The 144179-nt window shown below is 44.5% G+C and overlaps 2 protein-coding genes across 2 annotated transcripts; both read right to left on the reverse strand.

Annotated features, from left to right (window-relative positions):
• Nucleotides 1-8602: 8602 nt before the first annotated feature.
• On the reverse strand, nucleotides 8603-28028 carry LOC139278567 (integumentary mucin B.1-like). The gene is made up of 8 exons (XM_070897486.1): nucleotides 27817-28028; nucleotides 23755-23939; nucleotides 21396-21465; nucleotides 19408-19439; nucleotides 15853-15960; nucleotides 14304-14352; nucleotides 10833-10941; nucleotides 8603-8982 (listed from the first exon to the last, which is right to left on the reverse strand). The coding sequence occupies exons 2-8, from the start codon at nucleotides 23764-23766 to the stop codon at nucleotides 8790-8792; spliced, it is 573 nt and encodes a 190-aa protein (XP_070753587.1). The 5' UTR covers nucleotides 23767-23939; nucleotides 27817-28028; the 3' UTR covers nucleotides 8603-8789.
• Nucleotides 28029-28162: 134 nt separating this feature from the next.
• On the reverse strand, nucleotides 28163-103952 carry LOC139278093 (mucin-2-like). The gene is made up of 31 exons (XM_070896751.1): nucleotides 103855-103952; nucleotides 99433-99511; nucleotides 98069-98175; nucleotides 96053-96228; nucleotides 83573-83634; nucleotides 83346-83471; nucleotides 82129-82249; nucleotides 81889-82027; nucleotides 80906-80998; nucleotides 80735-80807; nucleotides 80519-80656; nucleotides 78277-78432; nucleotides 68006-68100; nucleotides 65015-65141; nucleotides 63997-64243; nucleotides 63853-63911; nucleotides 63643-63743; nucleotides 63169-63317; nucleotides 62923-63061; nucleotides 62090-62194; nucleotides 61752-61943; nucleotides 59040-59276; nucleotides 57356-57512; nucleotides 56927-57052; nucleotides 51736-51874; nucleotides 51125-51156; nucleotides 50112-50177; nucleotides 47565-47630; nucleotides 29285-31000; nucleotides 28954-29186; nucleotides 28163-28393 (listed from the first exon to the last, which is right to left on the reverse strand). The coding sequence occupies exons 1-31, from the start codon at nucleotides 103867-103869 to the stop codon at nucleotides 28163-28165; spliced, it is 5502 nt and encodes a 1833-aa protein (XP_070752852.1). The 5' UTR covers nucleotides 103870-103952.
• Between the last annotated feature and the right edge of the window lie 40227 nt (nucleotides 103953-144179).

Here is a 144179-nt window from a genome sequence, read left to right on the forward strand (position 1 = left end):
GGAGGATGTGCTTCTATGACATTATTTTGCAGGACCTTGAATTAAGAAGTCCCCATATAAGACATGATCTTAAAGAAGTGTTTTGCTGTTAAACAAAAGTGAGTTTGTTTTAATAGTTTTCCAGTAAAACTAAAGTAAAAACCTGACTTCTTCCTTGCCCCCATCCTCCCCAAAATGCAGTTTATTACAAGAGGTTACCTTTTCACTTAACTTCAGCCAAACAACCCTCTGATGCATCGAGGGTCAGTTGGTAACAATCTTATCTTTCAGACATAAGATGGTGAGTTTGCGCTTGTGATTGAACTGCTTGCTGACATTCTTGGGCTGAACAGAACGGTTGGCTCGGGCTCATTGGCTGACTGAACTTATTGTCAGAGGTTTGTCCCTCCTGTGGAACTACATGACCATTTTCTGGTTATAATATCAATTACTGGCAAGTCTGGGGCCATACTTCGAGGTCATACTTGCCTTTTGCAATCTGTATCTCTTTCATTGGACCTACTGCCATCTTGACCCTACTGTGCTTGCAAGCTACCGCCCCATCTCCAACCTCACTTTCCTCTCCAAAGTCCTTGAATGTGTTGTTGCCTCCTAAATCCATGCCCACCTTTCCCGGAACTCCATGTTTGAATCCCTTCAATCTGGTTTCTGCCCCTGCCACAGTACTGAAATGGCTCTCATCAAAGTGACAAATGACATCCTTTGTGACTGTGACAAAGGTAAACTATCCCTCCTCATCCTTCTCGACTTGTCTGCAGCCTTCGACACGGTTGACAACTCCATCCTCCTCCAACGCCTCTCCACCACCGTCCAGTTGGGTGGGACTGCACTCACCTGGTTCCGTTCTTATGTATCTAATCGTAGCCAGAAAATCACCTGCAATGGCTTCTCCTCCCACTCCCGCATCATTACCTCTGGTGTTCCCCAAGGACTGGGAAAGTCGTCTCTAGAATCCTCCTCAACCATCTTCTCCTTGTGGCTGAGGAGCCCCTCCCGGAGTCACAGTGCGGATTTCCTCCACTATGGGGTACAACGGACATGTTTTTTATGGCACGACAGCTGCAAGAAAAATGCAAGGAACAGCACCAACCCTTCTTTGGCCTTGCAAAGGCCTTTGACACTGTCAACTGCGAGGGTCTATGGAGCATCCTCCTCTGTTTCGGCTGCCCCCAAAAGTTTGTCACCATCCTCCGCCTGCTCCACGACGACATGCAGGCCGTGATCCTGACCAATGGATCCGTCACAGACCCAATCCACGTCCGGACCGGGGTCAAGCAGGGCGCCAACCCTCTTCTCGATCTTCCTGGCTGCAAAGCTCCACCTCACACTCAACAAGCTCCCCGCTGGAGTGGAACTAAACTACAGAACCAGTGGGAACCTGTTCAACTTTCATCATCTCCAGGCCAGATCCAAGACCGTCCCAACTTCTGTCGTCAAACTACAGTACGCAGACGACGCTTGCGTTTGTGCACATACAGAGACTGAACTCCAAGTCATAGTCAACATCTTCACTGAGGCGTACAAAAGCATAGGCCTTACAATAAACATACGTAAGACAAACATCCCGCCACACAGCACAGCCCCCCAGTCATCAAGATCCACGGCGTGGGCCTGGACAACGTGGATCACTTTCCATACCTCGGGAGCCTATTATCAGCAAGGGTAGACATCGACGATGAGGTTCAACACCACCTCCAGTGCACCAGCGCAGTTTTCGGCCGCCTGAGGAAAAGAGTGTTCGAAGATCAGGCCCTCAAACCTGGCACAAAGCTTTTGATCTACAGGTCTGTAGTGATACCCGTCCTCCTGTATGACTCAGAGACATGGATCATGTACAGTAGACAGCTCAAATCACTGGAGAAATACCACCAACGATGTCTCCGCAAGATCCTGCAAATCTCCTGGGAGGACAGACGCACCAACGTTAGCGTCCTTGATCAGGCCAACATCCCCAGCATTGAAGCACTGACCACACTCGACCAGCTCCGTTGGGCGGGCCACATAGTTCGCATGCCTGACACAAGACTCCCAAAGAAAGTGCTTTACTTGGAACTCCTACACGGCAAGAGAGCTCAAGGTGGGCAGAAGAAACATTTCAAGGACACCCTCAAAGTCTCCTTGATAAAATGCAACATTCCCACCAACACCTGGGAGTCCCTGGCCAAAGACCGCCCTAAGTGGAGGAAGTGCATCCGGGAGGGTGCTGAGTACCTTGAGTCTTGTCGCCAAGAGCATGCAGAAATCAAGTGCAGGCAGCAGAAGGAGCATGCGGCAAACCAGTCCCACTCACCCTTTCCTTCAACGACTGTCTGTCCCACCTGTGACAGTAATTCCCGTATTGGACTATTCAGTCACCTGAGAACTCTAGTGTCAGAACTCTAGTGGAAGCAAGTCTTCCTCGATTTCGAGGGATTGCCTATGATGATCCTTGGCCCCCCTCCTATTTCTCATCTATATGTTGCACCTTGGCGACATCATCCGAGAACACGGCATGAGTTTCCTCAAGTACGCTGACGACATCCAGCTGTATCTCACCACCACTTCTCTCGACCCCTCCATGGAATCTATATTGTCAGATTGCCTGTCCGACAACCAATACTGGATGAACAAATTTTCTCCAATTAAATATTGGGAAGACCGAAGCCATTGTCTTTGGTCCCCACCACAAACTGCATTCCCTAGCCACCAACTCCTCCCTCTCCCTAGCATCTGTCTGAGGCTGAACCAGACTGTTCGCAACCTAGGTATCATATTTGATCCTGAAATGAGCTTCCTGCCACATATCCATGATATAACTAAAACTGCCTATTTCCACCCCTGTAACATTGCCCGTCTCCGCTCCTGCCTCAGCTCATCTGCTGCTGAAATCCTCATCCATGCCTTTGTTACCTCTAGACTTGACTACTCCAACGCACGCCCAGCTGGCCTCCCACATTCTGCCCTACGTAAACTTGAGAGGTCATCCAAAACTCAGCAGCCCGTGTCCTAACTCGCACCAAGTCCCGCTCACCCATTACCCCTGTGCTCCCTGACCATCATTGGCTCCCAGTTAAGCAATGCCACGATTTGAAAATTCTCATCCTTGCTTACAAATCCTTCCATGGCCTCGCCCCTCCCTATCTCTGTAATCTCCTTCAGCCTCACAACCCCCTGAGATGTCTATGCTCCTCAAATTCTGCCCTCTTAGGCATCCCTGATTATAACTGCTCAACCATTGGTGGATGTGCCTTCAGCTGCCTGGGCCCTAAGCTCTGGAACTCCCTCCCTAAACCTCTCTGCCTCTCTACCTCTCTCTTCTCCTTGAAGACGCTCCTTAAAACCTACCTTCATCTGCCAGAATGTCTTCTTATATGGCTCGGTGTCAAATTTATTTGTTTTGTCTTATAACACTCCTGTGAAGCGCCTTGAGACGTTTTACTACGTTAAAGGTGCTATATAAATACAAGTTGTTGTTGAAGTGAGTGAGAGCCACATTAATGTTGTTTTCGACAAATGGGTCAGTGCTGCAGAGCTGCTTAATGTTTATTTGTGCTGCAACTTTCTTTCACTCAAGAGAATGTTGTTGAATGCTTGGATACAAACCAGAACTGTATAAACATAAACATAGATACTTGGTAAAGCATAAAAATAAACACTTGCTAAACTGCCAGAGAATAATGTTTACAGTACAGAAATTGGAACTGTTACATGCAACGGTCGTGCCACAGGTTATCCAATAATCCCAGGGGTGGGAACGCCTAATTTTGTTGGAGCAAAATCTTGAAACTCTGGATCAGCTTCACTCACATGATGTGTTGATGCACGGCAGTTACTTAGCTTTGCCTCAGCTGCTTTCTTGTGGTCAGTTACCTCTGTGTGATCCTCACTCTGGAGTTACATTAAATGGACTAAGGCCACTACAGTTCGAGCACAACACATTGTCTCGTAGAGTCATTATTAGAGCATCTGAAGACATAACAATTGGTGACGAGATTACGGACCTTCACGCAAAAAGGTTAACTTTGGTACGTTGCAGCAGTTCGCCGATGGTGATGATTGGGAAGCCTTTGTGGAGAGACTCGACCATTTCTTCACAGCAAATGACCTGGCAGGTGACAATCTGGCCACACTGGCTGATAAGTTCAGAACTATCCTGCGAACCAGTTGTGGGCCCACCATCTATGGCCTTGTCAGGGACTTGCTGGCACCAGCGAAGACAACGACCAAGACGTACGAGAAGCTTGTAAAGTTGATCAAAGAACAACTCAAGCCCAGAAAGCATCCTCACATCCAGACACCGATTTTATACACACCGATGGCCCGAAGGCCAGGAGATCGCGAAATATGCTGCAGACCTCAGGAGGCTGGCGGCACCGTGTGATTTCGGCGACCACCTCACCGAAGCACTGCGGAGAAGAGGATCACAGCAGTCGACATTGCGGATGGAAGAAAGATGTCGCCCAAACCACATGGCACCAAGCGAAGAAGAGGATTGGGGTAAAGATAGCAAGGCTCTCTTAAAGGAGGCCCAAAATTCACCACACTTAAAGGGACAGTTCAACGAGTTACCCAATGCTGTAGCCTGCATCCCTGGGACCAGAGTGATGCACCACGGAGTGTGGCCACAAGCAGTTAATATATACAAGCTGCAGAGCAAGCGATCTCAGGAGGGCAACAGCACCGGTATCGATACCCTGCCCCCGATCGGCTCCACCTCTCAGGCACCTGATGGCACCAACAGCCACGAGCCTGAAAGAGCAAACTGCGCTAAGGCGCAGCCCCCAGACCCTATCGATACCAAGGCTACACCCGGGAAGGAAGGGTCACCCACAACGGTTCTCCCAAATGGGACCGGGACCAGCCAGGATCCCAAACCAAATAATGCCCAGGCAAGCGAGTCAGCAGTTCCCTGTGCACTGCTAGACAGCTGCTCCTCAGGGAGTAGCAGTGACCCGGGGCGCAAGGAGAGGACAGTGAGGTCACAGGCATCTGTGGACCTGCCCGACGCTAGGAGCAACGGCAAAAGTCCCGAGAGCAGGCAACTTGAGCCAACCGAGTTCCCACTACCAGCACTGGGCACCATGCCGCCACCAGACTACCTGGACACCATCCACAGTTCTGGTACTAGTTTGTCCTCACGCACCGGTGCTGACCCCAACTCTGACTCCAAGTATATTCCGAGTATGTACCTCACCATTCAAATGTACTGCCTCACCACAGTACCACGAATACAATATTGTAAATGCAAATTTTTATTTTGGACTTGAATGTATATGAGTGTAATGAGCCAACGGCACAATCTGTTTGTGGGGGGGGTGGGGGCTGGCGGGGGGTGTGGGGGAGAGAATGGAGTGGTCATGGATGCACAAACAGAAACCACCAGCAACTCTACTGCCAACGAAACACCAGCTACTCACCCAAGATGGAAACAACTCTCCAAGCTAAGCCCAGAGCACAGTCAATGCAAAGCGATTTGCACTAAGGGCTTGGGGGAGAGTGATGTCATGTATCCTACATGGTTCCTGCTTGTACTGTTACAAGGTGAGCCACCAGAGGGCACTGCAGTAGGAGACTTGTAGGTTACCTGTACTGGTGTGCCAGGCCTAGTATAAAAGGCAGGCCACCAGGTGTGATCCTCACTCTGGAGTTACATTAAATGGACTAAGCTCACTACAGTTCAAGCACAACACATTGTCTCGTTGAGTCATTATTAGAGCATCTGAAGACATAACAAAGCGGATGTTGTTGAATGCTTGGATGCAAACCAGAACTGTATGAACATAAACACAGACTCTTGGTGAAGCATAAAAATGAACGCTTGCTAAACTGCCAGAGAATAATGTTTGCAGTGCAGAAATTGGAACTGTTACATGCAACGGTCGTGCCACAGGTTATCCAATAATCCCAGGGGTGGGAACGCCTAATTTTGTTGGAGCAAAATCTTGAAACTCTGGATCAGCTTCACTCACATGATGTGTTGCTGCATGGCAGTTACTTAGCATTGCAAGCTAGACTTTAACTTTGCCTTAGCTGCTTTCTTGTAGTCAGTTACCTTCACATCTTTCCAGGTATGCTGGGTTCTGGAGACTGCATTCACCCTGTCTTTGTGTTCCTGTGTTGCACCAGGTGCTTCTGGAGAGGGTGTCCATCAGTTCCATATAATACTGCCCTCTTTTTTTTCTTGCAGCAATACTTCCAGCAGTTGGTCATCAAAGTAACTCTTCAAAGCTCTGGATGCCTGTGTTTTACAGCCACGTTGTAAAATCACCTGTGGAAACTCCTGGCATGCTCCCTCCTGCTCAAAAGCAGGGCTTTAAATGTCTTTGTGCAGTTAATAAATGCCCTATCTTGTTATTAATTCTACCACTCCATTTGTCAACCCAACGTGCAAGGGTTATATCACAGAACTTACTTATGTCACAAAACTAGCAACAGCCATGATTGACTGGCAGGTTTTCATTATGCCCCAAATTATGCCCCAAGTAATGGGCCAACAGCAATTTCCAGGCCTTTGCCTGCTATCCTATTGTGTTGAATGAATGGAAATGAATAAGCATTCATTGCAATTGATCCACCAGCTTTATTAAAAAGAATTGTTTTGAAATTCAGCAGGTAAAGTATTTAAACATATTAGAATTTCAGGCAAGGTGTTGGAATAATATATATTGTCCATGAGAGTCCTGACGTTCCAGGTCCCAAATTTCATATTGAAGGGTGGAAGATGCCTGTGCATGAGTTCTTTTAACATGGCATGGGCATTGCACACCAGTTACCACACGGGCTTAGCTGAGCAAGGTCTTGGTCCAGTGGCAAGGGGGTCCAAGACGACTGGAGACCAGGCACTGCTGCATGAGCCTAATTGCCTACGGTAAGATGCTGAATAGCGCCCTTCGGTGAGATGGTAGGTGATCCAAGGCTTGGTTGGGGGCAGGCATTGGGAAGGTCAGATGTCCATTTTGTGGGGTGGAGGTCAGAGTGGAAGGAGGCGAGGTCAGAGTCACAGCCATTGTGCTCACTGCATGCTGGAGGAAAGGAGGCCAGGATGTCACCGGAGGACGGGAGGCCTGGAGGGAAGGCTCATGCGTGATGTAGGCCCAAACCTGTTTTTGAAGTTGGCCGAAGGCTCACCACCGCTGAGATCGCCGGAGGTCGCTTGGAGCAGTTGAGTCGTCTGCTGTGAGTTGGTCGGGAACTCCCTGGACGTCAATGGTGTCTACGAGGAGTACCTGAGTCGGCCTCAACTATATATTTGACAGGTAAGTGTCTGATGCACAGAAACCCACCACTACGCTTAAGAATTTTGAAGCCAAGCTTTAGACTTGAAGGATACTTTGAACAATAAATGCTGTTTTCTTGCTACAACATTCTGTGTGACCTGGCTGTGTCAATAAATATAAACATCTTTCTCCTCTGATGGAATAAAAAGTTTAATAGCCCAGATTTTTCAGTGCCGATGCCGGCCAATGCACAGCACAGTCATTGTAAGCCTTGTAAAAGGCCCCGCAAGTTCTGGATTTCCGCATGCGCTGCGTATGCATGAAAATCCAGAACTTGCGATCCGTCAAGTTGACAGATCAACCGCACCGCCTTGAAAATCACTTTCGCTGGCAGAGTTGGGCTATTTGCCCAGCTATTGCCCAGCAAATGCCCATACAACTCTTATGCCTGGTAAAGGGATTAATATAAATCTTAAATAAAAAATTTAAAAATAAAAAAAAATCATACACATATATTTAAAATTCATTTATGTAAATTTTGGCCCAGATTAACATTATTTTTCAAAAACTTAAAATTTTCTAGTAAATGCTTCGTTGAAGGCATTTTTATTTAAATTGGAAAATGGAAACATTTATTTTTATTTCAGTTGTATAGATTATTTGGGGATTTCGTTATAACCGTCTGAGGAATGCTCCTTTCTGATTGGAGGACCTGGCCCATGTGATCCCAGGGACGCATCCGAACTGCCTGCCTCCTTGGGAACCATGGGCCTTTACGCAGGCGACACCTGCAGGCCCAGGACCTGAAGCCTGAAGCCCAGGAGCCTGAAGGTAAGTGCGGATTTTTTGATTGGGTCGGAGGCACCACAAATTCCGGCCCAGTATTTGTTGTCACCTTACTTGTGTAACCGCTTAATTGCCCCCTTGCCATGTTTCTAATGAATTTTTAAATATTAGGTGTACCTAGAGACAGAAAATGCAAAAGCAGTACCAGCTTGCTGAACACAATTTTCTGCTTGGAGAGTAGATCTGTCACATTAATATATTACACAATATCCCTATAAACCACAGGTCATTAAAGTAATGATGGTCAAATTATACTAAAGTTGTGTCGGGAAGGGTTTATTGCAAATCGAAAAGCTGTGCGCAGGCAAGAACCAAGTCCGTCCATGTTGTTATGATATGGAAGCTTTGCTGACATTTTTACTGTTGTGATGATTTCTGCATTTGGAAAATGCAGTATTTTTACATTTTCTTCATTTGGTTTCTTGGTAGCGGGGGACAGAGTACGAGCAGCTTCTACTAGAGGGTTGAGCTTCAATGAGCTGATATATGTTTTTAAAAATAAGTCACATTTCAAAATAATTGACTTTACAGGCGACTTGATTGCATGCATTTATTGATTTTAATTTCTCAAAAGCTGACTGGTTTCTAACATGGTAAAAGAATGTTCCAAAGATCCCCACCATTCCTTCATGAAAAACAGTTGTAAGTAATTTATACTTAACGAGGTTTTGCTTCCAGCCAAATGTTACATGAAGACAATCATTATAAAGATAACTATAAATTTGATTTTAATTTTAGATTTCAAGATCAATAGATGGTAGCAATTGTGCTTAATTGGGCTAGTCCCATGTTAGGGATGAGCTCACACGATGTAATGTAAGTATAGGTGTATGGCACACTCTCTCCATTTCCACAATCAAGGTTCACGCTCCTATTTTCAGTCTTTGTAGCGAAGCAGCAGCTACACTTATTTATCATGGTGTTTGTAACAGTGTCAAATCTGGAAAATAAGAAATTGGCAAGCTATGTATCAGCCCAAATACTGCAAATCAACAGGAATGCCATATAGTTCTGTAAATTATCTTGGGAAGGGATTGACTGAATTAAGGAGCATCTCAGCATTGCAGATTGAGGACATGATCAAGAACTAAAGTGAGTGAACAACCAAACTCTATCTCTGGGACATTTAGCAGCTACTTTCCTCAATCACTGCATTACTGGAACCATTGCTGGATTCAGGTTAGTACATGCACCACTTTTAGGTACATTGCTGTGTTTAAATCCATATTTCATTTAAAGTCAAAAATTATTTTGAAAACTGAGGAGATGCCGACAATTCAGAAACAGGGGCATGTCGTTCCTATATTCAAAAAGGGTGACACAACTATAGCTGGTAACTAAAGATCCAGTTACTCTGATCTGAATAATTGGAAAACGAATGGAATCTATCACCAGAAACAAAATGGAAATGTACTTTTATAACAATAATTTAATGAATAATAGCCTGCATAGCGTTGGAAGGTTTTATCTTGCCTGACCAACCTCATGAATCACATTGATGAGGGGGAAGAACCACATTATATAATGTCCCTTAACTTCCTAAGGGCTTTTTGATAAAGAATACCATGAGAGTCTTAAAAAAAAAGTCAGTGTGTTCAAGGGCAGGTATTACATGTATGTGAATTGCTAACTGGCTAAAGGGAAAGAAGCAGACTATATTCTTATTTCTTAGATCAAACTGAATGGGATGCTCCATTCAGCAGGAATGGAATGCAGGATCCTCTGTGCAGGAACCTTTCTTGTGCCTACTATTCATAAATGAACTCAAGATAAAGTAAGTTACAGACAATGCCAAGCTAAGGGAGAACTGCAGATTGGAAAAGTAACTGAAAATCTTTAGTAAGAAAGCTTAACTGCACCTGGACTGATCACTGACAAATATTGATGAGGAACTGCATTTGAAAGTAAAAATAGGAGGTACATGTTCCTTGCTCCTCTGGAGCTAATCTCTTAAGTGGTCTTGATGATGGAGAGGACATGGGGTAAGCTGCATAGCATTGGAAGGTTTTTTCTTGCCTGGCCAACCTCATGAATCACATTGATGAGGGGGAAGAATCATATTATATAATGTCCCTTAACTTCAGCTCAGCTGAATGTTAAACATGGCACTGAAGTTGTGCAGTAAACAAAGCACATACTCAACAGGGTTGTATTGCTACATTGGTTGAGTTCAAATGCCTAGAGGTCATTCTGAAGGTTTACAGTTCCCTAGTCTTGTAAACCTGGAGTATTGTGTACAGTTCTACTTGTTGCAACATAAGAGGTCATCCAGGCAGAGGACAGTGTGAGGGTAACTCCCACAGTTAGAGAGAAAACTTATGAAGGATGACTTGATAGGGTTCTTCAGCATCAAAAAGAGGCTTCTGAGTGATCCTGCAGAGATATACAAAATACTATATTGGACTGAGAGTAAACCAAGAAAAGCACTTCCAGATATGTAGGGACGACAGAGCAAGGGGGGAAATATTCAGGGAAATGTTCAGGACAGAACTCAGGAACTATTTCCTTCCACAGAAGGTGAAAATGTTCTCCAAAGGTGTGGTTGAGGCCAGGATACTGGACATATTTAAGGAACATCTAGGTGCAGTACTGAGAAAATGGTGAAGTTGGTGTTCTGGAAGGATGAGATTAAATGGACTGAAGGGCCTTCTTCGTCCACACCAATCTTAATTTTGTGAATTTCACTAAATTCTTAATCTTGGTTATTAGTTAATTGATCTATATTATTTATTAGACTTGAACAATATTTCATGATTCTTTATAATAAAAATATCACAGGAAAGTACTTACTCTGATGATCCGGCACAGTTGCCTTCACATTTTGTCAAGTTAACTTCTGCTGAACAGCTTGAATTTTCCATTGTGACATTTTTGGAAACAAACAACTTCTTACAAGAGCCTATGAAAAAATAATTGATTAGCTACTAAATTTAAAAAAAACTCAGGACAATACTAATGAAATATTCTTTCTTGTAATAGATCAGCTACTATTGTTGAGCATTGGAAATATATTTTAGAATTTGATTTGATAAGAAGGCAGAAGATTCAGATATCAATTGATAGGGTAATTGAGCCGATCCAACTCTACTGATTGTGTTAGGCTATATTCAATGTTTTCCTTAGCAGACTTGGCTCTGCAGATAGTGACTGGCCCTGAAATTCCAGTCGGAGGCTTCCCCCGGGCAATTGCCTCCGACCGGAGAATTTTTACGAAATGACCTGGTGGTCCCGGAAGCATCCCAGATTCCAGTGGGGAGACCTTCACTTCCCGCGCTGCAAAGCGCGCTCCCATCCTCCAGGTTCCCAAGCAGAAGGTGCAGTCACGTGTGACTGCTCAACCAATCAAGTAAAGTATTCTCAATTAATAACATGAGAACTCCGTATCTACGAGTTCTCATTGCTATTAATTGAGAAAAAAAACCCAAACACAGTAACACCAATTAAAAAATAAAAATTACACCTCACATAATTAAAATTAATTGAAATTAAAGTTAATAAATATCTTGGAGAAATTTTTTTCCCCCCGAGTTTTAAAAAAATTAAAAAAATTATGGTTTAAAATAAATTTAACATAGTGAGCAGGGTTTATAAAAATAAAATGTGTTTTTAATTTTATTTTTTATGTTTTAAGTGTGTTTTAAGACTCATTCCTGTGCTTTTATCAGGTGCAAGAGTTTTGAGGACATTTGCTGGGCAAGATATGGGTAAATACCGCAATCTTGCCCTTGCAAATGTCCTCGCTCCCGAAATGTGGATGATCTGTCAGGCTGGAGCTTGACAGATCGGAAAAGCCGGATTTCAGCACAAGTGCAATATGCACTGAAAACCGGCGGCGCTGATGCCTTCCCGGGTCCGTAAACACTCCGTACTGACCCGAGGAGGCCGAAATTTCTGGGCCAGTATCCTAAGCTAACTTCCTGGTTAAAAACAGCAAAAATTGGTCTCAAAAGGTTTTTATTAATCCAATCAATTCCAAACAAATGTTTTCATACAAATCACATTGAACAAATGGCCGATTGTAGCCCAGGATAGTGTGACATCCCCAACAGGGAGTGCTCGGGGTGAGTTTTTTAAAAATATTCGTTGCTGGCATGTGGGTATCACTGACAAGGCCAGCATTTATTGCCCATCCCTAATTGCCCTTGAGAAGGTGGTGGTGAGCTGCCTTCTTGAACTGCTGCAGTCCGTCCTCTCTGTAGCACTTTGGTACAACTGAGTGCCTTACGAGGTCATTTTAGTTCAGGGTCAATCACATTGCTGCGGGTCTGGAGTCACATAGGCCAGACCGGATAAGGACAGCAGATTTCCTTAAAGGACATTAGTGAACCAAGATGTTGTGGGGTGCTGGGTGGGGTTGGGGAGTAGTGGAGGAAAGGATAGAGCTATGTAGACTTGGCAATGAGTAACCACCGAGTAAAACATCGGTCATCACTACAAACATGAACATTATCTTTAAAATTGGCAAATTGGTTGGGGAAGTGAAGAATGGAATTTCAGAATTAGATGACTAAGCGTTGTAATCCCTGCGGACAATTCAGAGTGGAAAACTGTCAAATGAAAATCAAAATGAGTGACTTTGCTCCCAGTGGCACTCCCAGCTGTGAGTAAATACACCTTGCAGTGTGGTACTGTGCTTTACTGAACAAATAGACTCCAGGTTCACCGCTAGTCAGTGATAATCCCCCCCTAGCATGGTTGCAATAGTACTACAATTAGCTGTAGTGGCCTCAGAAAGTGGAAATCCTTGGTTATAAAGATCAGCTGAATCAAACAGGAAATAACTGGCTTTCTATTCAGTTCTGATTTGCTTTTTACAAATATGATATAGAGACGTAGAAACATAGAAATTAGGTGCAGGAGCAGGCCATTCGGCCCTTCGAGCCTGCACTGCGATTCAATAAGATCATGGCTGATCATTCAACCTCAGTACCCCTTTCCTGCTTTCTCTCTATACCCCTTGATCCTTTTGGCCGTAAGGGCCATATCTAACTCCCTTTTGAATATATCTAACGAACTGGCCTCAACAACTTTCTGCGGTAGAGAATTCCACAGGTTAACCACTCCCTGAGTGAAGAAGTTTCTCTTCATCTCAGTCCTTTGAGCCAATCAGATGTATGTGGTATACACCTTGCATGAGTGGCCTACTCAAGTATGATGGATATATGAGACACATGGGCCCTAAAATTCCAATTCAGGGCTGGGGGAGCAGGTGGATTGCCTGCCTGAAAGGTGAATTTGGGATTGAATCTGGTCCCATCGCATTTCTTCCACCTAGCCATTTTCCGGTGGTGGGGCAGAGCAGCGGGGGGGGGGTGGTGGGGAGGTCCTGGCTGGATCTTGTGTCTGCCCCCCTCCCCCACTGCATCAAGGGGGTGTGTCTGGGGGATTTCCTGGGCTTACCTCAAGAATCACATCCTCAGAAGGTCTCAGAGAAACTCTCACCAGTTGAGAGTTGATGTAAAGCCTGCATGAGGGCCTACTGAAGGCCTCAAATCTTGATTAGGGAAAGGTAACTAATCCCAGAAGGGAGTGATCATCTTCCCCAAGACTTCGAAGGAGATTTTTGCTGGGCCTTTCAGTGTCTCCTCTCTGTCACTGGAGTGGCACCATGCCATTCCAACATTCTGGCTACCAGTTTGGAGTGGGCACCACTGCAGCAGCCTTACTGGCGTGATATGCCCACCCTCCATATTTCAAATGGCCTTTGGTTTGGGATGAAGTTGGGTTGTGTGCTCAGGTGGAGTTGGTATCCACTCGGCCACTCTTCTGCTAACGCTAAAGGAATTTCGGGCCTTAGATGTGTCGGTTTGGGCGAGGGTTTCAAAAGCCAGATATTGAAGTTTGCAGAGCGCAGGAAAAGTAGAAGTGCAGGAAATAATGAGGACAAATGCAACTAGACGCTGAAGGTTTATATCTGGCAGACAACCAGGCCAATAGATGACAACTAACATTGTTAGTTATATTGTGCCATTTTTCGCTGGCTAATTTTTCTCTCTGCTATGGCAGGGCTAGTGATGGCACTCCAGTACCATCCTGGCTGAGATGAACTAATTTAGCAGAGCCTAGCTGTCAATCTTGAGATCTTCCTTACGCTGTGTGTCAGTACCATACTGGACAATACAATCAGCCACTGAGCCAATCCAGAGCTCTCCCCATTTTCATTTTTTAATAATGTTAATGAATTTTGCCACAAACACAAAGTGGGAAAGAATGATCTATAAGCAACCCGAGTATAAAAGGAGTAGGTGATTACCCAATTACCTGGGGGGCACCAGTAGCAGCAGTGATCAGCATCCCAAAACTTTTCAGCCTAAACGTACAGAATTAATAATATATAGTTAATCATGTAAATGTTATCTGAATATGAACAGCACAAGAATCATGCAAAATTCCAGGAATATTCATAAATGACATGCGGTTATTTAATATTCTGCTGAAATAAGATAGTTTTCTTTTAGAAAATTGATATACTGTAGTCTGTTTTGCCTTAATTCCAGGAGTATGTGCTAAAATATTTTTTTGCATTATTATAAACTTAATAGAAAAATCAATTCAATTCCACATCCTACAATAATCATCATGGTATGCAGGCGGAAACACGTCATTATCACAGACCTTTATCAACTGTGGCTGAGTGGGTCGCTTTTGAGTCAAAGGGTTGAGCACATAAATCTAGGCTGACACTCCAGTGCGGTACTGAGGAAGTGCTGCACTGTCGGAGGTGCCCTCTTTCGGATGAGACATTAAACCCAGGCCCTGTCTGCTCTCTCAGGTGGACGTAAAAGATCCCATGGTATTATTTCTAAGAGCAAGGGAGTTAACCCCGGTGTCCTGGCAATATTTATCCTTCAATCAATATAACAAAAACAGATTATCTGCTCATTATCACAGTGCTGTTTGTGGGAGTTTGCTGTGCGCAAATTGGCTGCCACGTTTCCTACATTACAACAGTGACTACACTCCAAACGTACTTCATTGGCTGTAAAGCACTTTGAGATATCTGGTGGTCATGAAAGACGTTATATAAATGTAAGTCTTTCTTTAACTGGTTACTATTTAATGGATAACAAAATACATTCAAGTAGATTTTGCAACAATCAAATCATAGACCAAAATCTAAATGGTATTTTAGTTTAATACATATTCAAAATAGAATATTATGCCTTTCAAAACCATGATGTGCTTTCATCAGACTCGCCTCCTCCCACTGCTCTCGTTGCTGGCTGGGCTCTCTCACTAAACTCAAATTATGCAAACTCTGCTGTCCATATCTTGACCCAGTCACCCATCATCCCTAATCTTGTTGACTTACAATGATTCCTCATCCCCTAAACCTATTCAATTTGAGATCCTCATTGTTGTCTTCTTAAATCTCTCCATCACCTTATCCCACCCTAACTCTGCAATCTTCAGCCATCTGGGTCCTCCCTAAGCTCTCTGCCTCTCCACCTCCTTCTCCTTTAAAAATGTTCTCAATCTATCTCTTTGATCAAGCCTTCGGCTAGCCCTCCTAATTCCTGGCTTGGTGTTAGTTTTCCTTACACCAGCCTTGGGATGTTCTTTACATTAAGCACATTATAAATGCAAATTGTTGAATATCAACTTGCTTTCTAATAACGTGAAAAATAAAATCCGTTCATGTAAGATAGCAAATACTTTAGTATTTTATATGCATCCAACTATCATGTTCATTCACCAAGTAATTTACAATAATTTAATTTTAAATATATTTATTGAATCATTTATCTGTACTTGTTAACATCCCTCACGATTAAGAGACATGTAAATATAAACAAAGTGCTATACCAACCGTACAAATGCCCTGATAGAGGCATGTTTTTACTGATTTCACAACTTGAGCTTTAATACACGCGTAGGAAATACATTTATCTGTGGGATCAATCCATTTTTCTCCTTCCTAGGAATGAAACATGCAAATAATAATAAATAACCTAACTGATCTTCCAACAAACAAATCAAAATAAAATCTCTATTTAGTGCCATAGGGGAGATCTCTCCGGTCTACACTTAGGGATCACCTGAGTGCAGAGAATATCGGAAAATCAGTAGCTTCCTTTACAGGTGGGTACTCTCACTCTCCTGATTGTCTGCCATTCACTATAGCCAGGTGATCCAAGCTGCAGGTCCAGTAAAATCTCCTGGCATGAGTTCTTGAGTAGTGGTAGATTTTCTACCATTAATCGCTGAAAAAAATCTTAAAAATAAGAAGCTAGTTTCACATTAGACAAACATTACCAATGGGAACTTAAAACAATCACTGTCATGAGAGAAAAAGTAATAAGCAAACTAATGAGACTAAAGGTGGACAAGTCCCCTGGACCTGATGGCTTGCATCCTAGGGTCTTAAAATAAATGGCTGGAGAGATAGTGAATGCATTGGTTGTAATCTACCAAAGTCCCCTGGATTCTGGAGAGGTCCCAGCAGATTTGAAAACCACAAAGGTAACGCCCCTATTTAAGAAAGGAGGGAGACAGAAAGCAGGAAACTATAGACCATCTGTCATTGGGAAAATGCTGGAGTCAATTATTAAGGAAGTAATAGCAGGACATTTAGAAAATCATAATGCAATAAAGAGTCAGCATGGTTTTGTGAAAGGGAAATCATGTATGACAAATTTGCTGGAGTTCTTTGAAGACGTAATGATAAAGGGGAACCAGTAGATGTCGTGTATTTGGATTTCCAGAAGACATTCGATAAGGTGCCATATAAAAGGTTACTGCCAAAGATAATATCTCATGGGGTTGAGGGTAATATATTAGCATGGATAGAGGATTGGCTCACCAACAAAAAAAAAAGAGAGTCGGGATACAGGGGTCATTTTCAGGTTGGCATACTGTAACTAGTTGGGTGCCACGGGGATTAGTGCTGGAGTATCAACTATTTACAATCTATATCCATGACTTGGATGAAGGGATCAAGTGTAATGTAGCCAAATTTGCTGATGATACAAAGATAGGTGGGAAAGCAAGTTGTGAGGAGGACGCAAATAATCTGCAAAGTGATATAGATAGACTAAGTGAGTGAGCAAAAATTTGGCAGATGGAATATAATGTGGGAAAATGTGAGGTTATCCACCATGATAAGAAAAAAAAAAAGCAAATTATTATTTAAATGGGGAGAGATTACAAAATGCTCTGGTACAGAGGGATCTGGGAGTCCTTGTACATGAAACTCAAAGTTAGCAGCTGGTACAGCAGGTAATTAGGAAGGCAAATGGAATGTTGGCCTTTATTGCAAAGAGGATGGAGTATAAAAGTAAGGAAGTGCTGCTACAACTGTACAGGGTGTTGGTGAGACCACACCTGGAGACAGTTCAGAGAAGGTTCACGAGGTTGATTCCTGAGATGAAGGGGTTGGCATATGAAGAAAGGTTGAGCAGTTTGGGCCTATACTCATTGAAGTTTAGAAGACTGAAAGGTGGTCTTCTTGAAGCGTATAAGATTCTGAGAGGGCTTGACAGGGTAGATGCAAAGAGAATGTTTCCTCTCATGGGGGAATCTAGAACTAGGGGCATAGTCTCAGAATAAGGGCTCGCCCATTTAAAACGGAAATGAGGAGGAATTTCTTCTCTCAGAGGGTAGAATCTTTGGAATTCTCTATCCCAGAGAGCTGTGGAGGCTGGGTCATTGAATATATTTAAGGTGGAGATAGATGAATTTTTGAGAGATACGGGAGTCGAGGGTTATGGGAAGAGGGCAGGGAAGTGGAGTTGAGACCAAGATCAGATCAGCCATGGTCTTATTGAATAATGGAGCAGGCTCGAGGGTCCAGATGGCCTATTCCTGCTCCTATTTCTTATGTTCTTATGAAAATACTTATAAGCCTTAAAAGACACTCAATCTAAATTATGACTGGGACTCAAATTGAAAGTTCTGTACTCAGTTTTACTCTGTGAATAGAAAGGTCTGTGCTCAGTTTTACTCTCTGTCTTACTCTGCCAATAGCTGGATAAGACAGCCAGTGGAGGTAACTGCACACACATTCTTTTTTTGTAAAAAACCTGCCAAAAGCAGGATACTTCCTATGACTCTCATGGAGGATATTTTCTTGCAGGCAAATGTTAAGCTGTGGGTGATATTTTTGAATGGTTTAGTTGATAGCTGTCCATTTGGTGGAACGGTATTGTTTTTGAAGGTGAACCGTGAGGTATTTTGCAAAAAGTCAAAGTAGTTAACCAGTTGTAATGCCGACACTTTGTCTGACAGCGGGAACAAGAGTCAGGCTACTTTGTAATGAATGAACAATGGTAAGGGTGACCCTATTTAATTGTATAGAAGTCTAATATATATAATATCTGCTGCTATGTATGTGTATATATTACAGTGCAGCAGATAAAAGCAGGTCTACTTTCTCGAGCTCAACTGGGGAAAATGCATCAAATCTTCGCCATTGACCCTCATCCAATTACATATCTTGCTGTCTCAACTCTGACCTTGGCTCACTGCAGTACAGTGCACTTTTTACACAGGGAAATAATTAACCATCTGTCTTGGAAATATATATCACTGGTTATTTGTAATATAATTTTAGTTTTCCAATATAAGGAACTAAATTTTCTTGTACAAAGGCAAGTGATTCTAGTAATGAGGAAATGCCCAGTTTGGAGAATGCTTCTAGAAAAGGAAGAACTAATGCACTGACTCATGGTAGGGGAACCAATAGAGCATGATGGTCCTTGTATCAGTGAGATGCTTGGTCAACACGCATGGCCGAGAAGCGTTACCCGAGGGTGCATCATGCTAGGTTAGGATTTTCTACGGTTGATTTAGAACTGTTTTTCCTGCATATTGTAGACATCTGACTTAGTACTTTATGTAAAAGACCAGCCCTGATAAAAGAGCAATTGTATGTGATCTATGGTATAGGTTGAACTTGATGCGCTGAATGGTCTTTTTCTGCTTGTGTACTTCCTTATAGCTTTGTGTTGGAGCTCTAGTGGCCATTTATTGCTATAGAAGTCTATGTATCTGTGTGCAAAGGATGGTGGGAGCTGAGCTGTGGCCTTGGTTACAGTTATATTACAAAAGGGTAGGTGAAGAACAGAATGAGTTCAAGGTGCTGTTGTGGTTCCTGGTGTGCCACATGGATGGTAGAAGACGAATTTACCAAGAAATTATAACACTGAAACAGGTCATTCAGCTGATGGGCAATTTGGATGCAACACAATCGATGAATACTGTCCTCATCGTGTTTTTGTTAAAACACCTGCAGTCATAAATTCAGTGTTATAAAATATATATGAGACTCTTTAGTGATTTGATGGTCTAGAATCTATTAAGCTACTGGCATCATCAGTGTAACAATATGAAAGTAATGTACATGTATCAGTAAATGAACACTTACATCTCTGGGATTTCCTGAATTGTCAAAGCAACCTGTAAAAATGAGGAATACAACCTTACGATATGTGCATTATATTTCCACAAGTAACAATCTGCCTTAATTGTTATTCTTAAATATGTATTGCATTATGAAAGGTTTACTAATGATCAGGTAGTTCATGCCATATTTAACTTAAAAAAGCAACTTACATGAACTAATGCATGTAGTCTTGTTTTCAGAAAGCATCATTCCTTCTGGACAAAAGCAGCCTTCCAACAGAGGGTAAAATCTCTGGCCATGGATCAGTGTGCTTAAAATTAAGTTTAATTTAAAAAAATGAAACAAGCATATCAACATCCTATTAAACTAGCAGATCTCCAATGGCATTGCTCATGCTGGGGGCTGGTGTTATACTGGAGGGTTGAAGTCAAGGAGTGATACACTTCATCACTGAAAGTATTGGGGAAAAAAGTGGTGACATATGCTCAGACAGTGAAGAAAGTATTTGTAATAGGGACTTCAAAATCACATAAATAATGTTTTCCTTACCCACTGTGGCTCAGTGGGTAGCTCACTCGCCGCTGAGTCAGAACGTTGTGGGTTCAAGTCCCACTCCAGGAACTTGAGCACATAAATCTAGCTGACACTCCAGTGCAGTGCTGAGGGAGTGCTACACTGTCAGAGATGCCGTCTTTTGTATGAGACGTTAAACCGAGGCCCCGTCTGCTCTCAAGTGGACATAAAAGATCCCATGGCACTATTACAAAGAAGAGCAGGGGAGTTATCCCCGGTGTCCTGGCCAATATTTATCCCTCAATCAACATAACAAAACAAAACAGATTATCTGGTTATTATCACATTGCTGTTTGTGGGAGCTTGCTCGTGCGCAAATTGGCTGCCGCATTTCCTACATTACAACAGTGACTACAATCCAAAAGTACTTCATGGCTGTAAAGCGCTATAAGGTGGTCGTGAAAGGTGCGATGTAAATCTAAATCTTTTTTCTTTCACTGGAGGTATATGTGTGTTCATGCCATAATTACATAACAAAATCTATGCATATGTCACGGTAGAGCAGCCCTTTACCCAGCGTATGAAATAGGCAATTTCACTGCTTCTGAAGTATTTTGGTCAAAGTCACATTTGTATGTCGGGTATGCACACCCTTGATATATTTCCTCACTGGTGAACACAAATGGTAGTCTAAAGTGTAACTAAATCGAGAGCATTTCCTCTGGCATTTCAGTTTTTCCAAGTTAAATATAAAAGACGCAGATTTCTTTTTCAAATGTTTTTCTGAGAAATAGTTTGGGTGCTTATTTCCTTAAGTGTGCTATCAAAACTGTGGTCATACATACACACATACTTACCCGTGCAGCGGAGGAGCGGGAATGTCGGGGCGGATGAGCGGCAAGAGATCGCGGGGTAAGAGATCGGGGCAGATGAGCGAAGAGAGATCGTGGTGGAAGAGCGGCAAGAGATCATGTCAGAGGTGCGGCAAATGTTTGTAGCGGAGGAGCGGCAAATAAGGGTTCGGGGCCCCGAAGAGCCGAGGGCCTGGAGCAGCACGGGCCAACCCACACTGCGATATGTGTGCGCACTAGGTCCGTGCAGCAGAGCAGGTCTCCAGTCGGCCTGGTTAACCCTTTCACTGGATAAAGGCCCAGCTCTGTCAAGTCCGTGTGGTGGCTGATGTGCAACGGTCACCACACGTTAAAAAAAATCTACGTACAGGCATCTTCCACCCCCTCAATTGGAGTTCAGGACTGGAACATCGGGTCCTTCATTGAAACATCTGTGAACTCATGTGGAAGCAAGTCATCCTCGTTCGAGGGACCACCTATGATGATGATGGTCATACATGTGTTTTTTTTTAATGCATTTGAAGACACTTTTCAATTCCCATTTTTAAAATTAAAACCTTTAAAGTGTCTGAGTGTCATCAACTTTTGATTTTTGTCTCATCAGCCAGTTCCCTCAGTACATCCCAGATGATATAAAATACTTACTTATTCTCACAGTGATCATTGTCCTGACGTGCGCAAGGCTTATAAATGAATCCTTCAGGGCAGGTATAATCTTGAAAAGCAAACAAAAATGTGAGGTGTAGAAATGGATAGCATCAAAGTATTCCTATAAATATCAACCAGGAACTAAAGAATCATAGCCTGTTAACATGATTATGAATAAATTCTGAAACACAATAATGGTATTTCTAAATTTTAATTAGTGTGTGAATGGTAATAAATCATCAAACACCTATCTTTGTCATTTGAATATTTTATTTATTATATAATTATTTATTTATTTATATCACAGGTAACCTTTTCTGGGCTTCTTCTGCTATGATGCACCAACATCTGCACGTTCTAACCTTTAGCGAAGGACTTTTAGCTGAAGCACAGAGCATTGTGCACATCAGGAATTCAAGCATGCACACCTCATGATTTTCCATTAAAATTAATGTCTGCATGTTCAAATTCCAGTATCCACTCCTGATGTCCAAAGTTCTGTGTTGGGAATGCGAGACATGACAATTTGCCCTATGGTGCACTTGGTTGTTAAGACACATTCTCCCAGCAATAGTAAACGTAATCCCCATAATGCAGATTTGCAATGCTCAACTCCCAACCACCTCAGTACAGCAATTTTGGAATGTTCGCGGAGAAGGGCAGATTTATGAAATGCTCATCCAAAATTAGGTTTATTTTCATTTGAAACGTAAATACTGGACCAAAAATTGCGGCCTTGCCGGGTGCGTACGATGTGCGCACACACCTGGCAAGGCCTCGCTAATGCAAGATCCCGGCCCACAATGCACATGCGCCGAGAACCGGCTTTTCCGATCTGTCAAAATTTCTTTAGACAGATTGAACACGTCGCTGCAGGAAGGACATCCGTGGGGCCGAGATTGCACTATTTGCCCAACTCTTGCCCAGCGAATATCCTTCAAACTCTTACGCCTGGTAAAAGCAGGCACATAGCTTACTTTTATCAATGTAAGAGTTTTAAAACATAGAAAAATTTAATTTAATCACTCATTTTATATTAAAAACCCTGTCCATTAAGGTAAGTTTATTTGAACCCTATTAAAGCACATTAAAAAAAATTCAAAAAAAGACATTTCAATTTCAATTAATTTTAAATACGTGAGGTGTTTTTCAAATTTATTGTGTTGTGTTTTGGTGTTTTAGGGTGTTTTTCTCATTGATAGTAATGGGAGCCTGTACAAACAGAGTTTCCATTATTATCAATGAGAATACACATAATGATTGCTGGTCCAGGTCCATGTGATTCCAGCATATGCGCACGTATCTGGAAGACATGTTCCCGTACACTGCGCTGCTATTGAAGGCCTCTGACTGGAATCCTACGTTCCTTCAGGACGACCAGGTATTTTCATGGAATTTTTTGGGTTGGAGGCATTCGTTCGAAGGAAGCCTCTCACCGCAATTTCCGGCTCACTGTGAACGGCAGCATCACTTAACATTCTGGAGTTTAAAGAACATTAAGGGGGGGAAATTGCGTAGTGCCCCATTTGGGGGCAGTAACAGCCGTGAGGCGGGAGTTCCTGTGACAAGCTCGGAAATCCTATCCCACTCCGAAACCGGCCCCGAAAGCAAGTGGAGCGCAAAGTAACGTGCTTCACTTCCTCTGTGGGACGCGAGCGGGCAGAAGCACACAGAGAGGGGTACATAGAAGGGCCATTAAAGGGGAGGGCCAAGCTGCTGACTAAACGGGTCCTTACCTGGACCACCGAGGAGCGGGGTGCCATGGCATCAGCCCGGCACTCACCGGGTTGACGGATCACGTCACGGACCCCACATTCCATGATGCAATGGGCCACGACCTGTAAGATGGCTGATTTCTTTTTGGCGCACGCTACCTCCCCTTTAACGAGCGCCCTGCGAGCGGCCTACAGTCCGGTACGCACCACCTGAAGCTGTCGCTGTCATCGCCCGGCGAAGCTTCAGGAGGCGCTCCCAAACCTTTGCTCCATGGCGAAAACAGGTCGCTGTGCACGGCGATGACATTATCATCGCCAGCGGAACGAGGCACACCAGTTACCGCCGCCGCTAAACTCCCGCGGAATTTAGCGAGAGTCGTTAGTGGTGCTGCGCCCGGGTGAAAATGCGCAAATGACCCCAAATATCTCCCGCTAAGAGTCTCAGCTTATGGCCCTTAATTTTGATCTTCCCCGCTAGTGGAAACATCGCTATGTCTATCCTTTCATAATCTAAAAGACCTCTATCACATCACTCCTTAGTTTTCTCTCTTCCAGAGAAATGAGCCCCAGCCTTTTCAATCTTTCCTGACAGGTATAACCTATCAGTTCATGATTATGGATTATAGATTTATGATACTTACCACAGTATCCATTTGTTAAGTTTCTCCAGTTAACACACATGTCTCTATCTTTACAAGCAATGGCAAAAGCTTTTAGGCTGGAACAATCATATTTTGTGGAATTTGTAGTGCAATGGTCAGATAGACAAGAGCTGTAATAGTGGTCAAGATCCTGTTTTTTTAGATTCCTGCAATCTTCAAATGGTCTGCGTGGTAGAAAATAAAAATATTTAAAGAGACAATTAAAGTACAAGGACATTTGTTCTTCCAGAATGATAATTATAGCAATAATAAACCCTGAACAACATCACAGTGCAGGTTAAATTTCCCTTTTGGTCATTGGTAAATATGCCTACCAATTATATGATGCATTTCATACGGTTACTGGTAATCTTCCCAGCATGAAATATTCAAATGCTGGTATTCAAGTGACCTTCACACCACAAAATATGCCATCTCCTAGTAGAAATTGTGTTATGAATGGGGATGAGATTCAAAAACACAAGTATATTTTTCATAGTTGTCCTCTTTGTTTTGTGTTAAGTACAACAGGTACAACTTACCGAATCCGGAGTTGTCCGAAAACCGGACATTTTGGCAAGCGGCAATGAGCAGAGGATCGGCGGGCGGCGAGGTCCGAAATCCGGCAAAATCCAAAATCTGGCACAGATTCGGCCTCAAGGATTCTGGATTTCAGACATTGTACCTGGTATTTAAATATATATCTGGAGTCTTGCTTGTTGAGAACAAGACTCCCGTTACGGTTTTTCTGTAACAATTTTTCCCCCTCTACTATAGCTGCTGATTATAGCCCTAGGTATGGATCGTCAAGTGCTAACCGCATGGCAGCACCCCATCCAAATGGATAATCTTCATCCATGAATCTAACCAGTGAGAGGCTATTCTACCTTGGAGGCGTCACAACCAAATACAATTCTCGCATCACCTGATGTCCACATACACACCAACTTGTAGGAGTCACTCCTGATTTGAATGGGCAAATGACTCTTAGTTGGACTTTCTCCTCCCTAGTGTAGAGAATCTGAGGCCAAATACAAGGCCCCTACTGACAACTCAGCTGAGGTCAACTACCTTAGCACAGATTGTAAATCCAGTCTAAGACTTTCTGGTTTACATGGCTCAGTTAAATGTTACCTTTACCAGCTGATCCTTTAGGGGAGCTAAGTACGTTCAAAGGTAGATGGGCCTTTTTTAATCACCGCTGACATTAAAAAAGAAAAGATAATTTGACACTAATAACTATATTCTGCCCCTGCCATAGTAATGCATTACAATCAATATTATCAGCTGCAAAATATTTTTACCTACCAAATGGATTTTCTAACCCTGCATTTGGGGAAATTATAGTACAGTATTAATATTAGGCAGTCCCTCATGTCGAGGATGACCTACTTCCACACCAAAAAAAGATAACTTCACAGATGTTTCAATGAGTGACCTGACATTCCATGTCACGAACTACATCTTGAAAGATGGAAGATGCTTGGGCATGAATTCTTTTAACGTGGAGTGGCCGTTGCACACCAGCCACCACATAGGCTTGACAGAGCAAGGTCTTGGTCCAGTGGCAACTGTTAACCAAGACAAATGGAAACCAAGCTCTGCTGCATGGACCTAGTACGCACACATACTCCTACTGCCTTTGGAATTCATAGGTCGCAGTGTGGGCCTCACGACCTCATTGCTGGCCCATGCTGCACATTCCCTGGGCCCTGACCCTGCTGTTGTTACACGCTGTACCACTCCTGGGCCTTGGCCTCGCTGCTGGGCTCCAGCTCGCTCCAGGGCCACGACACCGCCGCTTCTGGGACCCAGGTGCCGGAAGAGAGGCGGCGAGCAGCGGAGAAACAACGAGGTTGGGGCCCAGGACAGGCGACAGTTCGGGGTCCAGGAGGGCCGAGAGTTCGGGGTCCAGGAGAGGCGAGTATTCTGGGCTGAGGAGAGGCGAGAGTTCGCAGCCAAGGAGAGGCGAGAGTTCAAGGTCGTGGTCGAGGAGCGTCAGGATCGAGGAAGGTCAGGGTTGAGGAGCAGCAAGGTGGAGGGTTGAGGAGCGGCGGGGTCATGGCGGGGTCGTGGCCCAGGAGCGGCGGTGTTGGAAGTGAGGAGCGGCGGGGTCATGGCCCAGGAGCGGCAAGGTCATGGCCCATAAGCGGTGGGGTCGTGGCCCAGGAGCGGCGGGGTCATGGCGGGGTCATGGCCCAGGAGCGGCGGGGTCGTGGCCCAGGAGCGGCGGTGTCGAACGTGAGGAGCGGTGGGGTCGTAGCCCAGCAGCGGCGGGGTCGTGGCGGGGTCGTGGCCCAGGAGCGGCGGGGTCGTGGCTGGGTCGTGGCCCAGGAGCGATGGGGTCGTGGCGGGGTCGTGGCCCAGCAGCAGCGGCAGGGTCGTGGCCCAGGAGCGGCAAGGTCATGGCCCATAAGCGGCGGGGTCGTGGCCCAGGAGCGGTGGGGTCATGGCGGGGTCGTGGCCCAGGAGCGGCGGGGTCGTGGCCCAGGAGCGGCGGTGTCGAACGTGAGGAGCGGTGGGGTCGTAGCCCAGCAGCGGCGGGGTCGTGGCGGGGTCGTGGCCCAGGAGCGGCGGGGTCGTGGCCGGGTCGTGGCCCAGGAGCGGCGGGGTCGTGGCCGGGTCGTGGCCCAGCAGCAGCGGCAGGGTCGTGGCCCAGGAGCGGCGGGGTCATGACGGGGTCGTGGCCCAGGAGCGGCGGTGTCAGACGTGAGGAGCGGTGGGATCGTGGCCCAGAAGCGGCAGGGTCGTGGCTCAGGAGCGGCGGGGTCGTGGCTCAGGAGCGGCGGGGTCGTGGCTCAGGAGCGGCGGGGTCATGGCTCAGGAGCGGCGGGGTCGTGGCCCAGCAGCGACGGGGTCGTGGCTCAGGAGCGGCGGGGTCGTGGCCCAGGAGCGGCGGGGCCGTGGCCCAGAAGCGGCGGGGTCATGGCTCAGGAGCGGCGGGGTCGTGGCTCAGGAGCGGCGGGGTCGTGGCTCAGGAGCGGCGGGGTCGTGGCCCAGGAGCGGCGGGGCCGTGGCCCAGAAGCGGCGGGGTCGTGGCTCAGGAGCGGCGGGGTCGTGGCTCAGGAGCGGCGGGGCCGTGGCCCAGAAGCGGCGGGGTCGTGGCCCAGCAGCGGCAGGCTAATATATTACCCTAATCCCATGAACTTTTATCTTATGCAGTAACCTTTTATGTGGCACCTTGTCAAATGTCTTCTGGAAGTCCAAATACAGCACATCCACTGATTCCCCTTTATCCATCCTGTTCGTTACTTCCTCAAAGAATTCTAGCAAATTTGTCAAACAGGACTTCCCCTTCATAAATCCATGCTGACTCTGCCTGACCGAATTTTGCTTTTCCAAATGTCCTGCTACTGCTTCTTTAATAATGGACTCCAACATCTTCCCAACCACAGACGTTAGGATAACTGGTATATAGTTTCCTTCTTTTTGTCTGCCTCCTTTTTTAAATAGGGGCGTTACATTTGCAGTTTTCCAATCTGCTGGGACCTCCCCAGAATCCAGGGTATTTTGGTAAATTACAACCAAAGTCTCCACTATCCCTGCCGCTACTTCTCTTAAGACCCTAGGATGCAAGCCATCAGGCCCAGAGAATTTATCTGCCTTTAGTCCCATTATCTTACATTTTCTTTGCTGCAATGTATATTTATGTATATTTAGACCTGCTTGTTGCTACACCTGCATTAACAGGACTTCATCTGTAAATTACATTTTAATAGTTCATTACAATCTACTTTGGTCGCACATTTAAAATGGAGATGAGGAGGAATTTCTTCTCCCAGAGAGTCATGAATCTTTGGCATTCTCTACCCCAGAAAGTTGTTGAGGCTGGGTCATTGAATACATTTAAGGTGGCGATAGACAGGCTTTTGAATGATAAGGGAGTCAAGGAATATGGGGAGTAGGCAGGGCAGTGGAGTTGAGGCCAAGAGCGGATCAGCTGTAATCTTATTGAATGGCAGAAGAGGCTCGAGGGGCCAAATGGCCTACTCCTATTTCTTATGTTGTTCTTATGTACTTTGTTTATTTGAATATAAAATATGAAAGTAGAAATTCACATACTTTCCCAAAAGTAGGTCACACACTGAGTTTGCTGATTGGCATGTTGTCAGGGGAGGAGGTAGTTTAACACAAGGCAAATTTGTAGGAGTTGATTGACAATATGACTTATTAGGGTCGTCAACTTTCCAGTCATTTGCAGTAATGTGGCAGCAGTCCGGGGGCATTATTTTCCCATCCCTTTTCATGCACTCATTGACTGCATTATCGAGGCAAGAGCCTTTGAGAGAAAAAAAAACCTTGTGTCAGTTAGAAATATCTGTGGAAGTTGTAACAGAAATGGCATAAGTTCAACCTCCTTACTAATTCAGTGAAACATTTTAGCGGGCTACAACCGCAAAATTCTTATTTAATCTTTGATAATATAAAAGGATCGAAGGCGTAAATTACACATACCACACTGTCCTTGAGTGTTATTCAGAAAGTATTTTTGCGACAATTTAATCCGAAAGGAATCTCCAAAAGCAATTATGTTTGCCTGAATATTGGGGATAGATAAATCTATATTCTGATACGTGGAACGTATATAAATTCCATTCGAACTGTAGGGAACAGTCACAACAGCTCCATCAAAATTTATCTGTAAGGGTTAACAATGTGTTAAAATTCTTAAAATAACTATCGAGTATTTCAGTATATACTGCATGTAATATGTTCTGGTAATTGAAACATGTACTGTTACATGTATTCTATCTTGCTCTAAGTTCTGCTCACCCATTACTCTGTGCTTGCTGACTTACATTGGCTCTTTATCACCCGATGCCTTCAATTTAAGTTATTAAATCCCTCCATTGCTTTGTCTCATACTCTCTACATTTCCCCAACCCCCACTCCCGAAAGCTCCGTTCCTCCATCTCTGTCCTTTTGTGTGTCACCCCCTTCCATAGCCCCACCATTGGTGACATAGCTTTCAACCACCTGGGCCCAACTCTCTTAAAATCCCTTCCTAAACTTCTCCATTCTCAATCTCTATTTTCTCCTTTAAAGCCTCCTCCTTAAAACCTATCTCTTTGACCAACCATTCCTCCTTTCCTGGTTTGGCATCCATTTTCCATATGTCTATTTGTGATGCGCCATGAGCCATATTTTACATTAAAGGGTCTAAAAATGCTCGTTGTTGTTTAGTAGTATTGTTCTTACCTGGGGATTGGGCACAGTTGTAATAGTTACAACACTTCCATTGTAAAATATGATTATCCCTCTTGCACAGGAAAAGGGTATGCCAGCCAAACAAAAATAATTATCTACTAAAATTGTGAAATTGTATTTTGGAACTCGTTCTTCCACAAGAATATAGGTGCAATTTTCAAAGAAATCATACTGTGTACCACCAAATGTGAGATAGTGTGGGTCTCCCCATATTTGACATTGACCTGGAAGATAATAAAGTTTGGGGTAAAAACAGACTAATTAACAATTCAAAAAGTGTTTTAAATAACAATAATCAATTGAAAAGATAAATGAAACTTACAGAAACAATCCCACTTCTCACAACCATTTTCACCGCGAACCCGTGAAGATCTCTGACAGGTAGGTTTAGGATCTGGTAAACATGGAATGGTTGTCTGGGCTGTGGTACTTGGAGCTGGCTGGACTGTGGTACTTGGAGCCGGCTGGACTATGGTATTTGGAGCTGGCTGGACTATGGTACTTGGAGCCATCTGGACTATGGTATTTGGAGCTGGCTGGACTGTGGTACTTGGAGCTGGCTGGATTGTGGTACTTGGAGCTGGCTGGACTGTGGTACTTGGAGCTGGCTGGACTGTGGTACTTGGAGCTGGCTGGACTGTGGTACTTGGAGCTGGCTGGACTGTGGTACTTGGAGCTGTCTGGACTATGGTAATTGGAGCTGGCTGGATTGTGGTACTTGGAGTCGGCTGGACTGTGGTACTTGGAGCCGGCTGGACTGTGGTATTTGGAGCTGGCTGGACTATGGTACTTGGAGCCATCTGGACTATGGTACTAGGTGCTCTCTGGCCTGTGGTACTTGCGCTGATTGGTACTATCTGGATTGTGCTACTTGTGCTACTTGGTGTTGTCTGGACTGTGGTACTTGGAGCTGGCTGGACTGTGGTACTTGGCGCTGTCTGGACTGTGGTACTTGGAGCTGGCTGGACTGTGGTACTTGGAGCTGGCTGGACTGTGGTACTTGGAGCTGGCTGGACTGTGGTACTTGGCGCTGGCTGGACTGTGGTACTTGGAGCTGGCTGGACTGTGGTACTTGGAGCTGGCTGGACTGTGGTACTTGGAGCTGGCTGGACTGTGGTACTTGGAGCTGTCTGGACTGTGGTACTTGGAGCTGGCTGGACTGTGGTACTTGGAGCTGGCTGGACTGTGGTACTTGGAGCTGGCTGGACTGTGGTACTTGGAGCTGTCTGGACGATGGTACTTGGAGCTGGCTGGACTGTGGTACTTGGAGCTGGTTGGATTGTGGTACTTGGAGCTGGCTGGACTGTGGTACTTGGAGCTGGCTGGACTGTGGTACTTGGAGCTGGTTGGATTGTGGTACTTGGAGCTGGCTGGACTGTGGTACTTGGAGCTGGCTGGACGATGGTACTTGGAGCTGGCTGGACTGTGGTACTTGGAGCTGGCTGGACTGTGGTACTTGGAGCTGGCTGGACTGTGATACTTGGAGCTGGCTGGACTGTGGTACTTGGAGCTGGCTGGACTGTGGTACTTGGAGTTGTCTGGACTGTGGTACTATGTGCTATTTGAATTGTGCTATTTGTGGTACTGGGAGCTGTCTGATCTGTGGTACTAGCTGCTATCTGGCCTGTGGTACTTGCGCTGATTGGTACTATCTGGATTGTCCTACTTATGGTACTAGGTGCTGTCTGGACTGTGGTACTTGTGGTCATAATTGTTGTTTGTGTGGTATGATTTGTTAAGGTTCGCTGACAGCAAACTCTTATCCTGTAGTCCAAACATGTTAAACCACCTTCGGAAGTCTGTGGGTTATAAGTACAAACAAGACCTGTTTCTTTATCACATGTCACATTATCTTTCGTCTCACTTATTGGACGGTGAGGAAATTTGAGAGCTTCACATTGGATGGCACTTATTTGATAAGGAGAAAAAGGACACAGAGGGCTCTGCATTTGGTTCAATAATTCAGTGTCCGCTCTGTTTTGAAGAGTTGGTGTATTTTCATTAAACCATAGAGACCATTGGCTATCGCAATGCCAATCTGTAAGATATGAAGAACAAAGAAAAAAAACAATCAGAAAAGAAACAATGATTAATATAATGTGGATAAGTATGAGGTTATCCACTTTGGTGGCAGAAACACGAGGGCAGAGTATTATCTAAATGGTGGCAGATTAAGAAAAGGGGAGGTGCAACGAGACCTGGGTGTCATGGTACATCAGTCATTGAAAGTTGACATGCAGGAGCAGCAGGCGGTGAAGAAGGCAAATGGCATGTTGGCCTTCATAGCTAGGGGATTTGAGTACAGGAGCAGGGAGATCTTACTGCAATTGTACAGGGTCTTGGTGAGGCCTCACCTGGAATATTGTGTTCAGTTTTGGTCTCCTAATCTGAGGAAGGATGTTCTTGCTATTGAGGGAGTGCAGCAAAGGTTCACCAGACTGATTCCAGGGATGGCTGGACTGTCATATGAGGAGAGACTGGATCAACTGGGCCTTTATACACTGGAGTTTAGAAGGATGAGAGGGGATCTCATAGAAACGTATAAGATTCTGATGGGACGGGACAGGTTAGATGCGGGAAGAATGTTCCCGATGTTGGGGAAGTCCAGAACCAGGGGACACAGTCTTAGGATAAGGGGTAGGCCATTTAGGACTGAGATGATGAAGAACTTCTTCACTCAGAGTTGTTAACCTGTGGAATTCCCTGCCGCAGAGAGTCGTTGATGCCAGTTCATTGGAAATATTCAAGAGGGAGTTAGATATGGCCCTTACAGCTAAGGGGATCAAGGGGTATGGAGAGAAAGCGGGAAAGGGGTACTGAGGTGAATGATCAGCAATGATCATATTGAATGGTGGTGCAGGCGCGAAGAGCTGAATGGCTTACTCCTGCACTATTTTCTATGTTTCTATGTTTCTATTACAAAATGCTTTTCCAGATGTCAGACAACCATTCCAATAATTATATATGTGAAATCTATTTCAACAAACAATAGCATGTATTGTGTTCCTAACACAGTTGAGACTGCACACAGGGAGATTAAAGTAACAGTGACCTCAGTCTTTATTAAGACACTCCAGATTGAGGAACAGGCCTTAGGGGCCGGCTTATATACAGTTCTCCCAAGGGACGCTGGAATCCCTTGGGACTTCAGGGGATGCGCTCCCTGGTGGCGGAAACATGGGAGTGCATGCTTTACAGATACACAACATCATTCCCACCCCAAAGTCAAAGTGAAAACTATTTACAATGTGAGACGGTCGGGAGCCTTTCTTTCTCTGGTGGACCGCCTCGGTACGAATGTCTGTTATGATGTGTTGGCTGTGCGTGTTGTTGGCTCTGCAGGGCTGCTGGGTGAACCTGGCCTTGCTGGGCTGTTGGGCGTGATGGGTTCAATTTCCTGGTCCTCATCCTTTGGGTGTGTGTTGTGGGCTCGAAAAAGGTGATGTCTGCTGTGGGTTGTTCAGGGCAGTCTGTGAACCACAGCCTCGTTTGGACCAGGTGCTTTCTGCAAATTTGTCCATTGTCTAGTTTGACTACAAACACCCTACTCCCTTCTTTAGCTATCACCGTGCCCGCGATCCACTTGGGACCATGTCCATAGTTTAGCACATATACAGGGTCATTCAGATCAATTTCCCGTGACACAGTGGCGCGACCATCGTTTACACTTTGTTGCTGCCGCCTGCTCTCTACCTGATCATGCAGGTTGGGGTAAACCAGCGAGTGTCTGGTTTTAAGTGTCCTTTTCATGAGTAGCTCAGCCGGGGGCACCCCTGTGAGCAAGTGGAGTCTCGTGCGGTAGCTGAGCAGTACTCGGGACAGGCGGGTTTGGAGTGAGCCCTCTGTGACTCGTTTAAGGCTCTGTTTGATGGTTTGTACTGCTCTCTCTGCCTGCCCATTGGAGGCTGGTTTAAACGGGGCCGAGGTGACATGTTTGATCCCATTGCAGGTTATCAATTCTTTAAATTCAGCACTGGTGAAACATGGCCCGTTGTCACTGACCAGTATGTCAGGCAGTCAGGCAGGCCGTGGGTGGCAAACATGGCCCTCAGGCTTTCAATGGTGGCAGTGCTCCCCGACATTATTTCACATTCAATCCATTTTGAAAAAGCATCCACCACCACCAGGAACATTTTACCGAGAAACAGGCCCGCATAGTCGACATGGATCCTCGACCATGGTCTGGAGGGCCAGGACCACAAACTTAGTGGTGCCTCTCTGGGCGCGTTGCTCAACTGAGCACACACGCTGCAATGCTGTACACAGGACTCCAAGTCAGAGTCGATACCGGGCTACCACATGTGGGAACTGGCTATCGCTTTCATCATTACTATACCTGGGAGTGTGCTGCGGAGATCTGAGATGAACGTCTCCCTGTCCTTTTTGGGTAGCACTACGCGGTTACCCCACAACAGGCAGTCTGCCTGAAATGACAGCTCGTCTTTTCGTAGCTGCAACAGCTTGATTAGCTCTTGCATTTCAACGGGGATGCTGGCCCAGCTCCCATGCAGTACACAGTTTTTTACTGGGGACAGCAGAGGATCTTGGCTGGTCCAAGTCCTAAACTGGCGGGCCGTGACAGGTGATTTATCATTTTCAAACGCTTCCATGACCATCAACAAGTCTGCGGGCTGCGCCACCATCAACAAGTTTGCAGGCTGCACCATTGCCACCCCAGTGGTGGGCAATGGTAGCCGACTGACAGCATCTGCACAGTTCTCGGTGCCTGGCCTGTAGCCGATGGTATAGTTATACGCTGATAGCGCGAGTGCCCGCATACTGAGGCATTAGTATTTATTCCCTTGTTTTCAGCGAACAGGGATATGAGGGGATTGTGATCGGTTTCCAGCTCAAATTTGAGGCCAAACAGGTACTGATGCATCTTCTTTACCCTGAACACACACGCTAATGCCTCTTTCTCAATCATGCTGTCGGCCCTCTCGGCCTTAGACAAGCTCCTGGAGGCATAGGCGACAGGTTGCAACTTCCCCGCAACGTTAGCTTGTTGTAATACACACCCGACTCCATACGACAACGCATCACATGCTAGCACAAGTCTTTTACATGGGTTATACAATACAAGCAGCTTGTTGGAGCATAAAATGTTTCTGGCTTTCTCAAAAGCAATTACTTGTTTTTTTCCCCATACCCAGTTCTCACCTTTACGCAATAACACATGTAGGGGCTCGAAGAGGGTGCTTAACCCCGGTAGGAAGTTACCAAAATAGTTGAGGAGTCCCAGGAACGACTGCAGCTCCGTGATGTTCTGTGGCCTGGGCGCGTTCCTGATGGCCTCTGTCTTGGTGTCTGTGGGCCGAATGCCATCCGCCGCGATCTTTCTCCCCAAAAACTCCACTTCTGTTGCCATGAAGATGCATTTCGACCTCTTCAGCCGCAGCCCTACCTGATCCAGTCGCTGGAGGACCTCCTCCAGGTTTTGTAGGTGCTCAACAGTGTCCCGACCCGTGACCAATAGGTCGTCCTGAAAAACCACCGTGTGTGGTACCGACTTGAGTAGGCTCTCCATGTTTTTCTGGAAGATCGCTGCAGCCGACCGAATTCCAAATGGGCATCTGTTGTAGTGGAACAGTCCCTTGTGCGTGTTGATGCAGGTGAGGCCCTTCGAAGACTCATCCAACTCCTGCGTCATGTAGGCTGAAGTCAGGTCGAGCTTGGTGAACGTCTTGCCTCCTGCCAGTGTCGCAAATAGGTCGTCTGCCTTAGGTAACGGGTATTGGTCCTGCAGCGAGAAATGATTAATAGTTACTTTATAATCGCCGCAAATCTTGACCGTGCCATCACTTTTGAGTACTGGAACAATTGGGCTGGCCCACTCGCTGAATTCCACTGGGGAGATGATGCCCTCGCATTGCAGCCTGTCCAGCTCGATTTCTACTCTCTCCCTCATCATGTGAGGTACCGCTTGCGCCTTGTAGTGAATGGGTCATGCCTCTGGGACCAAGTAGATCCGCACCTTCGCCCCGGAAAAGTTTCCAATGCCTGGCTCAAAAAGGGAAGGAAATTTGTTAAGAACCTGGGTACATGAGGCCTCATCGACATGGGATAGCACTCGGATGTCATCCCAGTTCCAGCGGAGTTTGCTCAGCCAGCTCCTTCCAAGCAGTGTGGGGCCATCGCCCGGGACAATCCATAGTGGCAGTTCGTGCACCGTGCCCTCGTAGGTGACCTTGACTATGGCGCTGCCCAAGACAGTGATGAGCTCTTTGGTGTAAGTTCTCAGTTTCGTGTGGATGGGGCTCAGGTCTTGTCTGAGTGCCTTATTGCACCACAGTCTCTTAAACATCTTTTTACTCATGATGGATTGGCTAGCGCCAGTGTCCAGTTCCATGGCTACATGTAGGCCATTCAATTTTACATTTAGCATTATAGGTGGACATTTCATCAAAAATGTGTGCATCCCGTTTACTTCAGCATCTGCCTCCTCTCTGAGGCTCGAAATTGCTTTGATCCACCATGGACCGATCTTCCTCTGCCACGTGGTGGTTATCAGGTTTTGCAAAGCTTGCAGCTCGTCTGCAAGCTCGTTGGAGGTGCCCCATTGTTCCACAGCTCTTGCAAACATAGCCTTTGAAGCGGCATGAATAGGCTGAATGGAAGCCTCCACAACGCCAGCAAGGTATGAATTGCCTTGAATTCATCCTTTGTTGCGGACTCGGAGTCATCTGGGTCACCTGAGGCCTTCTGGCAGTTGCAGACTCGTGGTTTCTGCCCTGTACATTTCTGCTCACAAACACAGTTCCAGCTAATTGATGAACATTGCTAGCACTTGTGTGCTGAGAGATTTGTTTGGTGTTATCACTGGTGGACATAAATGCCTATGCTATCGCAATGGCCTTAGAGGGTTGGTATCTCTACAGTCAAAAGTTTTCATAGGATGGTCTCGTGGCCAATACCCAGTACAAAAAAGTCTCTGAACATCTGCTCCAGGTAGCCATCAAACTCACATTGTCCTGCAAGTTGCCTTAGGTCAGCGACATAGCTCACCACTTCATGACCTTCTGATTGCTGGCATGTGTAGAACTGACACCTCGCCATCAGCATGCTCTCCCTCAGGTTAAGATGCTCCCGAACCAGTGTACACAGCTCCTCATATGACTTATCTGTGGGTTTCACCGGAAGATTCTTCATGAGGCTACAGGTCGGTGCCCCGCAGACCTTGAGGAGGAACGCTCTCCTTTTTGCAGCGCTTCCTTCTCCGTCCAGCTCGTTGGCGAGTAATGGTCTAGCCGTTTGACATAGGCTTCCCAGTCCTCACCCTCCGAGAACTTCTCCAGGATGCCCACAGTTTGCTGCATCTTTGCATTGGATTCGTATACTCGTCGTCAGTTATTGTGTTCTTAACACATGCGAGACTGCACACAGGGACGTTAAAGTAACAGTGACCTCAGTCTTTAATAAGACACTCGAGTGAGGAACAGGCCTTAGGAGCCGGCTTATGTACAGTGCTCCCAAGGGATGCTGGGATCCCTTGGGACTTCAGGGGATGCGCTCCATGGTGGCAGAAACATGGGAGTGCATGCTTTACAGATACACAACAGCATGTAACTCCAACTCTGATATTTAGAATCATAGAATCATAGAATGGTTACAGCACAGAAGGTCGTCATTCGACCCGTCGAGCCCGTGATTGCTCTCTGCAAGAGCACTTCAGCTAGTCCCTTTCCCCGTAGCCCTGCAATTTTTTTTCTTTCAGGTACTTATCCAATTCCCTTTTGAAAGCCACAATGGAATCTGCCTCCACCTCCCTTTCAGGCAGTGAATTACAGATCTGAACCATTCGCTGTGTAAAAAGCTTTTTCCTCATGTCGCCTTTGGTTCTTTTGCCAATCACCTTAAATCTGTGTCCTCTGGTTTCTCGACCCTTCTGCCAATGGGAACAGTTTCTCTCTATCTACTCTGTCCAGACCTCTCATGATTTTGATCAAATCTCCTCTCAATCTTCTCTGCTCCAAGGAGAACAATCCCAGCTTCCAAACGAGAAGAGCTTTGTTTTATGAATGGTTCCATTGCTATGTTATAGCCACAATTTTGCGAGGCTCCATGCCACTAGGGAGGGGCCTTACACACAGCCTTCACGTGTTACAAAATTGGGCCCAGGATACCATGTGCCTGTGTCCTACTACACCCCACCTAGGGGTTGTTGGAGCCTGTGTCTCAGGCATGTGCAGGCATCCTAATAAGACATCTATTAAGCCTTAAGATTTTAGGCACGACTTCACCCACAAAGAAACGGATTTGAAGAAATACATAAAAGTTATAACTCTTGCACTTCAGCAATAAAGGGGTGCCTCCACTGTGACATCGTGAACAATTAGTCCATTTTCCTGCCGCCCCATTTTCTCCTCTATTGTGAGTGGCAACTCATTACGAGCTGCTCCTGTGCCAGCCAGACATGCCGGAGACCATACTCTCTGAGCAAGCTTCTTCTTTGCTTAAGGCTTAATCGAAGTAAGCGTGGAGTTTATAACCAAGATGCAGTGTGTCCCACCCTCTGTGCTATGTGCACACTATAGTGTATGAAATGATACAATGAACTCCGTACTGTGAGCCAGTGACCAGGTGTAACCTGGTCAGTCTTTAATGGCTTCCAGAAGTGAAGATACAAAGGTGAAGTTCAGCTTATATATCGGGCCCAGCACAAGTGTACCCCTAGGACTTCCTATGGTAGTACCCTCTGGTGGTGGCAGACCTTATGTATATACATTACATCATTCCCCACCCTACCCCCCCAGTTCTTGGCACAAGTTCATATTACAAGTTCAGACGGTCTGGAGCCCTTCAATCCCTGGTTGATCATCTCAGTACAATCCCAGTACTTTCCGAGTCTCTCACGACTTAGGGCTGGACGTTGACCACAGTGGGTTCTTCTGATGGCTGGGTGTCAGTTGGTTGGTCGTCTAAGCTCGCGGTGTCTTCTTCCAACTGTTCCGGTTCGTCAGTGTGTCTTAAGCTTGATTTGATCAATTGTTTCCTGCACATCTGCCCATTTTTGAGCTTAACCATATACACCCGATTACCCTCCTTACCCGTAACATTGCCCAGGAGCCACTTGGGCCCTTGACCATGGTTAAGTACATACACTGGGTCATTTACAGATATGTCGCGTGACACTGCGGCGCGGTCGTCATACCACTGCTGGAGTTGATGTCGGGTTTCGACATCATTGTTAAGGTCAGGATGGACTAGAGAGCGCCTGGTTTTGAGGCCTCTCTTCATCAGTAGTTCCGCAAGCGAGACCCCGGTGAGCATGTGTGGCCTTGTCCTGTAACTGAGCAGTATGCGTTTCAAGCGTGTCTGCAAGCAACCGTGAGTTATGCGTTTCAGGCTCTGCTTGATACTTTGAACTGCCCGCTCCGCTTGACCATTGGACGCGGGTTTGAACGGGACTGACCTCATGTGTTTTATGCCATTGCGTTTCATGAACTCTTGAAACTCCAGCCTCGTGAAACACGGTCCGTTGTCGCTGACAACGATGTCTGGCAGACCATGTGTGGCAAACATGGCTCTCGGGTTCTCAAAGGTGGCAGTGGAAGTGCTGGATGACATGATCACACATTCTATCCATTTGGAGTATGCATCCACCACTACAAAAAACACTTTACCGAGGAAGGGGCACGTCCGAGCACTCTCGCCCATAGACGACTCCTCATGCGCCCAGGTCCTAAACAAGTTCTCCTCGCTGTTCGGACCAGGCATCGGGAAGTTCCAAGGAGCAAAAGTGCAGATTCACCTAATTCCGGGGGTGCGACTCATCCATCACAAGGCGAGAGCAGTACCGTACATGATGAGAGAGAGGGTGGAGATCGAGCTGGACAGGCTGCAATGAGAGGGCATCATTCCGCCGATCGAATTCAATGAGTGGGCCAGTTCGATTGTTCCAATCCTCAAGGGAGACAACGCCGTCAGAATCTCTGGTGATTACAAAGTAACTATCAATCATTTCTCCCTGCAGGATCAATACCCACTACCAAAAGCAGACGACCTTTTTGTGACGCTGGTGGGAGGAAAGACGTTCACGAAGCTGGACTTGACCGTGGCCTACATGATGCAGGAGCTGAAGGAATCATTGAAGGGCCTCACCTGCATCAACACACACAAAGGTCTCTTCATTTAAAACAGATGCCCGTTTGGGATTCGATCAGCCGCGGCGATCTTCCAAAGAAACATGGAAAGCTTACTGAGGTCGGTCCCGCGCACCGTGGTCTTCCACGACAACATCTTGGTTACAGGTTGGGACACAGTCAAGCATCTGCAGAACCTGGAGGAGGTTTTTAGTCGGCTTAATTGTGTGGGGCTCAGGTTAAAACGCTCGAACGCATCAAGGCCACAGAACGTGACGGAGCTGCAGTCGTTTCTAAGACTCCTGAATTACTTTGGTAAATTCTTACCGGGTCTCAGCACATTGTTAGAACCACTGTACGCTTTACTGCGTAAAGGAGACGAATGGTTATGGGGTAAAAGCCAAGAAAATGCCATTGTAAAAGCTAGAAAACCGTTATGCTCAAACAAATTGCTTGTGATGTATGATCCATGTAAGCGTTTGGTACTAGCATGTGATGCATCATCATATGGTGTCGGGTGTGTATTGCAACAAGCTAATGAATCGGGGAAATTGCAATCCGTTGCTTATTTTTCCAGAAGTCTGTCTAAGGCTGAGAGGGCCTACAACATGATTGAAAAAGGGTGTGTTTATGGGTTAAAGAAAATGCATCAATATCTGTTTGGGCTCAAATTTGAATTGCAATCTGAAAGTAAAAGGATAAATACGAATGCATCGGCCCGCATCCAGAGATGGGCGCTCACGTTGTCCGTATACAACTGCGCCATCCGCCACAGGCCAGGTACAGAAAACTGTGTCGATGCTCTCTGTAGGCTGCCATTGCCCATCACAGGGGTGGAAATGGCACAGCCCGCATTCGAGAGTGAGCAATCACCTGTTACCGCCCAACAGATTAGAACCTGGACGAGCCAGGACCCCTTACTGTCATCAGTAAAAAACTGTGTGCTTCACGGGAGCTGGTCCAGTGTCCCATTAGAAATGCAGGAAGAAATAAAGCCGCACCAGCGGCGCAAAAATGAAATGTCTATACAGGCAGACTGCCTTCTGTGGGGTAATCGGGTAGTGGTACCCAAAAAAGGGCAGGGACACTTTCATTAGTGACCTCCACAGTACCCATCCAGGCATTGTAATGATGAAAGTGATAGCCAGATCTCACGTGTGGTGGCCCGGTATTGATGCAGACTTAGAGTCCTGCGTGCACAAATGTAACACATGTTCACAGTTAAACAATGCACACAGGGAGGCGCCACTAAGTTTATGGTCTTGGCCCTCCAAATCGTGGTCCAGGGTCCATGTTGACTATGCAGGCCCATTCTTGGGAAAAATGTTCCCAGTGGTTGTAGATGCATACTCCAAATGGATTGAATGTGAGATAATGTCGGCAAGCACGTCCACTGCCACCACTGAAAACCTGTGGGCCATGTTTGCCATACATGGCCTGCCTGATGTCCTTGTGAGTGACAACGGGCCGTGCTTCACCAGTGCCCAGTTCAAAGAGTTCATGACCCGCAATGGGATCAAACATGTCACATTTGCCCCGTTCAAACCAGCATTGAATGGTCAGGCAGAGAGAGCAGTGCAAACAATGAAGCAGAGCTTGAAGAGGATAACTGAAGGCTCACTGCAGACTTGCCTATCCCATGTCCTGCTTAGTTACTGCACGAGACTCCACTCGCTCACTGGGATTCCACCCGCTGAACTGCTCATGAAAAGGGCACTTAAGCCAAGACTCTCGTTAGTCCACCCTGACCTACACAAGTAGAGAGCAGGTGGCTTCAACAAAGTACATATCATGATAGCGCAAATGTGTCACGCGAAATTGAGATTAATGGTCTTGTATTTGTGTTAAACTATGGACAAGGTCCCAAGTGGCTTCCCGGCACTGTCGTGGCCAAAGAGGACAGTAGGGTGTTTTGGGTCAAACTTTCAAAAGGATTCATCTACAGGAAACACTTGGACCAAACCAAACTCAGATTCACGGACTATCCAGAGCAACCCACATTAGACCTTATCTTTTTTGATTCCCAACACACACACACCAGTGGCAACCGACACAGCGGTTGACCACGATGCAGAACCCATCACCCGCAGCAACCCAGCAAGGCCAACTGCACAGCAGCCCAGGCAGGGCCCAAAAAACGACATCACCAAAACCAGCATTTGCACCGAGACGATCAACCAGGGGAAAAAAGCTCCAGATCAACTCACCTTGTAAATAGTTACACTATTGACTTTGGGTGGGGCGGGTAGTGTTGTTAGTTATGTAAACCTGTAAATACCTTGTTTAACCACCAGAGGGCTCATCCCCTGGAGTCCCAAAATCCCTTGGGAGCACCTGTACTTAAGGAGGCCTCACAGGCTGGAGGGGCACTCTGGAGACCTGCAATAAAAGACTAAGGTCACACTTTACTTTGAGCTCACAGTATCTGGTCAGAGTCTTTATTCATACACAACATGTGGGACCACCCTAGCTTTGATGGATGGGCCTTGTGTCTGGGCCTAAGTGAATCTGCACCTTGGCTCCCTTGAAGCTGCCAATTCCCGGTTCAAACAATGAGGGAAATTTGCTCAGCACTTGAGCACACAAATCATCATCCGCTGATGACAAAGCTTTGGTATCTTACCATTTCCATTTTATTTTCTCGTGCTAACTCCTGCCGAATAACGATGGGCTATTGCCCAAGATAATCCATAACGGTAGATCATGAACTGCTCCCTCGTACGACACTCTTACTGCTGCACTACCGATCACTGGTGTAGAAACATAGAAACATAGAAAATAGGTGGAGTAGGCCATTCGGCCCTTCAAACCTGCACCGCCATTCAATGAGTTCATGGCTGAACATGCAACTTCAGTACCCCATTCCTGCTTTTTCGCCATACCCCTTGATCCCCCGAGTAGTAAGGACTACATCTAACTCCTTTTTGAATATATTTAGTGAATTGGCCTCAACAACTTTTTGTGGTAGAGAATTCCACAGGTTCACCACTCACTGGGTGAAGAAGTTTCTCCTCATCTCGGTCCTAAATGGCTTACCCCTTATCCTTAGACTGTGACTCCTGGTTCTGGACTTCCCCAACATTGGGAACATTCTTTCCTGCATCTAACCTGTCTAAACCAGTCAGAATTTTAAACATTTCTATGAGATCCCCTCTCATTCTTCTGAACTCCAGTGAATACAAGCTCCTTGGTGTAGGTATGCAACTTCGCATTTATCGGACTCAGCTTGAGTCTCTCTGCCTTGAGCTCCCACAGCTTTTCGAAAGTCCTCTGGCTCATTATCGATTGACTTGCACCCGTGTCTAATTCCATGGATACTAGCACAACGTTTAATTTTACCTCCATCATTATCGATTGGCTCTTTGCTAGTAATTTTACCTTCATCATTATTGGTTGGCTCTTTGTTAGGAACGCACGTACACTATACACTTCCTCCTCAGAGCTCTCAAATGCCTCGGGCTGTATCGCCAGATCCTTGCTGGATTGATCCGTGTCACAGCTCGTTTGCTCTGTTGTGGGCACCTCCGCTGAAGATGCCCCATCTTCGCACACCCTCTGCATACATACTGCCTGAAGCAGCACTGATGGGATCGGTGATTGTCCCCGCACTGCCAACACGTTGAGCTCGGATTTGTGCCCGATGGCGGGCTTTGAGCGGCTCCCGTTTTCGCATACGCAGTCGAGTAGGCCCTACCATGTGCAGTTCTGCCGGCCATCAATACAATTTTGTACACAGTACTTGCCGTGGAGTTCCTGTTTTGTCGCGATATCTGCTTCATGCTTTTCTGCGTGGGCATGCAAGCCTGAACGATGGTGAGGACCTTGCTGAGATCCAGCGTCTCCGCAGCCAGAAGCTTACTTAAGATCGCCTCATGGTTGACCCTGATCACGAAAAAGTCACGCAGCATGTCTTCCAACACAAGCCCAATTTGCAAGGCCCTGCAAGACGTCTCAGGTCAGCAACAAATGCCGCTACTTCCTGGTCTTCTGGACGAACGTGCATATAGAAGTGATATCTGGATATGAGGATTCCTTCCGTGGGTTTAAGGTGTTCCTGAACTAGAGCACACAGTTCTTTGTAATCCTTTTCTATAGGAAGAGTGGGTGAGAGCAGAATCTTGATGAGAAGAACTGCCCTGCGCTTCTCTGCATCCTTGTCTTTGTTTAGGTCATTTGCCACGAAATACTGGTCAAGACGATTCACGAAATCTCCCCAACCCTCTCCCTCATCGAATCTCTCGAGAATTCCAACAGTATTCGATCGTGCTGTGCTCGTCATACTTTTGCGTGGGTTTGTATTTGCCTCGTTGCAGATTATAGTGTATGTAATAATACAATGAACTCCGTCGTGTGACTAGGTGCAACCAGGTCAGTCTTTAATGCCTTCCGGAAGTGAAGATACAAAGGTAAAGTTCAGCTTATATACCGGGCCCAGCACGAGTGTACCTATGACACGAGGACCTCAGACGGTCATGCCCTCTGGTGGTGGGCAGACCTTATGTACATACATTACACACATGTGCATCCACGAGCTGGGCCAGGACAATCCTCATTTTGCCCCAAAAATCGAGGCTGTAGCTCAAAAGTTGGTAACCGACACAACGCTTATCTTCACTCTCCTGCTGCACCTGCCCACGCTCCAATCACGCTCCAACCATGGCGAGATCGGGGTGAAGGAGCGGCGAGAGACTGTGGAGGGATGTGATCGGGGCCCAGGGGAGGCGTGAGTTCGGGCCCGGCCAGGGGCTCAGGTGCAGCACGGGCCAGCCCACACTGTGAGTGCGCACTGGGTCCGTGCAGCAGAGCAGGTCTTCAGTTGTCTTGGGTAATCCTTGCCACTGGACCAAGACCTAGCTCTGTCAAGCCCATGTGGTGGCTGGTGTGCAACGACCGCACACACGTTAAAAAAATCCATGCACAAGCATCTTCCACCCTTGAGGATGTAGTTCTGTTTCTTCTTTTGAAACACCTGTGAACTCATCCGTTTTTTTTGGCGTGGTAGCATCCTCGAGGGACCGGCAATGATGTTGATGATATCTTCACTCATAAGAAAGCTTTTCCCTAAAGACTGGAAACATTCTTCCAGGGTTGTAAAAGTGACACAACAAATTCTTTCTGTTGTAACTGCAGGCTAGCACTTCTTTGGCTCTCTGGGCTCGCTAATGCCGCTCCCCACTGAGGTGACCTTGCCCAGTAACGTGAGATCAGTTTATTATATTTAGAGAGAGGGTTTAGGAGGAAATATTTTGGGCTGTGCAAGGTTACCAAGGTAAGTGTGCAAACAGACTTCAATATTGCAAAGCACCTTTACTGTTCTTCACTGTAACCTTGGTACAGTGTTACAAAGAGAGAGAATGTAGTGAGCTTTCTAAATGCACTGGCCTGCTCATTTTCTTACACTGCACACTTGCCATATCAAAGTGCTGACTATGTCACCCCTGAGATGTGGCAAGTAACGAGAACCAAGTACTGTGCCAGCACAAGCTCTTTAATGCTACATATTTATACATTCATTGCAGTGGGTTAGTGTCCTTGGGAGTTAGGTAGCATTCACCTTCTCTCACAATCCTCTTTCCAGCAGACGTTCTTTTACATCTGCTCCCAGGAGAAAGCTGCACAATAGCAGGAGGCAGCACATGCGGACAGGAGGGTGCTCGCCAAAGCAGCACTGAATGACCGCTTATCAAGAGAAATCATCGAGATCATCTTCAAAGAGGTAATTGAACGACTGGAGCGGGAGTGGGGGGGGGGGGGTTTGGGAGGGGGGGGTCATGAAGTCTGGGGCTTTCCCCAAGCTCATAGCTGGTATTCCCTGCTTTTCATTCCTTATCTTCCGATTCAGTCACTCATCCACGCTCTCGCAAACCTTACTCAGACTGAACAAGACGGTACACAAATTTGATATCTTTTTTGACCCCAGAACTGAACGCAAACCCCAGATTTTGTGCATTTATTGAGTTCACTTTCTCAAGCTGTTGGGATTGGAACTCTCAAACCTCTAGGTTGCCAGTCCAATACCATAACAACTAGGCCAGCATACCCTCTGCTCATTTCTAGCATCACTGTCGTATAAAATATGAATTGGGTTCATAGAGTTTGCGGATAAAATGAAAAACTGTCTTCTGCTGAAAATATGAAACAAAAATAAAAAGGAGTTTGTCAGCATCTGAACAAGCAAATCTGATGATTCTACAGCATTATTATTAACGCTTGTATATTTCCTTTTAAATGTTGAAGAACCTGGTGTGTAATTCCAGCATTTTCTGTTGCTCCTGTATGGATGTAGACAATGGGAGTGATTTTATATATTAGGGTTCTGAGCAGGAGCACATATTGGGAATTCAGGCATTGGGGTCAGTACACCCTGCGGGGTTTTCCATCCATGACAGTGAATTGTGAGCAGTGCCCTGCTCTCCGTGCCTGGATTTCTGGCCACGCGATGTCAGGCCAACGGGCCTATCGTTCTCCATTTTCTCTCTCCCTCCTTTCTTAAATAGTGGGTGTTATGGGTCTTGAACTCTCCATGTACAAAACTTTCAGAGGTGAGCCAAGCAATAGCAGCCAAGACACAATCCTTCCTTCTGGGTACTTGGTTCTCTAACACTAACTAAAAGTAGTCATGGACAGAAATAAAATTATAATTTTTCATCAGTTGCTCGTGAGTAGCTGACCCTTTTTGACAGGTACACACACAATATTTAGAAGCCAGTGTCATGAGCTGCAGAATGTCCCATCATGGCACACCTTTCTTGATGTAATACTGCTAAAGTCTAGTCAAAAACTTTACCATGTAAAATGTGATGGATGATGTCACTACCACCTACTCCGAAGTGGTGGGGAGCTGGTGTAATGGCTTTCTGGGCAATATTAGCCTCCAGATTTCCTATTATTGCCACCCAAGTGCTATAATTAAAGTAAAAAATCATGTCGGATGTGTCTTATGGTTAACAATGATATGGCTGGTGCAATTTGTTTTGAGTTGGGGAATATTAACTGTCTTTCTACACTGTTCAACTGATGGTGGTGGTAATACAAACTTGCCAATGCAGTCTCTCTTCCTGCAATGGCGCTACTGCCTCCAGTGCACTAGCTTACTACAAAATAAGCCTTCAAGCAATATTTGAGCAGGTGAAGGGTAAGTGTGTTAGTACTCCATTCTTGTGGTGATTTGCTTTCTTGAGTGTTAGCCTTGGCTCAGTGGTAACACTTTTTGCTTCTGAGTCAGAAGGTTAAGCGCTCAATCCCCAACAGACGCAAGTACAGAACGTAGGCTGACATGTCTGAGCAATACTGCAAGGGTGCTGCACTATTGGAGATGCCGTCTTTTGAATGGTTGGCCTTTCAAGTGGACGTAAAAGATCCCATGGCACTACTTGAAGAGCAAGGGAGTTCATCCAGTATCCTGCCCAACATTTACTCCTCAACACACATCATAAGAAATAAATTATCTAGTCACTTATCTCACTGCTGTTTATGGGACCTTGCTGAAAATTGACTGCTGCGTTTGCCTACATTTCAACAGTGACAAATACTTTAAAAGTACTTCATTGGCTGTGAAGCACTTTGGGACTATATAAATGCAAGTTCTTCCTTATCAACCAGCAAATACTTCATTTGATTTTAACCACACACTTTGGTTACAACAATGACATTTTTTGAATTTGTTGTTAATATTGGCATTTATATAATATGTTGAAACACCCCTCAGCATATCACTACATGGATTCCTTTTGGAATACAGGAACTGTTTTTTTTTTTATTCGTTCATGGGATCTGGGCATCGCTGGCAAGGCCAGCACTTTTGCCCATCCCTAATTGCCCTTGAGAAGGTGATGGTGAGTTGCCTTCTCCAACTGCTGCAGTCAGTGAGATGAAGGTCTCCCACAATGCTGTTTGGGAGGGAGTTCCAGGATTTTGACTCGGCAAGGTTATGCTGTATTTCCAAGTCAGAATGGTGTGTGACTTGGAGGAGAACTTGCATGTGGTGGTGCTCCCATGCACCTGCTGCCCTTGTCCTACTAGGTAGTAGAGGTCACAGGTTTGGGAGGTAATATATATAGTCAAACGTTAGTTAGTAGAGGAATAGAGGGCAGTGCAATGTCATAGTCTGCACCTGGACCCAGAGTTAAAAGGCTGCTTATAAAAGGTTAAAACCTCTGTTTTTACAACTGTACATTAGATTCTTCCATAACGTTTTCAACACCAACAGCAACAACTTGTATTTATATAGCGCCTTTAATGAAGTAAAACATCCCAAGGCGCTTCACAGAAGTATTACAAGACAAAAAATTTAACACCGAGCCATATAAGGAGAAATTAGGGCAGATGACCATAAGCTTGGTCAAAGAGGTTGGTTTTAAGGAGCGTCTTAAAGGAGGAAAGAGAGGTGGAGAGGCGGAGAGGTTTAGGCAGGAAATTCCAGAGCCGAGGGCCTAGGCAACAGAAGGTACGACCACCAATGGTTGAGCGATTATAAGCAGGGATATGCAGGAGGGCGTATAATAAAATTCTGCTATTTACCCAAAGTTGAGGTGCTTGTAGGAGGACTTCTGACTGTTGACATCTTGGTTGTTGTAAATGGTATTTCTAAAAGCAAAATAAAATTATTTTAAAAAAAGGAAACTGTTTGAGCTTTTGATAATTGCAAGAGTTGGGTTCATTGTCTAAGTGTATGTTTTAAATTTGGGTGTTACCTTGAGGAAGAGCACGCGTGAAAGGTCTTGTGATGCTTCATGTACCAAGTCGAGAAATTAATATGCAGTATAAAAGATAATTCTGCCAGTTGTACATTAATATACTGTACTGAAAGCTAGAACTAGCATAACTTCCCTTTGATTTAATTTTGCCTTGAAGGTACAACATAATAACATCATCATTGTAGACCTTATCAATCAGGTTAAGCTACATGCCAACTTTACCCCAAAGAATTGTGTTAAAATTAATTTGTATTCGAAGGATTGTTTGAGATTGTAATACCTTTATTGCTGCTTTGAAGGCTGCTTGTTGAATGGAAATATTTCAATAGTAAAAATTCAACTCTTTAAACAGGAACATTAACCTAATGCTTATTTGCAAATCCTGAAGATTATTTTAACAGTATTTGAGTGCATGTTGCTGGTGTTTTCGGTAATGGTTTGTAGTCTATTCTTTGGACAAACACAAGTACATATTGTAGGCAACAGTACACATTAAGTTCAATAGTTTAACAAATATTGGCCCTGAAATTGAGGTCGGAGGCTTCCCTCAGGCAATTGCATCCGACCGGAGAATTTTTCCGAAAGTAACTGGTGGGCCGGTAGGAGCGTGGGATTCCCGTGGAGACGTCTTCTCTTCCCGCGCTGTGAAGCGTACTCCTGTCCTCCAGGTTCCCACGCAGAAGGTGCAGTCACATGTGACTGCTCAACCAATCAGGTAAAGTATTCTCAATTAATAGCAATTGGAACTCCGTATCTACGAGTTTTCATTGCTATTAATTGGGAAAAAAATAACAAAAACAAACACAAAAACGCCGTAATAAAAAATAAAAAACACATCTCACATAATTTAAATTAATTGAAATTAAAGTTAATAAATACCTTTTAAAAAAAATTGAGTTTTTAAAAAGTTTTTTTAATTATGGTTTAAAATAAATTTAATGTAGTGAGCAAGGTTTTTAAAAACAAAATGTGTATTTTTAATTTTATTTTTTATGTTTTAAATGTGTTTTAAGACTCCTACACCTGTAAATGTAGGCTATGCGCCTGCTTTTATCAGGCACAAGAGTTTTGAGGACATTTGCTGGGCAAGATATGGGTAAATCCCGCAATCTTGCACTTGCAAATGGCCTCGCTCCCGAGATGCGGATGACCTGTCAAGTTCCAGCTTGACGGGTCGTAAAAGCCGGTTTTCAGCGCATGCACATTGTGCGCTGAAAACCGGCTTTTCCGATGCCTTCCCGGGTCTGTAGAAACTCCGTACGGACACGGGGAGGCTGGGATTTCTGGGCCATTAACTTCTAATGTTTTTGCAGTGCCTCCAAACATAAATAGAGAAAAATAAACACAAGTCAATTTTATTGAATAGAGTTTGAAGGTAAAAGAATGTTCAGTACAAATTATTGCAATATTATATTTGTGATCAAAAATTAAACTATAAGTTGAAACTTGAGAATGCATGATTTTAGCCAGTGATGGTAGATTTTAGTAAGGAGTCCCTTTGACTCTGCCAAAGGCTCAATGTGCACTAGTTGGCATGGTCTTTGGCAATTTCAGGCAGAGATAGACAGATTTGTGAGCGATAAAGGAGTAAAGGGTTCTGGGGAGCGGGCAGGGAAGCGGAGTTGAGTCCATGATCAGAGCAGCTATGATCTTATTAAATGGCGGAGCAGGCTCGATGGGCCAAATGGCCGACTCCTGCTCCTATTTCTTATGTTCTTATGTTCTTAATATGGACCAGAAATGCCCAAAACTCAGTCTCCAGAGAGGTGACGGTACTCCCACAGTGCTGTTAGGGAGGGAGTTCCAAGATTTTGACTTCGCAATCATGAAGGAACGGTGCTATATTTCCGTCAAGATGGCGTGTGACTAGGTGGTGGAGGTCGCGGGGTGGTGAGGTAATATATATAGGCATACGTTAGTTAGTATAGGGTTAGAGGGCAGTGCAATGTCATACTCTGCATCTGGACCCAGAGTTAAAAGGCTGTTTATAAAATGTTTAAAACCTCTGTGTTTTTACAACTGTACATTAGATTCTTAGCGTAAAGTTTTCAACACCAACAACAACAACTTGTATTTATATAGCGCCTTTAATGTAGAAAATGTCCCAATGCGCTTCACAGGAGTATTATAAGATAAAAAATTTAACACCGAGCCATATAAGGAGAAATTAGGGCAGATGACCAAAAGCTTGGTTAATGAGGTAGGTTTTAAGGAGCGTCTTAAAGGAGGAAAGAGAGGTAGAAAGGCGGAGAGGTTTAGGCAAGAAATTCCAGAGCTTAGGGCCTAGGCAACAGAAGGTACGGCCACCAATGGTTGAGCTATTATAACCAGGGATGTGCAGGAGGCCATATGATAAAATTCTGCTATTTACCCAAAGTTGAGGTGCTTGTAGGAGGACTTCTGACTGTTGACATCTTGGTTGTTGTAAATGGTAATTCTAAAGAGCGAAATAAAATTATTTAAAAAAAAAAGGAAACTGTTTGAGCTTTTGATAATTGCAAGAGATGGGTTCATTGTCTAAGTGTATGTTTTAAACTTGCGTGTTGCCTTGAGGAAGAGCACTTGTGAAAGGCCTTGTGATGCTTTACGTACCAAGTCGAGAAATTAATATGCAGTATAAAAGATAATTCTGCCATTTGTTAGGACTCCTGACTGACATCAGTTAATGCTAAAGTTTGTAGATTGCCTACTCCCAGCATTCCTCCCTGCACATGGTTCAGCCGAGGGGCTCACAAACTGAAACTCTCGCCATATCTAATTCCAGCATCCATTGATCTATAACGTTACATTTCTAAATATGGATGTCCATGGCACATCAACAAAGTAGGATGCCAAAGTTACCTTCTTTATTTCCTTTAATACTTGGTCTGGGGATTTTTAAACTTTAGACTTTGGAAAAAGTAGAATTGCTCATTCTCTTCATTCCCTTCATGGAATACCCTTTTTCACCATGCTCTGTAAACCTGGCTAGTGAGTGTCCTCACATGGTATAAACACACATGCACGTCCAGCAATGCTTATTGGTGGATAGCGCTGAGGAGCTAATTTCTCCTGCCAATGGTGCAGCAGGCAAATCTAATATCCATGCTGGCGGCATTCAGCCCTTGTCAGGAGTTGACCTGGCAGCTTGCCTGCCTGTATGGCTTAGTCATTCACTGATTAAACCTGCTGAGCCATCAGTGGTTATACCCTACAGTACTGCTTAGATTGATAATTTGCCATCTAGATTAATCCATGTGCAATATCAACAGTGCTGTATCTCCTTGTGTGTTGTTTAGTACATTGAAAGGTTGTGCTAAAGAAAATGATTGAAAGATTAATAATATCATTGTGTAGCTATTTATATATTACTTATGCTGCACACTTATTTAAAAAGATAATTACCTGTACAATTCATATTTCCATCAATGCAGACACTGTAACAAAAACAGTTTTTAAATATCATAGTTTCAGAATCAGGAGGGTAATTAAATTCAAACTACAATATTTCTTTAAATAGGAGTTTGTCTCGCTTGACTCCAATTGAGAAAGGCTGCTGGAGCCAAATATAGCAGCTCATTCTTGTCTTTTTAAAAATTCCTTTGAGGAGAAGAGAGAAACATTTTTAAAATAATAAAATACCCAGCCGCCCCTGTGATAACATTGCAGGGTATTTTTGTTGGTAAGTATGTGTCACTGATACGTGTGGATAGCAAGTGCTCCCAGACAGGTTCTGTATGTGAGGAGATGGCAATAATTAGGACTGCTGACATTTCTATATGATCACCCATATTTAATGGTGTCTCTTGTAACCAGGCTGTGGTGGATTTAAACCAACCTATGTTCAAAGAGCATCTTTTAAATTATTTCCCTGATTTTTCATTTTATAAAGTTCTGACAGCTTTTCCAATTGAATTGTTCTGTCTATCTATCTGCCATTCAGCTTCACTAAATTTCCAATATTGTATTAAGGTCAACAAGAAACATCAATGTATTGTCCAAGATGGATACCGTACCAATTTCTGCAGTCATTGCTTTGTTCATTGGTTTCCAGTATTTTCCCATTATAATAACAAGTGCATTCGGACAAGTTCACACACTTCATTTTGTTTTCATCCAGATAAGGTGCGCTCTCTGGGCACTTTGCATAACAACCTATATTTAACAGAAAGTAACAAGATCAGTGTGAGGCACGAACACTCCCGTGACATAGTCCCAATTGAGTCATATCTGAAATCAAAAGAAAATCTGTGAATGTTGGAAATCTGAAACAAAACTGATTCAAGTAGCCCATCCGAAACATGAACCATTTTCTGTTTCAGATGTTGACTGATCTGTACTATTCCAATACTTTCTATTTTCATTTTTGAATTATACCCAAGTTTGCTGGTTGTCATACACGGTGTTGAAAAGATTTCAAGCTTTCTAAAATGCTATGTTTTGCCCACTTAATCTTTTCTAGCATCTTTGGATTATTTGAAAAATGCTCTACACTATGCCAAATGCAGTGGGTTGCTCAACTGAAGTTTCGCTCCAGGGTAGCGTCATCGTCGGTGCAGCGACCCGGGGCGCTACCAGCAGGAGGCAGTAGTGCACCCGCATTCCGAGCGAGAAGTCGTTTGCACCCCGTTAGGGGGAGGCACAAATGATGCAATTTCTCCTCTAGGATTTTCAAAATACATGAGCTAGAAATTAGTTATAGGCAGGGGCAGTGTTTAGATTAAAAAGGTTAAGCTGCGCCACCTGAAAATCGTCTAGAATGAAAATTTGTCCACACTCCTCATTAAAATTATTGCAGTCATAATTCCAGTCGAAAAACTTAAGCTCATGGGCATTGCACTGAAAAGGTGGACCAATATCGGGGGCAGTCGAATTGGAAATATTGATTGCAACAGGCTTTTTTCACAACTTAAAGAGAAGTTCATTGATGCTGCAGCACCTCATTCTCAGGATTGCTGGGTCTGCAGCTGCCCCAACAACCAAAAACAAGTGCTCTACTCGGAACTCCTACATGGCAAGCGAGCCCCAGGTGGGCAGAGGAAACGTTTCAAGGACACCCTCAAAGCCTCCTTGATAAAGTGCAACATCCCCACCGGCACCTGGGCGTCCCTGGCCCAAGACCCCCCAAAGTGGAGGAAGAGCATCCGGGAGGGCACTGAGCACCTCGAGTCTCATCGCCGAGAGCACGCAGAAAACAAGCGCAGGCAGCGGAAGGAGCGTGCGGCAAACCAGACTCCCCGCCCACCCTTTCCTCCAACGACTGTCTGTCCCACCTGTGACGAAACTGTAATTTCCATATTGGACTGTACAGTCATCTGAGAACTCACTTTTGGAGTGGAAGCAAGTCTTCCTCGATTTCGAGGGACATCCCATGATGATGATGATGAAGAAGGTCAAGGAGAAGGAAGAGTTCTTTACAAATCCTGATGGCAGATCATCACCCCAGGGAGAGAACTGGGAGGTTGTCCAGTGAAGCTCTGGAGGCATTAGTTTTCGCTGTGGAGAGAAGGCAGACAGTCCTGTACACAGCAACTGGCAGGAGGCCCTCGTCACAAGTCTGCCGTACTATGTGGAGGGAGGTGGCACACCACGTCACGGGCAGCACGGTGATCCCCAGGACCCACACCCAGTGCAGGGAGACGTTTAACGTCCTCACACGGGTGGTCAGGGTGAGTGAAGGCTTCAACAAATGCTACATACCACAAGTGCCACAAGCTTCACACACAGCTCAATGCACCACAGCCCCAGCACTCACCCACCCACAATCTCTACCTATCACACCCACATCTCACAGCTTGCACACAATGACAGTTATTGCACACCACCCAAACAAGTTGCTCCACACACGTTTACACATTTTCCTTTCTCTTGCAGGCAAAGGTGGCTCACAATAAGAGGGAGCAGCAGCGCATGGCGGCGGTGGGGTGGGGGAGGTGGGGGGTGTCACGGTCACATTGACGAGCTGGTGTCGCAGTAGGCCAGCAATCTGTTCTCCAACAGACTGCTAGGGATGCTGAGGTGCTGCCCCTGGGGAGTGGCAGTGGGTCTGTGAAGCAAGAAGCTGCTGTCCTCTCTCAGGATAGCAGCATTCGTCCTCCCACCAATGCCACTCTGCCATTGCCCGGTACAGTCCACAGCCGGGCCTTCTAGGTTCACAGCTGGTCAAGGTCATCCTGCAAGGCCATCAGAAGTCACCCCATAGAAAGTCAGCAGCCTTCCACCAGCTGTGCTGCAGCCACTGGGGGCGCACTAGAGCAGGAAAAGGCACACAAGCGAAGGCACGAAGGCACAAGGCACGAAGAGATTGCACAAGGCTGATTAGTTAATAGTATTCATGTAATATGTGTGATATGTTTATAGATATATATATTCATTATTTTTGGAATCCTTTGCAATGTCTCTCATTGTAGCTTTGCATCCAGGTGGATGCTGTTATATGATGTGAGATAGGGATGGTATGATGGGGATGTGGTGAGCTACGGGGATCTGGGGTTTCATTCGTGCGAATCAGAGTCTGATGAGCTGGTCACAGACAGCCCGTTTGGAGGGCCAATTGTCTCGCTGCCTCCTCCCACTCGCCTGTTCCTCCTCCTCCTTTCCTCATCCTCCTCTCCGTCATCCTCCTCCTCCTCCTAAGCTGGTCCTGCATCCCTGGTGGCAAGGGCTGCACCCTCATGATGGCCAAGTTGTGGAGCATGCATCAGACCACCACGACATGGGACACCTGCTCTGGCGTGTAGTGGAGAGCTCCTCCTGAGCGGTCAAGGCAGCAGAACCGTTGCTTCAGTAGGCTGATGGTCTGCTCAATGAGGTTCCTGGTGACAATATGGCTCTCATTATATGAGTGCTTCGCACGTGTGTTGGGTTTGTGGAGGGAAGTCATAAGCCAGTTGGAGAGTGGATAGCTGTTATTTTTGAGCACCCACCCTCAGGCTTGACATGGTGGCTGGAATAATGCTGACACACTGGTCTGGGGCAGGATGGAGGCATTGTGGCTGCTGTCAGGATAGTGGCATTGACATTGAGGATTTGCTGTGTGTGGTCACACACCAACTCCACAGTAAGTGAGTGGTAGCCTTTGCAGTTACTGAAGATCTCAGGATTGTTATACAGTGCCCGTAAAGCCACATGGGAGCAGTCGATGGTGCCTTGCACCATCGAGAATCCTGCTATCCTGGCAAAGCCATCTTCAGGCTCATTCTGCTTCTCTCTGGTGATCGGGAAGCCAATGTAATTCCTTCTCCTGGTGTAAAAGAGCCTCTGTGACCTCCCAGATGCAGCGATGAACAGCAAACTGTGAGATGTTAGCTATGTCTCCTGCTGCAGATTGGAAGGATCCACTGGCAAAGAAATTGAGGGCCACGGTGACCTTGACTCAACTGGGAGGGCTGTGGTTGCCCTGGCCTGAGGCTGGAGGTCTGGTTGCAGGAGGTGGCAGAGTTCTGTAACCACCTCCTTGGTGAAGCGTAATCTCCAAATTCACTGTTCCTTGTTTAAGTGAAGGTAGGAGCAGTGATGTCGAGGACCTTAGGAGGGTAACGCCACCTGTAGAGAGCCCTAATGGCACTCCTCCTCCCTCTGCGCACATGTTTCCGTCTTTCTCGCTGCCTCCGCTCTCTCCACTGTAGATCCTGGAGGCCAAGGTCGACTGCTAGTACAGCCCCCATGATTTTTAGCAAGTGTTGTAGATTGAAGTGTCTCAAAAATAATGAGGGTGTTTTCTACTTGCTAGAATACTCCCTGATCCAAATAACCTTGAAATAACTGACGAAAACTCTTGCAATTGCAATAGCACACAGCCACTCAAACTGAAAAACCCTGTCAGGTGCGAGTGATTGGTGATGATCCTTTTAAATAACATTGCTGGAGCCGGCTTCCTGCTGCTGCACGCCACCTCAACCTGTCGTTGCTTTTTCCAGCCGGTAAGTTTAATGGGCAAAAAAAGTTGGGAGATCGGGCACTGCACACTGACATCATAGAAACATAGAAACATAGAAAATAGGTGCAGGAGTAGGCCATTCGGCCCTTCTAGCCTGCACCGCCATTCAATGAGTTCATGGCTGAACATTCAACTTCAGTACCCCATTCCTGCTTTCTCGCCATACCCCTTGATCCCCCTAGTAGTAAGGACCTCATCTAACTCCTTTTTGAATATATTTAGTGAATTGGCCTCAACAACTTTCTATGGTGATTGTGATATCCCCGGCGATCGAGTTTAGTGGCAGCGCTACTGGCAAGACGGATATGGTGTATATCACTGGAACTGCTATCATCTGGCGGTACAGCCCTGTACGGAATTTTAGCATCTTCACGTGGCGCTAACATGTAGCGCCAAACGCACAAATTTCTCCTCCAAAGACTTTTATAAATATTTTACATGCCTGAAGTGGTGTAGAATAGGTATGATGCCAAAAAGCAAGATACACAGATCTGACCATTTAAGCATTACACACAGATGGACAGGGAGGGGCTTGGCAGGCATTGAAGGCTCGTTAACTGAGTGAGTTATCTGTAATTTTTTTTTATTTCTATGAAGAAGACTTTTAAACTAAATTATAGGGGACTGAAAATCCTCTGCCACAATTCCATACCCAGGCTCGGGGTAACGTCAGAGTTCCCTGATGACCTTGTAAGGGACAAAGTTTCTGCTCACTCCAAACAAAGCCATTAATGGAGAAGTGGGTGGGGAGTGGCAGCAAGGTTGAGGAATCCCAAGGCAAAGAGCTCCTGTGCCCTTTGTCTCTCAAAGACCTGGCGGATCCCTGATGCCCAGTGAAGAGTGGTGTATTGGCCACTCCATTGACAGTTGAGGGGTTCGCCTCAGGGTTCCAAATTGGAATCAAAGTGGTTACTAGAGTACGCCTTCGTCTGGGTACCTACACCACAATTTAGAGCTTGCTGCACAAGGCGGACACCTCATAAGGGCGTGTAAGTTAGGTGACCTCTCCCTGACCCCGCTTACTTTGGTGCGGTCAGCAACAAAGGTCAGTAGTGGTCACATCACCGGCGAGGTTGCTGAGAATGCTGGTCCAAGGGTTTTCTCGACCTAAGTTTCTTCATTGGGAGCTGTGCTGTGTATTGGTAATCGAGACTAGGGTTTCGAACATTAGTTAGTTTTAAGCTATTTTAGGAAAACATAATTTCAGGGAATGTCTTAATACAGTAATTGAACAACATGTAAAATATAAACGATTGTTCAAACAGCACCTTCAAGAACTGCAGAGTACTTCTTTCCAATGTAATGTTCCGAGCATGTTTTTGTTGTTAATGTTCCACATGGGTGATAGTGCCAGCTGCAGTCACCAGGAGCGTTGTAATAGTCACAATACACAGCTGCAATGTAAAACAGAAACAGTTCAAATGTAATCAGTAATAATGATTCAATTTCAAATATAAATATAATTCATGTAATCTATGTAACATCTGATCAACTCATGTAACAAAGTCATCACTATGCATTTTAAACTGAAGCAGATGGTAAACAATCGCGAATCGCTATTTGTTACTCGACTTTCAGATATTCTCTCCATTATCTTAAAACACATATCTGTTGCAACACACTCGCCCACAACGCTATTAAATAATACATGTGGCAGATGGCCCTCTGTTATTTTGAATGTAATAGTTTAGACTTACGACATCGTTCTGGGGTTCTCCAGTCAATACAAACACCAGCTTTATTACAAACTTCGGCATACACTGCGACAGCGGTACAGAAACCCAGATATTTCCCTTCCATGTCACAGGCACAAGCTTCTTGGACACAAGCATCGTAGTATGGGCTTGGGTCAACCTGAAAAATATTGTGTCAGATTAGATAGAAACAGGAGCAATAGACAAATGGGCATAATAATTGTCATATTTACAGGAATTGGGAGGTAAAATCCAAAGGAAAGCTGTTGGATTTTTTTTTAAAGATAAAATACAAGAGATATTGCAGTAAACCTGGAGAAGCTTATTTGTATGGTGCTGGCCTTGGTTCATTGGTGGTCCTCTCGCCTCTGAATGAGGAGGTTACGGGTTCAAAAACCCACTCCAGCGACTTGAGTGCATAAGCGAGGCTGACACTCCAGTGCAGTACTGGGGGCAGTGCTGCCTTTTGGATGAGATGTTAAACCGAGACTCTGTATTCCCCCTCAGATGGACATAAAAGATCCCAAGGCACTATTCGAAGAAGAGCAGGGGAGTTCTCTTGCTGTCTCAGCCATTATTTATCCCTGAACCAACATCACTAGAGAAAAACATACTGGGCTAAAAATTGCGGCCTCACTGGGTGCGTGTGATGTACGCACATTCCTGAAGAGGCCTCGCAAATGCCGGATCTCGGCCCGCGATACGCATGCACCATAAACCGGCTTTTCCGATCTGTCAAAATTTCTTTTGACAGATCGCACGCATCCCCGCAGGAAGGACATCCGCGCGGCAGAGATTGCGCTATTTGCCCAACTCTTGCCCAGTGAATGTCCTTCAAACTCTTACGTCTGGTAAAAGCAGGCGTATAGTCTACTGTTACCAGCGTAAGAGTTTTAAAACATAAAAAAATTAACTGTATTCACTCAGTTTTATATTAAAAACCCTGTCCATTAAGCTAAGTTTATTTTTAACCCTATAAAAACATTTAAAAAATTTAAAAGAATATTTTTTTTTCTGAAACATTTAATTACATTCAATTTCAATTAATTTTAAATATGTGAGGTGTTTTTTTTATTTATTATGTTTTGTTTCTTGTTTTTGGGGGTTATTCTTATTGATAGTAATGGGAGCTCGTACAAACCGAACTCCCATTATTATCAATGAATGAGAATACGACATAGTGATTGGTGGTCCAGGTCTACGTGATTCCAGGATTCGCATATGTACCTGGAAGACATGTTCCCATACGCTGGACTGTGAATGGAGGCCTCCAACCGGAATTCTACATTCCTCCAGGACCAACAGGTATTTTCGTTAAAAAATTTTGGGTCAGAGGCATTCGCCCGAAGGACGCCTCCAACCGCAATTTTCCCCCCCATTATCTGGTAGTTTAACTTATTTCTGTTTGTAGGATCTTGATGAGCATTTCCCTACATTACAACAGCAACTACACTTCAAAAGTATTTCAGTGGCTGAGAAGCTCTTTAGGATGTCCTGAGGATGTGAAAAGAACTATCAAGGTGCAAGTTCGTTCTTTCTTTATGGGAAAGCCCAATTTTAAAGGAACATATTTTTTTTTTTAAAACGAGCTTGGCTTAAGTGTTTGAATCATTATTTGAACTGCCAGGGCCTGAGGTCAGTGTTAGATCCCAATCTCAAATAATGTTGTCTCTTTCAGGAGAGTTACCTTTTTATGGCATGATTGAAACACAACATGTTTAATTATGCCACACTTCCTCTGTGCCCATGCGAAACAATATGGGTTTCTTTCACATGGTGATGTCTGATTGACTGTATCCGAGCAGGTCATAGACTTCCAGCTGTTTCCAAATTCCACTGTACTGGTCACCAAGGAGTTCCCTTTAGTTGTTAGATCATCTGAAATATCATCATTGAAATTTCCACACAGACCACATACTTTGTTCTGTAATAAAAAAATAACATTCTGAAAATAAACCTGGAGCATTATCATATTTGTATGGAAAAGATGTGCATTTTCTTCACCAATCTGTTATTATAAATCCACCATTGCAGACAAATTTATTTTAAGATTTAGAAACAGCCAGCATATACAGTTGTTATAAAAGCATAAAATGCTGGAAACACTCAGCAGGTCAGGCAGCACCTGTGGAGAGAGAAACAGAGTTAACGTTTCAGGTCGATGATCTTTCGTCAGAACTGGAAAAAGTTCAAGATGTAATAGGTTTTAAGCAAGATCAGGGGGAGGGGAGGAAAGAACAAAAGGGAAGGTCTGTGATAGGGGGGAAGGCAGGAGAGATTTGATAACAAAAGGGATGATGGTGCGAGGCAAAAGGAGACGGTAATGGGACAAGTAAAGAAACAAACGATGAGTCTAGAAGAGGTGTAAATAGGAATGGCAGAATTATCAACCGCTGCCATATGACTCAGCTTTGCACTCCACTCACTTTCTTCAAATTAAAGGTGTTGCTATGGGAACCCACATGGATCCTAGCTTTACTTGCCTTTTCGTGGGACATGTGGAGCATTCTTTGTTCCAGTCCTACTCGGGTCCCCTCTCTCACCTCTTTTTCCAGTACATTGATGACTGTATCGGTGCCATTTCCTGCTCTCGCCCTGAACTAGAAAATTTCATTCACTTTACTTCCAATTTCCACTCTTCCCTCACCATCTCCGACTATGCCCTTCCCTTCCTCGACTTCTCTGTCTCAATTTCTGGGTATCGGCTATTGACAAACATCCACTATAAGCCCACTGACTCCCACAGCTCCCTGGATTACACTTCCTCCCACCTCGCTTCCTGTAAAGATTCTATTCCATTCTCCCAGTTTCTCCGTCTCCATCGCATCTGCTCTGACGATGTCACCTTCCATACCTGTGCTTCCGATATGTCTTCCTTTTTCCTCAACTGAGAATTCCCCTCTTCCATGGTTGACAGGGCCCTCAACTGTGTCTGTTCTATTTCCTGCAATTCTGCTCTCACCCCTTCCCCTCCCTCCCAGAACCATGACAGGGTTCCCCTTGTCCTCACCTTTCACCCCACCAGCATCCACATTCAACGGATCATCCTCCACCATTTACCCCACCACCAAATACATCTTCCCTCTCCCTCCCCTTTCAGTATTCCGAAGGGACCATTCTCTCTGCAACATCCTGATCCATTTCTCAATCACCCCAAACACTCTCTCCCCTTCCCACGGCACCTTCCCATGCAAGCACAGGAGATGCAACACCTGCCCTTTTACCTCCTCCCTTCCCACTATCCAGGGCCCCAAATACTCCTTCCAGGTAAAACAGCGATTTACTTGTATTCCTTGTAATTTACTATGCTATATTCACTGCTGATGATGCAGTCTCCTCGACATTGGGGAGACCAAACGCAGATTGGGTGATAGCTTTGTGGAACACCTCTGTTCAGTCCGTAAGCGTGACCCCGAGCTTCCAGTCGCCTGTCACTTTAATTTTGCACTCTACTCCCAATCTGACCTCTCCGTCCTCAGCCTCTGACACTGTTCCATCAAAGCTCAATGTAAGCTCGAGGAACAGCACCTCATCTTTTGATTAGGCAGTTTACAGCCTTCTGGACTCAACATCAAGCCAACAATTTCAGACCATAACCTCTGCCCCTATTTTTTCACATGGCAGCTGTCGATGATACTGCCATTCCCATTTACACCTCTTCTAGACTCATCTTTTGTTTCTCTACTCATCTCATTACCATCTCCTTTTGCCTTGCACCATCGTCCCTTTTGTCATTTAATCTCTCCTGCCTGTCACCCAATCACAGACCTTCCTGTTTGCTCTTTCCTCCCCTCCTCCTGCACTTGTTTAAAATCTGTTACATCTCTAACTTTTTCCAGTCCTGATGAAAGGTCATCAACTTGAAATGTTAGCTCTGTTTCTCTCTCCACAGATGCTGCCTAACCTGCTGAGTATTTCCAGCATTTTCTCTTTTATTTCAGATTTCCAGCATCCATAGTATTTTGCTTTTATATACAGAGTTGTTACTTGAGCAATAATTTTGAGTCCTCATAATTGCTTTGCAAGTTTATGGTCGGAAATAGATAATTAATTAGAACTAAATAACCGTTGTAAATACATTAAACATACTGAGTGAAATATGGTCTTCTGACAATTTTGAGGGTGAGAGCAGTTTGGCTGACCCACATCCAAATACAGAATAATTAGAATTTTCAGTTTCTCTGACCGTTTTGCAAACAGAAACATTATTTATGTAGCTTTCACAGTGCTCCACGATAGTTTTTATTAGAATGTTCCGCAGTATAGTTCTAAGTAGAAAAACATTGGTAAAAAGTAGGCTTGTGAAGAAGCCTTTTGTTGATTAAATGACTCATTCATATCCTCAATGTGTTTTCTGCCATGACAAATATGAAGACTTTGATTTTCAAACCATACTTACTTTCCATCTTGGATCCAGTGTGATTGAAAGCCTTGTGCTTTTGTCCCATATCACAGTGATCCCATTGGAAAAGGTGAGGATTAAATAGAGCCCAACAGTGTGGAGTGAGTAGGAATTATCTGTGCACTGGGTTTGATTTGTAGACTTCTCAACTATTGACACTTTGTTATCAGTTAGAATGAGTTCCTTACCCTGTAAGAATAGATGTTAAAATAGAATGTTGTAGAAGGTGTACAGTAATATAGGTTCCCAGTTTTGGTATTGTAAACATATATTTAAAATCTCATTCCAAAACAGAAAAAAAGTACAATTATTATAATTAGAGGAAAAAAATCCACCTTGAGTAAGATTCTGATATTTCTTGAACACGTCATTCCCCTTTCACAGCAGGGAACACTCTCTGTGAGTATTTGGAGTGTGCCTTCCCGACGATTACATTGGTCCTAAGAATGAAGGCAAGGTAGGAATTAAATAGCACTAAACCCATGATATGATCTGATAATCATTCAGTGTGCCTCCAGTACAGTAATATAACCAGAAACACAGCCTCTGATGTAACTTTGTCCATAAATCACACACTGAACCTATTGACCATCAATCATCTCAACAATCAAAAACTGTTGAGACACATACCTTTAGTTACTGACCCCCTGATTCAACAGTAATTATATTTTTAGCATTAAAATAGAGTTTGGGGTATTACATTGTTAACCGACAGTGAATCACTCTTGGCTCAGATATTTGTTTTAACTTCCCCAGGTGACTCACCATATATGCTTATTCAAACACCGTGGATAAATTTCCTTGTAAGAGACAACCATAATGTAAATATTGATTAGCCAAATGTTTGCACATATGCTTTTCTAGTTTCAATCATTTGGCTTGTATAATATTTTTTAATGTAGCCAAACAATATAAATGAGTGGAGTGCGCATGTCACGTGCAGTGTGGCCTCATAGAAACAGGCCACAAATCACCGGTATTATTTTCTGCTCTCTAATGCCAGAGGAAAGCATTTTTGTATTTTAGTGCAAATTTATTTCTGCATCCACACTATTAGTACATGAATAGCATTTAAGTAACTGGACTGATTTTGATGGTAATCACATTGATGCATATAAAATCATGACCACCGTTAAGTATGAAAATAACATTTTGAACCTCTACACACCTCAACAAAAATATATTCACAGTTTCCATCGTAGACATATCGTTTCCCATCGAAGGTTATGTAATGGCCATCTCCATACACTTCACAAGTCTTTGGGCATGACTTATTAGTGCAGTTCCATGACCCTTCTTGGCATGTGCTGCAATATGAAAGAGCACAGTGCAATGATGGTGTTTAGCACCGCACAGAAAGTGAAATGGTTTTCAATATATAATTGTACTTCTGTTGACATTTGTTTAATCTTACCATTTATTGCAATCCCTTTGGATTATTCTTCCTTCAGTGTAAATTTCACCTCCAAATAAACAAGGACAGTCTTCACGAGCAATGCAGTTTCCATTGTCATCTTCCACAAGACCACGGGGACAGACACAGTCAGAGACACATGCACTCTGCTTTCATAAAAGATTAAAATGTCTGTTTGCTTCAAAGAGTTTTCACTGAGGTGTCAGCTAATAGCATTTTTAATATCTACTTAAATCTTTGCCGCATACCATGTTTGTCTCATTTAGATTTTAACCACAAGCCTCCCTGATGAATCTATAATTCACGGGACATCAAGACAAAATGACATGACAACCATATTTTTTTAACATTAATGATTTAGGTATTTGCATTGATTAATATGAAATGAATTTTGTGTCATTGTTCAATTCGCTATTCTGTAAACTGACACACAAGTGAGTCTTGTAAATTGAGGAAACTATGAAAGTCACTCACACATGGTGTGTTTAGAGTTCGACACATCTTCGCACACAAGTATTCGGATGAAGAAACAGCTTCATTTGCACAGTTAATGAATATTTTCCCATCATGGCACACTAAAGAAAACAATATTCAAAAAGAACTTAGAAAATGGCCATTCATGAATTTAGTATGAAGCTTAATTCATGCACTGATGGTATGGGGGAAGGTTATAACATCAGTTACCTGGAGGCCAGGGTTCTGCTCTTACTTCGACGCACTGAAATGTTCCATCTTGGCAAATGCTGAGTTAAAATAATAATAAAAGTATACTTTACATGTATTTAATAGTTACTTTTCACTTTTGTAAAATTATTAGAAAATACTTACCAGTGTCTGCCATTCACGGGAATACTCTGCCCTTTTTCTATAAGCCGCCCTTCAGTATAACACGAGCAGTCTGATCTGTCCACACAGACACCAGTTTCATCCATGTACTTTCCCTCGGGACAGCCACAGCCATAAACTGCAACATCCTGAACTTCACAGGTGTAATCGTACTCAGACAGCGATCTACAGGTACGGTTACAGGCTCTCATGTCATTCTCAAAGACCTGAGAGCTACTGCACGATTTATCTAGGAACAGAGAATAACCAAGAAATCATATACCTAAAGATCTTTGAAACAAAATAATGCCTGTAAGGTTTGATTTTGAGGTTGTGATTGTTGAGGCCACGTTATCCCACTGGGGCTCTCCACTGAATTCTCTCGACACAGTGTGACCTTTTATGTTGTTACTTGTTTTCTGTATGTGAATCCTTGACAATACTTTGCATAAACATATTTGTGCTGTTGTTGCAAATAGTGCAGCATAGAAAATCTTCCCTTGTGGCTTTTAAAAGTATTATCACACAGTTAGTTTAAGGGTTTGTTATTAGCCAGATGCACTGTTTCGAAATCATTACGAATCAGTTTTAAAAGGAATAATCTTTTATTACTTGTGCACAATGTAGATCTGCGGCACAATAGAGGTAGGGCTAAATAGTTTGAAAATAGGGTTCAAGTGGGACAAGTAGGCTACTGTTTAAATCCAGCCATTGCATGTGCTGAAAAGTTTAACGTTAATTTTAATTTTAAAAGACATAATGAGGATGGTCCTCATCATATTACAACATATAGAATATTCAAATCACCTCATTAATTGTTTTCATTATTTCCAAGGGCAAAATGTTCTCAAGAAAGCCTGTAACTTTTGTCTGCTAACTGAGTCTTGTACATGGTGGGTGCTATAGAAATGGAATAAACCTGAGGGAAAGTACTACAATATCTTTATGTTAAACTTATTCCTGCAGAAAAAAATATTGATTGAAATAATTCTATAAATGCAAAAAGATCATTGCAACGTACTGCAAATGTCTCTTCTCCAGTTCCTCACGATGACACCATTAGCTGCACACGCATGAACATATGCTCCCAATCCTGCACACAGACAGTCCTCGATGTTCTCACAGCCACAGGTAGCAGCTACACACATCTGGAAAAATGGAGTTAAGGAAGTTAGTTGAACAAACCGTAAATAGTTCACACTGATGCACAATCCATTTTTAAATGAATAAATAAGGCCGCTAAATAAATAAATCACTGCAGCTCTGTGTTACCGCAATAGCTGCTCAATAGGCAATAAATAAATACAGCAATAGGTTGCTGCAATCTCAAATATAAAACTAATATTGATAAAGGAGCATACCTTGTGACTCACTGTAAACAATGTTACAGGAGATGTGTGTGTGTTAAAAAAAAATTTTTTTTGCTTAAATGCTCTAATAAGATTATTCAGACCTTATTTGAATATTCCTATTATCTAGGACCCTAGCGCGATTAAAACCTCACTAAGATTTACTCTTTTCTCCCTACTTATAGCCCCAGCATGAAGGCTTATAGTGAATGTCCTACTACTACTAACCCATTTTATTGACTGTTTATCTACGTGCTTACTATCTGAGATCCAATTACCTACCCAAAAGCTACAGACCGCACACTCAGTTGGTCATTTGTTTTATTCCTTCAATTCATCAAGGTCATGAATCCCTATAAGGTTTGGCACATTCTTTGCTCCAGCTCCCACAGGGACCTATCTCTAATTTATCTTCAGCTTTTCCAGATTTCTAAATAACAGTAGCTTGCTGCCCCAAGTCATCTTGTTCTTGTGGGGAAATCTCAAACTCACAATTTATTTGGGTATTTTTTCCAGCACCTTAACCACCTTCCTTTTTAAAATTCATATTAAACTACTTCACTCAAAGCACACTGAGACTAATATTTATAAATATCACTGACAACGCATAGAAACCGCATCATCTTTACAGTCTTAGCGGAATTTTGTTCATACACTTCTCTTGTTTACAGTACTTTAAAACAGGAGGGGGCCGAAATTGTCCCTTCCCTTAAGGTCTGTTACCGCCGGAAATTAGCGGCCACACTGCGGAGTGCAATGGCTGCCGAGTTTTCGTGTGATGCCCGCCATTTTGAAAATTCCACTCCTGTGGTATCCCAGCGGTGACCCGCTCCCGCCCCCCATGTGCTGCCAATCCGTCCTAAGTGTGTCATCAGAACACGCACCACCGACGTTCTTCCCCCACACCCCCTCCCCCCAATCGCGAAATTTCGCCAAAAATATCTTGCCCCTGCCCAGCGGCTTTTTTCTGCCAGTGCCGTGAGGCTATAGGCCTTGTAAAATGGCGGTGTGGCTCCCATTAAAGGGAAGGACCTACTGCCGCTGCCGCCATATTTTTTTTCTTGCCGGCCGACTGCCCGGGTTCGGCTGGGCCGTCAACAGGCAGCCTGGCACCCCCTCTTGGGTGCCAGACTACTGGCCCAGCCGAAACCCTCCCTGGTGGCCCAGTGGGCCGAACTTAAAGAATCGCACAGGCTCTCCCCTTTAAGTGAAGGGGATAGCCGTGGTGATGCAGCGCCGTGATGATGTTATCAGGGCTATGCTGGTGACTGACAGCGGCGGCCACGACACCCATCCTCAACTTCCGCCCCTCTAAACTGTGAACGTCTGCTTACCGCCCCACTTCCTGCCCCCATTATGACCAACTTCCGGTCTGCCGGAAAAAAAAGCCAAAGAGCGGAATTTCACTCAAGGCCACCACATCTACCGCGCCGGTAAAATCTACAGAAACAGGGTACGTGCACCTCGTTTCCAGCAGTGGGCAATTTCAGCCCCGAGGTTTCCAAACTGTGCCCTGAGAGTTACATGCAGCACCAAAACCCTGGCAATCCAACCCTCGAAGCACAGGCCAATGCAGCCTTATATGGACCTTTATACTTCCTATTTGATGGTTTGCCTTGGTTGGATCTTTGTGTGCTTGAAGGTTTAGAAAGGACTATTTCCAGTATTATCGCCTAATTAGTGGATAAACCCTAAATTATCAGCAACCTGAAATATCTGCAAATTCATGAAACAGAGTTTGAATCCATCAAAAACTGAATAATGTAGAATAGTGTAGTTCTAAGTAGCCATGAGTTCACCATACAAATTATAATTTGACACAAATGGTTGGTATGAGAAATGGGATCATGGACTTAAAAATTATCTGAACCCCACAGTGTATTGCATCACCAAGCCCTGTCAGAGATAATACAGATTATTTTATACTTTGTTCATTTACTGTTTATAGAACCTCCCAAATACAACATTAGGGTTTGTAGTTTGCCTACCTCTGGAAAAGACAACTTCAAACATCGTACTTTAAAATAATCTCCTTTCACCCCTTGAACCAAAGTTTGAACCTGCCAAAAATGCTTCAATAAAATCTAGTCTATTTGATAACCTTAACCATTCTTGGTGAACTTAGTGTAGGGGATCTGACGGTAGTTCCAAGTAGCCATGAATTCACCAGACGAATCATGATTTGACACAAATGGTTGATATGAGAAATGGGGTAAAATACAGGAGTATTTCAATACATCAGAAACAGCTAAAACCAACACAACTCAATAAAATCATCTTCGGTTGTGTATTTAACCTTGCAGGAATAATCTGTTGAATTACTAGTATATTGCTTTTAAGTCTTAAAGAGTGGGTGTGTTAATAAAGGCTAATTGATGTTAATTATTCTTGTTTTTTGATGAGTTTTGGTTTATTAATGGAATGAATGGAATATTCCCCATGGTTAAACCCACGATTTAAGTTGCTATTATTTAAGTATACTGCTTTTAGCTATTTGTGATGTATTGAAATATTTCTTTATTGTACTGCTATACTAATTTAAAAGTCATTAAGTCACATTTAATCTGGAAAGTTGCATACATTTTATGAATTAAATACCATATTACTAATGCTTCTGACTTTACATTGTGTTGAAGGGTTTCGTTCTTACACAGGATTCTTACTTGATAATATTTCATGTAATCCACTGTCGAGTGACATACGGAGAAAGCACCAGTTGGATCCTTTAAGTAGGAGCAATGTTGTTTGGCGTAGTGTTCTGCAAACCAAATTTAATAACAAGTTATTTTTATTTGTATACATTTTAAATGCCTAATTCAAATGTAACAAATGCAATAAAATAAGTTATATCTATAATATATTAAAAACCTTTAGTCTATATGCACTTCCTGTCTGCACCACTTGACTTCCTCGTCATTTTTTTTGTCACAATTTTTGTGTCCGCTTTTTTCCCATTATAAATTCTTACATTAATATTTCTAACAGGATTTACTCAGGTGAACTTGTCACACTGTAGTTTCACCCTCCTTGCAGGATATCTTCAGTTCTGTCAGCTCCAGCACCACTTACGGAATTGGAGCTGAGGGTGGATTCACTCTGGAGCATCCACGATGCTGAGAATGACGTGAGTATCACGTGTAGTGAGTTGGTCTTACCGCAGGGAAAGGGTCCACAGCCAGATAGGGAATGGAAGACCAGCAGGAAGAGTAGTGCAAGGAAGGTAGTGCAGGGGTCCCCTGCGGTCATCCCCCTGCAAAACAGATACACCGCTTTGGGTACTGTTGAGGGGAATGACTCATCAGGGGAGGGCAGCAGCAGCCAAGTTCATGGCACCGTGGCTGGCTCTGCTGCACAGGAGGGCAAGAAAAAGAGTGGGAGAGCGATAGTGATAGGGGATTCAATTGTGAGGGGAATAGATAGGCGTTTCTGCGGCCGCAACCGAGACTCCAGGATGGTATGTTGCCTCCCTGGTGCAAGGGTCAAGGATGTCTCGGAGCGGGTGCAGGACATTCTGAAATGGGAGGGAGAACAGCCAGTTGTCGTGGTGCACATTGGTACCAACGACATAGGCAAAAAAAGGGATGAGGTCCTACGAAACGAATTTAAGGAGCTAGGGGCTAAATTAAAAAGTAGGACCTCAAAAGTAGTAATCTCGGGATTGCTACCAGTGCCACGTGATAGTCAGAGTAGGAATCGCAGGATAGCGCAGATGAATACGTGGCTTGAGCAGTGGTGCAGCAGGGAGGGATTCAAATTCCTGGGGCATTGGGACCGGTTCTGGGGGAGGTGGGACCAGTACAAACCGGACGGTCTGCACCTGGGCAGGACTGGAACCAATGTCCTAGGGGGAGTGTTTGCTAGTGCTGTTGGGGAGGATTTAAACTAATATGGCAGGGGGATGGGAACCAATGCAGGGAGACAGAGGGAAACAAAAAGGAGCCAAAAGCAAAAGACAGAAAGGAGATGAGGAAAAGTGTAGGGCAGAGAAACCCAAGGCAAAGAACAAAAAGGGCCACTGTACAGCAAAATTCTAAAAGGACAAAGGGTGTTAATAAAACAAGCCTGAAGGCTTTGTGTCTTAATGCAAGGAGTATCCGCAATAAGGTGGATGAATTAATTGTGCAAATAGATGTTAACAAATATGATGTGATTGGGATTACGGAGACGTGGCTCCAGGATGATCAGGGCTGGGAACTCAACATTCAGGGCTATTCAACATTCAGGAAGGATAGAATAAAAGGAAAAGGAGGTGGGGTAGCATTGCTGGTTAAAGAGGAGATTAATGCAATAGTTAGGAAAGACATTAGCTTGGATGATGTGGAATCTATATGGGTAGAGCTGCAGAACACCAAAGGGCAAAAAACGTTAGTAGGAGTTGTGTACAGACCTCCAAACAGTAGTAGGGATGTTGGGGAGGGCATCAAACAGGAAATTAGGGGTGCATGCAATAAAGGTGTAGCAGTTATAATGGGTGACTTTAATATGCACATAGATTGGGCTAGCCAAACTGGAAGCAATACGGTGGAGGAGGATTTCCTGGAGTGCATAAGGGATGGTTTTCTAGACCAATATGTTGAGGAACCAACTAGGGGGGAGGCCATCTTAGACTGGGTGTTGTGTAATGAGAGAGGATTAATTAGCAATCTCATTGTGCGAGGCCCCTTGGGGAAGAGTGACCATAATATGGTGGAATTCTGCATTAGGATGGAGAATGAAACAGTAATTTCAGAGACCATGGTCCAGAACTTAAAGAAGGGTAACTTTGAAGGTATGAGGCGTGAATTGGCTAGGATAGATTGGCGAATGATACTTAGGGGGTTGACTGTGGATGGGCAATGGCAGACATTTAGAGACCGCATGGATGAAGTACAACAATTGTACATTCCTGTCTGGCGTAAAAATAAAAAGGGGAAGGTGGCTTAACCGTGGCTATCTAGGGAAATCAGGGATAGTATTAAAGCCAAGGAAGTGGCATACAAATTGGCCAGAAATAGCAGCGAACCTGGGGACTGGGAGAAATTTAGAACTCAGCAGAGGAGGACAAAGGGTTTGATTAGGACAGGGAAAATGGAGTACGAGAAGAAGCTTGCAGGGAACATTAAGGCGGATTGCAAAAGTTTCTATAGGTATGTAAAGAGAAAAAGGTTGGTGAAGACAAACGTAGGTCCCCTGCAGTCAGAATCAGGGGAAGTCATAACGGGGAACAAAGAAATGGCGGATCAATTGAACAAGTACTTTGGTTCGGTATTCACTAAGGAGGATACAAACAACCTTCCGGATATAAAAGGGGTCAGAGGGTCTAGTAAGGAAGAGGAACTGAGGGAAATCTTTATTAGTCGGGAAATTGTGTTGGGGAAATTGATGGGATTGAAGGCAGATAAATCCCCAGGGCCTGATGGCCTGCATCCTAGAGTACTTAAGGAGGTGGCCTTGGAAATAGCGGATGCATTGACAGTCATTTTCCAACATTCCATTGACTCTGGATCAGTTCCTATGGAGTGGAGGGTAGCCAATGTAACCCCACTTTTTAAAAAAGGAGGGAGAGAGAAAACAGGGAATTATAGACCGGTCAGCCTGACCTCAGTAGTGGGTAAAATGATGGAATCAATTATTAAGGATGTCATAGCAGTGCATCTGGAAAATGGTGACATGATAGGTCGAAGTCAGCATGGATTTGTGAAAGGGAAATCATGCTTGACAAATCTTCTGGAATTTTTTGAGGATGTTTCCAGTAAAGTGGACAAAGGAGAACCAGTTGATGTGGTATATTTGGACTTTCAGAAGGCTTTCGACAAGGTCCCACACAAGAGATTAATGTGCAAAGTTAAAGCACATGGGATTGGGGGTAGTGTGCTGACGTGGATTGAGAACTGGTTGTCAGACAGGAAGCAAAGAGTAGGAGTAAACGGGTACTTTTCAGAATGGCAGGCAGTGACTAGTGGAGTGCCGCAAGGTTCTGTGCTGGGGCCCCAGCTGTTTACATTGTACATTAATGATTTAGACGAGGGGATTAAATGCAGTATCTCCAAATTTGCGGATGATACTAAGTTGGGTGGCAGTGTGAGCTGCGAGGAGGATGCTATTAGGCTGCAGAGTGACTTGGATAGGTTAGGTGAGTGGGCAAATGCATGGCAGATGAAGTATAATGTGGATAAATGTGAGGTTATCCACTTTGGTGGTAAAAACAGAGAGACAGACTATTATCTGAATGGTGACAGATTAGGAAAAGGGAAGGTGCAACGAGACCTGGGTGTCATGGTACATCAGTCATTGAAGGTTGGCATGCAGGTACAGCAGGCGGTTAAGAAAGCAAATGGCATGTTGGCCTTCATAGCGAGGGGATTTGAATACAGGGGCAGGGAGGTGTTGCTACAGTTGTACAGGGCCTTGGTGAGGCCACACCTGGAGTATTGTGTACAGTTTTGGTCTCCTAACTTGAGGAAGGACATTCTTGCTATTGAGGGAGTGCAGCGAAGGTTCACCAGACTGATTCCCGGGATGGCGGGACTGACCTATCAAGAAAGATTGGATCAATTGGGCTTGTATTCACTGGAGTTCAGAAGAATGAGAGGGGACCTCATAGAAACGTTTAAAATTCTGACGGGTTTAGACAGGTTAGATGCAGAAAGAATGTTCCCAATGTTGGGGAAGTCCAGAACCAGGGGTCACAGTCTGAGGATAAGGGGTAAGCCATTTAGGACCGAGATGAGGAGAAACTTCTTCACCCAGAGAGTGGTGAACCTGTGGAATTCTCTACCACAGAAAGTAGTTGAGGCCAATTCACTAAATATATTCAAAAGGGAGTTAGATGAAGTCCTTACTACTCGGGGGATCAAGGGTTATGGCGAGAAAGCAGGAAGGGGGTACTGAAGTTTCATGTTCAGCCATGAACTCATTGAATGGCGGTGCAGGCTAGAAGGGCTGAATGGCCTGCTCCTGCACCTATTTTCTATGTTTCTATGTCTCTATGTTTACGATGGTGTAGAGCTTTTCCCTTCATCAGATCCATGGTGATGAAATGTTTGCTTGCCAAGCATAGCTTCTGCTATGATTAATGGGATCAGGGAGTGATAGGACTGATGCAGAAAGAAACAGATAAACTGGACAGTGGACTGGGGGAGAGTGCAGAGTAATTGGGAGGGCAGAGAAACCCAGAGTGATTGGGAGGACAGAGAGACCCAGAGAGATTGGGAGACCCAGAGAGATTGGGAGGGCAGAGAGAGACCCAGAGAGATTGGGAGACCCAGAGAGATTGGGAGACCCAGAGAGATTGGGAGGGCAGAGAGAGACCCAGAGAGATTGGGAGACCCAGAGAGATTGGGAGACCCAGAGAGATTGGGAGACCCAGAGAGATTGGGAGACCCAGAGAGATTGGGAGGGCAGAGAGATTGGGAGGGCAGAGAGATTGGGAGGGCAGAGAGATTGGGAGGGCAGAGAGATTGGGAGGGCAGAGAGACCCAGAGAGATTGGAAGGACAGAGAGAGACCCTGAGAGATTGGAAGGACAGAGAGATGCAGAGAGATTGGAAGGACAGAGAGACCCCGAGAGATTGGGAGGCCAGAGAGACCCAGCAAGATTGGGAGGGCAGAGAGACCCAGCGAGATTGGAAGGACAGAGAGACCCAGAGAGATTGGGAGGACAGAGAGATGCAGAGAGATTGGAAGGACAGAGAGACCCCGAGAGATTGGGAGGACAGAGAGACTCAGAGAGATTGGGAGGGCAGAGAGACCCAGAGAGATTGGGAGGGCAGAGAGACCCAGAGAGATTGGAAGGACAGAGAGATGCAGAGAGATTGGAAGGACAGAGAGACCCCGAGAGATTGGGAGGACAGAGAGACCCAGAGAGATTGGGAGGGCAGAGAGATTGGGAGGGCAGAGAGATGCAGAGAGATTGGGAGGACAGAGAGATGCAGAGAGATTGGGAGGGCAGAGAGACCCAGAGAGATTGGGACGGACAGAGAGACCCAGCGAGATTGGAAGGACAGAGAGACCCAAAGAGATTGGAAGGACAGAGAGATGCAGAGAGATTGGAAGGACAGAGAGACCCCGAGAGATTGGGAGGACAGAGAGACTCAGAGAGATTGGGAGGGCAGAGAGACGCAGAGAGATTGGGAGGGCAGAGAGATTGGGAGGGCAGAGAGATGCAGAGAGATTGGGAGGACAGAGAGATGCAGAGAGATTGGGAGGACAGAGAGATTGGGAGGACAGAAAGAGACCCAGAGAGATTGGAAGGACAGAGAGAGACCCCGAGAGATTGGGAGGACAGAGAGAGACCCAGAGAGATTGGGAGGACAGAGAGCGACCCAGAGAGATGCAGAGAGATTGGGAAATACAGGAAGAAAGGGATTACTCACACAATCACACTCATGAGGGAGACAGACATCAGTTTAAATAGACAAAGAAAAATCAGGCCATAACACCTATCCCTATATTTATTTATTTATTTCTCTTTTTTTTCAGATTTTTTTCTCTCTTTCCCCAGCAGCTGTTGATTATTCCACCATTTCCATTTACACCCTATCTAGACTCTTCTTTTGTTTCTTAACTTGTCTCATTATCATCTCCTTTTGCCATGCACCATCATCCCTTTTGTCTCAGTCTCTTCTGCCTTCCACTCTATCACAGACCTTCCCTTTTGTTCTTTCCTCCCCTCCCCCCTTTCCCTGCCCCTATACTTGCTTAAAAACCTGTTACATCTCTAACTTTTCCAGTTCTGACAAAGGGTCGTCGACCTTAAACTTAAACTCTGTTTCTCTCTCCACAGATGCTGCCTGACCTGATGAGTATTTCCAGCATTTTCTGTTTTTAGTAAAGAAAAATCAGGAATGTTTAGAAATCACAAGCCAGAGAAAAAAAGATTGAAGCACTTACAAACAGTGCACAGCCCCATCCCTACTACTCCCAAGCCTCAAAACACCTTCAAAATCTCAGATCCCATACACCTATTCTGTTTTCCACATCCCAACACTAACCTCCCACCAGTACTTCACACCACTGCCACAACCTGTGACCCTTGATTTCACTTCCTCTCCCAAAGCTCACTACTCCTGCTCCAGCACCAAAATACCTTTTCCCACACTCCTTTACTGCAATTTGCTACTCCATTCTGAATGTCAATGCTTCCTTTCCCTTCCCGCTTAACACTGCCTATGACCACCTCTTGACATCACACCAAGTAATTCCCCCATCCCCTCTCTCTCCTATCTCTTTGTCCAGCTTTCATCTTGCATACCCAATTGTATTTCCACCACTGGTTACTCGATCTTACTATCGCTTGAACTAATCACCCTTATTTCCCTCATTCCTGCTCTCTCCTACCACCTTTTGCTTCTTTTCCCTGAACACCCATTCCTCTCCTCCACTCCACAGTACTTCCCGGCTCCAATACTACCGCTCAGTATTACCAAATGCAGCAACACCCTCCCCCACCAAATCTAACATCAACCCTCCCAGGTCTACTAAATTGAACACCGGCAACAGCAATTCTACCAAACTCTGCCACCTGCTCCTGAATAGGTTAGGCACAAAAACCCCTTCACTACTTCAAAATCCCACAAGCCTCATTATGACTTTACCACTTCTACCTACCTAGGACTGCCAACATCTTGGTACCATTTAATGGGCCCAAGTTTCCACATGATTTGCACCTGATTTTTAGGAGCAACTGGTGGAGAACGGACTATCTTAGAAATCGCAATTCTCCACATTTTTTTTTCTGCAGTTCTAGTCAGGTAGAACAGTTCCACTTTGGAACAGAAATTTTTCTTCAAAAGGGGGCGTGTCCGGCCACTGACGCCTGATTTCAAAGTTTCCACAGTGAAAACGTACTCCAAACTAACTTAGAATGGAGCAAGTGAAGATTTTTGTAGAACTGAAAAAACCTTGTCTACACATTAAAAAATCAGGCGCAGGTTACAAATTAGGCGTCCAGAACGAGGTGGGGGGGGAGGGGGGGGGGGGGGAAGGGAAGTCATTAAATTCTAGAATAAATCCTTATTTATATTTATACAACTATTATACAAATAAATCCAACCTGAATAAACATTTATAAGCAAAGAAAAGATTAAATAAACCATCTTCCTACCTGTGTGAAAGTGCTTCAGCCAGGGAGAATGCTGCAGTCAGCCTGAGGCGCCCTTTCTTCCCGCGGGGGGGGGGGTGGGGGGAGGAGGCGCCCGTTCTTCCCGCGGGGGGGGGGAGGCACCTGTTCTTCCCGCGGGGGGGGGGAGGGGGGAGGAGGCGCCCGTTCTTCCCGCGGGGTGGGGGAGGAGGCGCCCATTCTTCCCGAGGGTGGGGGGGAGGAGGCGCCCGTTCTTCCCGCGGGGGGGGGGGGGAGGAGGCGCCCGTTCTTTCCCACGGGGGGGGGGAGGAGGCGCCCGTTCTTCCCGCGGGGGGGGTGGGTGGGAGGAGACAGTGAGAAGGCTGCAAGTGCTGATGTGCTGATGGCAATGTGCTTTTATTAAAAAAATGTTCAAAAATTAAACAGCTACAAAGAACTACAAAAATGGCCGAGTGCCAATGTTTCCTTCACACTGCGCGTGCGTGAATGTTCCAACATGCACGCGCAGCGTTGCCGGCAGGAAAAAAACTAATTTAAATAGTACCCGTCCCCTCCCACTTACAAAATCGGCGCAAGTGTAGGCTCCGCCCCCCTGGGCACCGTGCCAGGCAGACAAGGAGCTGCAGAACGCTCCAGAATAGCGCGTTTTTTTTTAGGCGCCATTTTAGGCACGAAAAACGGGCGCCCAGCTCGGAGGGGCACCCGTTTTTTATCATGTGGAAACTTGGGCCCATTATGTGTCTTCGGTTTTAAACAATATCAGAGACAACCATTGAGGGCCCGAAATTTCTTAAGGGAGAAAGTTGGGCTGGAGTGTAAATCTAACTGAATGGAAAAGTTCAGACCACGTCCAAGTTTCAGGGATAGAGTCAGCGACATATGCCAAGGGAAGGGTCACACTTCAGTGACACATCGACCAGTGAGGCCACATCACCAATGCCTGCCCTGAACTGCCGAGCAAGCCTGGATATCGGAGTGATACAATGCTGCTTTGATAAATGTGAGAGGTCAACAAAATGTCAATTTTTCATTCTTGTGCTTCAAAAGGAGCATGTGGGACTCTTGCAGAAATGAATCAATCCGCCCTGGAATCGATTACTTTTCCATGGCAAAGTGTTGGGGTGTCAGCTGGGGGTAAGATTTTCCCTGAGGGCCGAATGCAGTGAATTCCCAGGATAGCCTCTGAACTCCTACAAAAATTCCCCTGGACACAAGTGAAGAATGTGCTATGCACCTCCTCTCCACCACCTTCTCCAGACCAGGTGAGGGCAGGACTTAAGAAATTGGGTGGAATCCTGCCAAGCTCTACTCCGTTTTTCCCAATCCAGAGATCCAATACATTTTATCCTTGGTCAAACCGGAATTTCGAGTGTGAATATTCTGCTTCATAATATCGAGGCCATTGTTTAGGATTTTCATGGAAATATAATCAGACTTCCTCATTTTCATGTGCAGAACATTGCTATAAGTCACACTTTAATTCCATTTCGCAAATTTCATCATTAAATCAGTGACTCTAATAGTACGTTATCCAATTGGTGACATAGCACTCCGGTTATTATACGACATAGTGACTGACTCACCAGGAGCAACACCACGGGGGAGCTGCTAGTGTATATATTAATCAATTGCCTGTGGCCCGGCACTCGGGGAGTCAAGACCAAATGCAATCTTCAGGTGGCATCATGTTAGAGGGCAGTGGATAGTTAGATCAGGGCACATAAACCAAATTCAATGCCCATTTTAAAGTCTTACATTCTGTCCTTATTTATATGATAAATTCCAATGTTCACATTAATAATAAATTACCTCTGTAAACGTGTCACTCTATAATTACGGACCCTTTTTTTTCCCTCATGGTTTTTTTTCTCCAATTTTGGCATCAAGATATTTAATTTGGATGCAGTTACTAAAGAGAAGCTAGTGCAGGCTGTTTGAACACCCAGTATGCAGTGTTGCACAATGATGGGATCAAACAGAATCCCTCACTCTGCTGAAATCCTAATCCCAGTGGCGTTGTTACGAGGAGGTTCTGGGTGGAGGCCAAGTTCTTTTCCCCATGGAGGGAGAATCACCATGTGGTTGTTCTTGTGCCCTTCCAAGCTATTGACCCAGTGTGGTATTTGGAGAAGGTCTCCCTCACCCAAATTCTCGTACATTCATGGAAACCAGTAAACAGAGGAACATATATCCTGGGCGATGTAGAGAAATAAACTACAAACGAGTTATTTTAAAGTCATCTTCAACAGGCCTATTTATATGATTGTTTTGTAAAATGCAGTTTCTTATTTTGGATTGGTTGACACGTAATTTGCACATTTTATTTGACTAATTTTCAGATATTGGAAATAAATCTGACATGAGAGCTGGCATATCTTGTGACAAAAGAATGTAATGCAACTTTAGGCAATGACGTCTTGAAATTCCCTACGTGGAATAATTCACAAATAATAACGTTACTTTTAAAAAACATTCTGTTTGACCAGTCAATTTCTATGTTACATTATTTTCTCAGAATAATGCCCCAAAATACTGAGAACCAGCCACATTCCCAATGTTGAATGTATTTTGAGTTAACTTGAGCTGACAGAAAACACTGACTGAAAAAGTGTGTAACTGGTGATGTGGGCAAACAGGTTAGTTTGTGAGAGAATTTTATGAAATGAATATTAAAAACTGGCTTATTCATTTAAGGAAGGCCATTGGGTAGACTTGTTGACATAGTTAGACCTCAAGGAGGTACAGTTTGTGTCAGTAGAATGCTTTACTTCAAGAAGGAAGAGAAATTGGTTAAGTCCACTCGAGATCTTTTTTTACATGACAGAATAAAACCGTTTCTGTTATAGTTAAGAGGGGATGCCCTTTGTTATATTACCATTTTCTGAACTAACACATGGAACAAGTATCGTTGTTTCAGGGCAATTGTTTTCAACTGCCCAGGAATTAACAAAATTAAGAGGTGCATCTTCCACAATGTTATATGCAGATAGAAAGTCGTCATTTGCATTGTCATTGAAGGTGCCGCATAGTCCTGTGGAACAGAAAATATGCATCATTAAAAGAAAGCACTGGTCTGCCTTTTTAAATTCTGTACCATGCTAATGTGATCTCCTCATTAACTCATGCCACTCTCTGTACTGAAGGCGTCAGCCTTGGCTCAGTTGGTAGCACTCTTGTCTCTGAGTCAGGCAGTCAGTCGTGGGTTCAAGTCCCACTCCAGAGATTTAAACCCATAATCTAGGCTGACGCTTCAGGGTAGTACTGAGCTAATACTACACTGTCAGAGGTGCTGTGCTTCGGGTGAACTGTTAAACCAAGGCTCCATCTGCTCTCTCAGGTGGACTTAAAAGGTTCCATGATGCTATTTTGAAGAAGACCAGGGAAGTTCTTCCCAGTCTCCTGGCCAATATTTATCACTCAACCAACATAACTTAAGTCATTTTTATCATTACCGCATTGCTGTTCGTGCAAATTGGCTGCCGTGTTTCCTACATTACGACAGTGACTATACGTAAAAAAAAGTAGTGTTTTGGGACGTCCTGAGGTCATGAAATGCGCTATGTAAAATGCAAGTCTTTTTTCTTTTTAATACCTTCAGGCTTCTGTCAGTTTGTTTATAATTTAAATTTGTAATACACAATGGATTGAAACGCACAAATTTATCATTCATAAACTACATCACAATGAATGATCTTTACACCCATAAAGCCACACTAAAAACCAATACACTTCACATTTATTGCGGTGCACTTTATGGGCCCAAATTTCTCCAACCCCTTTTTCCAGCACACTCACGTGAGATGCACCGACTTTGTACGCTCAAAACGGCGCCAAAAAACTTACTCCCAATTCTTGCTGCTCTGCTGTGTGTCCCGGGTCCTGATGCTGTGTTTCTTGTGGAGTGGAGGGCGGAGCTACAGCCCTGCCTGTGCTGAAAACAGCGCAGGCAGCTGGCTGTGCGCATGCGCAGTGGAGTCTGTATGCATGCACAGTAGCTCCATGCCCTCCCAAGGCGTCCTGCAGGCTGTGAACGAGAACCAATGCTCGCCGCCCCTATCCCTGGCCGAATGGTCTCCTGCACCGGCTAGGGCGGGCCCGCTGTGGATCTCTCTTCCCCCCCCCTTCACCAATGTCATGTTCAGCCTCTCCCTCCCTCCCCCGTTCACTGATGCCGCGTTGAGCCTAGCCTCCCGGTGTGCGTTTTGCCGCCCCTATCCCAGGCCGAATGGCCTCCCGTACAGGCTGGCCGCTGTCGACTTTAATTGAAGGTAGGATTTACTTCAGTTCTTTATTTATTAATTGAATTATTTACTTCAGTTCTTTATTTTTTATTGAATGCTTATTACTTTTTGTGCCATGTTTAATGCTTTGTAAGTCTTGGTGCTTTAGGTGCAGGTCTTCTCTGCTTCCTTCTATTTTTTATTTGTTAATTAATTGCTTATTATTTTTTGGGCTTTGTAAGTCTTGGTGCAGGTCTTCTCAGCTTCCTTGTATTTTTTATTTGTTATTGAATGCTTATTTTTGTGCTTTGTTTAGTGCTTTGTAAGTCTTGGTGCTTTAGACTGTATTAACCTGCGTCCATTTCTTAACTCTCCACAGGGGTTTTCTGTGCGGCCACAAGTGGCCACATACGCTGGCCTAAGTTAGTTTGGAGCAACTATTAGCTGTCCAAACTGGCTTAAATGGCCAAAATGGCTGGTAACACCCCCTTTTGAAAAAAAATGAAACTAAAACAAATCCTAACTAACTCACTTACACTGGCGCAAATTAAATGTGTAGAATGGGGATTTTTAAGATACTCCAGAAAAATCAAGTTGTTCTAAAAAAAACGGAGCAACTCCTGGGCAAATTTGGAGCCTATGAATGGTAAATTGGTATGTTGTACAAACCAATCCGAATTTGAATTATAAAAGAACTGACAGATGCCTGAGGGTATTAAGAAAAGAGAGAGCGAGAAAATGATGTGACAACCACATTCCACAAATGAAAGGGAAATGTGCATAGCATAAATCTGGAGCGTAGCCCAGTGCTCTTTCTAATTGTTTTACGGACACTAGTTTATGCATTGGTTAAGCAGTTAATAATTAAGTACATCTTGAAGGCATTAAATGCATCACCTTTTGTGCTTTCCTGGGCATCTTCAGGCAGTGAGATGTAAAGCTGCATGATGGGAGATATCTGTACTTGCATTTTCAGACCAGAATCCGTTGCTACTTGAAGGAACATTGAAGACTGTTGGAATATTATTATATTGCCTGTAAAAAGAAAAAAAATCAGGTTAACTTCATTGTTATTTATTTATTTAGTAAGTAGAATGAGCTTGTTTCTTTTACCTCTTTCTAGGGGAAGTCCAACTTTATCTCCTTCAGAATAAACATTACCATCATTAGTGAATGCATACCAGGTCTACACAAGAGAAGAAAAAAAGAATATTTGTTCGCATCGTTTCTGGCTGAAACACACCTCTGAATGAAAAGGGTATGGATAAATGGTGTTACAATCACCTGATTGTTGGTGAACACCACACGCTGTAAACATGTCTGTTTAAATGCAATTTGACATGGCAGCACCTCAATCGTTACAGTCCATGCTGGTGTCTGTGAATAAAAAGTTACAAAATACAAGAGTCTGAACTCTGTCAAATAGGCAATTGGGAGTTAGCACCTCATTGAAATCCAAATCTGAACTAACCTGAATTCCAGGAGCTCAGTCAGACCTATACCTTAATAACCTTCACTCAGTCTTATCTCCAAATTTATAAAATGTATATAGAACAACAATCATTAGCGTAGGAAAAATTGCAAATTTTAAATTTAGTCAAACTGTTAATTAAATAGAAATTACAGCACAGAAGCAGGCCAGTCAGCCCAATATGTCGATGCCAGGCTATTTCATCAAACCCTATCAGCATATCCTTCTATTTCTTTCTCCCTCATATATACTTATCCAGCTTCCCGTTAAATGCATCTGTGCATTTCACCTCAACTACTCCCTGTGGCAGCAAGATCCACATACTAACTACTCTCTGGGTAAAGAAGTTTCTCCTGAGTTCCTTATTGGATTTATTTGTGACTATCTTATGACATAGTTTCGGTTTCCCCCAAGTAATTTGTTTCTCCCAAAGAGGTTAATCCCAGATGATTTATGTATGGAAACATATATACACTAAAGGGTACATTTTCTGCTTCTGTGTCCCTGGCACATGCTAGGAATTTTGTATATCAATCACAAAATTGTGTAACCCTAGTTTGTGGTTTGCTAACCATTAAAATGAATGGGCTGGAGGTGTGCAACGTTGTGATATATGCTCCCAGTATGCACTGGAAGTGCAAAAGTGGCAAATTTATCCTCTTTTCGTTGTTTAACCCAAAATAATCCAAATTGGGAAAAATACCATATTTACAAACAAACCCAGTTTTGGCCACTTCATAGTCCCAATTTATTTTCAGTCTCCCTCCAGTAGTAAATGTAATGAAACCTCACTTACAACAACAGCATAGTAAGAGCAATCTCCTTTCAATGTGTAATATTTATTGTCGAATGTTGTAAAATAGGTTCCTTCTTCAATTTTGCATCTTCCAGGGCAGCTGATTTCTGAACATTCCCACATTCCACTCTGACAAACACTAGCAAGAAAATGCAACCATTAAACAGTCAACTACACCGTTCAATATTTATGTCAAAGGTTTGACAGCTGAATCATTGAAAGGTGAATTGATAGCATTACCATGAATGACAAGAAGTGTTTCTGATTTCTCCAGGTTCATAAATCTTTCCACTGTATTCACAAGGACATGCTGTTTTGCTGATGCACCTATCTGTGCCTCTTATGTCATCAAGGACAGTGTCTGCAGCACAATAACATAAATAACTAAAGGCATCTCCCCTGTTGTCCGGGCATTATTACAACAAAGGGCAAATTTGAATGAGTTTGCATTTCATCAAACCTACAAGCAGATCTCTTTAAAAGAGTATTGTACAGGTGCAGCGCCTAAAATTCGGAACCCTTGGGACCAAGGCTGTTCCGGAGTTCGGGCTTTTCCGGACTTTAGATTTATTTCTGATGTCACAAATCCAGAAACACCAAAGCCCAGGGTTCGGGTATTTCCAGATTTCGGAACGTCAGAAGGGGGTGGGGAGGTGAGGAGCTGTTCGGACCATCCGGCCCTGCCAAGGAAGTCGTTGTCGAGTGGACCCCGCCAAGGAGGTTATTATCGGGCGGGTCCCGCTGAGGATGTCATTGGGCAGGCCGGCGAGGAGGCCCTGAGGTAAGGGCAGTGGAGGTGAGCGGCGGTGAGGCGAGGCCCGAGGTCGGCAGGATCGTTGGGTCTGGATTCTGGAACATTTTACTGATTCCAGAGTCCGGATTCTGGAACATTCCGGATTCCGGAACTCCGGATTCTCAACGCTGCACCTGTAGTATTAACACATCTGTGGCACAATTTCCGAAAAGTTGGTTTACAGTACTGTTCTTGTGCTAAAGTTAAATAACATTGTGTAAAGTAAAAACCTGGATTCAGGACCCTGATGCCGGAGTCACTGAACTGGTTTAGTTTGAAATCCCGGATTATATCCTCTTGTCCTGAGCTGTTACCTATCTACCCTATCAATTTCCATGGGCTTCCTCAGTTACAGTATCCACCATGTATAATGAGCAAATTGTGTTGACATCAATGAGCTCATTATAGATGGTGGGGGCTGTACTTTGAAGTACATTGTTGTTATTTAGTCAAATACGGTCCATATTTTGCATAAAAGCAGTAATAGCAAGAGCTTAATCTGGTTTGGGTGATGTTGCTCTTCTACTGAACCGTAACACCCACTAGAACAGACAAATGGTCCAGAGTTTAATTAAAGTACTCCCTCAGCACTGCACCTGACTCATACATAGGAGTACCACCAAACGACTGACTGAGCGAGCATCTGTCTCTCTCATATAATTACCTTTTGGACATTCACAGGCATTCATGCAGGGATCACATTGGTGTTGTGTTTCTGGGTCAGAGCAGGTTGGAACGCACATAGCACCACATTCCTGGTAGAACTGATTTTCAGGGCAATCTGGACTTTCTGAAATGTAGGTTACACAGCTGTGTAAATCTCAGATTTATTCAAGAACAGAACTACAGATTTCAATCATTTGGTCACATTTTTAAAGTTTTATTTCTTACCACAACTAGTTCTTAATCTCCATTCGGTCCAACTTACTCCAAAGAAGTAGTCCTCGTTATCACTACAGAAAATAAAGACTTTCAATAAAATGAGTCGCAGAGAGAGTGAAGTATTTATATTTAAGAATTCATCACATTTCTATAATTTGTACATGCTAATGTTGATTCAAGGGCTGTGAAAAAGAACAGAATCAGCACAGATTTTTTTTAAATAATGGCCTTATTATACAGCTGCCAGGGCTGATCCACACCACATTCAGCTCGAAGATTTCTGGGCACCTCTGCTCGTCTGTGTCATGTATTCAACCAGCATTGTAACCCATGTATAAACTGACCTAAGTTGTACACCGTGAGAACACTGACCACTAGGTGGGAGACACTCCTAACCTGGACCTTCAGGTATAAAAGGGGAAGCTCCACCCACCTTCATCACTTGAGTGCTAAGGAATAAAGGACAGGTCACAGACTGACCTTCTCTCAAGCATGGGCCTCGTGTGCATTTATACTGTGTAGTAAGGACGTATCAATGGCGACAAGAAACTGGGATTTAAACCACGCGAGCATGGCCACTAGCAGAACAGACGAGAGGTACTGTGTTAAGGAATGGTTGGGACAGAGATTCAACATTGTTAAAGCAGCACACAGTTCTCCAGGCAGCCAAGGGCAGTCAGGCATGCCCCTACATGTAGTCGAACCCAGAGGGGGAGCTCGACAGAGACAATGGCAAGCTGAACAGCGATTCACGCCATTGCAAGGGACAATGCGGCCAGTAATGGGGCCATCAACACCTGTTAATGGTGCACTCAAGGACAATAACAGGGGCAGTCAGGGACGATCGACTGGCAAGAGACCTTTTGTTTCAAACCACAACTCATGCTGGAGGCGTGGAGGCATACATTCAGCCAGAGTCTGCAGAGATGAGCAAAATACCTGCAGAAATTGCAGAAATGGACACTGGGGGAAATCGCTGGAAGCTGAAGTTCAGCGAGTTCATGTGGAGCACGTATACAGTTCATACACCAGGACGCCACCGATAATGATGAAAGTGCTCCTCAATGGCATCCCAGTATCAATGGAGTTAGACACGGGTGCCAGCCAGTCCCTGATGGGTATCAAACAGTTCGAAAAGTTGTGGGCATCCAAGGCCAGGAGGCCAAAATTATCGTCGATTGATGCACAGCTACGGACTTACACAAAGCAGATCATTCCGGTGCTAGGCAGCGCCACGGTAGTCGTGACCCACAAAGATTCGGAGAACAGGTTGCCACTCTGGATTGTCCCAGGGGACGGTCCCGCACTACTGGGGAGGAGTTGGCTTGCTGTCATGAACTGGAAATGGGGCGGTGTCAATGCAATTTCCTCTGTGGAGCAAGTATCATGCTCACAGGTCCTGGACAAATTTGACTCATTATTTCAACCCGGCATTGGCACTTTCATGGGGACCAAGGTAGTGATTCACATAAACCCGGACGCCAGACCAGTACACCACAAGGCCAGAGTGGTGCCGTACGTGATGCGGGAAAAAATAGAAGGCGTATTAGACTGCCTGTTGAGGGAAGGCATCATCTCGCCAGTCGAATTCAGTGACTGGGCGAGCCCGATTGTGCCGGTGCTCAAAGCGGATGGGTCGGTCAGGATATGTGGCGATTACAAGGCCACCATCAATCGGGTGTCACTCCAAGACCAGTACCCGCTACCAAGAGCGGAGGACCTCTTTGCGACGCTATCCGGTGGCAAACTTTTTTCAAAATTGGACCTGACCTCAGCTTACATGACCCAGGAGCTGGCAAGTGAGTCGAAGAAGCTGACCACCATCACGACACACAAGGGGTTGTTTGAGTACAACAGATGTCCGTTCGGGATTCGCTCGGCCGCCGCGATCTTCCAACGAAATATGGAAAGCCTCCTCAAGTCGATTCCAGGGACGGTGGTTTTTCAGGACGACATCCTCATTACGGGTTACGATACTGAAGAACACCTCCACAACCTGGAGGAGGTGCTATGCAGACTGGACCGGGTAGGTCTGCGACTGAAAAAGGCGAAGTGCGTCTTCCTAGCTCCAGAGGTAGAATTCCTGGGGATGAGGGTAGCAGCAGACGGGATCAGCCCTACTGCATCCAAGACGGAAGCGATCCAGAGAGCACCCAGACCCTGTAACACGATGGAGCTGCGTTCGTTCCTGGGGCTCCTGAACTATTTTGGTAACTTTCTTCCCAAATTGAGCACACTGCTAGAGCCGCTACACGTGCTCCTACGCAAAGGTCGCGAATTGGTCTGGGGGGACAGCCAGGAAAGGGCATTTAATAGAGCACGCAATTTGTTATGTTCCAACAATCTGTTAACGCTATATGACCCATGTAAGAAACTTGTGTTAACGTGCGATGCGTCGTCCTATGGTGTCGGGTGTGTGTTGCAGCATGTCAATGCCAAGGGTCAGTTACAGCCAGTAGCTTATGCCTCCAGGAGTCTGTCCCAGGCAGAAAGGGGCTACGGGATGGTAGAAAAGGAGGCGCTCGCATGTGTATATGCGGTAAAGAAAATGCACCAGTACCTGTTTGGCAGGAAATTTGAGCTGGAGACAGATCACAAACCCCTAACGTCCCTTTTGGCCGACAACAAGGCCATAAATGCAAATGCATCGGCCCGCATACAGAGGTGGGCACTCACGTTAGCTGCCTATGGCTACACAATTCGGCACAGACCGGGCACCGAAAACTGCGCCGATGCACTCAGCAAGCTCCCACTAGCCACCACTGAGGGGGCTACCGAGCATGGTGCTGAGATGGTCATGGCTGTTGAAGCTTTCGGAAGCGAAGGCTCACCCGTGACAGCCCGTCAGATTAAAGTCTGGACAAATAGAGACCCGCTATTGTCTCCAGTCAAGAAATGTGTCGTGAATGGGGACTGGGCAGCCACAAACAGGGCATGCCCTGAGAAATTTAAACCATTTCACAGGCGCAAGGATGAACTCTCGATTCAGGCTGATTGCCCACTGTGGGGAAACCGCGTAGTCATGCCTCAGATGGGCAGAGAGGTGTTCATCAGAGAACTCCACAATGGGCACCCGGGCATTGTCATGATGAAGGCAATTGCCAGGTCACACGTTTGGTGGCCAGGGATAGATGCAGATCTGGAACTTTGTGTTCGCAGGTGCAACACATGTGCCCAGATGGGCCATGCGCCCTGGGAAGCCCCCCTTAGCCCCTGGCCATGGCCCGCCAAGCCTTGGTCACGCATCCATGTGGACTACACAGGTCCTTTCATGGGGAAAATGTTTTTGGTTGTAGTAGACGCCTACTCCAAATGGATCGAGTGTGACATTTTAAATTCAAGCACATCCTCTGCCACGGTAGAAAGTCTACGGGCAATGTTCGCCGCCCACGGTCTACCGGACATCTTGGTCAGTGACAATGGCCCGTGCTTCATAAGCACTGAATTCCAGGACTTCATGGCAGGCAATGGAATTAACCATGTTAGAACGGCACCGTTCAAGCCGGCCTCAAATGGCCAGGCAGAACGAGCAGTGCAGATAATCAAACAGGGGATGCTCAGATTCCAAGGGGGTTCCCGACAAACCTGCTTATCACGCCTCCTGTTGGCCTATAGATCCCGACCACACTCGCTCACAGGGGTTCCACCCGCAGAGCTACTAATGAAAAGGACGCTCAAAACCCGATTATCCCTTATACACCCCACCATGAAAGAAATTGTCGAGAGCAGGCGCCAGCCACAATATGACTACCATGACAGGAATGCGAGGGCGCGATGTATTGATGTAAATGATCCAGTTTTTGTCCTCAACTACGCTGCAGGGCCCAAATGGCTCGCAGGCACTGTGGTTGCCAAAGAGGGAAATAGGATTCTGGTAGTTAAACTTACCAATGGACAAATCTGCCGCAAACATGTGGATCAAACAAAAAGGAGGTTCAGCAACCCCAAAGAAGCAGAGGAAGAACACGATATAGAGTTCACTCCACCACAGGTGACCACACACCAGAACCAAAGGGAGGAGAGCCCAGTCACTGTGGGCAGTCTGGACAGGCCTGAAGCACTGCAAACAGCAGACACTCAGGCCAGCGCCCAACAACCGGAGCCCCAACTCAGGCGCTCTACAAGGGAGCGTAAACCACCAGAGAGACTCAACCTGTGATCCCAATAAGACTTTGGGGGGGGGAGGTGATGTCATGTATTTAACCAGCATTGTAACACGTGTATAAACTGACCTAAGTTGTACACCGTGAGAACACTGACCACTAGGTGGGAGACACTCCTAACCTGGACCTTCAGGTATAAAAGGGGAAGCTCCACCCACCTTCATCACTTGAGTGCTAAGGAATAAAGGACAGGTCACAGACTGACCTTCTCTCAAGCATAGGCCTCGTGTGCATTTATACTGTGTAGTAAGGACGTATCAGTCTGCATACCCCAGGAACCCCACACGAGATATTCTATGCAGTGGGACAGACATTTTTCCGCATTCCTCTGACAATTCCAATTCAGGGAAGCCTTTAGCTGTTTATCTAGATTATCAGAACTCAGGGGTGTAACTAACTGGAGGTTATATTAACTGGAGGAAATCACCGCCCACTTTAAGTGATCAGCTGCTAGTGATGGCCATCAACACATCACTGTTAACCATATCAATGAATTGCAAAAATAGGTGGAGAGACGAGAGATGCTGGGAGCGTTCTCCTTGAAGCAGATAGGTTAAAGGGAAATTTAATGGAAGTTTAAGAGACATTTAAGAGATTGTGACAGAGTAAATAAAGAGAAACTTTTTCCACTGATGGGTAGGTCAGGAACCAGAGGACGCAGATTTAAGGTAATTGGTAAAAGAGCCAGAGGGGAGATGAAGAGAATTTTTTTTGTGCGGCGAGTAGTTATGATCTGGAATGCATTGCCTGGAAGGGTGGTGGAAGCAGATTCAATAGTAACTTGGATATATACTTGAAAAGGAAACAGGATCATAAGGAAATAATGGGGGAATTGGTTATTTCTTTCAAAGAGCTGGCACTGGCACGATGGGCCGAATGGCAACTCCTGCGCTAGGGGAGAAATTCCAAACCTTAGCACCACCCGTTAGCGCGATGTTAAGTGAAGAAAGCGACGGCCAGCACTCTTCCGCAGCTGGTGGCGGGTCCCACAGCGTCCTCCATTTTGGAAGTCCCCTTAGCGCTACCATTCTTAGATAGCACCCTACAAACAAAATGGCGGATTGGTAACGTCAGTCAGCATGCAACGCCAACTTAACGTTACCACTGAGAACTTTGACTATAAGTTATCCAAAGCACGGCAGGGAAACCTAGCGTGCAAGCAAACTGTCAGAGGCGCTGTCAGCGCCTCTTAAAGGGACATACATATCTTTCAGGTAAGTTTGCATTTCACATTTTGCTCTCTTTTTTAAAATGTTATTGAAGTAATGGCTTGCTGTAATAGATAATTAAAGTTTTTTTAAAAAAATTGTGTAGGTAGGGAGTGCTGCTGGATGCTGCAAGGCCTTGGCTGGTAAAGGAGGTTCTCTGAGAAAATAGAAAATGCTGCAGGTCAGGCAACATCTGTGGAGAGAGAAACCAAGTTCAGGTCTCGGGTCTCGAGATGCAGCCTGACCAGCTGAATATTTCCAGCATTTCATGCTGTCATTTCAGATATACAACAGCTGCTCGCAGAGGGATGAGGAAGACACAGAAGAGGAGGAAGGTGAGGAGGAGGAAGCTGAAGAGGAGGAGCAGAAGGGATGCAATCCAGACAGCCACTTTCTGCAAGATCAGAGGTGGATAAAAGGAGCCCCGAGAGCGGGAGAGCTAAGCGAGTTCCGAGGCGGAGTATGTTGCCTCCATGGTGTCAGGGTCAAGGATGTTACTGAACATCTGCAGGACATTCTGAGGGGGAAGGGTAATCAGCGAGAGGTCGTGGTGCATATTGGTACCGATGACATAGGTAGAAAGATGGATGAGGTGCTGCAGGCAGATTTTAGGGAGCTAAGAAAAAACTTAACAGGACCTAAAAGATAGTAATCTCCGTATTACTACCGGTGCCACGTGCTAGTCAGAACAGAAAAAGGAGGATAGAGCAGATGAATGTGTGGCTGGAGAGATGGTGCATAAGGGAGGGCTTTAGATTCCTGAGGCATTGGGAGGTGTGGGTTTCTGTGGGAAGTGGGACCTGTACAAACGGAATGGTTTGCACCTCAACAGGGCTGGGACCAATATCCTCACAGAGGGGTTTGCTAGTGCTGTTGGGGATGGTTTAAACTAGCTTGGCAGGGGGATGGGACTCAGAGTAGATTCAGAAGAGAGAGAGGCAAAGCTGGGATTGGAAGGCAGAAAATTAGTTATCGAGCTTGGAAGGCAGAGGAAACAAAGGCTAGAAAATAGTCGAATGTTTGGCAGTGCTAAATGGGATATACTTCAATGCTAGGAGTCTAGGGAATAAGGCAGATGAGCTGAGGCACCGGTAGACACGTGGGAGTATGATAGTATAGCTATTACTGAGACATGGCTGAAAGAAGGGCAGGAATGGCAGCTCAACATTCCTCGTTACAAGGTTTTCAGACAGGATAGAGAGGGGGATAAAAAAGGAAGGGGGTCGTGGTATGATTAAAGAAACAATTGCAGTTTTGAGGAGGGATGATATATTAGAAGGATCATCAAATGAGGCCATATGGGTTGAACTCAAAACCAAAAAAGGGGAAATCACACTGCTAGGATTGTACTATAGACCCCCATGCAGTCAGAGGGAAATAGAGCAAATATGTTAGCAAATTTAAGAGAAGTGCAAAAACAATAGGATAGTAATAGTAGGGGATTTCAACTACCCTAATATTAACTGGGACAAAATGAGTGTGAAAGGTATAGAGGGAGCAGATTTCTTAAAATGCATTCAGGAGAACTTTTTATAGCCAGTACGTAGCAAGCCCAACAAGAGAGGTGGGGGCGGGGGGTGGGGGGGGGGCGGGAGAAGGGGGAACAGTTCTGCACTTAGTTTCAGGGAATGAAACTGGGCAGGTGGAAGGGGTATCCATGGGAGAGCATTTTGGTGGTAGTGATCATAATTCAGTTAGATTTAGGTAGTTATGGAAATGGACAAGGATAGACCAGGAATAAAAGTTCTCAATTGGGGAAAAGCTAATTTTACTAAGCTGAGATGTGATTTAGCCAAAGTGGACTGGAATCAGCTATTTGAAGATAAATCAGTGTCAGAGCAGTGGGAGGCATTCAAGGAGGAGATAGTGAGGGCTCAGAGCAAGTATGTTCCCTTAAAGAAAAAGGGTGGGACTAAAAAATCTAGATGTCAAGGGGCACACAGGGTAGGATAAAGATAAAAGAGAACTTATGACAGATACCGAGGGCTTAATACTGCAGAGGAATATAGAAAGTGCAGAGGTGAAATTAGAAAGGAAGTTAGGAAAGCAGAGGGCATGAAAAAATACTGGCAAGTAAAATCATGGACAACCAAAAGATGTTTCATAAATACATTAAGAGCAAGAGGATAACTAAAGAAAGAGTACGGCCTGTTAGAGACCATAAAGGTAACCTGTGTGTGGAGACGAAAGACGTGGATAAGTTTCTTATGAATACTTTGCGTCTGTTTTCACAAAAGAGAGGGACGATGCAGCAGATATTGCAATCAGGGAGGAGGAGTATAAAATATTAGATGAAATAAACATCGTGAAAGAGGAAGTAGGAAGAGGTTTAGCATCTTTGAAAGTGGATAAATGTCCTGGCCCAGATGAAATGCATCCCAGGCTGTTAAGTGAAGAAAGAGAGGAAAAAGCAGAGGCTCTGACCATCATTTTCCAATCCTCTCTAGCCAGAGGACTGCTAATATTGTACCGTTGTTTAAAAAGGGAGAAAGGGCGAGACCAAGTAATTACAGGCCAGTCAGCCTAACCTTGGTAGTGGGAAAATTCTTGGAAAAAATTCTGAGGGACAGGATAAATCTTCATTTAGAAAGACACAGATTAATCAAGTACAGTCAGCATGGATTTGTTAAGGGAAGATCGTGTCCGACTAACGATTGAATTTTTTGAGGAGGTAACAAGGAGGGTCGATGAGGGTAGTGTGTTTGACGTAGTGTATATGGATTTTAGCAAGGCTTTTGATAAGGTCCCACATGGCAGACTGGTCACGAAAGTAAAAGCCCATGGGATCCAAAACAAAGTGGCAAGTTGAATCCAAAATTGGCTTGGAGGCAAGAAGCAAAGGGTAATGTGTGATGGGTGTTTTTGTGACAGGAAGGATGTTTCCAGTGGTGTTCCGCAGAGCTCAGTATTAGGTCCCTTGCTTTTCGTGGTACAGTACATATTAATGATTTAGACTTCAATGTAGGGGATATGATTAATAAATTTGCAGATGATACAAAAATTGTCTGTGTGGTTGATAATGAAGAAGAAAGCTGTACACTGCAGGAAAATATCAATGGACTGGTCAGGTGGGTACAACAGTGGCAAATGGAGTTCAATCCAGAGAAGTGTGAGGTAATGCATTGGGGAGGGCTAACAAGGCAAGGAAATATGCAATAAATGGTAGGACACTGAGAAGTGTAGAGGAACAGAGGGACCTTGATGTGCATGTCCACAGATCCCTGAAGGTAGCAGGACAGGTAGATAACGTGGTTAAGTAGACATGCAGGCTACTTGCCTTTACTAGCCGGGGCATAAAACATAACAGCAGAGAGGTCATGTTTGAACAGTATAAAACATTAATTGGGCCACAGATAGAGTACCGCATGCAGTTCTGGTCACTACACTACATTGCACTCGAGAGGGTACAGAGGAAATTTATGAGGATGTTGCCTGGACTGGAGAATTTTAGTTATGAGGAAAGATTGGATAGGCTGTTTTTTTTCTTCTTTGGAACAGAGGAGGCTGAGGGAAGACCTAATTGAGGTGTATAAAATTACGAGGGGCCTAGATAGACTGGATAGGAAGGATCTATTTTCCTTAGCAGAGGTGTCAACAACCAGGGGACATAGATTTAAAGTAATGGGTGGGAGGTTTAGAGTGGACTTGAGGGGAAATGTTTTCACCCAGAGGGTGGAGAGTGTCTGGAACTCAGTACCTGAAAAGGTGGTAGAGGCAGAAACCCTTACCACATTTAAAAAGTACTTGGATGTGCACTTGAAGTGCCGTAACCTACAGGGCTATGGACCAAGAGCTGGAAAGTGGGATTCGGCTGGATAGCTCTTTGTTGGCCGACATGGACACGATGGGCCGAATGGCCTCCTTCTATGCTTTAAATTTCTATGATTGAATGATTCTGGCTGGAATACCCAGGATGGAATCATCCACCTGCGGTACCAGTGGCCACAACCCCAATTCCTCTTTCAACATTGTCCCACACCTTACCTTCCCTCTGTTACTGACCATCGCAGCTTCCTCTGGGCCACAATGCTGAAATCAAAGCCACCACAAAGCAAACTTTCCAATGCAACTTTATCCATCTATCTATCCAATATGACATCAAGAAATCAACTCATCACCCTTATGCATTCCCTTAGTGACTGTCCTGTGTGTGCCTTTGCCTATTCTACTGATGTCACACAGTGCTACCCCAGTGGCTGCAACATGGCCGGTGGAAAGCTGCTGACTTTCAGTGGGAGACACTGCAAATGACCATACTGGTTAACTTTGAGAAACTGGGAGTGTCTGATCAATCTTCTTCTTCACTCTCTTCTCCCTCTTCTTGGCCAACCATTGGCTGGGCAGCCTGCGTTTCTTGGGTGCGTGAAACAAAGAAGCACAAGGGTGGAGCTGTGCCGAGGGGAGGGCGCAAAAGCAAGAGGTGCATGCCAGAAGGAGGATAATGTATGAGGATGCCAAGGGCTCAGCCCTGCCCCTGGCAAGAATGGCCCGCACCATCTCCTCCATGGGGGTGAGGTGAAGCTAGGAATGGGAGATGTGCTTCGTGATTGGTACAGATTGTTGGCAGGTGAGTGTTTGTGTGGCGGGGATTGGGAAGTGTGTGAGGCTACTGATGCAGTTGGTAGGAGATGGGTTTTGAAGATGCATTCACTGACCTTGACCTGTGGTCTGAGGTCATGAAAGTTCTTTGGGCACTGGAGCTAGGTGGTGGAGGCGACACTGCTGACAGTGACGGCCTCGGTGATCTGGTCCCACATCATTCTTTCTGGAGGGCCTTCTGGCCCCTGTGGGTAGAGGACCTCTCTTGTAGTGTTGACCCCCTGAGCAAAGCTGGAGTGCTGCATGCGAGACCCTAGATGCACATTTCCTGGCTTGCTGAGCCATTTGTGTTAGTGCTGAAGGAGTTTTACCATTTCTTTTAGGTTCAGAAGACAATTCAGCTTTAAGAGCTGAAGAATGCCATTTGGGACTTATTTAAAAAAAATTTTTGAAAGGCAATAAGGCTGAAAAATGCATTTTGCCACTTGATTTTAATTTTGATTAGTTTTGAACGCGTAACCCCTATAATTCATAGCCCTTCTAATTACCCACAATGCATTGAAAATTCCACAGCCTCGATTCTAGAGGCTGTAAGAAGCTGCAACACCACTCCTGGACAGGAACCTTGGGTCAGAGGCCTCCAATAGCACCACAGGAAGACGTTACATAGTAAGTTAGCACTGCATTGCAATTCTCCAGCCCCCAGGGCGAACTTTTGGCGGATAGCGCTGCGACCATTTTCAGCGGCCTTAAACCCAAGGTTGCGGCGACATGGTCAGGTTTCTGTCGACATCCAATTTTTAACCCTATGATTCTAATAGCTTAGAAATTACTGTCGGCAATCCTGCCTGCCACAAGAACAGTTTGGTCCCATTGGCCTCCTCCTGAGGTCCCCACCATCACAGAAGCCAATTCGATTTACCCCATGATATGAAGAAACAGCTGAATGCACTGGATACATCAAAGGTTATGGGCCCGGACAACATCCCGGCTGTCATGCTAAAGACTTGTGCTCCAGAACTATCTCGCCTCTAGCCAAATTGTTCCAGTACAGCTACAACACTGGCATCTATCCGACAAAGTGGAAAATTGTGCAGGTATGTCCTGCCCACAAAAAGCAGGACAAATCCAGTCTGACCAATTACTGCCCCATCAGCCTACTCTCAATCATCAACCAAGTGATGGAAGTTGTCACTGACAGTGCGATCAAGTGGCACTTACTCACCAATAACCTGCTCACTGATGCTCAGTTTGGCTTCCGCCAGGAGCACTCAGCTCTAGACCTCATTACAGCCTTGGTCCAAACATGGAGAAAAGAGCTGAATTACAGAGGATCGTTAAAAGTGACTACCCTTGATATCAAGGCAGCATTTGACCGAGTGTGGCATCAAGGAGACCTGGTAAAATTGAAGTTCGTGAAATTCAGGGGTAAATTCTATGCTGGCTGGAGGCATACCTAGCACAAAGGAAGACGGTTGTGGTTGTTGGAGGTCAATCATCTCAGCCTCAGGTCATTGCTGCAGGAGTTCCTCAGGACAGTGTCCTAGGCCCAACCATCTTTAGCTGCTTCATCAATGACCTTCCCTTCATCATAATGTCAGAAATGGGAATGTTCGCTGATGATTGCACAGTGTTCAGTTCCATTCGCATCTCCTCAGATAATGAAGCAGTCCGTGCACACATGCAGCGAGACCTGGGCAACATTTAGGTTTGGGCTGATAAGTGGCAAGTAACATTCGTGCCACACAATGGCAATGGCCATCCCCAGCAAGAGAAAGTCTAACCATCTCCCCATGACATTCAATGGCATTGCCGTCGTCAAATCCCCCACTATCAACATCTTGGGGTCACCATTGACCAGAAACTCAATTGGATCAGCCACATAATTAACACATTTTAGGTTAACAGCTTCATCAAAATAAAGAGGGATACAATAAGAGTGCATTGTTTAGATGCTCGCATTACTGACATTAATTTGCAGTTTCCGATGATTTTCGTTCAAGAAACCAATTAGAGATACACTGTTTTTATTATTGTTGAAATAATTTTCCTCTGCTAAAAATGACTACCTCAAGTTTACATTGGAAAAGCTTATTTCTGGGTTCAGTGTGTAATTGCGACATGGAGCTCTCCCTGTTCCTGGCCAACACTCATCCCTCAACCAAAACACAGTGACTGTCATTCATCTCACTGCTGTTTGCGGAACCTTGCTTTGCGCGAATTGGCTGCTGTGTTTGCCTAGCAACTGACCAAAAATAATTAATTGGCTGTGAAGCACCAGGGACACCCTGAGGATGTGAGAGGTGCTATATAAATACATGAGTCACTACCTTCAGAAAAGAAGTGGGGAAAAATGATTCACTTTCTCGTGATACTGCTGTCAAAATTCATCACAATAGTGGCAACTGTAACAACACTCTTCTGGACGTATAGTGACACCCATTATAACCCATTGGCATGGGTACCACTGGCACTTATCTGCCTGGTTGTCTGACTGACAGAGTATAGTTTTCCTTGTTGACTGCCTTTCAACAATTGTTATGTTAATTGTTTACTCATACCACCAATGAAATAATTACCTTATTTCAGGTAGACTTGTACATAGTCGTGATAGTTCTTCAAATGTGGCACACGCACACTCTTTCCTATTTCCACCAGCACAGACATCCCTTTGGCATAATTTTAAGTACTTACTAAAAAAGGTAGGGTTCTCAAAACATGTGGAAAAATACAGCGATAGGGGCAAGATGCAGCTCTGAAAGTAGAAAAGCACAAGAGGGAATCAGAAATCTGTGTCACGTCCTTCATTCTGCGGCTCCAACACTAAGTGGCAATAAAATGGCCGCCGGCAGTCAATGTCACGTTGAATGGAGGTTCTGCTGATTTCACCAACACGCCTTCACATATCTTTAATAGTAATGTATGACAAAGAATTTCACTAAATTGCAGTAAGTTTATTATATTTTAAATACAAATATAGACCAGCCAATAGCAGTTTTGGTACCCTGAAAACGTAGGATGTTGATAACTCCTCCAATAGCTATGTGCCCTGTGAGACTATTTGGTGCATTGGATTTTAAAATTAATTGTCAGATATAGCTGATCTCCTGTGACAGATTAAAAACCAGTGAAGGGTTTAGTTGTCAGGAATGATAATATGCCAAAATATCTTTTTGTGCATTTTTCTTGTGATGGTGTAATATGTTCAATTGTGCCATTGAATTCTGATGTTTGTTTTCCCCGATTGAAATTGTTCACGAGACTAGATGTCTGGCCACTACAGAAAGAGCTGAATGACATTAAAGAGCAGGGAAGTACTCAGCTAAACATCTGGCTGACATCTGCACAGTGCAACTCTAAACACAAAGGTTGGAAATTTCCTCCTCCGCCACCCGTAATTTCCCAGTAATTTCACAGTAATTTCACAGTAATTTCCCAGTAATTTCACAGGGCTTCTGCTAAACCTCTGGCAAAGTTGTGGCAGAGGAGAGGGATCTGCTGCGAGAACGTTCCCAGCCGAGTGTTGGGTGGGGTGTGCAGTTGGTGTTGGTGTCTGGGGTGGAGGGTTGGGCTGAGAGGTAATGAATGTGTTGGATTTGGGGCAGGGCTTTGGGAATGAATGAGGATCATTGGAGTTTTTCTGGTAGACCTGGGGTTGGGGAACACTTGGAGAGTGCATCTTTTATACCTGGGAGCATTCATTGAGAGAATGAAGAGCTATTTGTGGGGGCTTGGCTCTGAGAGAACAAAGATTGCTGGATCATCCTGGGGCACTGTTCTGGCTGTGGCTTGGTGTTGACACATTATAATGTTGCTATTTCATGCATGCGCAGTGGCCAAAATATCATGTTCAATCTGCCTGTGCATGGAACTGGCAGTCAGTTTGCAGGAGGACAGGTTACACATTGCAAAGGTAAATACAGGAAAGTAGTGCAGTTAGCTAGCTTTTCCAAGACATGGGCTGCAATATCAACTCAGCCCAGTACAGTAGCGCAGTGGCTATGGTACTGGACTGGCAACTAGAGGTTGTGAGTTCAAATCTCACCTAGCCAAATTGTGAAATTTAGTTAAAAAATTCTGGTAACTTGTGGATGAGCATGAGATAAAATGGATGCTGCCGGATTGTCATTAAACCCCAATTGGTTCACTAATGTCCTGTCATCTCCTATCTGACCAACACGTGACCCTAGGATCACAGATCTCTGTTCTCAGGACACTGACAAGTGTGCAGTATATACTGCCTTTGCGGTGTAGCCCACAAATAAAAATAAAATTGCATTCTTTGGATGCTCCCACTGTTCTGAGCCTCACTTTAGGCCATACAATAACACATATGAAAGCATTCAATGTGAGGGGTAAATATCAACTCTATTACATTCATAACTGGAAATGGAATCAAAGGAAAGATGACATGTTTACCATAGAAACATAGAAAATAGGTGCAGGAGTAGGCCATTCGGCCCTTCTAGCCTGCACCGCCATTCAATGAGTTCATGGCTGAACATTCAACTTCAGTACCCCATTCCTGCTTTCTCGCCATACCCCATGTCTGTGAAGGAATTGTTTTACAAGTAATCTGATTGTAAATAACTTACAGCAGCTGCTGAGCATGTTGAATGTGTAGGTTGATCATTAACACATACGTGACCCAGGATATCTAGTTGATTTGCAACCATAATGTTATATAAAGCATCATTGGAATCTGCACAAATCAAAGAGGGAAATATACCGTCAGATGACAAGTGCTGCAAATTTGTGAAATGCTAACAGCAATGTTATATTTCTTACAAACATTAAATAATCATCAATATATACATCTATTTATATTATATTTAAAATATGGGACCTGAAATCACGGTTGGAGGCTTCCCGCAGGCGACTGCCTCCGATCCGCCAGAAAAGTACGCACCTACCTGGTGTTCCGTACCTTCTGACTCTTGAGCCTGCAGGTGACGCATGTGTAAAGGCACACGTTTCCCAGGGGTGCAAATGGTTCACAAGCATCCCTGGGATCACGTGGGCCTGCCCAACCAATCAGAAAGGGGGATCCTCATTATGCTTATGGAGATTCCATTTATGTATAGAATCAATATAGACATAATAGGAATTATATAAAAAACACACTTTCACACAACCTAAATAAAAAGAAATCACATGTATAAAATTAATTTTATACAATTAATTTAAGTTGAAAAATAAATTTACACATTTTTAAAGGGGCCAAAAATAACCTAAACTAATTTTAAAGATTTTTAAATGTTTAAATGATTTAAAAAATGTTATTTTAATATTTATTTTCACCCGTATGCTGGTAAAAGAAGGCCCTTAGCCTGCTATTAGCAAGCTTAAGAGTTTTGTGGGTATTTGTTGGGCAGTAGTTAGGCAAACAGCCAGCCAACAAATGTCCATTTCATGCGGCTGATCAGTCAAGCTGAATCTTGACTGATCACAAGTTCCGGGTTTTCGCACATGAGCAGCGCACGCTGTCATAGGCCCTGTAAAATCCGGGCCATGGTATCTGCACTCACTTCTCATCTGTTAAACTTGACTTCCTGTTGTCACTTTATCACAATGTTGTGGAAACGATTTCCCATTATGAATTCTATATTCACATTCATTATGGGCTTTGGCTATATAAATTTGTCAGGATGTAATTACACAATGTGACCACTGGATGGCCATTCCTGAAAAGGTTCACTGACAACTTGCTTTTTCTTTGGTTGAGTTCTTAAGGCAAGTTTTAGCTTTAAATTATCTTCTTTTTCCACAATGGAAGCTACTTTACATTTATTGCTTTATGATATTTTTAGCTTACCCACTGATAGATCACAGAATAATACATTCTGTATTACATTATATATATCTTTATCCTCCCGCTCGCTGTGAATAACATCACAGGAGATCTGGGAGTACATTAAAATTCGGTTTGACTCTTTAACATCTTGGTGGTTTTAGTTACCAGAATTGATTCCAGTTCCTTCTTGAAAATTCCCACAAAGGCCACATGTTTGATTTTTGTATTTAGTATCAAGAGTTATCTGTGAATAAAAGATAAGAAGTTCCAGGCATCAAATGAAAATTTCGGTCACTGAAATCTTTATAGAAATATTTATATGAGTTTCAATTTATAATTACCGAAGACATGTATCTTGTGCGCTGATTGTCTGGGTTTGAAATCAGAGAATTAAGTGGTGGTAGGTTTAGTGATAAAATGAAATCATTGCGCCACCAATCTGAAAGTGTTAACTGCAGCTTAGTGTGTAACACTTCACTTCTGAGTCACAAGATCATGGGTTCAAGTCCCACTCCAGAGACCTGAGCACAAAATTCAGGCTGACGCTCCAATGGAGCGTTGAGGGAGTGCTGCACTGTCAAAGGTCTCATCTTTAAACCTTTTGGGTAGATATAAAAGTTCCCATGGCATGAGTTAGAAACATAGAAACATAGAAAATAGGTGTAGGAGTAGGCCATTTGGCCCTTCTAGCCTGCACCGCCATTCAATGAGTTCATGGCTGAACATGCAACTTCAGTACCCCATTCCTGCTTTCTCACCATACTCCTTGATCCCACTAGTAGTAAGGAATTCATCTAACTCCTTTTTGAATATATTTAGTGAATTGGCCTCAACAACTTTTTGTGGAAGAGAATTCCACAGGTTCACCACTCTCTGGGTGAAGAAGTTTCTCCTCATCTCGGTCCTAAATGGCTTACCCCTTATCCTTAGACTGTGACCCCTGGTTCTGGACTTCCCCAACATTGGGAACATTCTTCCTGCATCTAACCTGTCTGAACCCATCAGAATTTTAAACATTTCTATGAGGTCCCCTCTCATTCTTCTGAACTCCAATGAATACAAGCCCAGTTGATCCAGTCTTTCTTGATAGGTCAGTCCCGCCATCCCGGGGATCAATCTGGTGAACCTTCACTGCACTCCCTCAATAGCAAGAATGTCCTTCCTCAAGTTAGGAGACCAAAACTGTACACAATACTCCAGGTGTGGCCTCACCAAGGCCCTGCACAACTGTAGCAACACCTCTCTGCCCCTGTACTCAAATCCCCTCACTATGAAGGCCAACATGTCATTTGCTTTCTTAACCGCCTGCTGTACCTGCATGCCAACCTTCAATGACTGATGTACCATCACACCCAGGTCTCGTTGCACCTCCCCTTTTCCTAATCTGTCACCATTCAGATAATAGTCTGTCTCTCTGTTTTTACCACCAAAGTGGATAACCTCACATTTATCCACATTATACTTCATCTGCCATGCATTTGCCCACTCACCTAACCTATCCAAGTCACTCTGCAGCCTCATAGCATCCTCCTCGCAGCTCACACTGCCACCCAACTTAGTGTCATCCACAAATTTGGAGATACTACATTTAATCCCCTCGTCTAAATCATTAATGTACAGTGTAAACAGCTGGGGCCCCAGCACAGAACCTTGCGGTACCCCACTAGTCACTGCCTGCCATTCTGAAAAGTACCCATTTACTCCTACTCTTTGCTTCCTGTCTGACAACCAGTTCTCAATCCATGTCAGCACACTACCCCCAATCCCATGTGCTTTAACTTTGCACATTAATCTCTTGTGTGGGACCTTGTCGAAAGCCTTCTGAAAGTCCAAATATACCACATCAACTGGTTCTCCCTTGTCCACTCTACTGGAAACATCCTCAAAAAATTCCAGAAGATTTGTCAAGCATGATTTCCCTTTCACAAATCCATGCTGACTTGGACCTATCATGTCACCTCTTTCCAAATGCGCAGCTATGACATCCTTAATAATTGATTCCATCATTTTACCCACTACTGAGGTCAGGCTGACGAGTCTATAATTCCCTGTTTTCTCTCTCCTTCCTTTTTTAAAAAGTGGGGTTACATTGGCTACCCTCCACTTGATAGGAACTGATCCAGAGTCTATGGAATGTTGGAAAATGACTGTCAACGCATCCGCTATTTCCAAGGCCACCTCCTTAAGTACTCTGGGATGCAGTCCATCAGGCCCTGGGGATTTATCTGCCTTCAGTCCCATCAATTTCCCCAACACAATTTCCCGACTAATAAGGATTTCCCTCAGTTCCTCCTCCTTACTAGACCCTCTGACCCCTTTTATATCCGGAAGGTTGTTTGTGTCCTCCTTAGTGAATACCGAACCAAAATACTTGTTCAATTGGTCTGCCATTTCTTTGTTCCCAGTTATGACTTCCCCTGATTCTGACTGCAGGGGACCTTCGTTTGTCTTTACTAACCTTTTTCTCTTTACATATCTATAGAAACTTTTGCAATCCGTCTTAATGTTCCCTGCAAGCTTTTTCTCGTACTCCATTTTCCCTGCCCTAATCAAACCCTTTGTCCTCCTCTGCTGAGTTCTAAATTTCTCCCAGTCCCCGGGTTCGCTGCTATTTCTGGCCAATTTGTATGCCACTTCCTTGGCTTTAATACTATCCCTGATTTCCCTTGATAGCCACGGTTGAACCACCTTCCCTTTTTTATTTTTACACCAGACAGGAATGTACAATTGTTGCAGTTCATCCATGCGGTCTCTAAATGTCTGCCATTGCCCATCCACAGTCAACCCCTTAAGTATCATTCGCAATCTATCCTAGCCAATTCACGCCTCATACCTTCAAAGTTACTCTTCTTTAAGTTCTGGACCATGGTCTCTGAATTAACTGTTTCATTCTCCATCCTAATGCAGAATTCCACCATATTATGGTCACTCTTCCCCAAGGGGCCTCACACAACGAGATTGCTAATTAATCCTCTCTCATTACACAACACCCAGTCTAAGATGGCCTCCCCCCTAGTTGGTTCCTCGACATATTGGTCTGGAAAACCATCGCTTCTGCACTCCAGGAAATCCTCCTCCATCGTATTGCTTCCAGTTTGGTTAGCCCAATCTATGTGCATATTAAAGTCACCCATTATAACTGCTGCACCTTTATTGCATGCACCCTAATTTCCTGTTTGATGCCCTCCCCAACATTACTACTACTGTTTGGAGGTCTGTACACAACTCCCACTAACGTTTTTTGCCCTTTGGTGTTCTGTAGCTCTACCCATATAGATTCCACATCATCCAAGCTAATGTCCTTCCTAACTATTGCATTAATCTCCTCTTTAACCAGCAATGCTACCCCACCTCCTTTTCCTTTTATTCTATCCTTCCTGAATGTTGAGTTCCCAGCCATGATCATCCTGGAGCCACGTCTCTGTAATCCCAATCACATCATATTTGTTAACATCTATTTGCACAGTTAATTCATCCACCTTATTACGGATACTCCTTGCATTAAGACACAAAGCCTTCAGGCTTGTTTTTTTAACACCCTTTGTCCTTTTAGAATTTTGCTGTACAGTGGCCCTTTTTGTTCTTTGCCTTGTGTTTCTCTGCCCTCCTTTGAAGAAGAGCAGGGGAAATCTCCCTAATGTCCTGCACAATATTTATCCCTTAATTCAGAACAACAGATTATCTGGTTATTATCTCGTTGCTGTTTGGGGGACCTTGATGATCACAAATCGGCTGCCTTGTTTCCTACATTACAACAGTGCTGACACCTCAAAAATATTTAACTGGCTGTAAACTGCTTTGGGACATCCCGAGGTCATGAAAGACACTGTAGAAATGCAGCTCTTTCTTTATTTTACTTAGATAAATTTTTAAACATTAATTTAAAGCCAGTGGAATCACCCCTCACTCTAAGTGAAAAATATAATAGTAATCATGTGTGCCAGTAAGTCTATTTCCCGCTGCAGCACCAATATAGCTAACCGACATGACAGACATTAGAGTTACTGCAGCAAATGATTCTTGACTGCGGTAAAACGTGCATGTTTCTGGCAATGGGTAGCTGCGTCAGGTCACATCGGACTTAAATCCAGTTACTGTGATCACAGGAAAACTGAGCTAGTGTTGAAGATCACCGTGGCTTTTATTTCATCGCATGCAGCTTTAAAGGCAAACAAATGCATTGATGAGAAAGTCACAAACACTAATATCGACCCCGGAATCTTCTAATGCTCATGTAAACAGTTTTGATTTTGCCAGAATACAGTCTGAAATCACCCTTTGCTTCCTTCGATGGGGGAGGGGCAGGCTCCTTGCCAGAACTTGGCACAAGCAGAATATAAAAAGAAAATGACTTTTAAATGAAGGAGCAAATTAAGTATGTGCAGCATAGAACATTGTGCAAACCCGTTTTAAGGTGCTCACGTTGCCAGTCTTGAGCGAGACAAGTCAGCCCAGACTAGAGTTGTATTTCATCCAAATATTAAGATTGTAGATGCAGTTGTTCCCATCAAATCGGGACTTATGCTCATTTAAAAAACATGGCATCACTTTTATGAGAAATAATAACATATTTTGACAGAGGTCTACCTTTAAGAAATACATGTATGCAGTCAAGAGAAAACTTATGTTTCCTTCTCCAAGAAGTATACAATAAGATAGAAATGGTGTTTATTATCCCAGCGATTAATTCAGTGTACCGAAACATATTTCCATCAATGATCCCCCTAAGGTACGCAGCCGTGCACGAACCGGGAAATCCCTTCTGGGATGCTCACTAGCTGCAGCTGCTGGAAAAGATATTGCGCAACAGGCGAGCAACAAATTTAAAGGGACCCTGCACCAAAAAAAAATTAAAGGGAACATTAATTGCCACCATTAATTATTGCTGATTGTTAACTTGGCTCATTTGGTAACCCTCCTGCCTGTGAATCAGAAGGTTGTGGCTTCTGTCTTCACTTCACAACTTGAACACATAAATTGACTTTCCAGTGCAATACTGAGGGTGTGCTTTCTGAGATGTCTGTGCTCCTTCAATTCTGGTCTCTTGTGCATTTTAATCACTCTGCCATTAGTGGCCGTGCCTTCAGCTGCCTAGGCCATAAGCTCTCGAATTCCCTCCCTAATCCTCTCCGCCTTTCTCCCTCTCTCTCCTCCTTTAAAACACTCCTGAAAACCTAATTCTTTTCTGTCCTAATATCTTCTTATGTGTCTCGGTATCAAATTTTGTTTGATAACGCTCCTGTGCAGTGCCTTAGGATGTTTTACTATCTTGAAAGTGCTATATAAATGCAAGTTGTTGTTTGTTGTTGCTGTATTGTCAGAAATGTTGTTCTTTGGGTGAGAAGTTAAACTTAGGCTCTCCAGCCTCAAGTACCCTGCTGACCTTGGTTGTTTATATTCAAATATGAAGAATGGGCATTTGATTGAGATAATAGAGGACATCACCCGTGGAACTGTGCAAGACACAGTGCTTCAGATATAGGAAGGTAGACATATGAAGGATGGAAAGCCACAATTAAATAAGTTGTTTATCAAACCTTTACTTGAAGTGTCTATATAAACCACAATAAAAATGCATATTTGAATTATCTTACCGACAACGAATCGTGATGATTCCAGATCAGCGATATCGTATGTTTCCTGTTTGAAATGCGTGTGTAAACTCCATATTTCTGGATAGCAATGATTTTATCATCATACGGCAATTTTATTCTACAAAACAAAAGTGTGGACTCAATAACTTATTAGAAGCTAAAAGAGAGTCTGACCTCGTTTAAAAAAAAAAAATCCCTAAAGGCATTCTCAGCTATAAACAGCTATATACATGCAACTGGTAATTTGTTTCAAGTGTTTGGTTTAGCTCAATGGATTTAGGATTTAGTAATAAAGATGCTTCTGAGTAGCTTTGTATTACTAGTATCTATTTCAATGAAAAATTTGAAAGCCATCCAGCCCAGGATGATAGGAATATCCCAGGCTTTGATGTTCATATGAAAGACCACCATTACATTTATAGAAATATATTGAAGATTAGAAAACCTGGAACTAAAGTCTTGTAATCAAACCCACAATAGATTATATGAATATAACTTACATCACATCTTTAACCGTGACTGTTTCATTCTCCATAATAACGGAGACGCCTTCAATTTGCATGTGTATGCGTTCCAGATTGCCACGTAACCCTCTGCGGATCTGAATGTTAAAATCTTCTGCAGGACCCTTGCACTGGCGGCTCAGTATGAAGTTGCACTTTGACGTGAAATGGAAAAAATCATCCTGGAAAGTCCTGAATGCTCCTCTCCCCCATGTGTAACAGCTTCCTGAAAGCAAAGGAGAAATAAGAATCTCTGATACTATTGGGGTAACGATTTCTACTTTAATGAGGTTTAGTGAATAACACAGATATTTTAATTAGAAGATTAATAGCCACTAACCAATGCTGCCATGTGGTGTTGAATCTTCCAAAGACCTGGGGACAAGTGAATGCACAGATCCATCCAAGCCTAATATAAAATGAGACATTTAAACTTTTGAATATAAAGTAAAAAATACATTTTATTTTGAAAATGAATGTTATCTGTCTGAAGCGATCCAAGTGTTAACTATTTCTTCTGTGAAATCTCATTGCCCCATACTCAGTAGGTCCCCGTTAGGATCAAACCTACTTCACAGTCTTTGGATTATGAAAGCCACAAGACTGCATCCTGCTATTCCTTCCACACAAAATCAGCAAGTGTGGTCTTTGTCCAATCGGAAATTTAAACCAACCAGCACAAGTGATTCTGTTCAAGTCAATGCATTAGAAATATCCAAAGTAAATAACTGAAGGAGTTGGTCTGGCTGTTGTATAAATTAGGGGGGAAAAATTCCATACCGCCCCGTTCGGGGGCACTGACACTCGAAAGGTGCGAGACTTTGAGCCAGGAGCAGAAGTCTCGCCTCCCGCGAGAAATTGGGGTCATCGCCCTGAAAGGAAGTGGAGCACAAAATAACACGCTCCATTTCCTTTCTGGGGTGCTAGCGGGGCGGACACGGTGGGAGCCGGGCAGAGGCCGCGGGAGCGGGGCGCAGCGCTACCCACTGGGCCGTGCAGCATTGCTGCGTAGGAGGGGCTCTTCCCTTAATTAAAGGGAAAGGCCCAAGCTGCAAATTCTGCAGTAATGAAAGAATCCTACCTGGACCAACAGCCTGGCATGATCGCGGCACGGACCCCGCTTTCAAAGCATTAGCGGGGCGCAGGACAAAATTGGCATATTTGTTTCTTTAAAGGTCCACACCTCCTCTTTAACTTTGGCCCCACGAGCAGCCGGCTACCTGTTTCACGTCCCCTGAAGCTGTCGCTACCATCGCCCGGCACAGCTTCAGGTGGCGATACCCAATTCAGGGTCCAGGGCACTAACGGGGTGCTGCACATGGTGATGATGTCGACATCGCAGTGGAGCGGGATGCTACAGGTTACCGCCGTTGCTAAACTCCCCCAGAATTTAGCGGGAGTCATTTGCAGCAATGCGCCCAGGTGAAAAGTCATTTGCACCCACTTAGCGCCCACTGGGGGCACTAATGGGAGGCACAAACAACCTGAATTTCTAGGCCAAGGTCTCTAACATAATAATCTTAATGTTCCATTTGAGATCCAGTCTCTATGTAAATCCATGACCAAACAAGAGTGCAAGAGAGGCCTTCAGAATATAACTAAACCAGATAGGGGGGGAACAATGCTGATTTTTACTTTGCTTAAATATCTTTGATAATATTTTTTGGATCTGTTGATGTCAATGTCTGAACCACTGAGTATCTGTTCTTCTCTCCCTTCTAATTGGTTATTTTCTACTTTTATTATTCATCAATCTTATTGTGCACAACCTCTAATTTAAATTATTTTCCTAATCCCATTGCAGCAAAAATAAAATGGAGTTCATAAGCAAAATCCCATGAACCTCGCCTTTCAATTCCATGGCCAATCGCAAGGCTCCAACTGCTGTTCTTTATGAGATCAGCCAATCAGCACAGACCAGGAATGAACACGTTCCCACTGAGTCATCGGAGAAGTGCCATGTTTTAAGTGTTGCAGTCAAACCTCTTTTTAAGTGTGATATGTTTATTGTAATAGATTGTCTGATGGAATGTCACAGAGAAGTGCATGGACACGATGAAAACAAAAGATCTAAAATGTCACTCTAGAAATTATATTTTAGGAAAAAAATAAAAATAATAACCAGCTAGAAACATGCAGAGAATTATTTGGATGTTAGTACAGCAGAGATCCCATAACACCAATCCTTTATTTTCAATCTGATTGCCAAATTGCAAAGAATTTAATCTGAGCAGCCAGAAAACTTAGCAAGGTGGGGAATTTTAACCCTGCAGCTAGTCATTCCCTTGGTTATGCTGGCTATCTAAGGGTTAAATCGGTTTTGTATATTCTTGAATGGAATCTGCCAAAAAAGTGCCATGTCCCTGGTGGGGGGTTACGCTGAGCTGACTCCAGAATAACAAGTGAAGTTATCACTGCATCAGAGGCCAGTGCACAGCACAATGTCACAATGCTTTGGCACATATTGAGACTGCCTTATCTACATTGCAGCATCAACCTGCCCCCACCTCAGGCTGATAGAACCAGGCCAGTGCATTTAACTTTGTGCACTGCCCACGAACATAGTGGAAATGCTCTCCAGTATATTCATGTAATGGCAACGAGAAATAAAAGGCATTCATCTGCACTGGTGATGGACATTCTGATTAATTTTGGTGCTTTGACAAAAGCTCAGATTTAAAGAATCCTAAATTTTGATTAAAAAAAAATACGTTCATGGGATGTGGGCGTTGCTGGCAAACCAGCATTTATTGTCATCTCTAATTACCTTTGAGAAGGTGGTGGTGAGCTGCCATTTGGTCACGTAATAGCTAAGGACATGAACATGTGAGAATATTTAAAACTCAAACGGCCCATTTCTGGGCATGCAAGGGTATTCAAAATACTATTAACCCAATTTTGGACACAATGGTTCGAGTTTTGTGGTGTTAACGATGGAGTTCCTGTCGAGCAGTTTGCATCCTTTATCAGCTTCATTATTGCTGATCTTACCTCCAGTATTATGGTTGCCTAATATCCACTTGTTGCACAGACAACACACATTTCTGATTTCCATTTATGATGCTCGCCCTGGGCCTCAAGAGCTCACTGAGCCTAAATCTCCCCGAAAGTGCCTCATTTACCGCTGTGCATTATCTCTTCTTTGCATATGCGATGTTTAAAATACATGCACAGAAGAGATAATGCACTAAAGAGAACACTTACTGCTGCTCAGTAACTCACCAAAATTCTTGACCTTGGCTCATTCCAACGGGCCAAGAGCAAATTCTGCCAGGTTAATCTGTTTGCTGTCCATACTTGCATAAGTGAAGTGATGAATCCCTGTTTGTCAGGGCAGGCCAGTTCATTACATTTAGTGCCACAGCAAAACAATTGAGCAAACAAGCCAATGGTTTTCATTGGATGACTGGGTTTTGACAAGTGCTTGGAGAAACTGTCAATCCACATCATTGTATCAACTGAAAAGGATTTCACTCCCTTAATGTTCAATGAATGTGCAGGTACATGTTTCTGCACATCATCGCCCAGGCTGCAGGAAGCTGCTATGACTCATTCATCCTTCTGCACGCCAATCTTCCTGCACTCTTCTGGAATCAATTATAAGGTGCTAGCTGACTTCTTGGAAACTAGAGGTAGTCAATACTGTGGCTTCTGAGACCATTGAAAAGGATCACCTTCAGAAGCAGAGAAATGCAATAATGAGGCTCACCTCAGCACTTGAATTAAAATTCAACAGGCCATTGAGACACTTAATGGAAGACTCGGGTGCCTAGATAAATCTGGGGGGTCTCTCCAGTATATTCCCAGTGTTGTCTTGTGAATTGTGGCGGTCCTCCATAATTCCACTCTTCAAAAATGGCCTGGAAATTGCGATTCCTAAGGACACAGAGTCACAGTCTGAACTCCCCCCCCGCCCGCCCCCAGAGACAGAGGAATTTGGACATGAGGAAGGCACAGCAGAGTCAGGTCGCAGACAGCTGCTTGGAGAGAGCTGTGAAACAAACAGCACAGAGACTTGCAATAAGATCGAATCATATTTTAGCTATACAACAATAACCCCGTGCTCCACATATTGCAAATGTGCAACGATTGATCATTGAAAGCAAAGATCCAATCAGGGGCCTCAGGTCCACAATCAACATTATCAGCTCCAGTGCAACTGAATGTTTTGAACAGAAAACTATATATATATATTTTTATTTATTCGCTCAGGGGATGTGGGTGTCGCTGGCAAGGCTGGCATTTATTGCCCATCCCTAATTGCCCTTGAGAAGGTGGTGGTGAGCCACCTTCTTGAATCGTAGCGGTTTTTTACAACTGAGTGGCTTGCTAGGCCATTTCATATATGCCAGACCGGGTAATAATGGCAGATTTCCTTCCCTAAAGGACATTAGTGAACCAGTTGGGTTTTTACGACAATCCGGTAGTTTCATGGTCACCATTACTGATAATAGCTTTTTAATTCCAGATTTATTTAATTAACTGAGTTTAAATTCCCCCAGCTGCCAGGGTGGGATTTGAACTCACGTCTGCCAGATTATTACTCCAGGCCTCTGGATTGCTAGTCCAGTAACATTACCACTATGCTACCATTCCGAACATCAGATCAATATTTATAGCAATAGCAGTCATATAAGGTTTCTAGAACTTTTTAGCTGAGGAATCCATTCGACTCACCACAGTGCACTACCTTTGTGACTTTTCAATGTTTCCTCTTCCAAGTGGCACCTGAGAACCTGGAGTCTGAGATGTGGATGGTTGCTCCATATGAATATGAGCTTCTTGGGATGAAGGTTGCCCTAGTCACAGTACTGGGATTTTGTCGTAACAGACTGTTTCTCCAGACTTGGAATCTCCACAGCCCTGGTCTGCTGACTTTCCCCCACCTGTGAAGGCAGCTCAGGGGACTGTAGAATTCAGGAAGATGTAAATAGATGGTGGGTGCAGTTAAATGAGGATAAGTGTGTCCTAATACATTTTCGGAGGAAAAATAAGGAGTGGGAGTATGGACTCAATGGAACGATGCTGAAGGGTGTGGTGGAACAGAGAAACCTAGGGGTTCAAATATATAATTCCGAGACTGAAAATGCAGGTAGACAGGGCAGAACCTGCAACTTCGGTGGGGGTGTAAAATGGTGGTAGTGGATCATTGCCTGTTACACACTCTGCCAAATTTGCCTTTCCATTGACTTCAGTGGATAGTAAATTCAGTGGATAGTGGATAGTTTTACACTCCTGCTGAAGTTCAAAGTTCCTCCTATGTTATAAAAAGGGCCAATAGACTGTTGGGTTTTATAAATAATGGCACAGAACACAACAGTACCGGAGGAATGATCATTTTACACAAAGTATTGACTAGGCTGCAGAGTATCACACGCAATTTTGGGTGCTCCATTATAGAAAGGACATTAAAGCCACAGAGCATGTACAGCATAGTTTCACCAGCATAGTATCAGGATTGGGAAAATCGTTAGGGGAGAGGCTTTTTTAACTGGAGTAGAGGAAACTAAGAGGTTTTTTTTTTAAATTATGAAGGGTTTTGATACAGGGTATAGGAAAAGGCCAATTCCTCTGGTTGGGGACTCAGCAACAAGGGGTGTCCAATGTTAAATTGCCATTAAGGGAATGATGAGAGAGGTTTTGAGAAATATCTTTAAAACAGACTATTGTCAGATCCAGGAATGTTCTGCCATGGGGAAAGGTTGAGGCAGAAACCATTTTAGCTTTTAAGGAAAATGTGGATGAACATTTGAACCTGAGGTACAGAGCTATGTGGAGACAGTTGACTGTAGGATTACTCTAGCAAACAGCTAGCACAGAAACGATGGGCTAAATGGCCTCCTTCTGTGTTGCATTATGTCTATGATTCTGTGGTTCTAAGCCTTTGTTCAAGGCTATTTTTCAGTGGTCTGCTGTTAGGGTTAGAATTCTGCCTTCATTTTCGGCGCTTTTCTCGGCGGTACAGCTGTTCTTTGATGAAAAACCGCTCAGCGAAAGTTTCCTCTTTATTTTTTTTAAAGAGTTCCATCCACATTTTGAAAATACCACCGGGGAGCAAACTGCCCACGTGCATCTGCGTGCACCGCCGAGAAAACCGACAGGATCTAAGTTTTGCCGCAACGGAGACCCATACACACCACCAACAAAACCGCCCACGAAAAACTGCCTGAAACAGGGCAGTAGGTGAGTACTCTGCAAAGAAAGATAAGTTAAAGGTTTTTTATAATTATTTTTAAAATTCTATAACAGCGATTACGTTAAAAAGTGGCTTGAGAATGTTTTATAACTTTTTATTTTTTGTTTAATTCAAAAAATATTTTTTGAATTTTCTCCCCTCCCTAGGCCCAACCGCATCCTCGGACTAAATTTTAAGTACTTACCATCCATTCCGGTAAGAACCGCCCGTTTTACCTAGTTTCGCCTTTAACCGCCAAGAATCTTGGTGCAAGATTCATTTACTCACCAGGCGATATTTTTTACCTTTATTATGGAAATTTTTTCCAGCGTTAGTGGTGGTGTTTCTGGGTGGCAATTGGGCAGTGAGAGGTGTTAAGAAAGGAACTTCACGATCCCAGAAGTAATGATAATGCAACACTGATTAGAAAGTGGCACACTTAACCAAAAAAAATCAAAAAGCCTTGAATTACTGAAGTAAAGGTAGACATTGTGCTGGAGGAAGTCGTGGACAGGAACAGCTGCATTATTTTTGAACTGATGTCAAGGAGCAGGAAAGAGTGCTGGATTTCTTTTGGATGCAAAAAATAAGTAGCACATGATTAGAAAATTATTTCATGACATGAAGAGGTTCAGTGAAGGAAAGCTGGAGTTCAACCAGTAAACCATTAAAGCAAATTCAGGTGAACCCTTGGCTAATGTAGTCCTCATCTTTAAAAAGATGACGAGACAGACCTGGGTAACTCTCTGCCCATTAGTTTAACATCAGTTTAAGATGCTTGAGGGAATCATTTGGGATGCAATATATGAATGCTTGAAGAGGGACATATTAGGGACACCCAACCTTCATAAAAAGGAGCTCATATCTTATGAATCTAATTGTATTTTTTAAAGAAGCTACAAAATTGGTGGATGAGGGAAGCCCAGCAGACATAGTCTATTTAGACTTCCAAAAAGCTTTTGCTAAGGTACCGCACAAGAGGCTTCTCTATAAGATCGAAACCTCTGGTATTAGTGGTAATATATTGAGCTGGATTGAGAAATGGTTGGCAGGATGTAGGCAGAAAGTAGTTATCGATGGATTTGGATCTGTTTGGAGACCGCTTCCAGTGGTGTTCTGCAGGGATCGGTGTTGGGGCCGTTGCTACTTACTATTTTTATTAATGACCTGGATGTAGGTGTTGGGGGCACAATCTGCAAATTTGCAGATGATACCTGTTGTGAATGGAGAAAGAGCCAGACTGAACACTGTGAGCTCAAAGTAAAGTGTGGCCTTAGTCTTTTACTGCAGGTCTCCAGAGTGCCTCTCCAACCAGTGAAGCCTCCTTAAATACCTGTGCTCCCAAGGGATTATGGGATCCCTTGGGACTCCAGGGGATGAGCCCTCTGGTGGCTGTACAGAGTATATACAAGTTTACATATATAACAACACCTTCCCCCCCGCCCCCCCGCCCCCAAAGTCAATAATATAACTATTTACAATGTGAGTCAATCTGGGGCCTTTCTTGCCCTGGTTGATCGTCTTGGTGTGAAAGCTGGTGTTGTTGAATCATTTGTTGGGCCATCGCTGGGCTGCCTGGTGTGTTGTGCCCTGCTGGGCTGCTGTGGATTATAGGTTCTGCTTTGTGGTCAACCGTGATGCCGGTTGCCACTGGTGAGTATGTTGGGGGATCAAAAAAGATAGGATCCAAGGTGGGTTGCTCAGGATAGTCTGTGAATCTGAGTTTGATTTGGTCCAAGTGTTTCCGGTGAATAAGTCCATTTGAAAGTTTGACCCGAAACACTCTGCTCCTCTCCTTGGCCATGACAGTGCTGGGAAGCCACTTGGGACCTTGTCCATAGTTCAACACAAATACAGGATCATTGATTTCACATTTGCACTATCATGGTATGCACTTTGTTGAAGCCACCTGCTCACTACCTGTTCATGTAGATCAGGGTGAACTAACGAGAGCCTTGTCTTAAGTGCTCTTTTCATGAGCAGTTCAGCAGGTGGGATCCCAGTGAGTGAGTGGGGTCTCGTGCGGTAGCTAAGCAGGACTCGGGATAGGCAAGTCTGCAGTGAGCCTTCAGTTACCCTCTTCAAGCCTTGCTTGATGGTTTGCACTGCCTGACCATTGGACGCTGGTTTAAACGGGGCAGATGTAACATGTTTGATCCCGTTACGGGCCATGAATTCTTTGAACTCAGCAGTGGTAAAACATGGCCCGTTGTCGCTCACCAGGACATCAGGTACGCTGTGTGTGGCAAACATGGCCCGCAGGCTTTCAGTAGTGGCAGCGGATGTGCCATTCGACATTATCTCACATTCAATCCACTTGGAGTACGCGTCTACAACCACAAAGAACATTTTACCCAAGAACAGGCCTGCATAGTCGGCATGTAACCTAGACCATGGTTTGGAGGGCCAAGACCATAAACATAGCGGCGCCTCCCTGGGTACATTGCTTAACTGTGAGCATGTATTACATCTGTGAACGCAGGACTCTAAGTCTGCGTCGATACCGGGCCACCACACGTGGGATCTGGCTATCGCTTTCATCATTACGATGCCTGGATGGGTACTGTGGAGGTCATTGATGAAGGTGTCTCTGCCTTTCTTGAGGACCACTACACGATTGCCCCACAGAAGGCAGTCTGCCTGTATAGACATTTCATCTTTGCGCCGCTGGAACGGCTTTATCTCTTCCTGCATTTCCACTGGGACACTGGACCAGCTCCCGTAAAGCACACAGATTTTGACCAGAGATAATAAGGGGTCCTGGCTTGTCCAGGTTTTGATCTGCCGGGCAGTGATGGGTGATTGCTCACTCTCGAATGCTTCCATAACCATGACTAGATCTGCGGGCTGCACCATTTCCACCCCGTAGTGGGCAATGGCAGCCTACTGAGAGCATTGACGCAGTTTTCTGTGCCTGGCCTGTGGCGGATGGCGTAGTTGAATGCGGACAACGTGAGCGCCCATCTCTGGATGCGGGCCGATGCGTTGGTATTCATCCCTTTACTCTGAGAACAGGGATATAAGTGGCTTATGGTCAGTTTCCAATTCGAACTTTAGCCCAAACAGATATTGATGCATTTTCTTTACCCCATAAACACATGCTTATGCTTCTTTTTCAATCATGCTGCAGGCTCTCTCAGCCTTAGACAGACTCCTGCATGCATAAGCAACTGGTTGCAGTTTCCCAAAATCATTAGCGTGTTGCAATACACACCCGACGCCATATGATGACACATCACATGCTACTACAAACACTTACATGGATTATACAACACAAGCAATTTGTTTGAGCATAACAATTTTCTAGCTTTTACAAAGGCATTTTCTTGGCTCTTGCCTCAAACCCATTCGTTCCCTTTTCATTGTAAGACATGTAGTGGTTCTAGCAGTGTGCTGAGACCCGGTAAGAAGTTACCAAAGTAGTTCAGGAGTCCCAGATTAAGTGTAAGATGAGGCATACTATTTTTTTGTTTACAAAAACTGCTCACTATTCCAGGATCATTCTGGACTACAAAAATAACCCCCAGCTACTATTCTCTACTGCTAAGTGTCTCCTTAAACCCCTCTCCCCTGTCTCCACCACACTCACCTCCAACAACAAGTGTGAGGAGCTCATGGACTTCTTTGTCTCAAAGATTGAGAGCGTCCGATGAGATGCCTCTGCGAGTTCCCTTCCTTCACCTAGCCCACAGGGCCAAACTTCATCTGACGCTCCCACCTGCCCTAGTGCTAAACTCACATATTTCTCTAGATTCTCTTTGATCTCCGCTCTTAGAAACATAGAAACATAGAAAATAGGTGCAGGATTAGGCCATTTGGCCCTGCGAGCCTGCACCACCAGTCAATAAGATTATGACTGATCATTCCATCAGTACCCCTTTCCTGCTTTCTCTCCATACCCCTTGATCCCTTTAGCCGTAAGGGCCATATCTAATTCCCTCTTGAATATATCCAATGAACTGGCATCAACAACTCTCTGCAGCAGGGAATTCTACAGGTTAACAACTCTCTGAGTGAAGAAGTTTCTCCTCATCTCAGTCCTAAATGGCCTACCCCTTATCCTAAGACTGTGTCCCTGGTTCTGGACTTCCCCATCATCGGTATAATTCTACCCGCATCTAACCTGTCCCGTCCCGTCAGAATCTTATATGTTTCTATGAGATCCCCTCTCATCCTTCTAAACTCCAGTGTGTAAAGGTTCAGTTGATCCAGTCTCTCCTCATATGTCAGTCCTGCCATCCCGGGAATCAGTTTGGTGAACCTTCGCTGCATTCCCTCAATAGCAAGAACATCCTTTCTCAGATTAGGAGACCAAAACTGAACACAATATTCCAGGTGAGGCTTCACCAAGGCCCTGTACAATTGTAGCAAGACCTCTCTGCTCCTATACTCAAATCCCCGAGCTATAAAAGCCAGCATACCATTTGCCTTCGTCTCCGCCTGCTGTACCTGTATGCCAATTTTCAATGACTGATGAACCATGACACACAGGTCTCGTTGCACCTCTCCTTTTCCCAATCTGCCGCCATTCAGATAATATTCTGTCTTCGCGTTTTTGCCACCAAAGTGGATAAGCTCACATTTATCCACATTATACTGCATCTGCCATGCATTTGTTCACTCACCTAACCTGTCCAAGTCACCCTGCAGCCTCCTAGCATCCCCCTCACCGCTCACACCGCCACCCAGCTTAGTGTCATCTGCAAACTTGGAGCTATTACACTCAATGCCTTCATCCAAATCATTGATGTATATTGTAAAGAGCTGGGGTCCAGCACTGAGCCCTGCGGCACTCCACTCGTCACTGCCTGCCATTCTGAAAATAACCTGTTTATCCCAACTCTCTGTTTCCTGTCTACCAACTAGTTCTCTATCCACGTCAGTATATTACCCCCAATACCATGAGCTTTGATTTTGCACACCAATCTCTTATGTGGGACCTTGTCAAAAGCCTTTTGAAAGTCCAAATACACCACATCCACTGGTTCTCCCTTGTCCATTCTACTAGTTACATCCTCAAAAAATTCCAGAAGATTTGTCAAGCATGATTTCCCCTTCATAAATCCATACTGACTTGGACAATCCTGTCACTGCTTTCCAAATTCATCCTTAATAATTGATTCCAACATTTTCCCCACTACTGATGTCAGGCTAACCAGTCTATAATTACTCGCTTTCTCACTCCCTCCCTTTTTAAAAAGTGGTGTTACATTAGTTACCCTCCAGTCCATAGGAACTGATCCAGAGACGATAGACTGTTGGAAAATGATCACCAATGCATCCACTATTTCTAGGGCCACTTCCTTAAGTACCCTGGGATGCAGACTATCAGGCCCTGGGGATTTATTGGCCTTCAATCCCATCAATTTCCCTAACACAATTTCCCGCCTAATAAGGATATCCTTCAGTTCCTCCTTCTCACTAGACCCTCGATCCCCTCGTACTTCCGGAAGGTTATTTGTGTCTTGCTTCGTGAAGACAGAACCAAAGTATTTGTTCAATTGCCATTTCTTTGTTCCCCATTATAAATTCACCTGAATCCGACTGCAAGGGACCTACGTTTGTCTTCACTAATCTGTTTCTCTTCACATATCCATAGAAACTTTTGCAGTTTTTATGTTCCCGGCAAACTTCTTCTCGTATTCTATTTTCCCCCTCTTAATTAAACCCTTTGTCCTCCTCTGCTGAATTCTAAATTTCTCCCAGTCCTCAGGTTTGTTGCTTTTTCTGGCCAATTTATATGCCTCTTCCTTGGATTTAACACTATCTTTAATTTCCCTTGTTAACCACGGTTGAGTCACCTTCCCCGTTTTATTTTTACTCCTCTCCAAGATCATCTTGTCCATGAGACCCACTTCCGGCTCCCTCGATCCTATTCCCACTAAACTGCTGATCACCCAACTTCCTTTTTTGGCTCCCATGTTAGCCGACATTGTTAACGGTTCTCTCTCCTCTGGTACTGTTCCCCTGTCCTTCAAATCTGCCGTTATCATCCCTCTCCTCAAAAAACCAACCCATGACCCCACTTTGCTTGCTAGCTATCGCCCCATCTCCAACCTCCCTTTCCTGTCCAAAGTACTTGAATGTGTTGTTGCCTCACAAATCTGTGACCATCTTTCCTGGAACTCAATGTTTGAATTCCTTCAATCTGGTTTCCGCCCCTGCCACATTACCGAAATGGCACTTATCAAAGTCACAAATTACATCACTTGTGACTGTGAAAAAGGTAAACTATCCCTCCTCGTCTTTATGGATCTCTCTGCAGCCTTTGACACGGTTGACCACTCCATCCTCCTCCAACGCCTCTCAATCATCATCCAGCTGGGTGGGACTGCACTCACCTGGTTCCATTCTTATCTATCTAATCGTAGCCAGAAAATCTCCTGCAATGGCTTCTCTTCCCACCCTTGCATCGTTACCTCTGGTGTCCCCCAAGGATCTGTCCCTTGGTCCCCTCTTATTTCTCATCTATATGCTTCCCCTTGGCGATATCATCCGAAAACACGGAATCAGTTTCCACATGTATGCTGATGACACCCAGCTCTACCTCTCCACCATTTCTCTCAACCCCTGATTGGTATCTAAAATGTCACATTGCTTGTCCGACATCCAATACTGGATGAGCAGAAATTTTCTTCAATTAAAAATTGGGAAGATCAAAGCCATTATCTTTGGTCTCCACCACAAACTGTGTTCCCTAATCACTGACTCCATCCCTCTCCCTAGCATCAATCTGAGAGTGAACAAGACTGTTCGCAACCTAGGTGTCATATTTGACCCTGAAATGAGTTTCCTGCCACATATCCGCGGCATAACTAAAACCACCTTTTTCTACCTCCATAACATTGCCCGCTTACGCTCCTGCCTCAACTCTTCTGCTGCTGAAACCCTCATTCATGCCTTTGTTACTCTAGACTTGATTACTCTAACTTACTCCTGGCTGGCCTCCAACATTCTACCCTATGTAAACTTGAGGTCATCCAAAACTCAGCAGCCCGTGTCCTAACTTGCACCTAGTCACGATTACTCATCACCCCTGTGCTTTCTGACCTACGTTGGCTCCCGGTTAAACAACGCCTCGATTTCAAAATTCTCATCCTTGTTTACAAATCACTCCATGGACTTGCCCCTCCCTATCTCTGTAATCTTATTCACAACCCCACAAGATGTCTGCGCTCCTCAAATTCTGCCCTCTTGAGCATCCCTCATTATAATTGCTCAACCCTCAGTGGCCGTGCCTTCAACTGTTTGGGCCCTAAGCTCTGGAACTCCCTCCCTAAACCTCTCTGCCTCTCTAGCTCTCTTTCCTTCTTTAAGACGCTCGTTAAAACCTAGCTCTTTAACTAAGCTTTTGGTCATCTGCCATAATTTCTTCTTTTGTGGCTCAGTGTTAACATTATCTTTTTTGTCATGTAATACTGCTGGGACGTTTTACTACGTTAAAGGCGCTATATAAATAAAAGTTATTATTATAAATAAATAAAGTTATTATTATTTTGTCCTTGTACAAGACCTTAGTCAGACCTCACTTGGAATACTGTGTCCAGTTTTGTCTCCTCACATGGTGGGTGATGCTGAGGCTTTGAAAAAGGTGCAGACGAGGGCCACTAGACTCATTCCCAGTTTAAAGCATCTCAGTTATCAAGATAGGCTAAAAGAGCAGGAACTCTACATGTTAGAGAAATGTAGACTTTGGGGCGAGTTGATTGAGGTCAATAAGATGAAGGGAATAGATTGTGTTCCAGTTGTCAGTTTGTTTCAATTGTATAGGTTAGGGAGGATCAGGGATCACACATTTAAGTTGAATAAGGCTAGATCGATGTTAGATGTCACGCAGTGGTTCTTTCCCCAAAGAATAGTGGATCTCTGGAACAGGCTGCCATCTCGTGCTATGAATGATGATTCCTGTTTCTGGCTGGGACCTACTGCAGGGAATTCAGGGCCAGAGTGATCTCCTGGACTAGTTTTGCTTGCCTAGATGAGTCGGAGAAGAATTTTCCAGATTTCCTCCTCCCCCCCAACTTGGCCTGGTTTTTTATCTGTTTTTTTGTCTCTCCCAGGTGGTCACATGGCTTCGGGTGGGGTGAAGTGTATATAGTGTGATATACAGGGCATTGCAATAGTGTGGGACAGGCTGGATGGACCAGAGGGTAATTCCCTGTCCGTCATTGTTCGGATGTTCGTAAGTCACTCCATATCATTGAAGAATTTGCCCCTGACAGAGGGGAAGGTGATCTGATCGATTCAGTTTAGAAAAAACTGGGAGCTGTTTTTGAGGAGCTTTGTTTATGAGGAATAGCTGCTGAATCTAATAAATTCCATCCCAGGGCACGTTGCCTCCACCTATAACATTTATTCAGCAGAAACAGATCATGGAGTAGATTTTTGTCTTCACTGGCCGGATGATACTTTGTTGGAGTGGATCGCCAGCCCATTGTAGAACTGGCCTAGTTTACATTCCATTGATTTCAATGAGTTGTAAAAAGGAAACGAGTTGTAACACAAAATGGATTGCTCCTGTATAAAGGAGTATAATTAATGGAAGCTCACTGTGAGTTTACATGGCCTTCTCCAGCAAAACAACAACAGGTACAGAATACTGATTGACCCAGGGTTAGGAAGCATTTCAAAGCCACATTAGCTCATCCACATTAGGGGACCCAACTGGAACCAGGGAAATGTCCCTTATCTCTATATAGAGTTAATATTATGAGCTGTTACAAGTTTAAGACCTCGAAATTCCTTATTTAGCGCAGGCTGTTAAGGCCGGTTTTGTTGAAAAAGTGGCGGTGGCCTCGCTTCTGCCTGCTTTCGGCGCGGGAGATGGTGGCCGCCATTTTGGTGAGGGCGATAGCGTTGCCATTGCCAGCGTTCGCCTATCAAACTCAAATGAGCGGATCGTGACATCAATCAGCATGCACTGCCTGATTTGACGCCACGACTGCTATTTTGGATGCCGCCGCATACCATAACACCCTGTCCTAACTATGCAAGAAAAACGTGCATGAAGCAGGCCTGCAGAGACTCTGTCAATGCTTCTTAAAGGGCCACACACATCTTTCAGGTATGTTTGGATTTCAGCATTTGGACTGATTTTTAAAAATATTTTATTGAAATAGTGGTTTGGTGCAATACATTTAAAAAGTTGTTAATGTGTGCAAGGCGTGCAGGGAGTGCTGTTGAATGCTTGCAAGGCTTTGGATCGTAAAGGAAGGTCTCTGAGAAGACAGAAAATGCTATAAATACTGAGCAGATCACGCAACATCTGTGGAGAGAGAAACAGAGTTAACAGGCTGGATTTTACCAACCTCGGTGTTTCTAGGGCAGGCAACATTCTTGGTGAGTTGAGACCCTGCAGCTGCGTTGGTCTAGGCCTCTGACATGATTTTCCCCTGAATGGACTTGTTAAGCACACACTGCAAGGCATCCGGCAACTTAAAAGGAAGTGGATCTGATGGCATCATCTGATGACGTGTCAGCAGCCGGTTTCCTTAAAGGGACCATGCCCACATACATTTTGACAGTTCTGCTGTCAGTGTTCTGCAGCATTGAGGTGCTGCAAACACTGACATGCACTGCCCAAAGGTGCATGGCTGCACCCAGGCTCTCCCATCACCTCCTCCAGATGCTTATGGAGGGAGTCACAGCAAGCAGGGTGGTTCTCTTCCTTTCTCATGGGTGGAGGAAACCTCCCCAAGTCACCAACGCAGCCTGGTTGCACATTGTACAGGAGGTCACAAGTATAGATGTTGTCAGTGGCGTAAACCTTTCAATGACCTCAGTAGATCACGAAATGTTACTGCAAAGCCACACTCAACATCATCTTTCTATGCCACTCATCACATCCCCATCACTCTACCTTCCCTACCCTACCCCTGCACACCCTTACTCACACCAACTGACCTTGCACCTCCACTCATCCCTTTCTCTCTATCTACATTATCACATCCCCATCTCACTAGCCACCTCTCATACTCACCCTCATCCTTGTCCAATCATAGCAACCAACAACACACAAGGGTAGGCACTTGGGTGTTATCAGCAATGCTGATGTAAAGTTTCTGCTAATGTGTTGCCAAAAATCAAAATCTATGTTTTCAACATTATGCCTTCTTGGACAGATCTGTGTGCACCTTTGGAAGTGGCTTCATGAATTGCAGTGAATGGTGAGATATAACAGTACCCCCCAATTGTGATGAGTGTGAAAGGAATGGCTTGAGCATTGTAGGGATGCTTTATGGTGCTGGTAATGGGTGGTGTCAACCTGGCACATCATGTGGCAGCCAGGGTGTACAGCATCAAGTGAAGTAAATGTGGCCATACTGAGTTCATCCCTGTCATCCCGGGAAGCAATGTGCTCAGGTGCTGATGCCCTGTGTCCTGTGGAACATCAGGTGATTGTGGAGAAGGTTGGTGTTGTTGGTCATGTTGGTGTGCCTGGTGCTGTTGGTGTTGAGGCTGATCGTGGTGGGAATCTGAGGGCCAAGGTGAGATTTTTTTCAAGGGCACCGTTGATGATGGAATCGATGGCAGCTGAAGTTGAGATGACAGAAGCGATCTGTCAATGGTGAGAGAGGCTGCTCCAAGCAGGTGATACTGGATAGAGAGTTCACTGCAAATACTTCAAACCTCCATTGAGCTGAAAAGTGTCTTCCAAATCCTGAAGGCTCCAGCTTCTTTGATTGGAAATTGAACAGCTGTGAGATGGTAGCTTTTATGCCACTTCTGCAGCTGTCAACTAGTCAAACCAATCCAGATTTGGTTATTGAGAATCTTACACACTTACCTGACGTGATACCTGAGGGACGAGAACCTCGTAAAAAACTTGGAAAAATCCTTTGGACCTGGTAAAATGCTGCTTAAATAGCTTTAAGCAGCTTCTTAACTAGCACAATTGCCTGACAGGTCGCTCAGTGCCGGGCCTGCAATTCGCAGACAGGGCCGGCAATTTGGAAATTCACAAGGAGGCGGGTTGAGAGCGGATTTTCGCCGCGCTGTCAATCACGGCCATTTTGACAGCAGGCCCACCTCCAAACTCACACTTGCAGGGCTGGTAAGATTCCAGCCAACGTTTCTTCTTTTATTTCAAATTTCCAGAATCTGCAGTACTTTGCCTCTGAGAAGACCATTTGCTCACAGTCCTGGGGGGCACTGGAGATGACGCAGAGGTAGCAAAGCGGATAAGCTGCTCACAGAGGGAAGAAGAAAAAGCAGAAGAGGAGGAAGTGGAAGGAAGGATGCAACCCAGACAGCCCCTTTCTGGCCGGGATATCCAGGGTGGAATCATCCGCCTGCGGGGCCAGTGACCACAACCCCAATTCCTCTTTCAACATTGTCCCACACCTTACCTTCCCTGTTACTGACCATCGCAGCGTCCTCTGGGCCACAATGCTGAAATCAAAGCCACCACAAAGCAAACTTTACAATCCAACTTTATACATCGATACATTCAAAATGACATCAAGAAATCAACTAATCACCGTTGTGCATTCACTTAGTGACTGCCTTGTCCAACAAAAAACCCAGAACCTAAAGAACAGGTGGTGAATGGAGAAAGCACAGGAGATACAGCAGCTGGCCGACAGCCATGATGTGTGAGGATTCTTCATCGGAGTCAAGGCCACCTACAGTCCAAACACCCATAGCCCCCCCCCGCTGCTGCCAAGAACGGGGAAACACTCATCAAGGACACCGAGGCAGTCAGCGCCCACTGGAAGGAGCACTTTGAAGATCTCCTCAATCGAGACTCTGCCTTTGACTCGAGTGTTCTCGACTCCATTCCGCAGCATGCTTCCCGCCACCACCTCAGTGAGACCCCAACACTGCACGAGGTACAAAAAGCCATAAGACAGCTAAAAAACAACAAGGCTACGGGAGCGGATGGAATCCTTGCTGATGAAGTATGGCAGAGAGGCACTGCTGGCACGAATACACAACCTCATCTCTTTCATCTGGAGGGAGGAGAGCATGCCGGGAGATCTTAGAGATGCAGTGATCGTAACCATTTTTAAAAAAGGGGACAAGTCCGACTGCGACAACTACAGAGGAATCTCCCTGCTATCAGTCACTGGGAAAATCATCGCTTGAGTCCTCCTCAACCATCTTCTCCCCATGGCCGAGGAGCTCCTCCTGGAGTTGCAGTGCGGATTTCTTCCCCTCCGGGGCACGACGGACATGATTTTTGCAGCGCGACAGCCATGATCCTGACCAACGGATCCATCACAGACCCAATCCACGTCCGGACCGGGGTCAAGCAGGGCTGCGTCATCGCCCCAACCCTCTTCCCAATCTTCCTCGCTGTCATGCTCCACCTCACAGTTGACAAGCTCCCTGCTGGAGTGGAACTAAACTACAGAACCAGTGGGAAGCTGTTCAACTTTCACTGTCTCCAACACCGCCTCCAATGCGCCAGTGCAGCCTTCGGTCGCCTGAGGAAAAGAGTGTTTGAAGACCAAGCCCTCAAAACTGTCATCAAGCTCATGGTCTACAGGGCCGTAATAATACCCGCCCTCCTGTATGGCTCAGAGACGTGGACCATGTACAGTAGACACCTCAAGTCGCTGAAGAAATACCACCAACGATGTCTCCGTAAGATCCTACAAACCCTCTGGGAGGACAGACGCACCAACATTAGCATCCTCATCCAGGCCAACATCCCACACTCGATCAGCTCCACTGGGCAGGCCACATAGTTCACATGCCAGACACGAGACTCCCAAAGCAAGCGCTCGACTCGGAACTCGTCCACGGCAAACGAGCCAAAGGTGGGCAGAGGAAATGTAACAAGGACACCCTCAAAGCCTCCCTGATAAAGTGCGACATCCCCACTGACACCTGGAAGTCCCTGGCCAAAGACCGCGCCAACTGGAGGAAGTGCATCCGGGAGGGCGCTGAGCTCCTCGAGTATCGTCGCCAAGACCATGCAGAAATCAAGCGCAGGCAGCGAAAGAAGCGTGCGGCAAACTAGGCTCCCCACCTACCCTTTCCTTCAACCACTGTCTGTCCCCACTGTGACAGAGACTGCGGTTCTCGTATTGGACGGTACAGCCAACTAAGAAATCATGCTAAGAGTGGAAGCAAATCTTTCTCGATTCCGAGGGATTGTCTATGATGATGATGATGATGATGATGATGTCTTGTCTTATTGATGTCATGCAGTGCTACCCCAGTGGCTGCAGCATAGCTGGTGGAAGGCTGCTGACTTTCAGTGGGGCACTCTGCAGATGGCCTTGCTGGATGACCGGAAGTGACAAATTGAGTGATGGTGTTTCTTCTTCAGTCCCCTCTCCCTCTTCTTGGCCAATCACTGTCTGGGCAGGCTGGCTTTCTTGGGGGTCTGAAATGAGGAAGGCACAAAGGTATGGTTGTTGTGAGGGGAGAACAGGAAAGCAAGAGCGGCATGCTAACACGATGCGCAGCTTAGACATCAGAAGAGATTGTGGGATGAAGGGGTGGTGTGATTTGAGAAGGAGAATAACATGAGGATACCAGCATTTTGTATTCTTTCAGCCACGCTGTGAGCCAAGGGCTCAACCTTGTTCCTGTCAAGAATGACTAGCACCATCTCATCCAAGGGGGTGAGGTGAAGCTAGAAATGTGAGGTGTGCCTGGTGTTTGGTCGAGATTTTTAGTAGTGATGGGAGATGGTGGTGAGTCATACATTGAGACGTGTGTGAAGCTAGTCATGCAGTTAGTAGGAGATGGCAGTTGAAGAAGCGTTCACTGACCTTGATCACAGCTCTGAAGTTATGGAACTTCTTTGGGCACTGGAGCCAGGTACTGGGAGTGATACTGCTGGCAGTGATGACCTCAATGATGTGGTTCCACATCCTTCTTTCTGGAGGGCCTCCTGGCCCCCTGTGGGTTGAGGAACTCTCTTGTAGTGTTATTCCCCTGCACAAAGTTCCAGAGCTGTGTGCAAAACCCTGGGTGCCCTTTCCCTGGCTTTTTGAGTCATTTGTGTTAGTGCTGAAGCACTTTTATTATTTTTTTACCTGCAGAAGGCAGGTCAGCTTTAACAGCTGAAACATAGAAACATAGAAAATATGTGCAGGAGTAGGCCATTTGGTCCTTCGAGCCTGCACCGCCATTCAATAAGATCATGGCTGATCAGTCACCTCAGTACCCCTTTCCTGCTTTCTCTCCATACCCCTTGATCCCTTTAGCCATAAGGGCCATATCTAACTCGCTCTTGAATATATCTAACAAACTGGCCTCAACAACTTTCTGTGGTAGAGAATTCCACAGGTTAACAACTCTGAGTGAAAAAGTTTCTCATCATCTCAGTCCTAAATGGCTTACCCATTATCCTTAGACTGTGACCCCTGGTTCTAGACTTCCCCAATATTGGGAACATTCTTCCTGCCTCTAACCTGTCCAATCCCGTCAGAATTTTATATGTTTCTATGAGACCCCCTCTCATTCTTCTAAACTCCAGTGAATCCAGTCTCTCCTCATATGCCAGTCCTGCCATCCCGGGAATCAGTCTGGTGAACCTTCGCTGTACTCCCTCAATAGCAAGAACGTCCTTCCTCAGATTAGGAGACCAAAACTGAACACAATATTCCAGGTGAGGCCTCACTAAGGCCCTGTACAACTGCAGTAAGACCTCCCTGCTCCTATACTCAAATCCCCTACTATGAACGGCAACATGCCATTTGCCTTCTTCACCGCCTGCTGTACCTGCATGCCAACTTTCAATGACTGATGTACCATGACACCCAGGTCTCATTGCACCTCCACTTTTCCTAATCTGTCACCATTCAGATAATACTCTGCTTTCCTGTTTTTGCCCCCAAAGTGGATAACCTCACATTTATCCACATTATACTGCATCTGCCATGCATTTGCCCACTCACCTAACCTTTCCAAGTCACCCTGCAGCCTCTTAGCATCCTCCTTACAGCTGACACTGCCACCCAGCTTAGTGTCATCTGCAAACGTGGAGCTTTTACACTCAATTCCTTCATCTAAATCATTGATGTATATTGTAAATACCAGGGGTCCCAGCACTGAACCCTGCGGCAGCCCACTAGTCACTGCCTGCCATTCAGAAAAGGACCCGTTTATCCCGACTCTCTGCTTCCTGTCTGCCAACCAGTTCTCTATCCACATTAATACATTACCCCCAATACCATGTGCTTTAATTTTACACACTAATCTCTTGTGTGGGATCTTGTCAAAAGCATTTGAAAGTCCAAATACACCACATTTACTGGTTCTCCCTTGCCTACTCTACTAGTTACATCCTCAAAAAATTCTAGAAGATTTGTCAAGCATGATTTCCCTTTCATAAATCCATGCTGACTTGGACTGATCCTGTCACTGCTTTCCAAATGTACTGCTATTTCATCTTTAATAATTGATTCCAACATTTTCCCCACTACTGATGTCAGGCTAACCAGTCTATAATTCCTCGTTTTCTCTCTCCCTCCTTTTTTAAAAAGTGGTGTAACATTAGCTACCCTCCAGTCCATAGGGATTGATCCAGAGTCGATAGACTGTTGGAAAATAATCACCAATGCATCCACTATTTCTCGGGCCACTTCCTTAAGTACTCTGGGATGCAGACTATCAGGCCCCGTGGATTTATCGGCCTTCAATCCCATCAATTTTCCTAACACAATTTCCCGCCTAATAAGGATATCCTTCAGTTCCTCCTTCTCACTAGATCCATTGTCCCCTAGTACATTCGGAAGGTTATTTGTGTCTTCCTTCGTGAAGACAGAACCAAAGTATTTGTTCAATTGGTCTGCCATTTTTTTGTTCCCCATTATAAATTCACCTGATTCTGACTGCAAGGGACCTATGTTTGTCTTCACTAATCGTTTTCTCTTCACATATCTATGGAAGCTTTTACAGTCAGTTTTTATTTTCCCAGCAAGCTTCCTCTCATACTCTATTTTCCCCCTTCTAATTAAACCCTTTGTCCTCCTCTGCTGAATTCATAATTTCTCCCAGTCCTCAGGTTTGCTGCTTTTTCTAGTCAATTTATATGCCTCTTCCATGGATTTAACACTATCCCTAATTTCCCTTGTTAGCCATGATTGAGCCACCTTCCCCATTTTATTTTTACTCCAGACAGGAATGTACAATTATTGAAGTTCAGTCATGTGAACTTTAAATGTCTGCCATTGCCTATCCACCGTCAACCCTTTAAGTATCATTCACCAGTCGATTCTAGCCAATTCATGCCTCATACCATCGAAGTTATCTTTCCTTAAGTACAGGAATCTAGTTTCTGAATTAACTCTCAATCTTAATAAAAAAATTCTACCATATTATGGTCACTCTTCCCCAAGGGGCCTCGCACAACAAGATTGCTAATTAGTCCTCTCTCATTACACATCACCCAGTCTAGGATGGCCAGCTCTCTATTTGGTTCCTCGACATACTGGTCTAGAAAACCATCCCTAATACACTCCAGGAAATCCTCCTCTACCGTATTGCTACCAGTTTGGTTAGCCCAATCTATATGTAGATTAAAGTCGCCCATGATAACTGCTGTACCTTTATTGCACGCATCCCGAATTCCTTGTTTGATGCTGTCCCCAACCTCACTACTACTGTTTCGTGGTCTGTACACAACTCCCACTAGCATTTTCTGCCCTTTGGTATTCAGCAGCTCTACCCATACAGATTCCACATCATCCAGGCTAATGTCCCTCCTTACTTTTGTGTTAATTTATTCTTTAACCAGCAATGCTACCCCACCTCCTTTTCCTTTCTGTCTATCCTTCCTGAATGTTTAATACCCCTGGATGTTGAGCTCCCAGCCTTGGTCACCCTGGAGCCATGTCTCCGTAATCCCAATTATATTATATTCGTTAATAGCTGCCTGCGCAGTTAATTCATCCATCTTATTACGAATACTCCTCGCATTGAGGCACAGAGCCGCTTGTCTTTTTAACACACTTTGTCCCTTTAGAATTTTGCTGTAATGTGGCCCTTTTTAATTTTTGCCTTGGGTTTCTCTGCCCTCCACTTTTACTTTTCTTCTTTCTATCTGTTTTAATGTTTTTATTTCAGAAGGCTCTAAGGGCTAAAGACTGCCTATTTTTAAATCATTTTTTTAAAGAAGGCAGTTCCCCTTTAAGGGCTCGAGACTGCGTTCTAAAATGTTGGGCTAGCTGTAAGAAATTGCTACCTCGTCCCAGGAATGCTACGGCCACGCTACCTTGAGCCTCCTGCTAATTGTACTGCCTGAATGTGCGTTGCACGATAGGTTCTGTGCTCCAATCACTTAGATCAGCAGGCAGCACCAAAATAACGGTGTTGTGGCAGTGCAGTGGATTACCAGAGCCAGCATTACATTAATTGCAGTCCATTGAAAATCCAAGCTAAAATCCAGCAAAAACTGATACATAAACATATGTAACTTTTAAACAAACCATATGCCACTTCTAGTTCAGATCAATAGGAATCCCAGTTTTTGAAAAGTAGTTTAGAAAGTTAATCAAAAAGGTAAAGGATTTTAACATAAAAATCCAACCTCTAACTTTTTAATATTAACTTCAATTTATCATCTTAATTATTTATTTTTGTTCTTTTAATTGTCCAAGAATAGGATCTTAAAAGCCATGCCTCAGCAACCTTCCTGAACAAATCAATCATTCAGTGAACCCAGCTGAAACTATTTTACATTTAAAATTTCACACTCTTTCTTCCCTATTTACAAAATGCCTCCTTTATTTTGCACAAATTTACACTAAAAGCACAGGTGAAACCATAATTTAGTAAAAAATTATCAAAAATATTGTTCCATCGAGTATAGCAGGGAAACCCAGATATGTTAGCATTAGGAACTTTTGAAATGCATTGAAAACATTATAAAAATACACTTCAAAAATGAAAATGCTGTAAACTTTGCATATTATAAGGGACCTCATAAAAGCACAATTCAAAGTTTGATTAATATTCCATAAATGGAAAATGCTTTATTATGGAATATAAACATATATATAATTAAAATATGCCATTGATCTGTAAAATTATAGTATGAAGCACATTTTAAGCATTTTTTTTTAGTATTCAATTTGTAACTTTCCTATTTCACTATCTCCTTAGGACAAGATATGTGAATCTCAGGATGTCCAGACACAACCTCCACAACAAAGTTAATGCACGTTCCTGAACATACCAGGCAGGGAAACACACAGTGTCTTACCAAAGTAAAATTCCAGTAAAAAGGTTAGGCTCTTGGTCTCAGTTTAGTAATTTCTGAAATACAATTTGGTCAAGATCAAAATTCCTTAATTAAATTGATGCTTTCATAAAACAATTTATATTTTAACAAAAATATGATACAATGTTAAAAATGCTTACAATAGCTCATATATAATTGCAAATATGCACTTACCTGATAATCAGCAAACACCCACATGCTGTGGATTTTTCTTTGCTGCAACCCAAAAAAGACTAATGTGGAATAATTCATGGAAAAATCTTACCTTTGAATAGGGGCAGAAGCACAATAGCAAGTAATAAAGAGTATTTCATTGTATTAGTTGAAGACAGAGGGGGAAATTTCCATTCCAATGACTTGTTCTCATTAAAAGAGTTTCCTTATTGCAGCCATTTATATTCCTGCATTAATTAGTCCGAATAGAATAAGGAAGTTAAAAACAAATAAAGGTATGCTAGCTTTAGGGAATATTTCCACTAGGTTAAAGGCATTTTAATGTGACCAATTAATCATGTACCTAAAGTAAACAGATTTTTTAAATTTCAATTGACCCAAAAGCCTTAAAGGTCTTGTTTAACCAATAAAGACACAGGGCCTGATTTCCCTTTGGCTGGATTGTGGATACGCACAGGAATTACTATCACCAATGGAAAATTTAGCCACATGACCTGAAGATAGCTGATATATTTCTATTCCAGCCACTGATTACATTTCTTGGCGAAAATTATATTTTGCTCTCAGTCAATTAAGGCTACATTGATCACCAGTGTTCAACTATACACAGAGTTCAGGTTTATCCAATGTGTGTATTGTGTCCTACTGGTGACATGGATGACATAGTTGCCGAAGTTCTGTATTCACTTTGGCTGCAATACCAACCATAGCCATAAAGCACTCTCAAGGATCAGAACATCTGAACAGGTCTGTCTTGCAATTGTTCATATTGGGGAGGTATTGTTATTGTGGAATTATTCTGAAAATGCCTTTTCCAGATTCTGTTTGTCTGTAAATGCATCTTTAAGAAAGTGGTTTGTCTGTAACATTGCAAAAGCTTCCCGTTGGGGAAAATGAAGATTTGATTATATTCTGAAATCATATTTTGACATCTCTGTTCCATATTGTTCTTCATGCTCTACTTTCAAAACAGTTATGAACAATGCAACCCTATTTATGAGGCTCAGATTGGGAGTTAATGTTAAATTTGCCAACTCAAATAGTTATTAGTGCACCCAGCTCATGTATATGAACATAGAAACATAGAAAATAGGTGCAGGAGTAGGCCATTCGGCCCTTCGAGCCTGCACCACCATTCAATAAGATCATGGCTGATCAATCCCTCAGTACCCCTTTCCTGCTTTCTCTCCATACCCCTTGATCTCTTTAGCCATAAGGGCCATATCTAACTCCCTCCTGAATATATCCAATGAACTGGCATCAACAATTCTCTGCAGCAGGGAATTCCACAGGTTAACAACTCTGAGTGAAGAAGTTTCTCCTCATCTCAGTCCTAAATGGCCTACCCCTTATCCTAAGACTATGTCCCCTGGGTCTGGGCTTCCCCAACATTGGGAACATTCTTCCTGCATCTAACCTGACTAGTCCCGTCAGAATCTTATACGTTTCTATTGTGTTCCTAACACAGATGAGACTGCACACAGGGAGGTTAAAGTAACAGTGACCTCAATCTTTATTAAGACACTCCAGAGTCAGGAACAGGCCTTAGGGGCCAGTTTATATAATGCTGGGATCCCTTGGGACTTCAGGGGATGCACTCCCTGGTGGCGGAACATGGGAGTGCATGCTTTACAGATACACAACATCACTCCACCCCCAAAGTCAAAGTGAAAACTATTTACAAGGTGAGGCGGTCGGGAGCCTTTCTTTCCCTGGTGGACCACCTCGGTACAACTGTCTGTTCTGGTGTGTGGGCTGTGCCCTCACTGGGCTGGTGTGTTGTTGGCCCTACAGAGCTGCTGGGTGAGCCTGGCCTTGCTGGGCTGTTGGGCATGATGGGTTCAATTTCCTGGTCCGGGGTGGTGTCATTGATCCTTTGGGTGTGTGTTGTGGGCTCGAAAAAGGTGGTGTCTGCTGTGGGTTGTTCAGGGCAGTCTGTGAACCGCAGCCTCATTTGGTCCAGGTGCTTTCTGCAAATTTGTCCATTGTCTAGTTTGACTACAAACACCTTCTTTAGGTCTTCTATCACTGTGCCCGCGATCCACTTGGGACTATGTCCATAGTTTAGCACATACACAGGGTCATTCAGATCAATTTCCCATGACACAGTGGCACGACCATCGTTTACATTTTGTTGCTGCCGCCTGCTCTCTACCTGATCATGCAGGTTGGAGTGAACCAGCGAGAATCTGGTTTTAAGTGTCCTTTTCATGAATAGCTCAGCCGGGGGCACCCCTGTGAGCGAGTGGGGTCTCGTGCGGTAGCTGAGCAGTACTCGGGACAGGCGAGTTTGGAGTGAGCCTTCTGTGACTCATTTAATGCTCTGCTTGATTGTTTGTATTGCCTGCTCTGCCTGCCCATTGGAGGCTGGTTTAAACGGGGCCGAGGTGACATGCTTGATCCCATTGCGGGTCATGAATTCTTTAAATTCGGCACTGGTGAAACATGGCCCGTTGTGCGAGCAGCAGGGAGTCCGGGGACGTCGGAGGCCTACAAAAGGCCCAACTCGTCGGAGAGGTGGGAGTGCGAGTAGCAGGGAGTCCGGCGATGTCGGAGGCCTACAAAAGGCCCAACATGTCGGAGAGGCGGGAGTGCGAGCACCAGGGAGTCCGGGGACATCGGAGGCCTACCAGTGCAGCTGCAGCAGGGAAGCAAAAAGAAGTAGAAAGAAATCGAAAGGTGACGTCACAACCAAGGGGGTAAGTGATTGGCTGGTGATTGGTGAGTAGTTTTTCTTTTTCTTTTCTTTATCAGTAAGTAACCTTTAGCATTGCTGTTGCCAGTTTAAGTTATTTTAAGGGTTAAGACATGGCAGGAGAGCTCGGACACATGTTATGCTCCTCCTGTAATATGTGGGAAGTCAGGGACGCTTCCAGTGTCCCTGATGACTATGTGTGCGGGAAGTGTATCCGCCTCCAGCTCCTGACGGACCGCATTGTGGCACTGGAGCTGCGGGTGGATTCATTCTGGAGCATGCACGATGCTGATAATGACGTGAATAGCACGTTTAGCGAGTTGGTCTCGCCGCAGGTAAAGGGTACACAGCCAGATAATAAATGGGTGATCAACAGGAAGAGCAGTGGAAGGAAGGTAGTGCAGTGGTCCCCTCCTGTCATCCCCCTGCAAAACAGATACACCACTTTGGGTACTGTTGAGCGGGATGACTCATCAGGGGAGGGCAGCAGCAGCCAAGTTCATGGCACCGTGGGTGGCTCTGCTGCACAGGAGGGCAGGAAAAAGAGTGGGAGAGCTATAGTGATGGGGATTCGATTGTAAGGGGAATAGACGGACATTTCTGTGGCCGCAACCGAGACTCCAGGATGGTATGTTGCCTCCCTGGTCAAGGATGTCTCGGAGCAGGTGCAGGACATTCTGAAAAGGGAGGGTGAACAGCCAGTTGCCATAGGTACCAAGGATATAGGTAAACATCCTATGAGGTCCTACGAGATGAATTTAGGGAGCTAGGAACTAAATTAAAAAGTAGGTTCTCAAAAGTAGTAATCTCAGGATTGCTACTAGTGCCATGTGCTAGTCAGAGTAGGAATTGCAGGATAGCTCAGATAAATACGTGGCTTGAGGAGTGGTGCAAAAGGGAGGGATTCAAATTCCTGGGACATTGGAACCGGTTCTGGGGGAGGTGGGACCAGTACAAACCGGACGGTCTGCACCTGGGCAGGACCGGAACTAATGTCCTGGGGGGAGTGTTTGCTAGTGCTGTTGGGGAGGAGTTAAACGAACATGGCAGGGGGATAGGAACCTATGCCGGGAGACAGAGGGAAATAAAATGAAGGCAGAAGCAAATGATAGAAAGGAGAATAGTAAAAGTGGAGGGCAGAGAAACCCAAGGCAAAAAACAAAAAGGGCCACATTACAACAAAATTCTAAAGGGGCAAAATGTGTTAAAAAGACAAGCCTGAAAGCTCTGTGCCTCAATGCGAGGAGTATTCGGAATAAGGTGGACAAATTAACTGCGCAGGCAGCAGTTAATGGATATGATGTAATTGGCATCACGGAGACATGGCTCCAGGGTGACCAAAGCTGGGAACTCAACATCCAGGGGTATTCAACATTTAGGAAGGATAGACAGAAAGGAAAAGGAGGCGGGGTGACGTTGCTGGTTAAAGAGGAAATTAATGCAATCGTAAGGAAGGACATGAGCTTGGATGATGTGGAATCGGTATGGGTGGAGCTACGGAATAACAAAGGGCAGAAAACGCTAGTGGGAGTTATGTACAGACCACCAAACAGTAGTAGTGAGGTTGGGGACAGCATCAAACAAGAAATAAAGGATGTGTGCAATAAAGGTACAGCAGTTATCATGGCGACTTTAATCTACATATTGATTGGGCTAACCAAACTGGTAGCAATGCGGTGGAGGAGGATTTCCTGGAGTGTATTAGGGATGGTTTTCTCGACCAATATGTCGAGGAACCAACTAGAGAGCTGGCCATCCTAGACTGGGTGTTGTGTAATGAGAAGGGACTAATTAGCAATCTTGTTGTGCGAGGCCCCTTGGGGAAGAGTGACCATAATATGGTAGAATTCTTTATTAAGATGGAGAGTGACACAGTTAATTCGGAAACTAGGGTCCTGAACTTAAGGAAAGGTAACTTCGATGGTATGAGGCATGAATTGGCTTGAATAGACTGGCAAAGGATACTTAAAGGGATGACAGTGGATAAGCAATGGCAAACATTGAAACAACACATGGATGATGTTGGAGCGGATTTTTGGACATATACTTGATTGTATACGGGACCAAACATTTGTTTTATTTTCCCCTTTAATGAATTTTGTAAGGGGCAATACTGATGCATTATGCTTTACTTCAAGGTATGCTGGCCTTGAGTTATGGAGATAGGAAAGTGAGATAATGAACACTGGAGAGTTAAGTGCTGGGTATGTTTGTTTATACTGGTGCCAAAAGCCTGCACTTGTTTATACTGCCCTGTCACAATGCAGGATGGTTAATATCAAAAGCTTAGCCTTGGATAGTAAAAGCTTTGTAGTGCTAAAGCATGTGTTGTAAAGTGACTTAATTTGTAAGATAAAAGAACTTCACTGCAGATACTAATTTGAGAAGATGGTTCAAAGACAGGGGTCTTTAACACTTCTCCCAAAGCTTTGTCTCCGATTTAATAAACCTCTCTTTATATATTATACGGTCTCGGAAATATTTTTCCACAACAAAATGGCATCACAACAGGATACTGTCTGATCAGACGTGATCACTTAAGACAGTATCTGGAATCTGGTGTTAGAGACTGAAAAGAAAGGTGTACGGGCACGATGGGATAGTGTATAAGATACAAGTAAGTAGATAGCGGGAAGAGGCTGACTAACCAGTTTGAGTTGTCCCTTTAGTAAATAAGGTCGATGCGGAAGGGAACTGATCACTCCAACCTAGAGCCGAAACTCCGGTGGTAAGGAAACACGCTAGCTTTGTTGCGAAGACAAAGGGTCTCCACAGAGTAGTCGTGGCTGTGAGTATTACAGAAACAAAGGGAAACGTCCGAGACTGGCGAACATGGAAGGTAAGGAAGGGAATGTAAAACGCGGGCTGCCCGGGTCATTAATTAATTCCTATCATTAATTGTAACTTGCGTAATTACGTAATGCCATAAAAAAGCTGATAGTGACTATCTTAAGTGACATATAGAACCAGACATAAGCTTTGTTGAATGAAGAGAGACTTTTGTGAGTATCTATTTTAAATGAAGAGAGTACTCAAGTGATTTTGACTGTGGAATGAATGAAAGCCTGTTTTAAGAAGGTGTGGAGTTGCCTGCCTGTTTTAGCTCCACCCACTCTTTCCAAACAGAGTGAAATATTTTTTTTAACCCTTCGAATTTTTGTCCTGTATGTGGGAAGTTTAAGAAACTGTGAACCTTATGGTATTACATTTTAAGTTAGAAACGAAGGTGTGGATATATTCGGATGATAAGTTACGGAGCTAGGAAATGCACAAAGGATAGGTTCGTTGAGTAAAAGATAAAAATACATGGTCCCGGTAGTAAAAAAAAAAAGAATTTGACACGCTCACTTACTTGTCGAAAGAAAACATGCAATTGGGTTGAAAGACAAATTTAGTCCAGGAATGAGATAAAGAATGCCTTTTAAAACGCTCCCATTTTCCTTTGTGTTGACACGAAAGCTTCTAGCTCAGTAAAAAAAAATAAGAGTTTTAAATTTAGAAATACCTTCAGGGATTAGGTCAAACTCCTGGGCGAGTGGTGAGCTACCTGTGAAGGTGTAAAAGGGACTTTTGAAAAAGGCTAAAACAGTAAGCTTTAGCAGTTTAGAAAAGAAAAAGATAAAGCAGGAAAAGGTCTCTGCCACGGGAACAGGAGGAGGGCAGAAAAGGGGGACTTGCCATAATTGTGGAAAACCGGGCCATTTTGCCAGGGAATGCAAAGGGAAAGGCAGTGAAAAGCAATGTACGTATTGTGGTAAGAAAGGGCACCTGGAAGCGACATGCTATGGTAAAAATGGCTATCCTAATAAGGCAAGGAACCTGTCAGAACAGGAATACCAGCAGTGGCAGGCGTACAAAGCCACCTGGTGATGTCCGGTGGCCCCTGTACAAAATAAAAAGGAGGGAAGGATATATGTGTTTGCACTAGTAGGGGGCCGACAGTGTGAGATGCTAGTGGACACGGGAGCCTCAATATCCATTACCAATATGCCCCTTCCCGTCACCGACAAGAAGGCTCTGATAAACGGAATAGATGGACGGCCCACACTGGCCTACCTGAGTACCACCCAATTGGTGGAAATTGATAACTTATATATACCCATGAGATTTTACGTATGCAAGAATCGTGAGGGAACAATATTGGGGAATGATGTAATCAGGGAATTTAAGGCCCTGATTGATTGCGACAAGGGGAAACTGACATGGCCAAAAACGGATGGCAGTAAGGGAGATATAGGACAGATAGCCCACCATGTGGACAGTATAGGTGTAGCTACAGCCACAAAAACTGATTGGCTTATCGGGACTGGAGGGTATGGAGGCATATGTGCCTCTGTGCCCGGGGTTTGGGCACAGACAAAATTGGATACTGGAAAGGCGAAGATGGATCCTAATAAAGTCCCTGGACCACCTCATAAACCACAACGACAATACCCTATAAGACCTGAAGCTAGAACAGTGGTTGTAGAAATAGTAAAAGGGCTAGTGGAAAAGGGTATCTTAAAAGAAACAGTTAGCACCACTAACTCCCCAACATGGCCGGTAGGGAAACCAGATGGAGTTATAGATTCACTATCGACTACACTGCCCTTAACAAGGTCACCCCCAAATTACACCCGATAGTGGCCAGCCCCTCCACAATTCTTAATGGATTATCCCCTGAACATAAGATCTTTACAGTCCTGGACATAGCCAATGGTTTTTGGGCCCTTCCCTTCGACCCAGAATCACAAGAAAAATTTGCCTTCACGGTGGAGGATAAACAATATATTTGGACCCGATTACCACAAGGATTCCATAATAGTCCTGCCATATTCCATCGAGTCATGAGGGATATACCAAAACAAATATAGGTATCGGCAAGAAATAGTGTTTTACAATATGTCGACGACATATTAATAGCCTCAGAAACCAAGGAAGGACATCAGGCAACCCTATACTTAGTATTAAGGGCTCTGGAAACGGCGGGCCTTAAGGTTAACCCCAAAAAGGCCCAGGTAGGGAAATCCAAGGTCCTGTACCTAGGGTACTGCCTCTCAAAGGGGCTGAAAGAAATGCCCTCGGATAGGAAAAAGGCTGTCAAGGACATGCCTAGACCAGTAACGGTAAGGGGGGTGAGGAAGATACTGGGCCTCTTTAATTACAGCCAGAACTTTATCCCTGATTTTGCAAAAATTACTGAGCCGATACAAAGATTAGTGAAAGGGGGGAAACCGGCCCTTGACCTCATAGAGTGGGGCCCTGAACAAGAACAGGCGTATAGTAAACTCAAGTCAGAACTAGTTTCCGCACCTGGATTGGGACTGCCTGACATGAGTAAGGATTTCCACATCCACTGTAACAATGAAGGTGGGTTCTATATGGCCGTGGTCACCCAAGATCACGGGGATAAAAGGAGATCTATAGCCTATTACTCTACCACCGAAAGCTCGGTGGTGACTGGGTTATCCTGATGTATAGCCGCGCTAGATTGCGCAGCTTGGGCGGTAAAAATTAAGCGAGCCTGTGGTGATGACTGGAAACATCATTCTCCACACTAAACACACATTGGTAGAAATGTTAAACACAGGAAAACTGAGAACTGTATCTAATATGAGACGGGCAAAGTGGGAAGCAGTCTCTTAACACCCAACAAAGTGGTAACCATAATTAGGGATGTAGGAAACAACCCCGCAGAAGGTATGATGGGTGAAGGGGAACCCCACTTTTGCGAAGAGGTATGTGAGGATATAGAAGAGGATAGAATAAAAGACGCCCCCCTTCAAACCGAAGAACAAACCTCGTTTGTGGACGGCTCACGAAAATATGGAGAGGGACTACCTCGTACCAGATGGGCCGTAGTTAACCAGGATCTAGAGTCAGTTGAATCAGGGCGAATTAATGGGGGGTCATCAGCTCAAGTGGCAGAACTGGTAGCCCTCACCCGGGCACTGGAATTATCGGAAAATAAGATTGTTAATATCTATACGGACAGTAGATATACATTCGGGGTAGTACACGATTATATGACAGCATGGGGGAGATGGGGTGTTTGCGATGGATAAAGACATAACTTACTAAATACCAGTTGATATCAGCTGTGAAAAAGATATTGGTTTAATTGGAAAAAAAAAATAATTTGAAGAGGTAAAAAACACTCTCCATTGATAATGATTTTAAATGATTAAAATTAAGTCAGTGCCGCTGGGGCCCGAGTCGAACAGATAAGTATTGAGAAACTACACCAGGACACTTCTGAGGAGGAAATAGGTATGTGGACAAAGCAGGGCGCAACGCAAGGGAAGGATAACGTTTGGAGACGAAACGACAAGGTAATGGCACCTGAATGCATACAGAATACCTTATTGGAGTTGCATCATGGCCTGTCTCATTCAGGATGAGAGGCCATGACCGGGAGTTTTGGGAGAGATTGGTGGTGGAAAGGGATGGGGAGAGATATTGCCAAATATTGCCATCGATGCGTTACGTGCGCACAATATAATCCAGGCAGGCCCATTAAAATTAAAATGGGACACCAGCCCCGTCCACGGGGGCCATGGGAACATGTACAAATTGATTTCACAGGTCCTTTGTCCCCATCCCATGGAAAAAAAAATTGCCTAGTGATTATAGATCAATTTACCCGGTGGGTGGAAGCTTTCCCCACACGTGATTGCACTGCCTCAACAGTGGCAAGGATATTGACCGAGCAGGTGATTCCCCGATGGGGAGTGCCTCTTCAAATAGATTCCGACCAAGGCACCCACTTCACCGGAAAAATTGTAAAAACAATATGCCAGCTGATGGGCATAAAACAAAAATTCCACATCCCCTACCACCCGCAGAGTTCTGGAATGGTAGAGCGCATGAATCGTACCCTTAAGAACGCCCTGGCAAAGGCCATGCAAACGTCAGGAAAAACGTGGACATTACCCATTATATTGATGAAGTTAAGAGCCACGACAAACCGGACAACCGGATTAACTCCTTATGAACTAATGACAGGAAGGGCGATGCAATTACCAGAGAACATCATAACAGGGGGGGCCGATGTAGGCCCATTAAAAGACAAAATAAAACGGTATGTTTTGGAACTAAGTACTCAATTAAAAGGGATGCGTAAATTAGTTAGGGACAATCAGGAAGAAAGAGACGCGGAAGCGGAGCTTACAAAGCTCCCTGAAGTCCCGTTGGCGGGAAGTCGCGTTATGGTAAGGGTCCTCCCGGGAAAACCGGGGTTTGCCCCAAAAATGGATAGGACCGTATGAGGTTATAATCAGCAAGGACACTTGTGCCTGCATCGATGTTAAAGGGAACGGACAATGGAAGCATTGGACCCAGCTTAATGTTTTTGAACCAGCCGTTTAGCACACGTATTAGTTGTTGTTGTTTGTCTATTTACAGATTGACAGCGAGAGATTCTTCAAGCAAGCTATACGGCCATTTTCCCTTTGACTATTTGTTAATTATAGAGTAATAAGATGAAACTATATATTGCGATCGGTGCGATTATCATAGTTCGTGTTAGGTCCGGCCAGCTAGCTAGACCGAAACGAGAGTTACATGTAAATACCTTTTTGTACATGTCTTATGTTTATGCGCAAAATGAGAACTTTTCTAGTTGCTGAGTATGTTCGCACATCCCCATACATAGCAAAGGAGGCATCCCTTTGAGGTCAATCTCCCTTAACATCTTGGAAGTAGCAGAGTGGGTAATGCGACAAAACGGTACAGGGGAAGTAAACGTTACTTGGAACCAGAGTGGGGATAAAGAAACGTGGAGATCGGGGGGTTACCTTTTGGATGCATTTGACGGATGGTACCAGACGGAATACAATAGGTCGGTACGACCCCCGTTCCTGGTTTTGACCAACACCTCAGGAGTTGGAAGGCCCACCGCTGACATTTGTTTCACTAGAGACCTGACTGGTGAGGAAACAGGTTTTGTAGCAGGATATACTTTAACCTTACCAGGTGGAACATAATAGCCAGCGAAACAACAAACCAGGGGTTCTTTGAAATAGAGGGTTTGAAGAATCAGACAAGTAGCCAGGACTGGGACCCTAAGATTAGGTGGCAACGGGGGCTGAAAGAGATTGGGATCGAATCTAACAGCATACAATGGCACTTATTTTGTGTGTGGGCATAAGGCCTACCCCTGGTTGCCTCAGGACTGGAGGGGGTCCTGTTATTTGGGATATGTGGTCCCTTTTGTCAGACGAGTACGTACTTTAGCAGAAGTACAGACACCAGGTCGACTAAGACGAGATCTTACCCCGGTAGAGAGGCTATTTGGGGTCATGATGCTCCCATTCGGGATAGGATGCACCATGGATGAATTACGTAACCTAGAGAGAGTACTGGAACAGATAGTTAATGAAACTGCTGAAGCAATAGAGGGCATAACGGCTGAAATGGTAGCCATACGCACAATGGTATTCCAGAACCGAATGGCCCTAGATTATATACTAGCACAAAGTGGGGGCACATGTGCCTTAATTGGAGCTGAATGTTGCACTTACATTCCCGATAATTCAGAAAACATTAACCAACCTCACTGATCACATAAGAAGGGAGGTAAAGAAGTTATCCACGACAGCAGGAGGATCTGGCTGGTTTGACTGGCTGTTAGGGGGATCCTGGGGGTCCTATCTTATGCATGGAGTAATTATTCTGGTTGTAATAATAATTACTTGCTGTCTGATTATCGGGTGTTTTAATATCTGCTGTAAAGTTATGATGGCCCGACTGATGTCAGTAGCCAGTGTAATCGCCGATGAAGAAGCACACCTGATGGAAATACCTGAAGACGCCAAGGATGAAGAAACAGACGACGATGACACCGACCACTATCTTTGAAGGGTAGCCGAGAGCTACAGGCAAGGTGGATATACGGAACATCAGGGAAGTAACATACCCCAAAGGACGAACATATGACAATATGATACTATCATTGTGGTCATCTGGATTTCGTGAGCATCATCCAGGACCAAAAGGGGGAATATTGTTGGAGCGGATTTTTGGACATATACTTGATTGTATAAGGGACCAAACATTAGTTTTATTTTCCCCTTTAATGAATTTTGTAAGGGGCAATACTGATGCATTATGCTTTACTTCAAGGTATGCTGGCCTTGAGTTATGGAGATAGGAAAGTGAGATAATGAACACTGGAGAGTTAAGTGCTGGGTATGTTTGTTTATACCGGTGCCAAAAGCCTGCACTTGTTTATACTGCCCTGTCACAATGCAGGATGGTTAATATCAAAAGCTTAGCCTTGGATAGTAAAAGCTTTGTAGTGCTAAAGCATGTGTTGTAAAGTGACGTAATTTGTAAGATAAAAGAACTTCACTGCAGATACCAATTTGAGAAGATGGTTCAAAGACAGGGGTCTTTAACACTTCTCCCAAATTTTTTCTCCGATTTAATAAACCTCTCTTTATATATTATACAGTCTCGGAAATATTTTTCCACAACAGATGAACTTCAGCAATTGTACATCCCTGTCTGGAGTAAAAACAAAATGGGGAAGGTGGCTCAACCATGGCTAACAAGGGAAATTAAGGATAGTGTTAAAACCAAGGAAGAGGCATATAAATTGGCTAGAAAAAGTAACAAACCTGAGGACTGGGAGAAATTTCAAATTCAACAGAGGAGGACTAAGGGTTTAATTAAGAGGGGGAAAATTGAATACGAGAGGAAGCTTGCAGGGAACATAAAAACTGACTGTAAAAGCTTCTATAAATATGTGAAGAGAAAAAGATTAGTGAAGACAAACGTAGGTCCCTTGCAGTCGGATTCAGGTGAATTTATAATCGGGAACAAAGAAATGGCAGACCAATTGAATAAATACTTTGGTTCTGTCTTCACGAAGGAAGACACGAATGACCTTCCGAATGTACGAGGGGACAGTGGGTCGAGTGAAAAGGAGGAACTGAAGGATATTCTTATTATGCGTGAAATTGTGTTAGGGAAATTGATGGTATTGAAGGCTGATAAATCCCCAGGGCCTGATAGTCTGCATCCCAGAGTACTTAAGGAAGTGGCCCTAAAAATAGTGGATGCATTGGTGATCATTTTCCAACAGTCTATCGACTCTGGATCAGTTCCTATGGACTGGAAGGTAGCAAATGTAACACCACTTTTTAAAAAAGGAGAGAGGGAGAAAACGGGTAATTATAGACAGGTCAGCCTGACATTAGTAGTGGGGAAAATGTTGGAATCAATAGCAAACTGCTATTAAGGATGAAATAGCAGTGCTTTTGGAAAGCAGTGACAGGATCGGTCCAAGTCAGCATGGATTTATGAAAGAGAAATCATGCTTGACGAATCTTCTGGAATTTTTTGAGGATGTAACCAGCAGAGTGGACAAGGGAGAACCAGTGGATGTGGTGTATTTGTAATTTCAAAAGGCTTTTGACAAGGTCCCGTACAAGAGATTGGTGTGCAAAGTCAAAGCACATGGTATTGGGGGTAATGTACTGACATGGATAGAAAACTGGTTGGCAGACAGGAAGCAGAGAGTCGGCATAAATGAGTCCTTTTCAGAATGGCAGGCAGTGACTAGTGGAGTGCCGTAGGGCTCAGTGCTGGGACCCCAGCTCTTTACAATTTACATCAATGATTTGGATGAAGGAATTGAGTGTAATATCTCCAAGTTTGCAGATGACACGATACTGGATGATGGTGTGAGCGGTGAGGGGGACGCTAAGAAGCTGCAGGGTGACTTGGACAGGTTAGGTGAGTGGGCGAATGCATGGTAGATGCAGTATAATGTGGATAAATGTGAGGTTATCCATTTTGGGGGCAAAAACACGAAGGCAGAATATTATCTGAATGGTGGCAGATTAGGAAAAGAGGAGGTGCAACGAGACCTGGGTGTCATGGTTCATCAGTCATTGAAGGTTGGCATGCAGGTACAGCAGGCGGTGAAGAAGGCAAATGGTATGTTGGCCTTCATAGCTAGGGGATTTGAGTATAGGAGCAGAGAGGTCTTACTGCAGTTGTACAGGGCCTTGGTGAGGCCTCACCTGGAATATTGTGTTCAGTTTTGGTCTCCTAATCTGAGGAAGGACGTGCAGCGAAGATTCACCAGACTGATTCCAGGGATGGCTGGGCTGTCATATGAGGAGAGACTGGATCAACTGGGCCTTTATTCACTGGAGTTTAGAAGGATGAGAGGGGATCTCATAGAAACATATAAGATTCTGATGGAATTGGAGAGGTTAGATGTGGGAAGAATGTTCCCGATGTTGGGGAAGTCCAGAACCAGGGGACATAGTCTTAGGATAAGGGGTTGGCCATTTAGGACTGAGATGAGGAGAAACTTCTTCACTCAGAGTTGTTAACCTGTGGAATTCCCTGCAGCAGAGAGTTGTTGATGCCAGTTCATTGGATATATTCAAGACAGAGCTAGATATGGCCCTTGCGGCTAAGGGGATCAAGGGGTATTGAGAGAAAGCAGGAAAGGAGTACTGAGGGAATGATCAGCCGTGATCTTATTGAATGGTGGTGCAGGCTCGAAGGGCCGAATGGCCTATTCCTGCACCTATTTTCTATGTTTCTATGTTTCTATGTCACTGACCAGTACATCAGGCAGGACGTGGGT

Source organism: Pristiophorus japonicus, chromosome 13 (assembly GCF_044704955.1).
Source record: "Pristiophorus japonicus isolate sPriJap1 chromosome 13, sPriJap1.hap1, whole genome shotgun sequence".
Classification (NCBI taxonomy): Eukaryota; Metazoa; Chordata; class Chondrichthyes; family Pristiophoridae; genus Pristiophorus; species Pristiophorus japonicus.

What these genes read in the sequence shown, in the direction of transcription:
- LOC139278093 (XM_070896751.1), bottom strand. An exon ending in AGGAACTGGAATCAATTCTG is followed by an intron (nt 98,176 to 99,432) that starts GTAACTAAAACC and finishes TGATTTGTGCAG; the next exon opens with ATTCCAATGATGCTTTATAT. An exon ending in AACACTTCTTGTCATTCATG is followed by an intron (nt 82,028 to 82,128) that starts GTAATGCTATCA and finishes TTTTCTTGCTAG; the next exon opens with TGTTTGTCAGAGTGGAATGT.
- LOC139278567 (XM_070897486.1), bottom strand. An exon ending in ATTCAGGAAATCCCAGAGAT is followed by an intron (nt 15,961 to 19,407) that starts GTAAGTGTTCAT and finishes TTTCATTCCTAG; the next exon opens with GAAGGAGAAAAATGGATTGA. An exon ending in CTGCTACTGGTGCCCCCCAG is followed by an intron (nt 10,942 to 14,303) that starts GTAATTGGGTAA and finishes ATTTTTTCATAG; the next exon opens with GCTCTTGTAAGAAGTTGTTT.